Source organism: Gastrolobium bilobum, unplaced genomic scaffold, assembly GCF_033153095.1.
Source record: "Gastrolobium bilobum isolate Gb01-03AN ecotype WA unplaced genomic scaffold, APGP_CSIRO_Gbil_v1 utg29767, whole genome shotgun sequence".
Taxonomy (NCBI): Eukaryota; Viridiplantae; Streptophyta; class Magnoliopsida; order Fabales; family Fabaceae; genus Gastrolobium; species Gastrolobium bilobum.
The window spans coordinates 17351-161529 of record NW_026895566.1 but is presented as its reverse complement, the minus strand read 5'-3'; the positions used below and the strand labels follow the sequence as shown (position 1 = coordinate 161529).

Here is a 144179-nt window from a genome sequence, read left to right as displayed (position 1 = left end):
TTCACCTCCAAGATACAGTTTCAATCGCTGTCCGTTGACTTTGAAGCTTCTGTCCGAATCAAGTGGACTAATTTCCACCGTGCCATACAGACGGATTTCTTTCACCAGAAACGGTCCTGACCATCTTGATTTGAGCTTCCCCGGGAAAAGTCTCAACCGGAAATTATACAGCAGTACTTGTTGTCCTACCTTGAAGTCTCTGGCTAAAATTTTTCTGTCATGTCACTTCTTGGTTTTCTCTTTATATAGACTCAAGCTCTCATACGCTGATAGCCTGAACTTATCTAATTCATCCAATTGTAACAGTCTTTTCTCACTTGCTGCTTTTGTATCAAAGTTTAGGAACTTGACAGCCTACAAAGCTTTGTGTTCCATCTCCACTGGTAAGTGACAAGCTTTTCCAAACAACATTTGAAATGGGAACATACCTATCGGTGTCTTGAAAGTTGTTCTGTATGCCCACAGTGCATCATCAAGCTTGCGAGCCTCATCCTTCCGAGAGCTTCCCACTGTTTTGTCAAGGATACGCTTCAACTCCCGGTTTGATATCTCCATTTGCCCACTGGTTTGTGGACAATATAGTGTGGCAATAAGGTGTCTGACTCCGTACTTTGCAAGCACGTATTCAACCTGTCAGACCGGCCAAGTCAAGTTGATTTTTATAACAATCTCTCACCTATTTTCATGTAAGTATAGGAGATAAAGTTATACATATCTTATAAGAGAAACATATTGGGTGGTACTATGTGTATACAATTTTTTTAAAAAAAATTTATATTTTTCTTTTTTTTCTAATCAATAACCTCATGTAATTGCTGAAAATAGGTGCTATATCAAAAAAAAATTATATTTTGATTTTTATAACAAGCTCTCTTCTTCTTCAAGAACATCATTAATATCATTTTAGAGAGCTATATCTAAGGCTACAACAGAATCATCAGACAACCTTTGATAATTAACTTGAACAACTTAAAGTTTGTTAAGAAGAATATCTTTTTTGATTTGGATGTTCCCAAAAACATGTTTGTTCCAAGCCTTGAAAGGTTTAACAAGGTTGCCCAAAGAGGAGTAAACTTTATCATTTCTGGTCCAAGCATTATTAAGGAAAGGAATGAATTTCTCATGATCTTGCCAATCTGCTAGGAACCTAAATGGTCTCTCCGTCCAAGCTTGTTTCTCAGGTAGCGGGGTTAAGAGGATAAGATTATAGTCCAAATTTAATTTAAGTAAGGTTCTAACTTTAGCTTCTCCAAAAACAGTTTTACAAGAAGCATTGGCACGCACCCTATTAAGTCTTTTGAACACTCTATCAAGATGAAGGCATTTTGCGCCTCTCCAGTTGGATTTGGACCTAGAATATTCCATCACATTGCAATCATCAAGAACCTCTAGAAAGTTAAGACATTTAGTGATGTTCACAGCGATGGCTCCTTTTTTTCTCTAGCAGATAAGATCTTATTGAAGTCACCCATAATAGCCCAGGGATTTGTTATGTTACTGCTTAACCTCTTTAAATCCTCCCGAAGAACTTTATTTATCTTTTCTCTAGGACTGGATACACCACAGTTAACACTAATTTAACACCATTGCTGCAAACACAAGTAACATAAATAAACTGGCTAGACTTTCCTACTAAATTAATGGAAAAGCTTTCTACATTCCAAAGTAGTCAAATTCCTCTCATGTAAACAACAACATCTTCAATCAAGTGAGACTTAAAGCCTAGTTGCTTTATTCTTTGAATAACATACGCAACACTAATCCTTGGCTCTAAGATAGCATCCATATAACACCTCGCATTTCTAAAACATGTATTAATATAGTAAATACGGATTAAAGGGTAGGATTAGTGAAAATTCTGAAAATTAGGTCAAAATACAAAAGAATGTTAAAACGGTAATTAGCCAAACACGTAACCCTAGGAAGGTAAAATTGAGTAAGAGGTCTCAAATGATAAAAATAATCCTGGAAATGGATTCAAAACGAAAAATTAAGTGGTTAGGCAAGTTTCAGAAAATTCTGTGAATAGTGTTTTTACCGGGTAAAAATATCGCCGTACAGTTTCACCGTAAAATGTGTCGATTGACTTTTGAGCTCTAGGTTTGGATATAAGTTATAAATGGTGTGTAGGACTAGGAAATATGATTTCTGATGAAATTTGACGAAAATTAGTGAGTTTGGGGAAGCGTGCCTACGACGCACGTAACAGCTTAAAACTGCAATTCCTCCGAACGGACGGATTCATCTGATCAAGTGTAATTAAAGGAAAATGGTTAATGTTAAAAATTAGAGTTTATAAATAGTTTATGAATTTACGGACGTTTAGTGGATTAAGTGGGAGTTTTAAATTAGTTTGAAATCGTGTGAATGACGGTGGGGCCCACCTCACTTTAGTCACTAAAGCCACATGGCCATTTACTATTCATGATCATCTTCTCTCCTTCCTTTCTCCAAAAACCTGCACCACCCCCTTCCTCCATGGCCAAAGCTTCTTCAATTTTCTTTGTCCTATAACTCACACAATACTCAACCAAATCAAGCAAAGTTTGTCTTGAAATTTGTTGGAAATCATCTCCCAAACACAATGGTAGTAGTCTTAAGCCATGAAACTCACTAGATTTTGGGGGGGGGGGGGGGAAACCCCAAACCCATGACCATTGTGTGTAGATTTGCACTCATGGAATTGTTTGGTTCTCCAATGGTTTAGTATGATGTGGAGGAGTCCTAGGCCAAGCTATTGAGTAAGTTTCATAACATTTTATTGGTTGGATTGGTTGATTTAATTCATAAACCCTAGACTTTAATTGTATGATTGATGTTGTTAGAGAGATCAAATGGAAATTGTGTATTAGATAAATATGTCTTAGAATGATGTGTTGGAGCCATAAATGCAATAAAAATTATTGGTGGAATTTGATGATAACTTAGTGGAAATTTTGTGTGATGCCATGAACTTGTGAAAATTAATTGGTGTTAGGATTGTGTAAGTGAGTTGTGGTATGGTTGTGTGAGTTAATAATATGATCGTGTGAGGTGTGGAGTAGTTGAATTGGATTGAAAAATCCTTGGTATAGGCCAAGAGAGAATTCTGCCATATGTAGTATAATAGGAAATTTGATGTTATAAATTATTTGGTTGATGTGTTGTATGATTAAAAGGTATTTGAATGGGTTGTATGTTGAGTGAATGCATTGAAAGTTAAGGAAAAATAATTGGATGGTGTATGAGGTGCATTTGAACTAGAGTGAAACTAATGACAAAATGAGGTTGTGATGATGTAGGATGCACTTTGGCACCTAAAATGACATTGTAGTAGCCTGAGGATGCTTAAGAAAAATGAAAAGAAAATAAAGAAAAATAAATTGTATTTTTGCACTATAATGGCTGAACCTACCATGGTGTAGGGGAGGAAATTGACGTTTTGTGAATTTGGTGGATTCACCGCATATTAATGATCCGTATATGATCAATGTAGGTTACCTCCCGCGGATTTGAACCTTAAACCGTGAGCTCGGTGGGTTACCCTTGGTCCTGGACCAAAGGGATTGTGGTAAGTTTTCTAAACCACGTATTTATGCTTGATAATTGGCATGTAATTGGTGAATGGAAATTAATTAGGAATGTCCTATGTGTAGACATTTCTGTTTGTGTACTTAGCTCGGGAAATATATTACGTTGGAGCTGTGGGAGAGTATTATACAGGTAATCCCTTGGTACTGGGGTTTGATCCCCTTGTGTGTTCCACCATGCCCGTTGAGGGTAATGGTAGGAAGTGTATGTAAATAATATAGGATAACATGTTCATGCATATTGTATGTGTGGTGGTACATAGGATGTACCGTGTCTCTGGCCAATAGACTGTTTTCCTTCGGGCGTTACAGACTTTCACTGGATAGGTCTCTGAGAGGGAGTTCCAGTTGACCTGGGGTCGTGGTGTGTGATATGGATAGGAGCACACTAGGAAGTCTCGGGTGGATATGGATGGAGGGTGCCTTGGTTGATGTTCTGGGAACACGCCTTGGTTTGAATCTCGTAGGCTTATAGCCGAGCCAATAGGCTGGACGTTGCGTGGTATTGGCATTGACCATTCCAGTTTCGTCGTATTTTGTATCCCTATGCTCCCCTATTTCACTAAATCTCTTGCTTTATTCCGTTTTCAGAAGTTATGTTGTATTATTTATATGCATCGAAGTGAGCCATTGGGCAGAGTATTCTCCAGAACCTCTAGGTTACTGAGATATATTCGTATATCTCACCCCTCTTTGGGGACTTTATTTCAGGAGGTAGCAGTGGTGTCGGAGCGGCGAGCAAGAAGCCTGTAGGCTGAGCTGGAGGATTCTATTTATTTTGCATTTTGGTGGCCACTGGGCCTAGACTAGACTTAGGGCATAAACATTGTATATGGATTTAGGATGAGGTATACTATCATATTTGTTCATGCCATCTTTTGTCTAAGTTTAGTTGCATATGTATTATGTTTCATTTTGAGGTCTATTTACTTATGTTGTATTTGGAAACTTTATGGCTTTATAATGTACATTGGAGAATTGTAATTATTACATTTGGATCTTGTGTAATATTGAAGCATATTATATGATGAAAGGGCAATAGGCCTATTTTAGAATTATGATTATGTGTATGTTTAAATAATGCATGCAAATGGATCTAGGTGATTGAAATGTGTTAAGTTTTAATAATGTAAGCAATGTGATATAAATTGAATAATTGTATATAAATCATGAAGGGTTGTAAGAGCACCAAGGCATTGCTGGTCCTTGTGTGCCACCAAATGATTATTAGGTACAAATTGAGGTTAGAGAACACTTTTGCAATTTGGGATTTATTGGAAAAACAAAGGAAACTCTGACGAATTTTCTAAAAATTGGCAGAATTTAGGCGAACTTTGGGAGAGCATATCTCCTTCCACAGATATCCCTTAGGGACGTTCCATACGCTGTTTTGAAGCTTGAGATGTCCTATACCTTGTGCCAAAATTTTAGGAAATTATGGGTTGGATGTCGGCCTGTAGAAGGAAAAGAACACGGACTGTCCATGTGGCCACTGCACATGTGGCAGATCTGGTGCGAGATTGGGAAAATTATTCCCGCTTCGTTTCTTGATCAAATTAGGTGTATAATATGCCAAATTTAAGCTTGAGGTGTCTAGTTTGTTTTATAAAAATTTGAAATAAATTGGTTGAGTGAATTTTCCAGAATAATTGATTGAGTGAAGGCTGTTTGGATCCGTATTGAGGTTGGCTGGCAGATTTGCTTGTCCAAATTCAAACGGCGATATCCGGAGCAAACAATAACTTTATGACTCGTGTGATAGCTTCCTAGAAAGGTAATTAAGTCTAGAATAACATACTAAAATATGAGAGGCTTATAGAATACGGTTTGTCCTCAGGAAATAAAAGACCGAACCATGTTCGAATAGGTAGAAAACGTAAAAGTGAGATTTTAGCTAAGTGGGTTTATGAGAACCCCTTAGTGACTTGAGATAGGTATTATATGATATAAAAGTAGTTTAAATAATTATTCCGCAAAGAGTTTACAGTTACGGTCACAGCTTTATTTATTACGCTTTTTATTGTTTTAAATGCTCGCGTAATAAACGAAAAAAATTTACTCGCATTTTTATAAATGAATTGTTGTGATTGTAACTGCGCTTAATATCATAATTAGTGTTAACAATACCGATGTACAACGGGCTATTACAAGCCAACCCAACCTTCTATTTTTTTTTTTGAAATTTCACGAGGTAGTTTTCAAAGGCTTTTTAGCCATACCCCTATAATTCCAAACTAAGCAGTTCATTAAAAAATATTGGAGGTTCCAGGATTTAAAAGTACATAGGGACTACTAGCACAATCCTTCTCTTTCAATTCAAGACTTTGATATCTGTTTCTATCCCTATATTCTTTATAATCTCCATGGAATCTATAAGAACAGTTGAATCAAGATTAAATTTTTATTTAGAAAGAGTATTAATATTTTAAAAATTTATAAATAAATTAAAAAAAACTAAAGTATGGAAAAGAGGAAAAAATTTAAAAAGCTAAAGGATAAGTAATTAAAATTAAAATAGGGAAAATAATATAAGTTGTTCAGATTACAATTAAAGAGTAAAAATAACATTTAAGAGTTCTTGACATGAAACCAATTTGTCGCAATACAGCCACTACATGGAAACTGGAAAAAGATGTCAACACGAACAAAGTAATAGAGGGCTTGTTGGATTGTGTTCTGTTTTTTTCTTCATCTTAAAACTATTTTATAGAATAGTTAATGAAATATGTGTTTTTTGTATTTTTTGTGTTTTTAAAGTTAAAAGTCAAAACACAATAAATAAATAAATAATGGGGGTGGATTATTTTTGGACAAAAAAATCCATTTGTATTCGATTAGAATTTTAATGGATTGAAAAAAAATCACGTGGTATTCGATTAGGATTTTAAAATATTATTTTAGAGTCCGTCCAAATCCGTTGGTATTTAATCAAGATTTTAAATAATGGAAAAAAAATCTTGTGTTATTCAAAAATCTAACGATTTTAATGGATTTTTTATTGATGTGGATTTCGTGAGACTTTTTAGTAAGAAATATAGATAGGATGCCTCTCTCACAATCTCATCCTAACCCCTAAGATTTCTTGAGATTTTACTATTACAGTATTTTCTTCTTCCTTTGGCAAGTTGACCTGCTCGAAATCGGGTTCCGCCTTGGGAGCTTTGTCAAAACTCAAAAAGCATATTTTTAAGAAATTTTCATCACAAAACAACCTAGAAATAACAAACCAACGAGATTTTAATATAATCTATCTCAAAAACAACAATGAGCCATTTTTGAGAAATTTTGGAACTTTAAAAAGTGAATTTTCAAGCTATGGGTCACGAATTTTCTTGGCACAAAAATGTGTGATTTTTGTATTAAAAACAACATAAATCAGTGGAAAAATAACAAGGGAACTAAAACCGTCAAACCAATTTTCGTTTTACATCAATGATATATCAATTTAAAGAAAGATTGAAACTTTCATAATATGAACTCTATATTTTGTAACAATACATTCATGAACGAAATTCCTTCAATATAGGAAATGATTTCAAATAATTTTTGTGTCAATAGATAACTAAAAACTTATTTTTCAAAAGCCCTAAAGCAATTTAAGGTTTCAATGTATCGATTGAAAAAAATTTAAGAAATTTTCTAAACTTTCATGTAACAAAACCCAAAAATCAAGATTCGAAATTTTCTTAGAATATTCAATGAAAATATGCATATGATATATGATTAGAAAACTCTCATCACGTAGAATAAAAATCCTAATGTTTTCAAGATCAATTGCATAAAATTCCAAACGATATTTTATTATGAACTTTAGGTTCTATATGCAAATTTAGAATTATTTTAATAATTAAAAAATTAGGTCTTATAATCATATATGCATAGTTTTGTACCAAATGAAGAAGAAAATTTTCAACCCATTGGTCAAACCCAATAGCAGGAACGAGAAAATGTTAATGCATGGAGGACTAGTATAACTTTAGATATGTGAAAAGCCGTTGTTTATTAATTTTGAATGTTTGTTAAAAATTATATTATGTTTTACTGATTGAGAAAATTATATTAGGTTTTACTTTTTTTTATTAATTTCATTGCATTTCTTTGTTATGTTTTTTATAGGGAAGGTTATACTTACAACCTATTTTTGTTTACAACATTTTACAATCATATCTTAACCGTTGATTTTTGTCAATCAACGGTTATTATTTTCGCATATCAAACTCATTAATTAATATTTAATTTGCAATGAATGATAACACCGTTGATTGACGAAAATCAACGGTTAAGATATGATTGTAAAATGTTGTAAACAAAAATAGGTTGTAAGTATAACATTTCCCTTTTTTATTGACTCTTGTAATTTTGAATGTTTGTTAAAAATTCATATGATTTTTTAAAATCTTATAAATCCATATTGTCCTTTCAAATCTTATAAATTCTAATAAATCCTTTAAAATCCAATCTTATGAAATCTTGATTGTAAAAATACTTTTAAATTCCCTCCAATTCTAAATAGTCTTTTAAAATTGGGGTAGGATATTGTAATAATCAATTAGTGTTACTACCAATGTTACTACCAATCAATTTCACCGTAAGATCGATTATGTTGATCCAACGATTATATTTATTTCCAACTTTGTATGGTTATGATCAAGGAAGCACGGACACTTGTAAAAATAGGAAGAGTCGGGTCCGACACGCTCCGACACGGCGACACGCTCCGACACGCTTCGACACGGTGTCGGACACGCGGTTGACTTTTTCCGACACGTTGACCATTCCGACACGCGAATTTGACCGTGTCCGACACGGTCAAATGGCATTTTCGTAATTTTTTTAAAATTTTTAAATTTTTTTTTTTAAAAGTTAAAATATATTAATAAAGCTTTCACCTGATCATATTAATTTTATCTTTTTGTCTTTTTTCCCCTTAAGTAAATAAGAGATCATCTCAGCATTATTGTTGTTGATTCCTATCACGCTCTTGTTGTATCTTCTTCTCTCTAATCTCTCTCTAATATGATTTGATCTCTCTATCTGATATTATATCTCTTTCTCTCATCCTAGTTCTTATTTTTTTATTAAAGCTTCCATCTTTATAACGTGTTGATGGGTATTATTAATTTAGTTTCTTTTTTTGTTAAATTATTAAATATTAAATGAAATATACACTATATAAATTAAAAATATTATTTAATATTAAAACGTGTCCCAACGTGTCGAAGTCCATAATTTTTTAGGATTGACGTGTCGGAGTGTCGTGTCGTGTCGTGTCACGTGTCGCGTGTCGTATCGGTGCTACATAGGTTATGATTCCCCATATTTAATGTGAAAGCTTTAAATATGGAAAATCATAACCATACAAAGGTGAAAATAAATATAAAGTATTAAATATGGGAAATCATAATCATACAATGATGGAAATAAATATAACCGTTGGATCAACATAATCGATCTAACGGTGAAATTGATTGGTAGTAACATTGGTAATAACACTAATTGGTTGTTACAATATCATTTCTCTTTAAAATTTATAAGATTGTTTATCTCAAAAAAATCTTTTAAAATCTTAATCCAATACACCCGCCTTAGACATGATACTCTAAGTTTGATTTTAAAAACTAAAAAATAATTATAATTTTTAGAATTATTTTTACAAAACAGAATTTATCAAATATATTTTATTATTTTTCTAAAAATCAAAAATCTGTTTCTTGAAATACAATTCAAACAAGCCTAGAGTTTCTGTCACACGAAGGTAGTGAAACAACTTTTATATAATAAGTATAAAATAGAATGATTTTAAAAAACTTTTATTTTCTTGAAGAGAAGGAATATTCTCACTACCAAAATTTTCCACTACCAATTTACTACTTATCAAATCATTATTAGATTAACATTTTTTCTCTCTTAAAAAACTTTTTAACATTCTCTCTCTTTGATCCAATGGTGATGTAATGGGTAGTAAGCTACTAGTAAGAATTTTTTATAGTTACAATATCCTCGTTCTTTCTTGCAACTTAACCTAAAATAATTAATGGGAAATAATTATCTCATGCAACAGAGACAAAATAGTGAGGTCCACTATTTGTTTTCTTTTTTCGAAAAAGTAGTGGACCTCACTATCTTTTGTCTTTGTTGCATGAGATAATTATCTCATGCACCATGAGATTAATAAAACCCATAATTAATATAACTAAACTTTAAACTTGTAATGCATGCCTACTATCGCACCATCGTATGTTTAACGATTATGGAATGAGTTATTCCAAGGTTAGGTGATTGTTTGGATTTTTTTTAAGTTAGAAGCTATTTATAAGTATAAATTTCACCAAACAGATTTTAGAAAAACTTTTATAATAAAAATTCTTTTTGTATAATGAAAAAAAATTGAAAACTAAAAGTTCTTAGAATGAGCTTTTTTGTAAGCTCTTGTTTATTTTTCTTGATTTGTGTGTTTTTTTTTCTTTTAATGAAGAGTTATAAAGATAGAGAAAAAGATAATTTTCTTAAAATATATATTTTAAGTAACTTTTAAAATTTTTATGTAATTACAAAATAGTTTTTAATTTTTTTAAGCTTTTTTTTTTTAATTTAACTTATAAATAACTTTTAACTCTAGATAAAAAGCCAAAAGATGAAGGGAAAAAAAGAAGAAGAAAGAAGAATAAAAAGGTTCGTATTTGGACTCAAAAGCTTGACAGTGACCCTCATTTAACCCCATATGCTTTGAGTGGGCACGGCATCTCACTCTCACTCTCACTCACCATGAAAGACAAGCACTAATGTTTTTTCACAAAAAAATAAAAAATAAACAGATAGAATAGTTACTCAGATAGATAATTAGACCCTTTCAACTCTTCACTCTTCACTCCTCCCAGATAGAATCTATACCCACCATGTGTTTCCACCATGGCCAAACATGAGGTAGGGACCCACTCCAAAAATCAACCCCACCATCATAACACATTAACACTAACCCAAAAAAAATAAATCATCATCAAACACCATCAACCCCCGACACCAACAACATGTTACTAATTCCTCTTCCTCCTCCTCTCTCTCTCTCTCAAAAGACTGCAACTTTCTTTTGTCCTGACATACCCACTGGAATAAATAATTGTGGGGTTCAACAACTCAAGCCAAAGCTTTCAAATTTTTTCTTTATTAACTCACTGCAAAAAGTTCCACTTCAAACCCAAACTGCTACCTCCAACGCATACACATACACACACACTTTCTCATAAACATATAACATAACAAACACCACATTTATTACATCCATATCTATATCCATATATAGATATAGATACATATATTTATATTTATATTTCTTATATATTATTATTTATTTATATATTTGAATATATGCTACCCGGCGATGCCGACGCCGGTAAGTGCAGCGAGGCAATGCCTGACGCAGGAAGCGGCGCGTGCATTAGACGACGCAACAGCAGTGGCGCGACGGCGCAGCCACGCGCAAACAACGTCGCTCCACGCCGTCTCCGCCTTGCTAGCACTGCCATCCGGCGCGCTACGCGACGCGTGCGCGCGTGCACGAAGCTGCTCATACTCGCCGCGCCTCCAGTTCCGCGCCCTGGAGCTCTCCGTCGGCGTCTCCCTGGACCGGCTGCCGACGTCAAGAACCTCCGCCGTATCCGCCGCCGCGGACGGCGGCGATGACGACGGTCCTCCGGTGTCAAACTCCCTCATGGCCGCCATAAAGCGCTCCCAAGCGAACCAGCGTCGCCACCCTGAAAGCTTCCACTTGGTTCAGATGATGCAACAGCAGCAACAAACGACGTCGTTGATGAAGGTGGAGCTGAAGCACTTCATGCTTTCGATTCTCGATGACCCTATAGTGAGTAAGGTCTTCGGGGAAGCCGGTTTTCGAAGCTATGATATTAAGCTCGCTTTGCTTCAACCGCCGCCACCGGTTCATGCTTCTTCTAGAATGTTCTCTCGGCCTAACCGCTCCCCTCCGGTTTTTTTATGCAACCTCGAACCGGCCCGGTCCGGTTTGACCTTCCCCTTCACCGGGTTCGACGAGAATTGCAGAAGGATTGCGGAGGTTCTTTGTAGGAAGAACAATCGGAACCCGCTTCTGGTTGGTGTTTATGCTAAAACCGCTCTTCGTAGCTTCACTGAGTGCGTGAAAATGGGTGGAGGGGGAAGTCTGTTGAATCGTGAACTCGCTGGGTTGAATGTGGTTTCTATTGAGAATGAGATTTCTGGGTTTGTTAATGAAGGTGGTGAGAGCAACGAGGAGAAGATGGGGTTGAGGTTTAAGGAGGTGAGTCGTTTGGTGGAGCAATGTTCGGGTGCTGGTGTTGTTGTGAGCTTCGGGGAGATTGAGGTTCTTGTTGGGGGGAATAATAATGATGATGCTGCTGATGCTGTTGGATTGGTTGTTTCGGAGTTGACGAGGTTGTTGGGGGTTCATGGTGGTAAGGTTTGGTTGGTGGGAGTGGCTGGAACATCTGAGGCGTATTCAAAGTTCCTGGGTTTGTTTCCGAGTGTTGATAAGGATTGGGATCTGCATCTTCTGACCATGACTTCTGCTACCCCTTCGATGGAAGGACTCTACTCTAAATCCAGGTGCTTTTAATTTCTCCTCCTTTCACGTTATTGGTTCCAGTTTGTACTTGTCTTGACTTGGTTGATTAGTTGGTCGAGACTTGTAACTTGGAATGAACCTATATTTGTGTGTGCTCTTTTGTCATGTGGTCTGGTCTTGGACTTTGAGATACATACATATATATATATATATATATATAAAAGGTAAGATCCTTTGACACCGGTGTCAAATTTGAAGTTTGACACTCATCTGAGAGCTGTTAGATCAAAAAAGATCAATGGTGTCACATGCTTACAAATTAGAGTCGTTGATCTTTTTTGATCTAATAGCTCTCAGATGATGTCAAATTTCAAATTTGACACTGGTATCAAAGGATCCTCTATATATATATATATAATGTTTGTGTGTGAAAAGGCAGTTATATGTTTAGATGTGTGTGTAACATGTTATTTGTTGAGAGAAAGTTGACATGTAGCTCTGGTATATTTAATGTTTCTGACTCGCTTGTGTTTGTTGAAGTCTTTCACTTGTTTCCTGACTTATTTTTATGATCCAATTCCAAATGGTTTGCCTTTTAAAGTTAGTTGCTTTTCCCATCTTCATTGTCCTCCTTTTATTGACTGTTAAAGTTGTTTGGCTACAGAGGAAATAGAAAGAAGTTTTTCTTTTTAAAATAATGAAAAAATATTATTTGCATTAAATTCCTCCCAAAACTGTTAACTTTTTTTTTTAACTAAATTTAGAGCATACTGTAATGAAGTTCATGATAAAATTGTTTTGCTGGGAACTTGTATTGTAACTCTGAATTCTTAAAATTTTTTGCTTTTGCAGGCTTTAGGCCAATTCCATTCATGCAATCTGACACTTTGGAATGGCCCCAATAAGTTTTCATTGCTTTAATCTATATCATGGCATGTAAAGAATTTATAGAGATGTATATAATTTATGTGCCTACACAGTTCTTGATCTGTTTGTGTCGTCTCAAGAGCCATAAATGTAATTTCTACGGCAGTCTTTTACACTGTGATAAATGGTTCTTCTTTTTCTGCACCTGTGACCCACAGGGTCACTCTTCTCTTTTTGGTTATAAATATAATTTTGATATATAGATGATACCTTAAGAGGACCTTTTTTTCTTACCTCCATTTTGAGCCCATCAAACTCAATTGCCTGTTGTGATATATATATATATATATATATATATATATATATATATATATGGGAATGGATCCTCTTATGTGTAATTTAACATGATAATATCATGTGGGAGGATCTTAACCATTAATAATTAAATCAACGGTGATGATTGTGTAACTTCCTATTTTTATATTTTTTCTCTCTCCTTCCTTATCACCATTAACCCACTCATGTATGGTTATGATTGTCCTACATGACATGGTCATGTTAATTAACACATGAGAGGATCCACTTCTATATATATATATATAGGCCTTAACATTTCTGCAGCAGCCGTAGATAGTGTTATCTACAACTGACACAGAAAAGTGGGCCCCACGGCTTTTAAAAAAAAAAAAAAAAAAAACTCAGGATCCGTTGTCGTATCCTAGGATCCGGACGCGGATCCTTGCTTGCTGTAGGTGCAGCAGCTGCAGAAATCATTTTGCCATATATATATATATATATATCAGAAAAAAAAATTTGCAATTAATGTAGATAAGTTATCTGTATTTATTTTCAAAACGACATCGTTTTGTGATTAAAATATTAAAAAATTATAATTATAAAGACTATAATAACCCTGAAATAAATTAAAATTACAAAAACACTATGATTTTTGCCCAAAACGATGTCGTATTGGGCTTACTGCAGATAACTTATCTGCATTAACAGAAGCGAACCCTATATATATATATTGCGTATGAGATATTTCATTTCTGTTGATGATACTTTTTAAGTCTAAAAGTTCTCTTTTCATGATAAACTTGCAGCTTGATGGGGTCCTTTGTTCCATTTGGTGGGTTCTTTTCTACACCTTCTGAGTTGAAAAATCCCGTAAGCTGTACTACAAATGCATCTTTAACTCGTTGTGACACATGCAATGAAAAGTATGAACAAGAAGTTGCTGATATTCAGAAGGTAGGTCCTGCTACTTTGGCATCTAGTTACTCAGCAAGCTTGCCTTGGTTACAAAAGGTTAATGTGGACACAGATAAAGGATTGGATGTGGCAAAGGTGTGTGTTTTGATCACCTAATCTTATATTCCCTTGTCCAATGCATGCAGAGACATTGACATGCTCACACACTTTTACATGCAAAATCTTGGGGGCAATTTCCGTACTGACCCACTAAAATAATTTAGAGGTACGCAGTAAAATAATGTTACTTGCCTAAATTTGTAAAAAAATAACACATTTTCCCATCAAGAAAGAAAGGATTCAAAATAGTGAATAGTGTTTCTCTAGTCTGTTTTGTCACTCTGAATTTCATGGATGCACTATTGTCAATGATCATGTTTTGCATCACGTGCCATACTTCATTAATTCAATTTGTGGTTGTATTTATTTAAGAATGAACTCCATTATGCAGTGCAGGCTAATGAAGAAAACACAAGTTTAAATGCTAAGATCTTCGGATTGCAAAGGAAATGGAGTGATATTTGTCAACAAGTTCATCAAAACCGATCATTATCTGAATTTGATATTTCCCAAACAAGGTTCCAAGCACCACCACTTGAGGGGTTTCGATTTGGTTCAGGTGTTAAAGAAAGTTGCAGTAAAGGTCCATCCCTTAATGAAATCCAATATTCTAATCAAACTTCCTACATGTCTAAAGAGTTACAAAGTGCATGTTCATCTAAACAGATATTACCATTTTCATTACCTTATGATACTGTTAGTACCAACCATGAAGCTGATCATGTACAAAAAGTTTCAAGAACTCAGCAAAGTGACATGCAGTGTTCTTGGGTTTCCCCTTCCCCTAAGACCAATATGAGCCTTGACCACGGATTATCTTCATCCCTTATTACTGTGACCACAGATTTGGGATTGGGAACTATATATACTTCAGCTACTCATGAGCCAGATACCCCAAAACTGAGTGATCATAAGAAGCATCTTCAGCACTTGTCAGATTCCCTTTCAACTGATTTTGATGCTGTGAATGATAGTACTTCACACAATATTGCTAGATCTTCTTCCTTCTCTGGTCCAAATTTGGAAGGTAAATTTGAAACGGCAGATTTCAAGTCACTTTACCATATCCTCACTGAAAAAGTTGGGTGGCAAAATGAGGCTATATATGCTATAACTATGTCCCTTTGTAGATCTGGTGCTGGAAGGCGCAATGGCTCACATGTTAGAGCAGATATATGGCTTGCTTTTCTTGGACCAGATAGACTTGGAAAGAGAAAAATTGCTTCAGCACTTGCTGAGATTTTGTTTGGAAACAAAGAAAGCCTAATCAATGTGGATTTGAGCTCCCAGGACAGTTTTTACCAATTAAACTCGATTATTGAATTCCAAAATTCTTATTGTCATGATGTGCTTAGGAGGAAGACAGTTGTGGATTATATAGCTGGGGAGTTGAGTAAAAAGCCACATTCAGTTGTGTTTCTTGAAAATGTTGACAAAGCTGATTTTCTGGTGCAGAGTAGTTTGTTCCAAGCAATAAGAACTGGTAAATTTCCGTACTCACTTGGAAGAGAAATCAGCATCAACAATGCAATCTTTATTGTAGCCTCGACTGTGTTTAAAGGTGATGGCTCTTTTGTTTCTGAGAAGGAGCCTGAAATGTTTCCTGAGGAAAGAATCCTTGAAGCTAAAAGATGTCAAATGCAATTATCACTAGGACATGCTTCTGAGGGTGCCAAAAGAAGCAGCAGCACAAATGTGAAGGTTGTTCGGAGAAAAGGGACCTCAAAACCAACATTTCTGAATAAAAGAAAGCTAGTTGAAAGCAGTGATTCCAAAGAGAAAGCAACATGCAAGACAATGAAACAGATTGGGGAGGCAACAAGGTCCTATCTGGATCTGAATATGCCTCTAGAGGAGGTTGAAGAGGGCAACAATTTCAATGATCATGGAAGTGAATCCGCAGTTGAAAATTCTGAAACCTGGTTAAGTGATTTCTGTGATCGAATAGATGAAAAGGTGGTTTTTAAGCCATTCAATTTTGATTATCTTGCTGAGCAAGTAATAAAAAGCATTGACATGCAATTTCAAAGGACATTTGGATCAGAGTTTCTGCTGGAAATTGATTATGAGGTCATGGCACAGGTACTTGCAGCTGCTTGGTTATCAAACGAGAAAAAAACAGTGCAAGATTGGGTTGAATGTGTTCTTGGCAGAAGCTTCACTGAGGCCAGACAGAAGTACCACCCTTCAGCTGAGTATGTCATAAAACTAGTTAACTGTGAAAGCATTTTTGTGGAAGAGCAAGCTCCTGGAGTATGCCTTCCAGCTAGAATTAACTTGAACTGAAATTTTTGCTCACTATGTAATGTAATTACTTGTAAAATGTAGCTTGTAGGATATAGCATTTGGTTGTTGGTAGCATTTTCGGCTAATCAATCCCACAAATTTTTTTTTCTTGTGGTAATCATTGTGATGCAATTGCCACTGTAAAAGAATGTGTAGTCCTCACTGGTTTCCTGTTTAATATGTATTTTGGCGCTGATCTTTCTTTTTCTATCATTGAAGTCTAATAATATTTGCTGGGAGTTTTATATATCATCACATATTAATGCCACTTGTTCAACTCTTCAACTTTTGTTTCTGATTTTTGTTTTTTGTTCATTCAACCCTTTGCATATATAGTTCTTAGAATCGTATTAAAAAGACATTGACAAACGTAACATGAGGCACCAATCCAGAAAAATAAAGGCTCATTTGCAACATAGCAAATCAAAATTGCTTTATTCAAACAAATACCAGATCAATCTCACATATTAAGATAGTGAGAGTGAGTGAGTATGAAACAAGGGACAAAAGCAAGTTTCTTATGCGAAAATGATGCATGAGCCTAATATAACATTACTCCAATTAGTATATGTTAGTTATAATTGCTTTCTATTATTCCATGGTTACCAAAATATTAATTATTATTAATATGTTGACTTTTGAATTATCAGAACATAACATTATTCTCCCAGGTTTTGACTGCATAGTGTCTCTGTCATGAAACTACCAGCAAAAGAGATTTTTCTTTATATCAAGGATTTTAGAACTACTGCAACTAACACATTGAAGAGGGCAGATCATGTGTCAATTGATTAATCGCACTGGCTCTGATATCATGATAACTTGATGTGATTAGTGTTTCTCATGTTGTAGAAGATAATTTTATTTTCAACACACATATAAAAGTGTGTGGGATCCATGTTTTCTTTTTCTAACTCTTCTGTTGTTTTACAGGATCGAAATTCGGGGAGGACAATTGGCGGCGGATTTTAGTCCAATGGCCTTTACTTGCTCTCCAGCTCCTCTCATGCTCATTCTGTATTAGATTCTCCACTCACTATTCACGCTCAGTTGGGTCATCATAGTCTTACAAAGCTCCAGAAGATGGTGCCACGTTTGTCCAAGTTGTCCACTTTGCAATGTGAATCATGTCAATTCGGAAAACATACTCGCAGTTCTTTTCCTGGTAGAGTCAATCGTCGTGCCTCCTCTCCTTTTAGTTTGGTTCACTCTGATATTTGGAGACCCAGTCGTACCGAATCAACTCAAGGTTATAGATATTTTGTTACCTTTATTGACGATTATTCTCGAAACACTTGGTTATTTTTACTGAAAAACCACTCTGAGTTGTTCTCCATATTTCAGAAGTTTTATCATGAAATTCTTACTCAATTTGGTATTCCTATCTGCACTTTTCGTAGTGATAATGCTCGTGAGTATCTGACTCAACCATTTCAATCATTCATGGCCTCTCACGGCATTCTTCACCACAAATCATGTGCTCACACCCCCCAACAAAACGGGGTTGCTGAAAGAAAAAATCGTCATCTTATTGAAACAGCTCAGACACACTTAATTCATGGGAATGTTTCTACCAGTTTTTGGGGTGATGCTGTTCTCACCGCATGCTATCTTATTAATCGCATGCCTTCCTCTGTCCTTGGTAACCAGGTACCGTACTCTATCTTGTTTCCCCATCAGCCTTTACATTCCTTACCCCTTCGTATTTTTGATTCTGCTTGTTTTGTCCATGAACTCGGTTCCAATCGTGACAAGTTTTCTGCCAAATCCCACAAATGTGTGTTTCTCGGTTACACTCGGACACAAAAAGGTTATTGGTGTTACTCTCCGAGTCTCCGCCGCTCTTTTGTCTCGGCGGATGTTACTTTCTTTGAGTCTGTGCCATTTTTTGGCTCCACCTCCGTTCCTGATGACTCTGTTGATACTCAGTTACCTTTACCGTCTGTTCCAATTCAATATGTTCCGGCACCAGATTCAAAACCACCACCGCCTACTGTCACTTCTCCATATGTCCCAGCACCAGATCCTCCTCTCCAAGTTTATCACCATCGGTCACATCCATCCATACCCCAAGACATTGATGAGGTTCCTATGGACTCAGATCTGCCGTCATAAACTCATGCGGCTTCGATCCCTCCCTCCGACATTGACCTACCATTGCTCTCCGAAAAGGTACTCGTAATATTCGTCCTCCACCCAAGTATTCAATAAATATGAGTTATCATCGCCTTTCTCCATCACATTTTGCTTGTCTTTCTTCTTTGTCTTTTGTATCTGTTCCTAAGACTACAGGTGAGGCATTATCCCATCCCGGATGGCGACAGGCTATGATTGACGAAATGTGTGCACTTCATGGCAGTGGTACTTGGGATCTGGTTCCTCTTCCCTCTGAAAAATCTGTTGTTGGATGTAGATGGGTATTTACTGTCTAGGTTGGTCCTGATGGACACGTGGATCGTCTCAAAGCACGTTTGGTGGCTAAGGGATACACTCAGGTGTTCGGTGAAGATTATGGGGATACATTTTTCCCTGTTGCAAAAATGGCGTCTGTTCGCCTCTTTATTACTATGGCTATCCGTCACTGGCCCCCTTTATCAATTGGATGTCAAAAATGCTTTCCTTAATGGTGATCTTGCTGAAGAAGTTTATATGAAGCAACCTCCTGGATTTGTTGCTCAGGGGGAGTCCAGTCTAGTTTGTCGACTCCGCAAATCTTTTATTGCCACTCAGACTCTGGATCCATTTATTTGGTGGTATATGTTGATGACATTGTAGGTGATGACCATCAAGGCATTACTCAGTTAAAACAACATCTCAGTCATCATTTTCAGACAAAGGATCTCGGAAGACTACAATATTTCTTGGGAATTAAAGTGGCTCAATCCAAGGATGGTACTGTGATATCGCAGAGGAAATATGCTATGGATATTCTAAAGGAGACAACTTTGTTGAATGCTAAGCCCGTCAATACCCCCATGGATCAAAATGTCAAGCTTATGCCAAATCAGGGGGAGCTATTTTCAGATCCATAAAGGTATAGAAGATTGGTTGGGAAGCTGAACTATCTTACAGTTACTCGACCAGACATCTCATTTGCAGTCAGTGTAGTAAGTCAGTTCTTGAATTCTCCTTGTGAAGATCATTGGAATGCAGTGATCTGCATCCTCAAGTACATCGAGAATGCTCTAGGTAAATGTCTCCTCTATAAAAACAAAGGTCATACCAGAGTTGAGGGATACTCAGATGCTGATTGGGCAGGTTCCCCCAGTGATAGAAGATCCACATCTGGGTATTGTATATTCCTTGGAGGTAACTTGGTTTCTTGGAAAAGCAAGAAACAAAGTGTAGTTGCCAGATCAAGTACTGAAGCAGAATATCATTCCATGGCCACAACCACCTGTGAACTTATCTGGTTAAAACAAATATTGAAGGAACTCAAATTTGGAGACATTGGCACTGCATCTCTCATATGCGATAATCAAGTTGCTTTACATATTGCTTCCAATCTAGTGTTTCATGAAGGACCAAGCACATTGAGATAGACTGTCATTTTATTAGGGAAAAAGTCCTCTCTGGAGATATAGTTACTAGTTTTGTTAACTCAACTGATCAATTAGCTGATATTTTCACTAAGTCTTTGAGAGGGCCTAGGATAGATCACTTATGTAACAAGCTTGGTGCATATGATCTATATGCTCCAGCTTGAGGGGAAGTGTTATAAATGATAGTTTAGAATAGTAGTATAGAAGTCTCACATCATGTATATCTCTTTGTATTTTCTTTCTTTTAAGTTATATAATAGACTCTCCGCTGTATAGTTGAGACACACAGATTATTTATAAATCTCTTTATTCTTGGTATTCAACACCTTTTGTTCCAATCCTTCTGTGTTCAAACTAGTCATGCCATCAGCTGATGAACATCCTTTTAGTCATCTACTTTCACTTGCTTGGTTATCTACTATGTTGACTCCCTCGTCAGACCCAAGTCTTAGGATTAGGAGAGATGTCACTTCTAATACTAGAAACGCAAACCTAACCAGAACACTATAATTCCCAAACAGTATAATTCCATAGTACTAAAGGAGATGACATCCTTAGTACTCTGGAACTGGTCCAGTATAATTCCCAAACAGTACAATATTGTTTTTGGTAATATTCAGCTTTTGGTAACTTTAGTAATGAGTAGCTGCACAAGTAATGCATCATGCATGCAATTTTCGTTATACACGCAGAAATGATTCAGCTGATGAGTTCAAACTACTAGTTTGTTGAAAAAAACATTTACTCACATGTTAACAGAATATAATAAAAGAATATAATAAAAGAGTTTTATTAATCTTATGCAATAGGAGAGAAGCTTTCTCATGTTATAGAGATAATCATGTGTGAGATCCATCCATTTATAAAAAAAGAAAAATAAAATAAAAAAGTAACACAAAAATCGATGTACGTGTAGAAGAGAAAAACATTCTCCTATAACATAAGAGTATATTTTCTCATAATAAAATCAATTGTATGCTTTTTCTAATGGCTTAAATCATCGGCAAAGTTGGTTGCATTACAACACCATCTGGGTCTAAGATTTGGAACAGTGACCAAAGTGCCATTGTTGGCCAAAAAAATTACCAGAATGTCACGCCAACAGTAAATTTTGCCAAAATGTCACGTGGCATATTTCGCTACACTGTGTAGCGAAATATGTGTGCACACGTATTTCGCTACACAGTGTAGCGAAATATGCCACGTCAGATTGCTCAGAACCAAAAATGTCATGTGTCAAATTGAAGAAATTCGCTACATAGGGTAGCGAATGTGTCAAATTAAAGAAATTCGCTACATAGGGTAGCGAATTTCTATAACTTTGACACGTGGCATTTTTTGTTCTGACGTGGCATATTTCGCTACACTGTGTAGCGAATTATTTGCACACATATTTCGCTACACAGTGTAGCGAAATATGACACGTGGCATTTTGGCAAAATTTACTGTTGGCGTGGCAGTCTGGTAATGTTTTTGGCCAACAGTGACAAAATGGTCAGTGTTCCCTAATATTTATGGTAAACTCCGCCGAAGTTTTAAAAGTTTGTGAGTACATATATGATTTCATATTCCAATTACTTAAAATGTTGATTTGTATTTCCACTCAACGAATTTCAAGAGGTTATGATTCATATCTGCACTCTAAATGAATTTCACATGGCCTTCACGCCTCACCTTCCAGTTGTTAGACCCATTGTTCACTTAGAGCATGTTTGTCAAATTTTAAATTTTTTAAGTAAAAAATTACTTTTAAGATCAAGATAAAAAAAAGCGCTTTAAAAAATAAAGTTAAAAGCTTTTTAACGATTATATAAAAATTTTAACTTAAAAGTTACTTAAAAGCTATTCATTTCAAAAAACGCTTATACAACTTAAAAAAATATCCTCATTTGAGCTTTTGACTTTTGAATATTCTTTTATTATAACAAAAAGATTTTTTTATTATAAGAATTTTTATAAAAACATATTTGACTTAACTTATGCTTATAAGGAAAGATAAGCTTAAAAAACTGACCTCCCAAACATGCATTTATTAAACACATCTCTTGTGCCTATTTGGGATATACCTGACCTATTTAAAGAATGTAAAATAGCCAGCTTACCAAAAAAAAAAATGTAAAATAGCCCACTAATTAAATTATTTTACAGATGTTTATTTATTTATAAAAAGAAATCAAAACTAACTTCCTAGCTAATGGATGATATAAGTGTTGCGAACTCGGGAAGACGACAAGTGTACCGATCGTTCCAAGTAATAAGTGATAAGTAGAGTATCGTCTCTACGAAGATTGAGGCACCAAATTTATTATAACTATTCATTTCTTGTCAGATTAATAAAATCGGTCTAGAGAACAATTGTTGTTTGTGAAAAACAAGAACAAATTAAGGAAGTAAAGACAGTTTTCAAGATTCTTTTTAAACTCAAGAACATAATATTAATGATTGAGAAAATATCGCGGTAAAGAGAAACAAACACCTCTATGATCCCCACCTTGTAACTTGAATTAATGTTTACATTTAATTATTCAATTGATCAAACGATCTACTATCTGTTATTTAATTGGTTCAGCCCTAATTCCTTAATGACTTTAACCTTATTAACTCTATTAGAATCCTAATCCCTTAGAAATCTCTTTTCAAGTTAAGCCTTACAATCAGTGACTCTTTAGCGTTTGCGGTTCATGTAGCCTATCCCTAGTGCATACATGAACAGTTATCTTACATTTTTTTTCAGGAATTAGAATCTCAATATCCCTATTGAAAACCCTAACTCTCGCAATCTTAATAGATTGATCGGTTCTAGAAGAATTATAAGATGAAGAACAAGGCAAAATAAAATCAATTGGAATAAATAAATATAAATTTAACCAAACTACAAGGGTTCATATTAAGGGTTGTGACCCTTACCACAATAATAGAAACTAGCCAGACATATTCATATCTGACAAATTAAAGAATGAAATAGAAACTAAAATTCAGAACCTAATGATGAAGAATAAGATGATAATCCTCAATCTTGATCTTGATCTTGAGATTCTTCAAAAGCTCCAAGAACTCTCAAGATTCTCTCTCTCTCTTGTTATTTTTCTTCTTGTTCGCGAAAAAAAGATCTTTTCTCCACGTTTCTGATCTCCCTTGTTAGGTTTAGGAAAAGATCTTCCAAAATTACCCTCAATTTGGGCTTCATCAAGTGCAATTCGCAGCAAATTAATAATTATAAAAGACACCCGCACGTACCGCACCAGCTTCGCGCGGCAAAACAATAAGTAATTGGGCTTATGGCGCAGATCGCGCCAGTCACCGCGCGGATCGCGCGAGACTTTGCACTTTTGACTTTTCTCTGTTCACTTCTTTCTGATGCTTCCTGCTATCAAAATGTATAAATTAAGTGAGAGAATGACTGAGAATGAATAATCAATATTTCTGGCATTTATAAACTATTTTCACTCATTTATGATTAATTCCTTGCTTCTTTTAGCTTAGAAAGCATCATATGCTAGACGCATATCAATGACTAAATTCGGGTAAATAACCACTTTAATGCATTTTTTTTTCAAAATTCTCTAAATTATTCAATCTTCAGATATATTATCAATGTAATATAGAGAGTCCCGTACTAGTGTACTCTATTAATGCGAGACTAATCTCATGGTTTTCTATAAGGAACTTGTCATCAGGGATGTTAACGGGTCGAGCCGAGCCAAGCTTTGGTCTTAAAAGACTAGGTCTGTGTTTAAATGTGTTAGCCTGACCAAGTCTGTTACCTGTTATGAATATAATTATCGGCATGTGGCATGGTTTGTTTACAAAAAGTAAAAGTCTGGTTTAGTCTGTTTAAAAAAATTAAGACAACAAAAATTTATCCAAACATAATATACAATCAACATCACTAGTAATTTCATAAATATTTATAAATTCAATGTATATTCAAACAACATAATGTAGAACAAAATCATTCAAAAAGTTTGTTTAACCAGTAAAATGGGATGAAATGGATTGAGGAGAGAGAACGAGGGCTATTACAACTAGTATAAAAAATATAAAATAAAAAAAATTAATATACTATACCCCCTAAGACGCTTTAGGGCCCGTTTGGATGAGTTTTTTTTAAGATAAAAAAACACTTCTCGTTTTTTATTGGTTTGGATGTCTGCTTTTAAAAAAAGCAGAAGTTACAAAAAAAAGTCAAAAACTTACTTTTTTTCAGAAGCTAAAAATTTCAACTTCTAAGAAAAGCAAAAGTCAAAAGCCAATTTTTTTTTTATAAAAATATAAATAGCTTTAACTTTTATAAAAAACACTTCTAAAATAAGGAAGAGATAAAAGTTACTTTTTTGAGAAGTCCGAACAAACGGGCTCTTAATACCGAGCTTTTGAATTGGAGCCTGAGACATTTTTATTAAACGAGCTTTTATACCAGTTCAAGCCTGGTTCTAATAATCAATTTTAGACATGTAAGCTCACATTTTCACGAACCGAGAGAAAGACTCCTGGTTTCTTTACCATCCTATTTGTCACTGTCACATGTTGCACACGGGTAAGGCTGAAGGGTTATTTTCAATACATACTAGTCCAGCATGATCCCCATGCGAGATTGTTATAAAATTAGACATGGTTAAGTCGTATATTTTTTTTTCAAATATATAACAATAGAAAGTCTAACATGGCTGTCGGGACTAATATCGAATGGTCAACATGGTGGTCGTGGACAAACTATATATTAATTTGGGATATTATTTCAGAACTGCTTTAATTAAGTAATTAAGTTTTAGCTAGCAGGGTCAATCATCCGATTAAATTGCAAACAAGTGTCTAATTAAAATTGGGCTTACTAAAAAGAGAAAAGCCATGGCATCCATTAGGTGTTTTTGTTTTTGGTTGGTTCTTTTTGTTGTTAGAGATGGGAAATGAGTGAATGACCAACAATTGACTTTGCTTCCTTTCTTTTGGACCAATGGACTTTTGTGATTGGGCCTCAACACTGAATCTTACCAACTCAATAATTTAAGGTTTTTATTAGTAAAAAAAATGGAAAAGGAAAATTAAAAAAGACTAATTTCTTCTTCTTCTTTTCATATAGTTGATATAATATAATACTGGGGAATATGTTTTTTATATTATACGAGATAATTTTATCTCTTCTAACATATAAAATAACAAATAAAATTTACTAAGAGAAGAGAAAAAAAAATAGATTTCATCTATTTTTTATATGTGTTATTATGCATGAGACAAAATTATCTCATTTAATATAAAAATTATATTTTCAAAAAATAAAATTCTTATCTTCTCCTAAAGATCTTTCCGCTCATCTTAAACTAGTTATACAAAAAGTAGCGCCTTTTTATTGCGTGGCTATTTCACTTTGCCGATTGGTGTCACAACTTTTTAAATTTCTCGAGTTATAAAATTATCTTTTATATATATAAAAGTATATGAGATTTTTTTTCTCTCTTTTCTTTATATAATTTCACATATTTTTGTACGTATGTAAAGAATAATTTTATCCCTATAATATTAAAACATTGAACTCTTTATTGATTTATAGAATTAATAAAACTAATTTATAAATAAAATAATAATAATTAGGAAACATTCCATGCTTACGATGATTTTACCTGTGATAAGATATATTTGTTTTTACTTGAGTGGGACAATTTTCGTATAACAGATATAATAGTAAAGATATGGATATAATTTAATAAATTATAATTGTTGAATGTAATGAAATTAACGGTTAAGATAAAAATAACTTTTTTTACTTTTATACCCAAATCAAAAGATCATTTTCCACACACACATATATATATATTAATAATTTTAAGAAAATTTTTGTAGTAGTAAAGAATAATTTATTTATATAAAACTTTCTAATATTTAATTAAAGAAATGACATAAAAGTTTAACTATTTCATGAGGGTCACAATTAAATATAAAAAAACTATACAGTTCATAAAACTATAATATACTCATATCGTCCTCCGGTTGCCTCTGCAGTAGAAAGAATTTTTTTTTTTTTTTCAACTCTATAATATACTCGTATGATCGTATCCTTGAATTTTCCTTCGAAACTAGTTATAAGAAACGCAGATTATTAAGTTACAAAAAAGAAACCCAAATTTATTTCGTAACTTTTCAAATGAGAATCCGAATGTTATAATCGTTTCAAGATGGGTTACATTGGAACAAGTTCCTCAATGGGATGCTCATCATGAAGGATACGACAGAATTCTTATTCCAATCTCAATTGACTTGATCGTTTGGATTGACTTTTTTGTAAGCCAAAAACTGTATATATAAAATAAAATTTTAAAAAATAAATATTTTTATTATAATTATGATATTATGAAATAAAATTATGTAAAATATATTAATTTTATTATAATTTATTTCATAATATCATAATTATATAAAATAAAATTTAGAAAAAGTATATTTTTTTATATTTATAAGATCATAAGGTATTTAAGTGATACATTTATAACCACAATAAGTGTAAGTAAAAATTTGAATACACAAAAAATTAAATGATAAATTATTTAAGCAAAGATGAATTTAAGTGACAAGTTTATAAAGGGTCAAATAATAAATAAAAAAATCTAAGAGGAAAAATATTTAGTTTAAAAATAAATAAATAATGATTGTAATGGTTAATTATATATTTTCAAATTTCCAAACACAAAAGCATTAAATCGTGTTTTTTTTTTTAATTTTAATTTTATCAACATAATTTATATATTGTAGCGGATTATTTGGACTTAGTTTGATGCCTCAATTAATTATGACAGCCTTTCAAACCACAAGACGACAGACCAATAAAAGACGTTCAGGTTGTCAGCAAACAGAAGCTGTCAACGTTGGATAGGTGACAGTGAGTGATCGGAGACACAACCCTGCGAACGGTGCTGGTCACCATCAAATCTGAAAACGCGTATGGCGTGGCGTCACCATATTTATCAGTAACGTAGAATTTCTTGATTTCATATATTCTCCACAATTTGTGTAAATTAAATTAAGAAAAAATATTTATCTTTTTAAATTGCATAAATCATGTTATTTCACACATATAAAAAAGTGAGACTCATATTTTTATTTTTATTTTTTGTTTATTTTTTTGATTTATTTCTTTCTCTCATTTAAAAGATATAATTTTATATTCACACTTATTTTTTCATTAAATTAATATATTTTTATTTTTCCAATAAAATAATAATATATGAATATATAATTAGTTTAATATATTCAACTTATATTATATAAATTATGAACACGTTGAAAAGTTCTCAACACAGTTATAATAAAAAAAGCTATTATGTTAAAGTTAATCCTTTTCAAATATGCTATAAAAATGATATTTTTTTTTAGGTACAGTCGCTTTTATGCGACTGATTCTAGATTACGAGGGACGCGTGGCTTTTCTTCATTCGAACCAAGTTTGACATTATGCGCCGTCGGGCCCACTTTGCATCTCATTTTGCTCGCACATGTGTATTTCAAAAATCTACTTTGAAAAAGTTAGTCCTACTTTGCATCATTGTAATTTTTTTTTTTTAAATCATTGGTACAATCAATGTTATAAAAATCGGTGTCATGTAATCGGTCCGATTTTTATATTAGACCGGTCATGTTACAGAACTGGTGTGATTCAGTGTGCTTTGGCTGATTTTTATAAAAATCGATGACCCGGTTCTACTGGTGACTCGACTCGGTCTATAAAAAAACTAATTATTTTCATAAATTTATGTCTTTTTTTTTGGTTTGTTATTTCTGATGTTACTTTAGATAACTTTATCTAATGTTCATCGAAACAACGTCGTTTTGGGACGGAAATCATGGTATTTTTGTAATTTTAATTTATTTCAGGGTTATAATAGTCTTTATCACTCTAATTTTTTAATTTTTCAACGTCAAAACGACGTCGTTTCGATGAACATTAGATAAAGTTATCTAAAGTAACATCGAAAACTTTTTTCCCTTTTTTTTTACACTAAAACACAAATGATTTGTTTTCTTTTGAAATATTTGAGTGATTTGTAGCTTATAACTTACATAGATTATGTACCTACAGTACTAATATTATCTTGATTATGCAATATGCAAGGAATTTTGATTTGATTTATAGTTAGAGATGTCGTTTACTAAACCTGAAACACTAGTACCACAAATATTATATGTTTGATTGATCTTTTGTTAGACAATGATATGTAATTTATTATTTTCATATTAAAATATTTGAAATTGGTATATTTTTTTACAAGTATTTAAGTATATTTATTATTTTTTTTAATATAAATTGTAGATTTACATATACTTACCGGGTCATGCGGTTGAACCAGTGACCCACTGGTTGAACCAGTGATCCAGTGACTTAGTACTTCGACCGGGTCAATAATTAGGACGTGTTTAATAACATTAGGCACAATAGCAGGACTAGCTTTTTATTTTATTTTCATGCTTCGGATTATATCTAATTTAAACATTTGTCGAACTTTGTTAAAGGGGATAGTTTTTCCAAATTCCTTTTTCTGTTCTGAGGATTCAGAAGTTTCGAGTTCGAGTCTTAAAAAGAAAAAAAAAAAAGAAAAGCTATCCCTTTTAATATAATTCGATAAGTGCTTCAACCGATATAATCCAAAAGATACTCGTACTACTAATACCTATGGTTTTAAAAAAAAATTACACTTTTATTTTTTAAGGGTATCATTTTGGATTTTCAAGGGTTTACACTTTTCATTTTCATTTTTATTTTTTATTTTTATAAGGTTTTAATATTTTTCTTGAAAATAAATTTTTTTTTTGTCTCCTACATATAAAAATTGGGGTATTGAAATTTTAGTATTTTACTATAAAGATGTTATGACTGAGAAAATATTGTCATGTTCTAATTATATTGAGTACTAAGTGTTCGGTCCTAAAGAACTGTATAATAATATCTTAGGATATGCGCTCAGAAATATCTTATAGACAGATATCGTGGTTGGCTTAAAGCCAATATATCAGTCACTGTACATAAACAATAGCCTTATAGCCAAGACATGGGTGTAGAGAGAAATAGTGAATGAGTTCAGAATTCATACTATTTCATTTTGGGCTTGGGTGTGTGCACAGTGTGATCAGGAGAAAATGTGGGCAGATGTGGGTTTGTGCACAGTGTGGACAGAAGTAGCACAGTACAAGGGTTGCCTCTTGGACTTGGACTGTGTAGATTTCTCAGTTGATATATGATTCAATCTCTTTTTTGTAGGAATAAGGGTATTATCTTTATTATTTTTACTGTTTCATGCTATTAGGATAATTGGGTCATTATCCATTGAGAGATTTATAATTTTTTTTTTTTTTTTGATAACAAGAGAGATTTATAATTAGATAGTTAAGATATGGATATATTCTATAACACTCGGTATATTTTTAATCAATTATGTAAAGTATAACACTTTTGTATTATATTTATTTATATATTTATTTTCACTTATATCCAATATTTTTTTATTTTTGGCAAAGGAGTAAGTACTCCCATTATTCCAAATATATATATATATATATATATATATATATATATATATATATATATGTGTGTAGGGTTTGGTGTTTGTCATTTTAAATGACATAAGTTATGTCATTTTAAGAGAGAGATAAACACAGAAAAACAGAAATTATGGGAGAGAGAAAGTAGGTGGTTTTTTTAATTTAAAATTTAAATTTTCTGTGTCTGTATCTCTCTTAAAATGATATAATTTTTTGTCATTTAAAATGACAAACACTTTTTCCATATATGTGCGTGGGTGTATATATGTGTTTGTGCGTGTGAATTAGTCGCTCATCTTTCACAAATAAGAATACCTTATACTATAGTCTTTAAATTTCTTTTTTACTTAAAAGACTTTAAGTTGTTCTGATTTTCAATGTTTCAACAAAAATACGTTGTGGTTAGATATAAATAGCAAAGAGATAATTAAGGTTGGTATACTAATTTTTTTGGTAGACAACTACCTCACAATCATCAAGATAATTATTAGATAAATTAAAGTAAGAAATAATTAGTTTATTCATCAAAAGTTAATAATAACATTAAATTATTTTGATAAAGGGTTTTATTATGTTAAAAGAGATAAGTTATCTGATGTCATAGAGACAATTTTGTGAGTTCCACCATCTGAAAAAAAAGGTGGCACAGTTATCGAAGAGTGTGTAGGAAGAAAAATAATAGTTATCACATATAACATAAGAATAGTTTTTTCTTTTGATAAATTATACTGAAAGCTAGAACTGTTGTTAAAATAAGTTTAACTTATTATTAATCTTAAATAAATGAATAATTTATCTCATTTTTCATTCATTCATTAGTTATCATTAAACCTTAACAAACTATAAATGAGTGAAATTTTTTCTTGTTTTACTGCATTGCCTAATTAATGCAAATATGCAAGTTTTACAAAATGTTATTTAGAAGAATTAAGAATTGATTGGTTTATATAAAGAATTTCAAAAGTAACACACACACACACATATAGAGAGAGAGAGAGAGAGTTTTGTGCAGTTTTTTAATGAATAAAAAAACTTTAAGGTGAAAACAATGGAATTGGGAAGGAGGAGCTGGTAACTGGTGCGGCAACTAGTTGGGCTTGCTTTTTTGACCCCAAACCTTAGAGACGAAGGCCTTAAAAGTCTTCTACTCTCTCTCTCTCTCTCTCTCTCTCTTTCTCTTAAAGGCTTTTGAAGTTTAAAACAAGTAGAAAAGAAAACAGAAACCAGAGTCTTTGGTGGTGTTTTTCTTTGTTTCTGTAAGGTATGGTTCTTTGGTTCTTGGTTCATGTTTTTCTCTTTTTTCTTCTTGATGGGTATTTGAATTTTAGTTAAAAAATGGATCTTTTTTAAGTATTTGAGAGTGACAATGTTTTTGCTTGCTTGCTAAGAAAATTCCTGAGAATGATGTGTTTTGAATCATGGGTCTTGCAAGGCCTGAGGTTGTTGTTATGGAGGGGAACTACCTTAGCCGTGTAAAAAAGAATATTGCTTTCTCTTTCACTCTGGAAGAAGTACAGGTTATTTTTGCTATTTGGTTAAGGTTGCAACAATCTTCGGTTTCTGTTGTTACCGGGGTTTGTGCCTATTTTTAGAATTATTTGTTATGAATAAACTGAAAGATTGTACTTGTACAGTTCAAACGAATGCTTGTTGCAAATTTCTTGGTGATTCATGATTTTGTAACTATGCCAATCGTTAGTTGCCTCATGCCTTATCAACAACCGCAAAATGGGGAGAATCTGTCTCTTCTATTGGCGTATCTGATTTCGTTAAAAAAATTTTAAGATTAAATTGAAACCTTTTAAAGGAAGTTTTGTATGTTTTAACTTGGATTATTCTTTTTGGAGCAATAGTATATTGAAATCTCTCTCTCTCTCTCTCCCTCTCTCTCTGTTGTGATTTTACAGATTTTGTGGAGGCCTTAGGAGGAAGATAAAGTCATGTGCAGCGGTTCCAAGAGGAATCCTTCTCAAACTGGTTTGATTATGGAGGATGAGCATGGAAGACAAGAAGGGCTGCATCATAAAATTTCTGCTTTGCTTGAGTTTTCTGCTGCAGATGATGTAATAGGTTTCAAAGATGCTGTTGAAAAAGAGGGTCATGATGTTGATGAGGTGGGGTTGTGGTATGGAAGGAGGGTTGGTTCAAAGGAAGTGAGTTATGAAGAGAGGACCCCTCTTATGATTGCTGCAATGTTTGGAAGCAAGGGTGTTTTATCTTATATTCTTGGAACAGGCCTTGTTGATGTTAACAAGGCTTGTGGATCAGATGGGGCCACTGCCCTTCACTGTGCTGTTGCTGGGGTTTCTTCTTCTTGCCCTGAGGTTATCAAGCTTTTGCTTGATGCATCTGCAGATGTTAGTATTGTTGATGCCAATGGTAATCGTTGCTATGACTTGATTGTTTCTGTGTCTAATAATATCTTCAATTCAAGGAAGAGGATTCTACAAGCCATACTAGAAGGTGCAGATGGTATTGATCAGGAAGAAGTTGGCCTAATGGAGAAACGGCAACAGCAAGATGTAGATGTGCCTCGTGTTTCAAAAGATGGGACCGAGAAGAAAGATTATCCTGTTGATCTCTCTCTTCCAGACATAAAGAATGGGATATATGGTACTGATGAGTTTAGGATGTATATATTCAAAGTGAAGCCATGTTCAAGGGCTTATTCTCATGATTGGACTGAGTGCCCCTTTGTTCATCCAGGGGAAAATGCAAGACGTCGTGATCCGAGGAAATATCATTATAGCTGTGTCCCTTGCCCCGAGTTTAGGAAGGGATCATGCAGCAAGGGTGATGCTTGTGAATATGCGCATGGTATTTTTGAGTGCTGGCTTCACCCTGCTCAGTATCGAACAAGGCTTTGCAAGGATGAGACTGGATGCACCAGAAGAGTTTGCTTCTTTGCTCACAAGCTGGAGGAGCTTCGCCCTTTGTATGCCTCTACAGGTTCTGCTATGCCTTCTCCAAGATCATATTCAGCTGGTGCTTCATCATTGGATATGGATTCAGTTAGCTCTTTCACACTGGGATCTTCATCTGTCTTGATACCACCTGCTTCAACACCACCTTTGACTCCATCTGGAGCACCATCTTCTCCTGTGTGGCAGACTCAGTCTCATGTTGGAGTCCCTACCCTTCAACTGTCTAGAAGCAGATTGAAAAATGCATTCAATGCTAGAGATATTGATTTAGACATTGAATTGCTTGAACTTGGAAATCAAAGACTTATGCAACAGCTAATGATGGAAGAGATGGTTGGTCTTTCTTCCCCTTCCAAGTGGAAAAATTCCATGCCTAATAGTCCATCTTTTCCTGTCTCTTTGAGTGATCATAGTGGGGAGTTAAATAGGCTTGCAGGAGTGAAGCCTAGTACTAATCTTGAAGACATTTTTGGGTCTCATATACAATCTCCGACGGGAATCCAGCAACTGCGGGGCTATCCTTCCAACCTCTCTGCTTCAAATGTGATTGGATCACCATCATATAGGGTTGATCCATCCGGGACAGCTTCAAGAAAGGCTGCCTTTTCGAAGCGGAGCCAGAGCTTTATCGAGCGCGGTGGGGTGAGCTGTAATTCAGAGCTTCCTTCTCCTGCTATGGAGCCTTCTACCTTCTCTGGGTGGGGCTCCCCTGATGGAAAACTAGACTGGGCCATCCGTGGAGAAGAACTGAATAAGCTGAGGAAGTCTTCTTCTTTTGGATTTCGAAGCAGTAGTAATCCTTTAACAATGGCTTCAACCAGAGAACCAACAAATGTTGATGAACCAGATGTATCATGGGTTAATTCACTTGTGAAGGACGCTCCGCCAATGGAATCTGGTCAGCATAGTGTTGAAGAGCAGCAGCAACAGCAGCTTCAATGCCATGGTAACAATGGAACAGAAGTGGTTCCAGCTTGGCTGGAGCAATTGTACATGGAGCAGGAGCAGATGGTGGCTTGAATGCAGTGTTAACTCTGGCTTTGGATACTCTATGCAGTTCTAGACAAGTTTATTTATTGACTATTTTTTAATTTTATTTAAATTCATTATATTTAGGTGACATTTTGTAAGGCAACAATACAGAAGTTGGGCAGAATGAAAGTTTTCTGCTCCAGCAACTATCTGTTACTAAGGGTATTTGATTCTCTCTTCTTCTTTTTTCCCCTTATTTTTTCTGTTATTATTTATGTTTTAGATGCTGATAATTTGTTAGAAATGCTAATTTTCAAAATTATTTTGATAGTACATTGTGCTGTATATTGTGCTGCAAGTTGTGGTTGTTCTTGCAATTACCCATTCTTTTTTGGCGACTTTGATCTAATCCTGTTTCACTTTATTTCGTCTTGCATAAAATGTTAAAGCTTATTAGTCCACAAAGCTCCAAATGTTGATATGTAAGTGTAAGATACGTGTGCCACTTGTAAAAGGGTAAATTTCGGTGCATAAAGCTTTCCGATTTAGCGAGGGTAGAGGTGAGGGAGACTCGCCATCTAGTTCTTCCTATTAAGTTTTTAACTACTTTGGGATTTGAATTCGAGACCATTAATGAAGTTGAAACAACCTTGTACGAGTTGATTCACTTGTTATAGTGGGCCATGTGTAACTACTTTATATTTTAGTTTGATGCCATCTTGCAACACCCTGAACAAGCCTCTTTTGTAGTCTCGTTATTTTGCTCCATGTTTAGGCATATGCTAGCATTTCGTTTTCAGATAGATTGTTATAGACAGCAAGGATTTTCATCTGGACTTGGTAGCTTTTGTTTGTCGTTACCACCTTTATTCTGGAATTGCTTTTGAGAATCAGGATGGCTTCGGTTGCTATTCACTGGCATTTTTACTTTTTTTTTTTTTCCTAATCTTATTCTATATTCGTGATATGTAACCTTTGAGGATTCTGCCATGTTCTACTTTCGGTCGTTAAAGTTTATATTCATTGGTTCTTTGGGTCTGAATGGGTAAGTTTATGGAGCACTAACAAAAAGCATTCTCAAAAAGCTTAACTTATTGGCTTTGGCTTTTTATCAAACATAGAGTGATTGAAACCTATAAAATTGGTAGCTAGCTCTGAACACACGTTGAAAATTGTTAAAATCTTGTTCTAAGTCCTGAATCCTGATGATGAGTAAACTTTTCTTTTGTATCCTTTTTCCTTTTGGGTTAAGCATTATTCTAGCTGGTCGTGGTTTTATCTCGTTTTGCTGAATAGATTGAATAGTTGCCATGGGACAAGGACCAAAATGCCATCTTTTGGAAAAAAATAAAAGTTTTTGTCAAAATGTCATACTTCAAAAATTATTTTCCATTTTGCCATTGCTAAACTCGTGCTATCATGTGACGCGTGTCATAGCTGAATTAGTTATCCTAAATCTCAATATTATATATATATTTTGTCAAGCGATAAAAGGATATGAGTCCAATTAACTAAGTTATCTGAACTCACATACTTCTACCAAAAAATAATTTGAAAATCGTGACATATTGGTATTTTTTCCCCCCAAATCATGTCAAATTGGTAGTTATTCGCTCTCAATGTTACATTATATTATGGACCGGATTTATATCCTAACAACCTTATTATTAGTAAAATTAGATAAAGATATCACAACCATATAATTTAGAGAGGATCAAAGGATAAGATCCTTATTCCCATCAATCAAGTCAGATTTTATATCAACTGGAAGATCTTGAAGACCCAAGTCTGTGAAGGTAATCCTTATAAATAAGAGGCTAAAGACTCCAAGTACATACTTTTGACCTATTTACTATTACAGCCAACACTGCACACACACCCACGTCTTGGCTACATACCCAGTGATTGGAGAATTGGCTATAAGTCAATCGGATATCTATCTCTTGAATATCTTTGAGCGCATGCCCATGAAGTATCTTTATACGATTCAAAAATAATATTTTTTATGCAAATAGTATAATGTTTGGAAATAGATCCTCTCATGATAAAAAATAATATGACATGATCATGTAAAAAAATCATAACCGTATAAATATAAATCAACGGTGATAATTTTGTAACTATTGATTTTACTATTTTTTATCTTTTCCTTTATCATTATTAATTGACTTTTGTATAATTATAACATTTTGATAACAACATTTTGCTTTTTTTTACCCGCCTAAAAATGTATTTTGTTCATAGCTATTAAAGCAATGGCTTTTGTTTTCAACGGCAGCTTTATTACTTTAGTGGGGGGCGCTATTTGGCCTCTTGTGTAGAAAAAATCCATCTGCATTTTACTTGCGGTTGCGTGATGAAATTGAAGTTGACCAGGTTGTGGTTTGTGACTTGAATTATATAAATGTTTATCAAGATCCCAAGGTCATTATTATTCTCAATAATATTATTCTTCTCCTTCATTTTCTGTATTAATGTGTTATACTTTCTTTTTACGGGAAAAAGAAAGAGAAAAAGAAAAGGGTGAATTTTTCTCTTTCTCTTTTTATAAAAAAGAAATATAGTAAAAAATAAGAGTTATTTTTTCTACTATCAATATTGATAATTTATCTATTTTGAATCTAAAATGACGTCGTTTTAAGGCAGAAATTAAGATATTTTTATAATTATAATTTATTTCAGTATTATAATAGTATTTTTTATTATAATTTTTTATTTTTTAACCCAAAATAATATCATTTTGGGAACAAATGTAAATAACTTATCTAATGTAGAAATATTAAAGCAAAAAAATAAAGTATAAAAATCACTTGTTATCATATATTTCAAAAGCCAAAAAGAAAGACACAAGAGGAAGAGTGCTTTTCCTGGGGAATGCTTATTGGGTGACTCCATTTTCAACATGCTTCATAGTAGAAATTTAACTTTAATAAGGCCAAGAATTTTTGCCATATGTCATGTTTTTTGGGCCTATTATAATATTAAGACACATGTACATCCATTAGTGTTCGGTCCAAAAGCATCTCATTACCTTGTCTCCATTGATAAATTTGCTTTTAGTTTTTGCTCAAATCCCACAACACTAAAAATTCAACAAAAGAAAAAAAGAAGAATCTTCCAGGATGCACTGTGATAACTGATAGGGATATAATAAAAACAGAAAAATAATAAGAGGATGAGGAATTTAAATCTTTTTACAATTTATTAATATGCTTATTTTACAAATTTTGAAGTTACAAAGTTGTCAGTGGATGACCAACAAGTTGATCTATCAGCTCATTTAACAATTGATCAAAAATTTCTGACTCAAAATCAGCACTTATGCTTCCTAAATCACCTTGTTTATTCATCCATGCATGTATCTTGTTTGATCCAACCAATTCATCTTTAACTAGCTTGGAAACTTCACCCCAATTATGTATATACTCCTGGCTGTGCTTCTCTTTTTTCTTTGATCCTTCACATTTGTTGCTCTCAGTTTCCTTAACCTTATTCTCTTCAATCATCAAGTTACTATCAGAACGCAGATTAAAGTGCTGGTCATTTTCAAGCTCTGGTGACAATTTTCTTCTTGAACTCAAACCAACTGCAAAAGAATCTACCTCTGCAATCAGTTTATTTGTGGAGAGTTCCTTATAGAAAATTTAGAACTTGGAACACATTTTCTTGAACAAAACATGATGTATATCTAAAGCAAAATGAACAACTATTGTAACCAGTTAAGAAAAAAGTTGAACTCGAATTATCAAAGAAACAAACCTGTTCCACAAGCTTCACGCTCAAATTCAAGGACAGAAACTGGGCTTGAATCTTCTGACTTGCATTCAGTTTCTGTCTTTTTTTCTGAGTAACAACTTGTTTTCTTCTTCCTCCTCTTCAGCTTTTCACCAATCACAGCTTCCTTGCTGTTCTTGGGCTGTAACAATTTCACTGCTTCGGAATCAGAACACTTCTTTTTAGATGTAGCCTTGAAGGGATACGAAATGTTGGTGATTTCTTGAAGTTTTTTACCATCATTTCCAACATTTCCACAAGACATATCAGACACCCTTTTGCTCAGTTTCCTCTTTTGAATCAAAATCTTCTCATCATAAACCTTTTCTCTCTTATTTTCCTTCAACACACCTCTCTCTTTTGGCACTTTCTGCTTCAATTCTGCAGAACCCATTTCTCTTTTTCTCCCATTGGATTTGAATTCTCTACTCTCACCTTCAGTTTCAAAGCTAAGTACCAAAAAGTTCTCATTTTTAAGTAAGAGGAAATTATTTGGTGCCTCCCTAAACGACAATGTGGAGTTAACCCGTTTATGTGGACCCTGCAATCCATTGCATTCTCCCAAATGATCCAAAGAATTCATGGATCGGCTACGTGATAATGAATTTGGTGTTGATGCATAGGGTATCTCTCCCATTGATTCCAAACCCATTAACCTTGCAACTATCCCAGGAGGAGGAGCAGTAGTAGTAGTAGTAGTAATAGCAGCCTCAGCATTCTGCTTAGCCTTCAAGTTTTGATCTTTGCCACTCACTATTGAATTTGATGAATCAAGTTCTCTTTTTTGATCTGAAGGGTCTGTTGGAAGGCCACAAGAGCAAAGGATCTTGCGTAAGATGGCTGTGAGACACCCTGATGTGGTGCTTTTGGAGTTGCACATAGTTGGGTCAAAACTAACGGTGGATGAAGGTGATGGGGATGCATAAGAAGAAGTTGAGAGCTTCATTTTTTGAATGATCTAGGAAACAAAAAGAAACTGATAAAGAGAAAAGAACATTATATTTAAAAAAAAAAAAAAACAAGAAAAGTGAATTGGGGTGTTTTGTTGGAATCTCAAACTCCCATTCAGTTCAATGATAAAGGCATAGTTTCCTAAGAGAGAAAAAAAAAAAGGTAATGGGAACAATCAAAAGTGAGATTTGAATTTTGCTACATCAGCAAGAAAGAGTGGCGGGCTTTGCATTTGAATGTAAGAAAGAGCAAGTGAGAATGGGGTGTCTGAGGTGGCTGTCTCTGCTTTTGCATATTGACATAGTTCAGTGGCATGTCTCCCCGCGCAGTGTAAAGTCCACATTTTGTGCTGAATTTGTGCTATGTTTTTTTCCCCTATTTTAAGCAAACATTTAGCATGCTATTGGGGCGCGTTAAGGTAGCACTTTTGCTACCTTGTTTGAAGTTCAAAGAACTTCCAAACACTAGAAAAGTAAAAGAGTAACCGAATGAGCAGTGAGAGTTTCCCTTGGATTTGGCTTTTAGTGTTCTTACTTTTAACAGAAACTGAGTGGTGTGTGAAAAGAAGATTTGGTCTAACCGAGGAACCGATTGTATTATTTGTCATGTTGTGTAGAGGGATATACAATTTCATTTTAAAATAAAAAAAATTATATAAGATTAAAAATCGATATTCTATTAAGATCAGAGTAAACCCCACAAACATCATTTTGTAAGAAATTATATATTATTCACTAACAAAGTTCTGTATCGGCAAGTGAAATTTGAACACACTCCCTTTTTGAATATTAACCAAACTCTTAGTTAACTATAGTTACCTTTATTAACCATTTGCATTTTGTATTATTGGTAAAGCAAGAGTAACTGGTAATGTCAGTGTCCAGAGGAAATTCTTTTGGGTTCTGCTGCCGAAGGTACTGAATTTTGGTTGTGGCTGTTCCAACAACTGAGTCACTACTTTGACTCGGAGTGGATGAGAAATTCTTGCCTTATTATAAACAAAGAGATTTGATTTCTTTTATTATGTATTATGAAATGTATATTACCTTGAATGTTAAAAAATATTTAAAATAATAAGCCGCATAATGTGATACTCACTAGTGATGTAAGTCTTTGATTCTAAAAGTACTTAAAAGTTTGGCAATGTTAAAACCTTGGAAGGTTAAAAGTTGCCTATGTTTAAATTTATTGTGAATTAAATGTGGTTATAAATAAGTTAAAAAAGATGTCTTCATAACCACATTTAATTCACAATAAATTTTAACATAGGCAATTTTAACCTTCCGAAACAAAGATGTGGTTATGACTAAGTTAAAAAAGATGTCTTCTTACTTAAGAGGTATATCCTTTCAAACTTCAACTATTGATCCTCTGTAAATAGGGATGTATTCAAGAGCTATTTGTAAAGTTAGAAAATTATTTTCTCCTCTCCTCTCCCATTATTTTAGTAATTATTTTAGCAAGTTAAGTTGGAAGGTTTCTTAAAATAGAAGTACTACTAAAAAAATAATAATTTGTTCTATCATCAAGACAATTCTCTATTTATATTGAGTACTATAGAAGGATAAATTATTTTAAGGTAGAGATATGCATACTTCGGTTCGGTTTACTTTGCCGAACTGAATTGAATTGGAAAAAATAATTTAGTTCTGCGAATTAAATTGATTTGTTAGTTTAGTTCAGTTCTGAATTGATTTTTAAAATTAATTTTGAATCCAAATAAAACTACAAAAATAATGAAGAAAAAAATAATATATATATATATATGATGTTGAAAATTAGAAAAAGCAATAAATACTTAAAAATAAAAAAATAAAATAAATAACCAATACATAAGAGAGAGAAAAAAGAAAAAAAAGACAGTAAATAAATAAATAAGAGAAGAGAAATAGAGAGGGATAAAGAAAAAGAAATGAAGAGAAGAGAAAAAAATTAGTCCAATTTATGAACTGATTTTCAGTTCAAGAACTAGTTTTTAAAAATAGTTCAGTTCAAGAATAGATTTTTAAAAATTAATTTTTTAAGTGAAATATTTTTTGTAGTTCTTTTGCACACCCCTAAAATTGGTTTTCGAATCAATTCTGAATCTAAATGAAGAATATGAAAATATTGAGAGAAAAAAATAATACCACGAATTTAAAAAAAAAAGCAAGAAAAAATTATAATAAAATAAAATAAAAATAAGAAAGAGAAAAAGAAAAAGAAAAAATTAAAAAAATAAAGTAATAAAAATAAAGATAAAAGAAAAACGAAATAAATAAGGAAGAAAAATAGATAAATAAAAAAAATAAGAGAAAAAAAAAACCATTTGGTTCATAATTTTTTAAACTAGTTTGGTACTTAAACTGATTTTGAAAACCAATTCAGTTCATAAATCAGTTCAGTTCATACAGTGGTTTTTTTTTTTAAAAAAAAATAAATCAGTTAAAGAACTAGTTTTTAAAAAGCAGTTCTGTTCAACAACAGATTTTTAAAAATCAGTTTTTTTTAATGCAGTTCAATTTTTTTGTTTCTTTTGCACACCTCTGTTTTAAGAAGACAACTTGTATTTGTTGCCATGTATAGTTTATTTCCTTACCTATATTAATTTACTTGCATATGTTGATGAGATAATTTCTAAACAAACATTATGAGCTATTATTTTTCCAAAATCTTCAATGAATCCCGAATAGTTCATCCGTGTTTAAAAATAATCAATTGTTATTAATTAACTTTGCTTTTACACTTTGAGTGTTTAATTTGTGAAAATTAAAGTAATGTCAATTTTGGTTTGTGTAACTGAAATGACAACATCAAGTACCGCTTACTGCTAATTTTAATGCCCATTTGGTTTCCTAATGAAAAACTAAAACCACATACATAATACATGTGTGTGTTTAATGTTTTGCCAGTTACCGGAGATAACTTATCTCTTATGACCCTAAAACAATGTCGTTTTACGGGTTGCAGAAAAATATTTTTGTAACTCTAATCTATTATGGCGCTATATTATTTTTTATTATTAAATTTTCTCTCTCTCAAGTTTTAGCCCTAAAACAATGTTACTTTGAGATAACGAGAGATAACTTTATCTCCCGTCACCAGAGAAAGATTAAACCTTATTATTAAAGTTATGACTTGTATACTTATCAATAAATTATCGTTGTCTCATTACATTGTCAAGGTTCTTGAAAAATTCAAAAATCTTGATATTACGTCAATACAGGTGATACTTTGTGTTAATTTAAATTTATCTAAGAATAATAGTGAGGTTAAAGAGCAAAAAGAGTATACTCATATACTAGACAATTTAATGTTTGTCATGAACTATATAGACCATACATAGCATATGTTGTAAGCATGCTAGGTCGATATACAAACAATCCAAATAATTATCATTGGAATACAATGATACGAGTTTTGGATAGATTGAAGTACACTCAAAACTATGTTTTGCATTACTTAAAGTATCCTATAGTGTTAGAAAGATACATGGTGCACATTGTATAACTGACTCAAGTGATACTAAGTCCACAAGTGAATTTGTGTACAAACTTTGTGGCAGTTCAATTTCTTGCAAATTTTCCAGTAATTTTTTACAAGATCAACTATGGAAGCATAATTCATTGCTTTAGATAAAATCGATGAAAAAGTAGAGTGACATCGTAATTTCCTTGAATACATTCCAAATTGGCTTAAATACATGCCAATTATATGTATTTATTGTGATAGTCAAGCAATAATAGGAAGAACAAGAATATCATATATAACAAGTCTTGACATTTGCGTCGAAGACATGGTACCGTAAGACAATTAATTTCTAGTGGAAATTTTTATAATTAACTTTGTAAAGTAAAAGAAAATGTTGCATATATGTTAACTAAAGGTATAACTAGATACTTAGTTGAGAAATATTCAAAAGAAATGAGTTTGAGACCTATTCAATTTTAATCATAGCAATAACTCTACCTTGCTTAATGGAGATTCCACATACTAAGTTCAAATTATGGAATTTTTTTCAAAACTAACTATAGGGGATTGAAATTTATAAATATAGAGGAAGGTGAAAAGCAAGAGAGAGAAGGAGAAGTGTGAGAATTAATCATTATCCATTGCCATGAATTTGATTACAATATCATTTTAAATAGATCTAAATACTGAAACATAAACTAAGGAGACATAATTTTAAATAACCTAAAATAATGTTGAAGATATGGATTGCTAACTTAAAAGCCTAGTTTTTTTTTTGTAAGTAAAGGCCTGATTCTAGTGATATGAAAAATAAAGTCAAACAACTAACAACTAATAAGATAAGGATAACATTGTTTAACAAATAACTATTTCAAATATGTTGGCTAATCCATGAAGCATATGGGATTCCTTGTAATTTTTTAGGGCTTGGTATTAGCCTGGTTGGATGCATTGCCTATTGAAGGCTGATATGGGTTGGGCACAACATTGCCCACATCTGTAAAATGATAGTTGTTCTCCACTTTGTCTAGAGGAATATTCTTGGAATAATGCCCATCCTCAATTGCTTTTGAAGTAATCTTCTCATCATAATGCCTATTAAATTTTGGCATTGGATTACCCTTGTGCACTTGGAATTCTTGCGAGAGTGGGGTGGACACATGTGTGATAGTGGGGCCTCAGTTAAAGTGTGTTCATTAATTATAGATGGCAGATGAGGTGCACACTCTTTTAATATCGATTGGCGTAGGATTTAGGATGCACATTAAATGAGGCACAGGTAAAACAACACTTGAAATTTGAATTTGAACCGTTGAGTTAGATGTTGCATTGGGGTCTATTGAAGTGACATGTCGTTTTATGCCATAGGGTCAGTAAAATGAGTGAGCTTTCCTTGCGTCATTTCATTTCCCCCATTTATGCTTTTATCAACCTTTATTTCATAACAATACATAAGGTACAAAGGAAAAATGTATTCACCTGAGAATATAATAGATAATTATGAATTTAATAAAGAGCTTATGTGTTTAATTATTTAAACATGTTGTGTATAGTATCATATGTATGTTAATACACCTGCGGCCGACGGGGTGTTACAACAACTAGTTGTCAGACCAGAATTTAGTTGAGGTCCCATCCCTTAACAGAATTCTCTAACCCTTATCAATCTCCTCCCAATGCTTCATCACTCTTTTCCAAAGATTCGAGGCAGCATTAGAGGCAGTAATGGATGGAATAAGATTAGGCCCCACTTTGTATTTATTCCTCGGCACCCTTGCCTAAAGGATTTCTCTATTAGATAACATATCATACCCAACCTTCATTATCATGGCACTCTTAAAAGCACGTACGTCTTTTAGCCCTAGGCCTCCATCTTTGAGAGGTTTGCAGACTGAATCCTAATTAACCAAATGCATCTTCCTCTTCGAACTTGGGTAACCCCAAACAAAATTTATGGTGCACTTTTCAATATCATCACATAGGGTTTTAGGAATAACAGAAGTATGCATAGAGTATTACCTATATTGAACTAAGATAACAGGTTATTCTTTAGATTGACCTTGATGCATATCCTAGCAAAGCATGCTTTTTTTGTGACCTTTCCATCGCCTTCTTTCAGTCTTCTGATCGAGTTTTATCAACCTTAAGAGTTTTTGCCGAAGATATTCCAATTTTCCAAAGGTCTTGAGTAGAATAAAATTCAATGGGGAGGCCCGGAATATGCATCTAAATCGCTAGTTTCTTAACATCATCCTCATAAGGATTGAACAAAGGCATCCAACGTTGAACAACCAAATAATGGTCAGCTATAACCCAAGGCCCTTATTACAGAACATGGATGTAATCTTTATCAACAGAGAAATGCAACATTAGATACCCATTGTCGAGGTCTATTACCTCATATGTTATTGTTAGGCCCCATAACCGATGCAGTCTTGCTAATAAGAATCTTGAGCTGATTCTCCTTCCAAACAATTTAGGGTGTACATGACAACCATTCTGTTCCCTAGCATTGTTTCTGAAAAGAAACAATTCGTTTCTATTTCTGTGCCTTGGAACAATTTCTGAGAAAAAAAATGCTTGGTAACATGTTCTATTTTTATTCTGAGAATGAGAATTGCGTTTGATAATACAACAAATAATATAATAAAAATTAATTCCTATTAAGCATAATTTTTTTTCGAATTATCATTTTCATTTACATATGGTGTGGTGGCAGTGGCGGCGGCGATGGTGGCGGCATGGTGGTGGTAATGGTGGCGATGGTGGTGGTGGCGTGGTGGTTGTGACAGCAGTGGCTGCAATGATGATGGTGGTAATGGTGGCATGGTGGTGGTGGTGGTGGTGGTGATGATGAAAGTGGCTGCGACGATGTGGTGATTAGTAGTGGTGGCGTGGTAGTGTTGGCATGGTGGTGGTGACGGTAGTGGCAGCGACGATGGAGGTGGTGGTTGGTGACAGTGGAGGTGGTGGTGATGTGGTGGCGATGGCGGTGTCGTGGTGACGGTGATGGCAGTGGCTGCGATGATGGTAGTGGTTGGTAACGGTGGTAGAAGTGGTGGCGTCGTGGTGGTGGTAGTGACAGCAATGGCTGCAATGATGGTGGTGGTGGTGGTGGTAATAGTGATGGTAATGGTGGTGGTGGTGGTGATGGCATCATTGTTGTAGTGGTGGTGATAGTGGCGGTAGCATCATGGTGGTGGTGGTGGTGACAACGACGACATTGGTGGTACAACATCGGTAGCGACGATGGTGGCAGTGGTCGTGTTAGGATGATGGTAGTGGTGATGATGATGATAGTGATGTAGAGTGATTGAGAGAAATACATTTTTCTTATTTTGTGCCCGGGAACAATAAAGTAGAAATTTTTTGATTCTTTTTTCTATTCCCCTGCACAAAAATTAAATTGGTTCATCCCGGGAACAAAAAAATAAACCAGTTTTACCAAACGAGTTTTCTATCCGTTTCTGTTCGCGGGAACAGAAATTAAAAAAAAAAAGATTCCGGGAAGATTGTCATGCACACCCTTAATGATCACAGCTCTTTTCCATTATTTGCAATCTTTCTTATGTTGGCTTTTTGAAACCTTATACGTGGGATAAAATGGGTCGTCCTCTCCTTTCTCTAAGTTCTCATCCATTCCAGTTTCCTCCTCCTCTATTCTTTGTCTAACCATCCAGTCCTTATCTTCATTTTCGAAAACGTAGCATCCCCGTTTAAGTCAAGGAGTTTATCTTTGTAGGATACAATTCTTCTCCCAGGTCCAGTCCTTTTACCATGAATCTGACCATTTTCACTCTCAAACGCATGATGAGAATCCTCTCCATCGATATCTCCTTTCTCTAGCATGTCATCCATAGTTTCATCATCACGACCCACCTTTTTTTGGTTTCTTAACACTCCTTCTAACTAACTCTTATTCCTTAGTCTCTGGAGCTCTCATGTTAGAGTTCTTTTTTTTTCTATCTCTATCTCCATCTCCTCCCCCCGGCAACGATTCCTTTAAAAAGTTTAAAACATGTCTTTTAAGAATATTTACTTTTTTTAATAAAAGATATTCATTCTAAATGATTAAATTTAATTTTATTCAACAACCAAGAAAAAATGAATTTTCTTTAATGTTAACATAATGATGCCATATGATTGTTGTTTTTAGAGCATACATAAGATATATGTATTATTGTAATATTTCTTTATATTCTTTGTCAGTCATATATATTGTAACATTGAACAAGGCCTTAAACGAAAAAATGGTTACCATTTTAGATTCTTTTTCATGAGTAAGCTATTATAAATTGGGAAATACTAGTATCATATTGTAGGATATTAGTATCTCATCTCATGTCATTTAAAAAATACAAAAATAAATAAATGAGTGGACCCCATGTTTTTTGTGTCTATGAGATAAGATACCAGTCTCCTATAACATAAGACCCCTTATAAATAATTAGATTATTATTTGAGAATATAGTTTATCATGTTGTATGAGACAAAATTGTCTCATGTAACATACAAAAAAGTGAATGAGAAGAGAGAGAAAAAAAATGTCCCACCTATTTTTTTGTGTATGCATGAGAGTTCCTTACTAATTTTATGTTTAAGTTAAAGATATTATCATTTAATTGTGGCCTAATTTCAATATGTAACTGACCAGAATGATGGGCCAGGCCTTCCAAGACCTAAATTTTAGGTCCTTTAAAACCTTCCTACTTGGGCTCATCAAACTTCTAAAATGGACTGGGCGAGGTATTTAGCTAAGGTCCAATCTAAGAAAACAATGTAGTTTTCGTAATTGTACCAAAATAAAGATAACGATAATAATGTTACAATATCTGTGTAGGGTGGAATTTAGAAATGAATGAAGCCTTGGGATTGAATTTGCTCCGTGTCATGTTACAACTCAGGCCCACTTTAATTTGTTAATCTATTTGAGTTTCATTAATTTCTAAAGTGTAAAAGATCCAAACTATACGTAAGCCAATGAGAAATATGGCTTATAAAAGTGTTATATATGTTCAAACCCTCATATATATATGTATATATATGTCCAAACTATATTGTATGCTTGAAACATGAAATAGGAAATTATGCAAATCCTTGGCACTAGGGGTTCCCTTATTGAATACTTTGATTTGTAGACTTTTGCTGAACCAACAGCACCATTTTGAGCTACATCATATACACCGAATAGCAAACATGAGTGCCAATATTTTGGCAAAACCACATAATCAAAGAAATATAATATAAAATTATTGAGATAATTGTTTAATATAATATTAGAGTACCATCAATATTTTATTAATAAATATTAAATATTTTAAAATTTCTTAGTAAAGGTAGAAAAATTTTGTGTATTATCCACTCTTCAAACCCAATAAAATTTTGTGGGAAGAAACTATTGAGAAATAAAATATGAAAAATATAAATCTGACATTCACCTAACAATTTAAACATTATCCACTAGGGTTAGCCTAATGGTGTGGGGTGTGTGTGTTAGGAGTGTGTGTAGTATAGAGTATTATGTTCAATTCCTTGTAACCTCCAAAAAAAAAAAAAAAAAAAAAAATTTAAACATTTAAGGTAAGAGGATTCTTTAGATAATGTATAATTCTTTACACAATCTATCACTAATAGCCTCTTAACTTTATCCATGCTCCTTTGTCAATTGTAATTAAATTCTAACTACTTCTTGTTAGTACGTAACTTTGTAGAAACTTAGAATGGTTAGATTTGGACACAATTATTACCTTGTTTTGTTTAATGAACTGATTGCAAAAAAGGAAAAAGGAAAAAAAGAGAGAATGATATTATCTTTAACAAAAGTGTTTTATTTTATTTGTTTTTCTTCTTCCCTCTTTGTGAGTAGCATTAACCTGGCCTCACTACAAAAAGAAAGTGGGGTAACTTCAGGATCAGGATTCTTTTCAGTGAGAAACTGATAGAGAATAGGGTAAGTGGTCACACTCACACCCACACCCACTTTTTGTGTCTTCATACCATGAGCTTAACTGATTCAGAATATCAACGTTCATCTTTTTATTTTATTCAGGAAAAGATTATATTCACAAATTTTTTATTTATAAATTTTTACAAATTATACTATGTATATACTCTTAATTAAAATCTGACCAATCATACTTCATATAATTTATAAATTTATAAGAAAAAATATTTGTAAATATAATCTTCCCAATTTTGTTTATGTATAAAAATTAAATATATGGAGAGACTGACAGCCTGTTGAATCCCTAAAAGGTGTTAGACAACAGTTCTGAACGTGTAATCTTTGTTTCATCGAACTACACAAGAATATATACTTACAAGTAGGCCACACCCGAAAGTGACAAACATAAACTTCGAGAGGACTAGAAGCATATATAGTGGGAAATATTTTATAAAAATCATAGGATATCAACATATAGGACAATGACAAAATAGAAAAATAAAATGCAAAACAATTAATGGAATTGAGTTTGGCTGGCATATTAGCTAATTTAGCTAATTTGCACCAATGGTCGCATTACTTAGGCCCCCACAACCTTGAAGGACCTTAAATGCTTGAAATAACAAGTGACCTTGGTGTAAGGGGATTTGTGGCCGTGCTTGATGCAGCAATATGTTAGTCACAACGTAACCTCATAGTATCTGTCTTTATTCTTTATGACGAGGACAATGTCAAAGAGGAGTTGGGGGTCGTTATGAAGGGCTTTCCTTGGCTTTGCCGTTCTGTTCTACATTATCTTAGGTAGTGTTTGGTAGAAGGTTTATTTTGAGATTGATGAGAAAGTGTAAGTGGATATTAAAAAATATCACATTTTGGTTCAGGTTTTTGAAAAAAAATACTAGACAAATAGGATAGATGGGGAAATGACTTTTGTGTTGATTTTTGGATGAAATTCGCAGTTACAGAATACCACTTGAGATGTGGTATTTTGAGATAACTGGGAAAGTGAAAAAACAGGTGCGAAGTTTCTTCCGAACATAGATTTTACAAATTTAAATAAATTTCCCTGATAATATTTCGGTCAACCAAACAATTTTTTTTATATTTTCCTACCAAACTCACTCTCCAACCATTTTCCTAGTAATTACATTTCCCTAGTATTCAAAAAAAATTTCCTCAACCAAACACCCCTTGACATGTGAAAATCGAAGTAGTCGTAGATTGATTGATTTAAGATAGTTCAATAGTGGAATTATTGTTAAACCGAAATTATATATAATAGTCCCTTTTGATTTCTTGTTTATTGTGTGTGTAGTGATCTGCTATTACTTGAGACTGTCTCCTCTACAAACATCATTAGTACTCAGATAACACAAATTGCAATCCTTTTTTTTTTAAGCAAATTGCAATCCTTTAGGATCAAATAGTTCATATTATTGTTATTATTATTATTATTATTATTTTATTAATTTTTAGAGATATGAATTTCATATTATATATACTTCTTATTTTATAAATTAGAATATTATTCTATTAATATGAATAATAAATCAATAAAAAGAAAAAATTAGTAAAATTTTTATGAGTTATATCAATAAAGGTTAGACGTAAGGGCAAGCGTTTCTAAAAGTAACTTGTGAAGGTATTTTAGGCAAAGATAAAAAAAGGCTCTTTATAATCTTTTACGTAATAACTTAAAATTTTGCAATATATATACATATATACATACATACATATATATATATATATATATATATATATATATATATATATATATAATTTTAAATTAGAAAAATGTTATTATATATAAATACTTGAGCACCAAAGTGATATGAACTCGGACGATTGATAAAATGTTTGGCTTATATTAGTATGGCTTCTGAGATCGAATCATGTCCATTGCATCAGATATTTTTGCATAACAAAATAATTGATTTTTGAAAAATAGGTTCATTTCTAAAGTACATGGCAAGAGCTTATACATATCATTTAATTTATTTGAGTATCGAAAGATAGATGCACTTATAACCAAGCTCAAAATCATTGATTTTTGAGAATTAGGTGCATGTCCAATACAACCCACAAAAGCTTATACATTTCGACCAAATATGATTGTAGTACGTATGGTAAAACCATTAAAGTTACATAAGAAAGGGTGGCATGCATCAATTTAGTACCACAAAGTTACTCAGACTTAGTCCATGAATTTTTGTGTTGCTGAGGATCAGTTTGGTAGTACACGATGTCCCCAGAGTCACTAACAAAGTGGTCTTGACTTATACTGTGTATCAAGTACTTGATTAGATGAAGTGGGAATGGCCCTGATTTCTCTGGCTGACGATAATACTTTCCAAGCACTGGCTTTGCTGCTTCTGTCTGTAGTGAAATAACAATAATAATAATAATAAAAAGTTTAACTTTGAGGACCACATAAGGAAAAGAATGTATTTTTTGCATTTTGAGATTGTGGGGTGTGAAATAGAGTACCGCTTCAACCAAATGATAATGAGGAATTTGAGGGAAAAGATGATGGATAACATGGGTGCCAATGTCATGGTGAATGTTGTTAACCCAACCATAGTCACGATCCACGGTTGTAAGACCACCCCTTAGATAACTCCATTCCTGTGAAATTACATAGGCAAGTAATATGTTATGTGAGTATGGCAAAAGTTGCATATAAATATGTTATTTCTGTTTTATACTATCATAATTCATAATATAAAATATTTCAAATTGGGTTCTTTATATTAAATGAGTGACAAATTCAACTATAAAGTCGGTGAAAATGGGGTAAAGGTGTGGACTTGGGAGATGATATTGGTCCTGAAATTGAGTTCAAATCAATTTATGAGTAGATCTAATTCTGTTTACCAAAAACAAAAGAAAAATAAAATTAAGTTCCTTTATGAACTATATATCTTAATTCACAATATAATATATTCCAAAAGGGGTTCTTTATTTTTGAATGTGTGACAAATTCAACTATAAAGTCGGTGAAAATAGGTAAGGTTTGGACTTGGGAGAAGATTGGTCATGAATTTGAGTTCAAAACACTTTATGTTTAGATCTAACTCCTTTTACCAAAAACACAAAATTCGAGTTTCTTTTGGTGACAGTTTCATTTGCATCATGCAATAAGATATTGAAGAAAAATGAAGGAACAGAATCAGGTTGCTATGTTACCTTGCCACGGTACCAAGGTAGTTTCTGCTTGTAACCATGGTGATGCAAGTATGTGACAAAGTCCAACCACATGATGTAGATCTATATACATGTTCAAATAAGTGAAAAACTATAGGATATGTGTTAAGTGCATAACTTAAAAGAAATTGTCAAAGTGAGATAGATTACCCAATAGGGAACTCCATAGAGCTTGAGCATAAAAATTGGACCCATTGTGAAAGATAGATAGAGAAGCACAGAAAACATGATAACCCAACACACGGTTGAAGTTAGCACATCTTTTCTCTCACTGGGTAAGAACAAGCTGCTATAGGGATTATAATGAGATCCTGATCCTCCCTTTCCTGGGCCTCCTTGCCACTGAAATGTGGTTCATATCAAAAAGAGAGTGAGATCCTAGAACTATTAGACTATAGTACAATTATGTTGTCTTTCTGAAAAAAACAGCTCTTACCAAATAAAAGGGGTATACAAAGATGGGGAAAGGAAGATTGAATCTCATGATTTTTGTCATGTTGTCTAGATTCTTGTACATCTTCTCTGTCAGCTGAGACAAAGACACACAAAAAAAATTAAAAAATTAAAAATTCCCATAATCATGAACACACTCATGAAGTTTCCATCTTTAGATTTCCTTTTTCTTCTATTTGGCCAAACACATCTATTTACTGATTGAAATTAAGGATAATGCATGAAAGAAAACACTTACAGGAACCCATGATTCATCATTCTCAACGTGCCCATGGTTTTGATGGTGAGTTCTATGGCTAATTCTCCTGCAAAATCCATGAGTGAGTAAAATGGTTTTGTTGTCAAATCATATTAAAGATCTGGTAAACAAAACAACATTAAGGATAAAATGCTAAACAAAGAAACCAACCATCCATGGTATGGTACAAGAATTGAGGAGTGCAAGATGTGCCCCACAAGGCTATTCAACTTGGGACTATTTGAAAAGCTTCCATGGCCACTGTTCAATGCAGAAAAAAAATCAAAACTTAACCATAAAACAAACAAATCATAACCAAGTGAATTGCCTAAGCATTATTGAGCACTAATATTGAAATGAGTAATTTAGTTACCAATCATGTCCAAGAACAAATAGAGCCCAAAACATTGTGCCTTGAGCAAGCCAATAGAGTGGCCAAAAGAACCAGCTATTGAATCCAATTGCTGCAGCTAACAATGCAGTGACTATTAAGACATCCCTTAAAACATAACTTAGAGACCTCCATGGATTCTTGACCCAACAATGTTGTGGAATTGCTGCTCTGATTTCTGCAACCTTAAAGGGTGGAGGAGCACTTGGATCAAAGTCAGTTTTGTGTTCTAGCTCAGAACCATTGCCATTGCCAACATTCACTAGTGGCTCTGCTTGTTTAACCATTGTGCTTTGGTTAATGTGCTCTCTGTTACAGGGTTGTGGTGGAGACTATAGAGGGATTATAGCTATAAGATGCGAATAAAGCTATATGTTGATGAATTCTCTCAGAAGAAGACATTGGGGTCCCATATATATAACAGCAAAAAGTAACAATAAATATTTGTCGTAAACAGCTTAATATTTTACTTTATTCCTTTTTTTTTTCTTTTTTTTTTGTGTTGCTTTCATTGTTAGAAATTTTATTTATGTGGCCAATATTAATTAATTTGTTTTTTGTTTTAAAATTAATTGGATTAATGGATATTTCAATTGTATTATTTTGACTAGCCCTTGTGTTCATGTTGAGTTGGACTTTTGGCATCTGTTGGTATTGAGCCTAGTTGGGTAGTGTAGGCTTTAGTCTGATCCTGATTTTCCGTGATGGATGAATCTAGTGGACACAAACTCTATTCAGAGTATTTGGTTAGGTCCCCTCTCTAGCCTATTTATATTGAAATTAAGTCTCATGAGCCGTTATGCTCCCATCGCAGAAGGCTGTCACTTATGAAATAGGTTATAGAGAGGAAGACTCTAGCCGTGAGATCAAAGTTCTTCGCTCAGTAAATAAGAGACGATCCAATCAGGTACACAAATTTCTCTCAGAATAGAATTGATATGTGGTGTTTTATCTATTATACATGTATTTATCTTTGTGTTTGATCTTTGTGTTAAATTACTATATGAAATTTTTTACATTTAATATCATAGCATTGCATGTATGATTTTAAGACCCATGCTCAATTGCGAATTTTTTTTTTTTTAAATATGGGATTGTTGAATACAATTGCGATTTATTGGTTAATCAGAACTTTTTCGTGAATATTATATATATAAATATATATATATATATATATATATATACATATATATATATACATGTTTTCTTTATGAGTTTTATAAGAGTTATGTTGTAGGAAAAGTGATTGTGTTATGTTATAGAGATTCGTTTTGCGTGCCGAAGTTTTTTTTTTTTTTTTTTACTGCGAGCCCCACAAAATATTGTGTGTGTAGGAAAATTTTTGTGGTCATATTAAATGATAGATGATAAACCATTTCTTTATATCTCGATTACGTTGTTGCACTGTTGTTACAAATCACCGTCTTGATTGTCGTGATTTACAAATTGTCGTGATTTACAAATATACACATTGTCTTATAGCAAATGGCAAACTTTATTATATAGATTAGGCTTACAAACAGCGTGAATAGTCTCGATTTCCATCTTGATTTCCGTCACGGATGCCGTGTATACATGTATATATATATATATATGTTTGATATGAATTGTTCGATTTAAATTGCCAAATATTTTGTATATGATGTTTATTCAATATACAATTCATGCAGATATTTATTTTATTTTATGAATATGTTGATCGGGTTCAATTGGTTCCACAACATATATATATATATATATATTCGAATTGATAAATTATATATATATATATATATATATATATCTATCTATCGTATCTTTTCATGCTGCGTAAGAAGAAAATATTTTGCTGATGATACAATCAAATGGGTCCCACTAATTTAAAAGAAAAAAAAAAAGGAAATGAAATGCTGGCACACAAATCGAACTCTCATAGACAGGAGAGTATCAATTTTGCTGCAACAGTAGAATTACTTTCCCCAAATATATATATATATATATATATATATATATATATATATTTATTTATTTATTTATTTGATTACAATATAATAGGTTGTGTAATATATATATATATATATATATATATATATATATATATATATATATATATATCAGGATCATTTTATACCAGTGTCTCAAATTTTTTAGTAATGTGAGCCATTAAATATAAGTGGATCAATAATCAAGATTGAGTGTAAGACTTCTAACTCTTACACCGATATCTCATATATATATATATATATATATATATATATATATATCATATATATATATATATATATATATATATATATATATATATATATATAGTTATATATGTATGTTGCACTTATATAATTTTCCTTTGTTATTATTGTTACTGATTGTCATGAATTATTGCAATCAGACGAAATCTTCCGCCACGTAATAAGCAAATAGTTAATAAGGTGATAGCAATATGTGTTGTTCAGATTTTCATGAAACATGATTATCTGATTTAGTGAATGTGTGTTGTGCTATTCAGATTTATTACATGTTAATTTTAAACCAAAATTAAGAAACATTTAATTGTTTGATCCTTGGAATATTTGTGAATCATTGATATATTATTTGCAATTTTTTCGGCGCATAGTATATTTTTATGGAATTATTATGTTTTTTTTCTATATTTAATTATGTAAAAATATATACATGCCCGAATTTTGAGAACCTAAATTGCTAGAAAATTATTTCAATTTTATTTATTGTCATGACACTATTCATGGTTTGAATTCTGATTCACTATTATTGTCTGGTGAATTGTTTTGTTTTCAACAAAATTGCTTTGTAAACATGAAGTTTTAGTTTCAATGAATTTGCTGACACTATGGTGTGAGTTGTTTTTGCTTTTTTGTGAAAATTTTCAATTTTTGAAAGTTTCAATTTTTTGGGAAACAATTATTAAAGTTTTATGCATTTACTGTTGCATGAATTGGGGATCCCGAAATCATGCCTAATCGTGGCTTTATTAGTGAATTAATTTCTGATTCCGCTTTAATGAGTGTATTATTATTATATTATTATTGTCTTTGTACAATTATGAGTTGGTTTCATTGTTTTCACACTTACATGGGCTTAGAGTTCCGATATTTTAGATGCCATTTTCAGATTTGGCAATTTTTAGTGTGAATTGGACCCAACTTTTGGTTTCACTTATTATTTTGAAACTTTTTGATGTTGTGAATAACAATATTTCATGGCTTTATTCACCATAGTATGAATATTTATATTTATTTTTGAACCCCACAGATGAGTTAGTATTAACATTTATTACTTATTAGTATGTGGGCATTAAGTGTCATTTTTTGAATTTTATATTCTGTGCACATGTGTCTGGAATTATTTATGTCACTTATATGAAATAGTTTTACATGGGTAGGTCCCACAATTCATAAACTTTGAATTTTTACGGACATTTTTTGACTGTGCATCTTTTGTGGAATACACTTTCAGAATGGTGTATTTTAGAAGCCTGCTGAATTATTTTATTCAATGCTAACGTGAATTATTGTTTTAACTGATTTCCATTTTCGAAATATTTTGGGTTGTTAGCTTGAATTGTGGTGTATTCAGATTTGCGTATTACTATTTAGAGATTCTTGAAATCCATTTACACTTTCAGTTACAGTTTCACATCTGGGTTTTACACTTTTAGTTACAGTTTCACATTTAGATTTTAGTGAAACACTTTGTTTTGTGAAATGAGTGAATTATTATTTTTCATTGGATTGGGCCTGTAAATTATTGGACATTTGATTTTGATTTTAATGAAATAAGTGAGAATCGTTTGAACTTTTGCATAGTTTTGTGAAATAAATTCACATGGGTATATCTCATAATTAATAAACTTTGTCCTTTTTGGGACATTTTAGTGAGTTTTCACATTTCACATTTTGGATTTAGTGAAATTGGTTTCATATTTCATTTGTCTCAATAAAAGTTGTTGCAATGTTTTTAGGCCCATTTATTGCAGTGTATTGCATCAATGACTTGTGACTGACATTGGATTAAACGCAATTAATTATATTTTACATTAATTGAGGTTTTTGAATATAGCTTAACTTATAAAAGTTAATATTTACTCCATTTGACGGTGTTATTGGATCATTTTATTGAATAAAAGAGAGTAAACTACTGTATAATTTGGCATTAATTGCATGTGGCAAATGGAAGGTAAATGGGTATAACGGATTCTGAACCCATGACTGAAGGTTAATATTTATGCACCGTGTGAATTAAATTAGGCAAGTTTTTATGTCATGTATTACAATGATTTGATTGTATGTATTAATTAAAGTTTCCTTATACATACAATATTGAGACGAATAATTTGAGTATTTTGGTATTATTGCCTATGGTTCAAAGCAATCATTTGGATTTGAAATGTAATGTCAAGTGATCCATGTAATTTCATTTAATTAAGGATTAGCCTCAGCACTCTTAATTATTTCAATTATATATTAAGAGTCTTTGGATCACATAAAGGGTATGACATTAGTTGTAATTCATCATGCAAATATAATAAAAATTCTTATGGGATAAAATTTTGAAAATTGCATATAAGGCTTTTATGTTGATATATGGAGATATATAACTTATAAAATTTATCTGCCCAAAGGGGATAAATTTTAGACAATTATATATAATTTTCTCCTACTTAAGCCTATTTAGTAATAGCTTTAATTTTAAGTGCTGAATTTTTATGGTAAAATTTGTTGGATTGACAATGCAATATGATTTCTAGAAACACATGTCGTGAAGTGTTTCATATTGTTGGAAATACATGTTGTTAAGTGTTTCATATTGTTGGAAACACATATTGTTAAGTGTTTCATGTTGTTGGAAACAAATGTTAACTGTTTCATGTTGTTGGGCATTATTATTGATATATTATTTTGAATTATTATATGTTAATTACCTTCCCAAAGGGGATAAATTTTAGACAATTATATATAATTTTCTCCTACTTAAGCCTATTTAGTAATAGCTTTAATTTTAAGTGCTGAATTTTTATGGTAAAATTTGTTGGATTGACAATGCAATATGATTTCTAGAAACACACGTCGTGAAGTGTTTCATATTGTTGGAAATACATGTTGTTAAGTGTTTCATATTGTTGGAAACACATATTGTTAAGTGTTTCATGTTGTTGGAAACAAATGTTAACTGTTTCATGTTGTTGGGCATTATTATTGATATATTATTTTGAATTATTATATGTTAATTACCTTCCCAAAGGAGATAAATTTTAGACAATTATATATAATTTTCTCATACTTAAGCATATTTAGTAATAATTTTAATGTTAAGTGCTGAATTTTTATGGTAAAAGTTGTTGGATTGACAATGCAATATGATTTCTAGAAACACATGTTGTGAAGTGTTTCATATTGTTGGAAACACATATTGTTAAGTGTTTCATGTTGTTGGAAACACATGTTGTTAAGTGTTTCATGTTGTTGGGCATTATTATTGATATATTATTTTAAATTATTATATATTAATTACCTGCCCAAAGGGGGTTGTTACATATAATAATTTAAGAAATTACATGAAGAAATTATTAATGAGATTACGTGATTTAAAAGTATTTATCTGTCCAAAGGGGATAAATTATTTTTAAATTACATGTTGTATTATGGAGAAATATGTATAATTTAAAAAATTTGTCAGCACAAAGGGGATGAATTTTTATAATTGTATGTAATTCTCCCTGTTGTTCAAATCTTCATGTGATAGAAAATATTTGTATATTATATTCTCTGCACAAAGGGGGGTTTATGGTATATAAATTATTTTGTTGTTGCCCGAATTTAATGTTATTGCATTGTGTATATCAATCAATTATTCTATTTTTATTTTATTTTTTTGCCATCAACAACAACATGCTATTGTTGAGTTATTTACTATGTCAAATCATAAGAAATTGAGATGCATAATTTATAGAATATTTTATTTATTGAGTTATATGCTTCCGCTTGAATTGTTTAAGTGCAAAACCTTTTTGAGAATGCTTATTGTTTAATGAAGTTGTTACACCTTCCTGTGGAATGCATAATGATTTTGGGCACGATTTGTAAGTTTCTTTGAATTACTGTATGTATTACCATTAAAGTGAGATTGATTTATTTGTCATGTGAATTTTGTGTAAATTTGAGGAATGCTTATGGTTATTTAATGCAATTTTCTGCCCAGAGGGGGTTATTGTGTGTTTTAATTGGACGCTTGTCTATAATAAAGTTATTGGAGGTGCATTGGTCTAGGTGATCTGTCTGCCCAAAGGGGACAGATATCTGAAGCTAGTGTATGCTCATTGATTGATTCATCTGAGGCTTTAACCTTGGTCTAAACCTTGATATGCGTATTCTGCCAAAAGAAAAATGTATTATTTTGTTGGCTTCGTTGTAATAACTTATCTAATTGAAGTTGTATTTTCCCTATAGTTTATTTGGATGCATTCGATTTTGCCTTAACAGTGAATTTTTGTTAATTCATTTGAATGAATTTAAATATATTTGACAAATGCATCTACATGAAAGTAAGTGGGAGTAGATATATATTCTTAGTACTTTATGTAGATGACATTTTATTTTTCAGTAAGATGATGATTTACTGAATGAAATAAAAGCTTTTGTGAGAAATACCTTGAAGTAACCTCCTTTATATATATGAGTACTTTAAATTCTTTTGATTTCCTTCATTAGTGGGAGTTGTACTCGAGGTTTTCTTTTAAGTGTTTTAAATTCTTTTGATTTCCTTGATCAGTGGGAGTTATATTCAGTTTGATTTTTTGGTCATGCAAACTGATGATATTTTTGTGACTTTTGTTTGAATTTTAATAATTGATGATCATCATTATTGTTATTTCTCCTGTCGACTGAGAAGTATATGCATGAATAGTATCTTTAAGCATGTTGTGAGCTTAAAGATGATTGGATGTCACAAATTTTGAGATCTCATGTTGTATCGTGGCACGTTGGTTTATTTAAACTAAGCAATTTCATGTCGTTTAAAAATTGCGGTAATTCAATTTCATGTTAAGAAATTGGATTGAAAAAGGCAATTTCATGTTGTTTTGAAATTGCGGTAATTCAATTTCATGTTGTTAAGAAATTGAATTTAATGGCAATTTCATGTTGTTTCGAAATTGCCGTAATACAATTTCATGTTGTTTAGAAATTGCGGTAATGCAATTTCATGTTTTTGAGAAATTGCAGTACAGAGTGTAATTTCATGTTGCTTGAAAATTGCACTAATGAAATTACATTGAGGACCGATAAGAATTAGTGTGTTAGATTGTTGATCACATTTTGGCACTAATTCTTACTACACTACTAGGCTTTAATTCATGAAGATGTAATACGCATTGTATGTGAGTATGGAAGGTCATGCTATGATATTTTTGGTATATTGATCGCCATGTTCCTATGATGGGGTTATCTTGGATTGAATTGTGTTGAGATGATGGTATTGGAATTGGAATATTGTTTTTCAAAATTGTGGCCACGTAAAATGATTTTTTAGTTATTAACCCGATAGAGTCGTTTTCAAAATAAAATGATTTTCAAAATAATATTAAATTAATTAATATAGCCCAAGTGAGAGAATGTTAGAAATTTTCCTTTATGTGGGCAATATTAATTAATTTGTTTTCTGTTTTAAAATTAATCAGATTAATGGATATTCCAATTATATTATTTTGACTAGCCCTTGTGATCATGTTGAGTTAGGCTTTTGGCATCTGTTGGTATTGGGCCTAGTTGGGCAGCAGTGTAGGCTTTAGTGTGACCCTGATTTTTCGTGATGGGTGGATCCAGCGGACACAAACTCTTTTCTGAGTATTTGGTTAGGTCCCCTCTCTAGCCTATTTATATTGGGATTAAGTCTCATGAGTCGTTATGCTCCCATCGCAGAAGGCTGCCACTTATGAAATAGGTCATAGAGAGGAAGACTTTAGCCGTGAGATCAAGGTTCTTCGCTCAGTAGATAAGATGGCCCAATCATGTACACAAATTTCTCTCAGAATAAAATTGATATGTGATGTTTTATCTATCATACATGTATCGATCTTTGTGTTAAATTACTATATGAAAATTCTTACATTCATGACTATATGGCTATGAGAATCTCTCCTATTATAGAAACATAGAAAGCGAGGCAGAAATTGTTTGGGATGCTAGAAATTTTTAAATGTTTGTCCTCTGTTTAAGTCGTGATGATTTCGAATATATCAAATTAAGAATGAAACTTCTTCAAAGTATTAACGTTGATGTTATTTTCTTAGTACTAAACTAAGAGATTGTTCAATTTTCTTATTAAATCTTAAGCAACTCACTTAGATTAGAAGCCAATTTAAAATTACAAGTTGCGTTTTTATTTATTTATTTATTATATAGAACTAATAGCCAACTGTTGTTAAAATTAACCATTTTTTTGTAAAATGGTGAAGATAATATGATAGATCAACTTAAGTACGTGGATCCACTTGTAAGAGATTATTCCAGATTAACCAGTGGTCTTGAGTTCAAGTTTCTTTAAATACAACTACGTTAAAACTCGGTAAGGAAAACTTTGTCGCCCATGTGAATATATCCAATTCAAATCGGACTAGTCAAGTAATTGATGAACTGATAAATAAGAGTAGGGTTATATTTACAATTTTTTTTTTACAAACTTACAAACTACACTATGTCTCCGGTCATACTCTACTATACTTTTTTTTCATACTTCTTTTTCGGTAAATAATATCTAAAAATAGTATGAAAAAGTTGGTGGGAGGTAGATAGATTCTATCATGAGGACGTAAGAAGAAAATGGAATAATTGAAACTTGCATTATTGTTTAGAAGATATTATATGCTAAATAAATAAGAACTAATTTATATAAATAATTCTTCACGGGCTTGTCTAATTTTAGCGACTTAGCTTAGTTAAATAGCAAAATCATCATTAATCATAATAACATGCTGTTGCTATAGCAATAAAGTGATATAAGATTATTGGGATCCAACTTTAAAATGCCATTTTCATTTATTTTATTTTTTTTGGAAAAATGTCATTTTGAGAAACACTGAAAATGACCAACTTAACCACCGCCCACCCCCCCCCCCCCCCCCCCCCCCCCCCCCCCCCCCACTTTACGGTTTTGCATATTTGATATTTGATAGTAATGTTCAGAATGGGATTAAATTTAACCTTAAACAGTTAGATCTCAACCTCAAACAATATGTGTGGAATTATCTAAACCCCCAAAGCAAATCCAACCAATTACAACAATTACTGCAAGGAGTTGATTGGTTTGGTGAAGTTCAATTAATTCAATGCTTTTGGACAGTTAAGTACGATAAGACAATAAAAGCGTGCAACACAAAGATTCGTACTATGGCAAGATGCTAAACTTTTGGGATTTTAAAAATCAAAATCGACCATAATATGCGGCGTTTAAAGATTTTCGTTAGTTTTAATAAAAATGTTAATATTAAGTACTTAATAAAAACTTTTCATGCTAGAAGCAACCAAATTATGCAACAATGAGAGTAATACTATTAATTCTGTACCACCCCATTTATAATATTGATAGAGCTGGAGAAATATTTTGCTGAGAGAACACCCAATTTTTTTTATTTTTTTTTAGCAACAATTAAGGGACAACTTATTGTCGTGCGAACCACCAGGAGCAATTGATTCATCCATCAATTTATATTACTTTTACGTTTAATATTCTCCGTGTTATAAGAAATAAATTTATCTTTATAAAATGAGAAACAACAATGGTTATATTAATCTCATGTTGCTGCAGAGAAGTTATTTGCAGCTGACACATACTTTTCAGGATATGATTCTGTATCCTGAAAAGCATGTAACTGCTGCACAAAATAATATTTTTGCGGTGGCTGAAGAGACATATTTTCCAAACGATAAACCCTTGCTTTTATTGGATTAAGGGCTTTATCCAATAATTTTGGTTGCATTGGCCGTGTTTCTGTAGAAAGTTTTGTAGTAACTAGCTTTTTTGTAATGAATATATTTAAAATATTAGGAAATTTTGTGAATCTAAGAGCTAAATTTATTTTAAGGGAAATATGTTTTTTATTTTGCATGAGACAAAATTATCTCATGCAACACACAAAAAGTGAGTAATCAAGAAGATTTGAATTGTATTGTGAGTGTTTAGAACGTTTTTGGGTTTCTGCCATAATGTAAACATGTTTTAATTAAATTTTTAGAAAGGTTATAATATTGATTTTGTCATGGTTATAAACAACTAGATAAATCATGGTCTATAGAACTAAATATATTAGTTATGATATAGTGTGTATTTACTTTTATGTTGAATACAAGAACTATGATAATATATTTTGGAGTCTCGTAGGCATTAGGGACAATCTTCAGTATAATATGATACAATGAATAACTAAATAATGAGACTTTCATATGATTTATTAAATTTATGTGTGTCTCGTACCTAAACGAAAATACTTGGGGTTATGAAATGGTTAATTGATGCTTGGCAAGAAATAGTTGGGGCTCAAAATATTATGATATACATATGACGGTTAATTGTTCTTTTAGAAAAGTTTGAGAATATTCTTATGAGGAAGTAATATTTAATAAGAAAGGATTTATAAATGAAGAATTCCTTATAAATATGAGATTCTTTAAAAAAGGATCTCTTGAAAGAAGGATTTCCTTTTATAATCCTTATAAGAAGAAAGGATACTTAATTATAATATTTTTGGTTAGTGGCATTTGAATGTCTTTGTGTGCACTTAGTTACAAAACTAAACTCGGTCATACTTCTTTTAGAGTATAGTTTTTATTCACGACAGTTGAGGAGTCACAAATTGATGTGATTTCATTAATCTTGAGTTCTGATTTGTGCAATACTAAAAAAAAGAAAAAGAAAATAATAACATTTTGAATTTGGTGGTTCCTCCTTCTTTCATTTTTTGTTTTTGTTTTGGAAGTATCCTTTCTTTCATTTTTGAAACAAAGAAGAGTGCACGTAAAGACCTAGAAGCTCATATTTTCCAGCACGAAAGACCGTGGAATTTACAAATTAATTGAGAATTAAGCATAATTGATGGAGAATTAATTAAAAGAGAGATCTAATTAAAAGAATTTAGGGAAAAGTTTATCAATGCCCCCGTGGTTTGCTTCAGAATCACCTATGCCCCTGTGGGTTTTTTTATCACATATGCCCCTGTGTTTTGTAAAAAGTAAAAAACCATGGGAACATATGTGATAAAAAAACATACCCTTTTGCAAACCACAGGGACATATATGATAGAAAAAACCACAGGAGTATAGGTGATTCTGAAGCAAACCACATAGGCATTAGTGAACTTTTCCCAAGAATTTAAGCATCTTGTGAGAGAGGTTGAATAGTGACAGTTATGGAATAAAAATACAGATTTGCAAAGTTATCCTAAAGTTAAAAGTAAAATAGTAAATATTATCACAAAATATTATAGACTAATATATAAAGTTGGAACGAGAGTTAAGTGAGCAGAATAAATGAGTTTATATCTATTGGGGTTAGTTGAGAGCTATTTGACTATTGTGTCCTTTTTGATCAAAATAAGTACTTCTTTACCCTGTTTCAAAATATTTCACATATCTGCTCTTTTTTTACCAATGACTGCGAAATATACTCGAGTACAAACTCATATACTCGAGTATAACAGCAAATACTCGAGTATATGGGTCTGTATTCGAGTAAATGTTCAATATCTAGGTTTTTTTTAACATTAACTCAAGTATTATGACCCGCAATGTTGTTAAGATCGAGATTTTATCTAAGATCAGAAGGGAGTAAAAAAATCGTAAATCATAAGATTGACACGTATCCTAAAATAATCGTGGATGTGTATATATAATATTAAAATCACATGAATATATATATATATATATATATATATATATATATATATATATATATATATGAGATGGCAATTAATGCAAATTATACAATAATAATTAATATAAATTAATTCAAATATATACAATAACCATTAATCCAAATCATCATTTAATTAAAAATATCAAATTACAAAGAATAATTTAATTAATATTTTTATTAATTACACAAAAAAAGTACTTTGGTATTTCCAATAAAAAAATAATTAAAATCAAATCAAAATTTGTATTGGAATATGTAATAAATAAATAAATAAGGCAAAGATAAGATTGAGATGTAAGTGTAAGTGTATGAATTGTATCTGTTCTTCCTCTCTTTTGAAAAAATCAACTATTTCTCCTTTCAAAGAAGATGACCTCTGTTATCAATGTGGAAAAAAAAATCAGTAGAGTAAAGCAAAAAAAACTAGTTCTTATCCACAAACCACATGCATTGGATGCTTGACAAATTATTTTTCATTTCTCTCTAACTTTCTCAGAAACAAACAAACATCCTTTTTGTTCGAGTCTTTGTTGTTGAGATTGTCTAAAAGCTCTCGCTCAATTCGTCTTCGTTCTGCAAGATCTTCACCTTCTTCATTTGCTTAGTTATACTTGTTTCTATCTCAAAGCTTCATCTGCTTAACTTAACAGTGTATGCTCTAAATTTTCTAAGTTTTCTGGAACGATTCAACTGCAATCGGAGAAACTAGGTGCTTTTGCTAAGCTCATCTTCTCGCTTGTGTGTTTTGTATTCCTATGACTACTCAGAAAATGAATTGAGAAATCGCAAATGGATTGGTTTTTTGGGTGTTAAATCACAAAAAATGGTGGGATCGAACGATCCCACCAATTCAACGTGTTTAAACTCCGACCTCACTCATTCAAAGAAGAAAACGATCTCACTCACGATCCAGATCGCAAGATCAAAAAAATCGTAGAAACCACCATTTTTGCAATTTTACATGCGATCTTAGCAACATTGTATGACTCAGATACTCGAGTATTTGTTGTTTCACACAATATACTCGAGTATATGGGCATGAACTCTAGTATATTGCATGAAAATTTTCTATAAGAATTTTCCAATGCATAGCTCTTGAAAAGTTATGTGGAGTAAAAAAAAGCACCTGATTTGGACACTCGAGTCAAAAGTTATGGCCTTCCGAAGTTTTACTCTAAAATTTTCAAAATTTTGTAATGTGAAATAGGTTTTGTGATACCAATAAAGCTCCTTCCCAGGTTACCCGAGTCAAGTCTAATATTATAAGGATATGATTATAGAAACTTGTTTGATAAAAAAAATCTCATGGAAAATATTTAACTGGTTAAATATTTTCCATGAGATTTTTTTTATCAAACAAGTTTTTATAGTCATATACTCATAATATTGGACTTGACTCGAGTAACTTGAGGAGGAGCTTTGCAAGTATTACAAATCTTATTGGCATTATAAAATTTTGGAAATTTTAGAGTAAAACTTCGAAAGGCTATAACTTTTGACTCGAGTGTCCGAATTATGTGCTTTTTATTTATTCCACATAACTTTTCAAGAGCTACGCATTAGAAAATTCTCGTAGAAAATTTTCGCGCAATATTTTCGAGTACATGCCTATATACTCGAGTATATTGCGTGGAACAACAAATACTCGAGAGTATAAACTCATGACACTTGATTTACTCGAGGATAAAGTCATATGCTCGAGTATATGGCTTGGTCAACGGTCAAACATGGGTAGATTGTTGTATAGTTTTAGGACTAGGGCAAAGTTAAATTTTTAAATTAAAAAAGGGGAAAATGGTCAAATTGTCGTTAGTTGAGCCACAAAAAGTACACTAAGACACTCTATTTCCTCCTTTTTCTTTCTGCTCCCGTCAAAGTCTCTTCTCCCCAAAGGATGAAGATTGGTTTCTTCTTCTTCCTCCTTAGGGCTTCATTATTCTCTTAAGAAACTAGAGAGAAAACACACTTAAGTGGTTAGAAACCTCTCACACTCTCATTTTTCTCTCTTCTACCATCAAAATGCTCTCCATAGACAAGGGAAACTTCTCCATTTTTCTCTTCTCTTGTGCTTCACTAGATTCCTCAAGAAACTAGTGAGATAACCCACAATCTTCATCTCCATCTTGTTCTCCTTCCCTTTTTCACTTGGTAGTTGAGTTTAAGGGAAAGAAACACCCACTTGGAGAAGGTTCATTTTCATATTGGGCAAGGACTAGTGTTAAGGGAGGTGAAAAGCTAGGAGAAAACCTTTATTCCTTGGTTGTTGAAGCTTATAAGGTAAATGCCCTAACCCCATTATTGGATTTTCATTAAAATACCATGATATAGGGTTTTGTAAATTGGGGTTTTGATATGTAAAAGATTAAAGTATATACCCACGAGTTAGAATGCATGATAAATTATTGGAAGAGTTATGCTTTGATGAATAATAGGCTTGGAATGCCATTGACACCTTGAAAAACTGGATTTTCTGTTGTCTATCGCTGTGTAATCGATTACACTACAATATATAATCAATTACACAGTGTGGTAATCGATTACCACTGGGTAAGTAATCGATTACCCATTATAAAATTGCTGAAAATGATTTCCCTTGTCAATTAAGAACTTAAACCACTTCAGAGGAGTTATGGGGCATTGCTTAAGATAGGAAAACATTAAGAAATTAATATGGGTCCTTGTGAAATGAGTTAATGCAGGAGTAAATAAATAAACAAAAGATAATGTTGTATTGAATGTGGTAGATTAGTTTATATACTAATTATCTTCACATCTTTGAAATAGGCTATGACATTGGGTGAGATTGTGATCCCTTGGATACGAGGACTATATTGGAGGACGTTGCTTCACAGGTAAGTTTTTGGTCCTTAGAGATAATCCCTTATTTGTTCCACTAGACTCCTAGGGAGGATAGTTCTTTGATATGGTGTGTTGTAAATGAATTGATATAATGATGTATGTATATATATATATATATATATATATATATATATGTATATATATATATATATATATATATATATATGTTTGTGTGCCACACAAGACGATGTTTTCTTATGCATATTATGAGATGGTGTTTCATCATACGGGTATGTTGCAAAATAGTGATATATATATATATATATATATATATATATATATATATATATATATATATATATATATATATATATTTGTGTGCCACACAAGACGATGTTTTCTTATGCATATTATGAGATGGTGTTTCATCATACGGGTATGTTGCAAAATAGTGTTTCCTTGCGTAATGCATACATGTTGTATTCTCTGGCCAGTAAGATTCATTATTGCACACATTCATTGATATACATATTCTGATGCATACATGATTTTATACTATTTTTTGCCTGAAGTGAACCTGGGGGTGGAGGAGCCCTCCAGGACCCCCTAGTTTGCTGAGATAATTATCTTACCCCGCATTATGGGGATTACCATGTCATGTACAGTAGCTGATGGTGCTAAGGCATCGCACGACAAGAGGCCGGAGGAGAGATAATACTTGACATGATAGTCATGACTTTGACTGCTATTTTGATATGTACATGTCATGTTATTATTTTGAATTATACATGCCATGTCATTCTTTTGGAGAGTATAGGAGATATCTATGCCATATTAATAGTTTGTATATGTTGTTAGTAATATGTTACTTAGGTAATTACATTTCTTTTGTGTAGTTAATGTAATTGATTAAGTAACATTATGGACATTATTTTAAGAACTAATGGTTATGAAATAGCCTAAGCCATGGATGACTGGGCAATATGATTTATGTATGTATGATTATGCATGGATTATATTAAACTGTTAATCAGATCAAAATTATCACTGTCGGAATTACTCCCAGTGGTCCAAAATACAAGCGAAATATTGTTCGTTCCATTTTGACCAAAGAGGCGATAAGGATTGCAATATATAAGGAAAAAGAAAAAGTTAATCATATTTTCATACTAGGTCTAATTTAGTGATTTATGAAAAGAGCTTCTGCATTTAATTATTTAAACATGTTACACTTATTATCATATATAGGTTAATACACCGGATACACACGATCTATTATAATATGACGCTGTGACATTTTTTCACCTTTGATCAGGTTCTTTATGATTTTGTGAGTCATTTTTTAGTGATTCTTCTCAATCCAACTTTTTTTATACCTGTCCTGATCGGTTGGAGTTTTATTCTTTCTTTTTTCTCAATCCAATTTTGTTCTTACGTGGGAGTTTAAATATAATAAATAATCATTAATCCCTTGAATATGAACCATAAGATAAACCCCACAAGATAGTGACCAGAATTTATTTTCTATCATTGATTCGTTGTCCACTAAAACCTCAGATACTGATACATTTCTGCTGTTTTGTTATTCTCTTGAAATCTCGAGGGGTGTTTTGTAATATTTTATTTGCATTTTGGGTCTCAAAAAGCACTTAGCCTAGTCATGTAATTTTATATTCTTTCCATGTCTGGTTTTGGACCTGTATCACGTGGTCAGATATTTTTACAAGTTGCTTTTTTAATAAAAATCTTATACATTATTAACGGAAAATTCTATCAATGAGATATATATTTAATCAATCTTATTAATTTATCTTGATCCACCCTTCATTTACAGTATATACACTTGCTAGAGTCCACCAAAACAAATAAAAAAAATAATCTTCGTTTATATGCTTCATATTTTTTATTTGTCCTATTACGGCTGAGATCTAGTATACAAGATCCCTATTCCTCTTTTTTATTATTTTTAAATTCATTGCTTACTCCAATTTAATAAAATCAGTATATTTGGGGAAAATAAAAAGTGTGTCTTTGAACCTGCCGCAAACATGTTCTTCCACTTTATTTAATCGGTGCAGCCAGAAAGTAAAACAAGTTTCTTTTTGTAACTTGTCCTGCCACCTAAAAGAGCAGTGTTTGTTATCAAAAAAAAAAAAAAAAAGAGCAGTGTCAGTGTCAGTGCTTTCTTTCTTTCTTATTTTTTTTTTTGCTGTATTATATGCAACCGGCATCTGCAAAGTGAAGCGATATGTGGGCCCGTATGACAACGTTTTTGGGAAAATTAATGGACCAAAGCCAACTTGGTTTTCACTTTGTGGCTTGCCTTTTGCCTTTTCTTTTTCTTCTTTTTCAGTTTTCATAATCATGTCAACTCGATTCAGCCTCATTGCTCACTTATGGGGGAAAATAATCAGACCAAAGCAATCATGTTTGCACCTTTTTACCATTTCTTTTTTAGTTTTTACTATATTTTAAGGGGGCATTTAGTAAAGGATAGATTTTTTTTATGGGGAAATCTCAATTTTCAGAAATATAATTTTTACATTCAGCTTATATAATATCCAAAAATTTAAAATTTAAAAAATTCAGTTTTTCAGAAATCCTGAAAAATATCCTGTACCAAACGCCTTAGAGTATTGCTGTCTACATGATTTTAGCTTTCAAGTTTGTAATAATTGTACATTTAGAATTTTCATTTTGTCTGTATTTCACCAATAACAGGAATTTTCAGGGGAAAAAAACATAAAAGGTTTTTAACATTTTTTTCCCACAAAAAGGTACTAATTACATTACTACTTTTGATAAAGGAATATTGTATTTTGCTCAAGATTTAGAGTGAATCTCAAACCCAAACCTCAAACGAGATACACACATTTATCATTGAACTACACCTTATGAACTCAATTTCTCACTCGATGCTAATTACTAACTACATAATTGATCTTCAGGAAAAACAAAAATTCTATTTAGCAGCTACATTGCCAATCATGAAATCACAACAATATTCTGGAAGTTATATGTTACGGTTAAAATTTCTCTGTTATCAATTTGTAACAATTATTCCATGTTCATGACTATCAAATCAATGTAATTGCCTTAATTGCTATGCATTTAGAGAAGTCCTTAGAGTACAACATATATCAGGATCTCATGTGACTACGGAAAGCTTATATTTCTTAATTTCTTGCTTGCTAGGGTAATTCTTTGCAAAAATGAATAGGTAGGCAAGCCATTAGGATTGATATAGTGATGAAGGGTTTGAATAATCTGCCGAGGTCATAGATTTAAATCTCAGTGGTGCCATTGTATAAAAAAAATTGAAAATGAATAGGTAGGTTTGTTGTTTCCAGATAGGTGCATTGTAAACCTATAATGGCATTACAGAGTTTATGTTAATTATGCTTACCAATTAACTGTTTCTGACTTCTATACAAAGGGAGAGATTGTTGTTCAATCATACAATAAATCAAAGAGTAAAAAATCTTTATTAACACATATAGTTAATAATTACTATCCCCAACATAAACGGTACGGGCTTTTTCTTGGTATGGTTCAGACTCCCTAGAAGTAACTGACCTTCCAAATTCTGATATGTTTTTCAACAATGGCAGCAAGTCGTTTTACCTTCAGTTTCGAAGTATAATCCAGCTGCTCATAGAAAATGGCCATAAGACGATTTTCTTTAACTATATTAAGAGTTTGGTGATCAAGGTTCCTAGTGAAGTTAAGAGACCTATTAGACCTTCCTGCATGCCTGATGCCTGGCCCTTAAGAGACTCTCAAGAGCAACAATTTTCCATTCCACAAAATCACCTCCTAAAAGTGTCATTACTTCACCTTCTGAGAGGGAAAGGTTGGCAGGTAACTGTGCTGCATCTGATCTCTCATCATTTGTAGATTGGTTATTTAAGAGTTTTTCTTTTAAGTATAGTAAGCTTGTTTGAAAGTTTGAGCTCATTCGCAATATCTTGACTAAACCATTCAGATAGCAGCCTTTTATTGTGTTCGACTTCTGGGTGTTGAAGAGATGGTGTGGCCATTCTAAAACCATCCCCGGACATGAAATGAATTGTTACCAACTATGAATAAGATAAACAAATGTTAAACATCATCCACCATTCTAATACATGTCAGTGTAAAGACAGATCTTTCTATTGCACGTAGCTACAATACAATAATTTCCCACCATAAAAGCAGGACGGCCTCCACTTATTGCATTTGTTATACAAGTCACATCTAAAACTATTTTGCCTGTCAGTTTAAAGGGCAAAAAATAAAATGTGACTAAAGTGATCCTTAAGTCATCATCTATAGCAAGGTGAAAAAAGAAAAGAAAAAAGCTTCCATAATTACAAGAAATTGAAACTCTGGACTATAACATTAACTTCAGATATTTGGATTTGTTGTAACTTTTACTTTAGCTACCTGATACCTAATTTTGGTTATTTGTAAATGCGGAATTTTTCTACAACAAAGACCTAATAATTACTACAGTTATTTTGACTAACAAATCTAAAGGAATAAAATGTACCAAAAAATAAAAAACTAGAGGAAGTCAAATATATTTGAACAATGTCAAAAAAATGCAGTATTTTAAAGAGGTGACTGGTTTCTTTCCAATGATATAATCTCCAAAAGCTAACTTCTAAGGAGATGGCATAAAACAGTCTGTATATTTATTGATTGTAGATCCACAAGAAACAAGCTTTTGTTGAAGTACCAAGTGATGCAGTCATTCTCACTTAATTACAATGCAACAGCATCTGCCTCTTTCTATATCTCAATTTCAATAAACAAACTGAAACCTAATACCAAATTAAACAGCTCAGAGGTTGTGAAATCAACTTGACATGGAGTACGACAAATAGATAAATGAAGTCATGCAGAAATACCAGAGATCACAATCACATTATTAACTCAATGCTAGTTAATTAGGAACTACCTGATGCCTGAGGAGATGATGTAATTCCACAAAGTATGCGAAGAACGGTCACTTGATATTGAGAGGACAAACAGTTTAAAAGCCCCAAAAGTCTAAAAACAATATTTTCTGACTGCATTGGATTTCCATCCTTATCAGCAGATGCTAATTCCCAATGCCCTGGCTTTGATACTATATTTGCAATCGTTGAAGCAGCTAATGACTTCAGCTCATATGAAGGATCCTGCTCATCAAAAAGAGCTTCTATAAGAGATGGAAGAACTGAAGATGGTTGCATTGTCATCCAACCCTGACAAGTTATATAATGCATACAAGCTTGGTTCCCTTCCATTACGATCCAGTAGTAAGGTATAGGACTTGGAGTATCATATTGGATACATAAAATTCTACTGTGGGATTTATATAGATTTTGGGCTCTTCTAACTTACAAGCTAGCTTTTGGGACGAGGCTTTCCCAAGGTTCGTATAATAGCCCATCTTAATTATTTAGTAAATCAATTGTAATTAAATAATTAAGCATGTTTTAGTGAGTAAGATTAAGTATAAGGCTTAATTAAATGAACCTGAGTCACTTTGGAGTTAAAAAGTGTACTCAGTGAAAATTAAGGGGTATAAATGGGTACTGGCGAAAGTGCTCAAAATATAAAAATAAAATTATAAATATTCCTAGAATAATATTCCAGACTTTTGGGTAAAGTCTGGTAGTTATTGGAGTTAAATAGATAGACGAACCAATACCCACTTGATTCCACTTAACTAATGTTAAGTGGCCAAAGCAAATAGAAACCCAATTCCCACCCCATTTTCCCGTCGCCAGCATCAGAGAAAAGAAGAAAGGAAGAAGAAGGAGAAGGAGGGAAAGGGAGGAAGAGAGAGAGAGAGAGAGAGAGCTAATCTCAACCATTTTGAGTGATTCCAAAGCCTAAACCGCTCCAAATCTTCCCCTCTTTCATAATCCTAGCTTGGTTTTGAGTGGGGAGCATTGTGGAGAGGGATATTGCTCCTCAAAAATTCGGCCCTTTGGAGAAATTTGGGGTTTTGAGTGCTTCAACCTCCATTGAAGCTTGAGGAGTCATCAATCCTTGGTTGTGTGACCATTGGTGGTAAGATTCTACCCCTTGAACCTTATTTTCATGGAAAATTGCATGAGTTAGGGTTCAATGAATAGTAAATTGGGGTTTTGATGAAATGTTGTTAAATTAGCTATGTTCTAGGAAGAATGGAGCTTAGAGCATGTTATGGAAAATGCTAGGAATGTCATTTAATCGGTAAAAATGAGCCTAGTTAGTTAAATGACTATACTTGGTATATTGCAAGATTATCATGCTTGTTGAAGAGTTTTCTTGCAATTATGATCAATGGGTTGGCTTGGTTGATTGATGATTGGATCCTTGTGATGTCTAGGATTGAGACATTTGGACCAACCGTGAGTGATCAACCATTGGAGCAAACTATGGAGCTTGACTAGCTCCTTGGAATAGGTAAGCTCTTGCTAAGTTGGGATGTAGAGTTGTTGTGGTATTAATGAGTATATATGAATATTCATTGTATAGTATGATTGATGCTATGGCACCTTGGTGTAGGTGTGTTACTTGTAAGTAATTGTTGAAACCAAAGTTGATTGGTTGCTGAACCGTTGGTGGTGAACAAAGGTTGAACGGAAGCTTTGAGGTAAGCCTTCGGACCTTGGGTGTAATTCCCTTGATTGTTCCACCAAGCCCTGAAAGGGTAGTGGTGATTATAGTGTATATAAATGCAATAAAATAGTGTAATGCTTTGTTATACGTATGTGTATGCATTTGGTGTGGCATAGGATGGTGTTTCCCTATGTTGGTATGTGGCATGACGATGCGTAAATCATACTTGGTAGTTAGCTGGCCAGTAGGACTATTTGCATCTGAGTTTCCTTAGGACAGCTTGAGAGCTCGAGGGATTTCTCCTGGAGATGTATTGCACTTTGCATAGATATGTATTTACTGCATTATTATTGTTATTGCTATTACACTGATATGGAACTGTGGGGTGGAGAGATGCTCCAAGGACCCCTGGTTTACTGGATATATTCGTATATCTCACCCCGTGTTGTGGGGACCCCTTTTCAGGTAAGGATGCTGCAGGAGCCTCTGGTGGCAAGTGGCCATATCTGGATTATGCATGAAATGTGGCATTTCTTTTGAGATTGTACATGTTGTTTTGTAGCTCACATGTATAGGATTGTAATTCATAGACCATTGATAGATGTATGAATTGTATACTGGAATGGACTTAGCCTATGCTCATGCCTTTGGTCATCTCTTTTGTCGATGAGAGCCAAGGGAATGATCATAGTGTTTTGTAAGCTAAGTTCCATGAATTGTAATGAACATGATGTGTAATTGATGAGTACTTTGAGTTTAATATATGTATGTTCATTAAGTATTGGATTGTTGAACTGGAAACTAAATTAGGTACCTAGTGCTAAATTGGGAAATGTTGAGAAAACAAATACATCCTGTCCGTTTGACCAATTTTCATACCCAATGTGATGGAATTGGACTTTGATGTCTCTATGGAAGTGGTAGACATTCCTCTTAGCTTTCCATAGAGACCAAAATGGTGTAATTTGAGTGAGTATAGCTCAAATTATGAGTGGAAAACCATAGGTAGGTTAAATGACCTTGTTTTGGGTCACCCAGCCCTGTGGATGGCGCCTGGGGCGCCAAATTCACGCTTGGGGCGCCAAATTACGAGATCAGACAGTAGCATCCACGCTTGGGGCGCCAGATTCACGCTTGGGGCGCCAACTTTCTGTTTTCCCACGCTCTGAGCGTGGATCTCACGCTGCGGGCGCGGGGGTTCTGGAGGTTTCGCACCCTTTTCTTAAAAAGTGCATAACTTTGGCTACGGTGCTCCGATTTGAGCGCGGTTTGAACGCACGCGTAGCTAATGAAAAATACTATAACATAGTAGAAGATGGGAATCATAAAAGGAGTTTAGAATTAATTTGATAATTAAAGTGATGAAGACATTTCACGACGTATTGTCAAGTATAATGGGAATATAATCTTAAGTTTTGTCCCACTATTCCGCGAAGTATATATAGTTATGATCACGCACTTGGTTATTTGAATCCGGCTTGTATAAAAAGGAAAAATTTATCCGGTTTTCTAATTGAACCAATGTGATTGTAATTGCGCTTAATGCCGTACGCAATGATAACAATCCGGTTCTAGAACGGGGTGTTACAGTTCGTATCAATTGGTATCAGAGCTTCAACTATGTCTTCCAGTTGCAATCGAGTGACGCGATTGGTGACGCTGGCATGGCATTGTTCGCCTAGAGTTAGTAAAAAACTAGTGCCAAGTCAGTCTGCATGGGCGCCAGGGCTGCGGAGCGTGATGAGATATTACGATCTAGTTGCAAGGTATGGGACTTGGAGTCCTGTAACATCCCGGGCGCTGACGAGGGCGGGGAGTGATCGCCGGTGCACAAGGGCACGGACAAGGAGCGGCTCCTGGCAGGCTTCTAGGGACGGGGGTACATGAATGAATCGAATCAACACCCGAAAGAGAGGGATTCCAGAGACTGTGCTGGTATGGGACGGTACAGTTGGGAATGACTTATAAGAATTAATTGGTACTACCTATACTAACAAGATGCATCTACTTTTCGGTAGCCCGGATCGGAAGAACTCCACAGTTAAGCGTGCTTGACTTGGAGCAATTCTGGGATGGGTGACCTCCTGGGAAGTTTTCCCGGGAAGTGTGCGAGTGAGGACAAAGCACACTGAAAAGTCTCGTGTTAGTGTGTGGGGACAGTCATTGATTCTTGCAAGTTGTCAGGCGTTACAAGTGGTATCAGAGCAGGGCCTCTCATCCAGTACGGTGTGGTTCGAGGACGAACCAGGCGGAAGCTGGTGGGCATGTAACATCCCGGGCGCTGACGAGGGCGGGGAGTGATCGCCGGTGCGCAAGGGCACGGACAAGGAGCGGCTCCTGGCAGGCTTCTAGGGACGGGGGTACATGAATGAATCGAATCAACACCCGAAAGAGAGGGATTCCAGAGACTGTGCTGGTATGGGACGGTACAGTTGGGAATGACTTATAAGAATTAATTGGTACTACCTATACTAACAAGATGCATCTACTTTTCGGTAGCCCGGAGCGGAAGAACTCCACAGTTAAGCGTGCTTGACTTGGAGCAATTCAGGGATGGGTGATCTCCTGGGAAGTTTCCCCGGGAAGTGTGCGAGTGAGGACAAAGCACGCTGAAAAGTCTCGTGTTAGTGTGTGGGGACAGTCGTTGATCCTTGCAAGTTGCCAGGCGTTACAAGTCCCATATCGTAAACATTAGATTCTAGAGAGGGGTTTATGTGGACTTTGGGCTTGTAACATCCCGAGCGCTGACGAGGGCGGGGAGTGATCGCCAGTGCGAAAGGGCACAAACAAGGAGCGGCTCCTGGCAGGCTTCTAGGGACGGGGGTACATGGATGAATCGAATCAACACCCGAAAGAGAGGGATTCCAGAGACTGTGCTGGTATGGGACATTACAGTTGAGAATAACTTATAAGAATTAATTGGTACTACCTATACTAACAAGATGCATCGTCTTTTCGGTAGCCCGGAACGGAAGAACTCTATAGTTAAGCGTGCTTGACTTGGAGCAATTCTGGGATGGGTGACCTCCTGGGAAGTTTTCCCGGGAAGTGTGCGAGTGAGGAAAAAGCACACTGAAAAATCTCGTGTTAGTATGTGGGGATAGTCGTTGATGCTTGCAAGTGGCCAGGCGTTACAAGTGGTATCAGAGCAGGGTCTCTCTTCCAGTACGGGGTGGTTCGTGGAAGAACCAAGCGGAAGCTGGTGGGCATGTAACATCCCGGGCGCTGACGAGGGCGGGGAGTGATGGCCGGTGCGAAAGGGCACAAACAAGGAGCGGCTCCTGGCAGGCTTCTAGGGACGGGGGTACATGGATGAATCGAATCAACACCCGAAAAAGAGGGATTCCAGAGACTGTGCTGGTATGGGACAGTACAGTTGGGAATAGCTTATAAGAATTAATTGGTACTACCTATACTAACAAGATGCATCTTCTTTTCGGTAGCCTGGAACGGAAGAACTCCATAGTTAAGCGTGCTTGACTTGGAGCAATTCTGGGATGGGTGACCTCCTGGGAAGTTTTCCCGGGAAGTGTGCGAGTGAGGAAAAAGCACACTGAAAAGTTTCGTGTTAATATGTGGGAATAGTCGTTGATGCTTGCAAGTGGCCGGGCGTTACAGGGCTCTCCTAGACCTACCTTACAAGCTAGCTTTTGGGGTGAGGCTCTCCCAAGGTCCATATCACCTTCCTTCTGGTTTGGACAGTAGTTCGACAAATACTGTGGCACATTGCCTAGAAATTTGTTTTGTACAACTATTTGTCAAGGTCATCCTTCCCATCAGAGAAGCCATCACTATCTTTACACCATCAGAACCAGCTCCAGAATTCACCCAAATTCCAATTCAACATTTAATTTTAAATGCTTACCAAAAACCATGTTTAAAGTTTAAACATCACCAACATTCTATTTTGGGGCTTTATATTTAATCAGTTGAAAGAGATAAATGTCTACACATTTATCCTTCAATTGATATTTTTTAGCTCTATGTAGAAAGCAGATGACTTTAAAAGTCGATTACTAATTGTCAGCATATACACCATCTGGAAGAAGCATAAACTAATGTGATACATACCATCACCTAACCGTAAAAGTAATGGTTCAATTCTTCCAGCTGCTGCCAAACATTGAACAATATCATCCACCCTCTCCATCTGCCTCAATACTTCCTCGGCTAAATTGAAATCACAACAATAGCTATCTGTTAATGTTTTCTTCTCACTTCTTCCTGCAGCCATCCAATATATAGTAATGAATAGAAGTAATAGACTTAATTTACTAACGCATGCATGTACTTGAAAATTAGTTGTAGATGGTGACAGTAATTTCTGGGAAGATTTATGGTTTAGAAGAGTTGCAGTGGAACTCCAAGCAGATTACAAAGTTTATGACTGTTTTAAGGAACCCAACATAAAGTTTGAGAATCTGAGGGAAAATATTCTTCCAGGTGAAACAAATTTGACTGCTTAAACCCATAAAACCATAATTTGGAATCAACAATAGTCTCTTGTAAAACAAAAAAACTGCAGCAAGCATATTTTTTTGTATGATTTGAAGAAACCCATTAATTCAGAGTTTTCCTATTCCAAGTTAACTCTATTGCCACAGTTCTATAGTCCTGTTTTCCTTTTCTAGACCTCGAAATGACCCATTAGCATATTAATTGGTGGTGGTGAGACATGTATAATCTTCTTGTTTTGTTCATTAATTAAGAAAATTAAAGACACTGAAAACTTGAAAATAAGCATAGAAAGAACATAAGGCATGGTCTTTGAAGAGCTTCACCTGCTTACAAAACTCAGCACCGTCACTCGGATTGACCCCAAAAGCACGATCAAAATCTATCATAACACTTGTCTCTCTCACTTCCCCTTCAGCTTCCTTCTCCAGCGTGCACCTCGCCCTCTCTTTGTTCTCTGTAACATATCATCAAACACCTTAGCTACAAAAACACACCACAAACCAAAAAGAGATACAAAGAGAAGTACTCTGAAGTGAGCTAGCTTCATATCTCTGGAGAGACCGGCGGGGTGCAGAGGTCGGAGAGGAAGCGGCGGACGGACTCCACGGCGGCCGCAAATTGCGGTGGCGGCGGGGAATAGTGAAACGACACCGTGTCATTGTTACGTGAGGACTAAGACTGAAGCCTAAGCTAATAGAAACAAGTAATCAATATTTATGAATTATGATATGCAGTTTTAAATCGTAGCTTCCATGATATGCTACATCAAGAATATGTAGGCAACGGCACATGCATGCCTATAGGTATCTTTTATTATTATTTGAATATATTTTGATTTTTTAATTCATTGTGCCTATGCGTGTAAGTGAGTTAGGCCGGCCTACAGAGATTTACGGCTTAACCTATATTAGGTCAGATTTGGCATATTATAAATAATAAAATAGAACAGGTCATAAACTTTTTTTGTATATGTCGGACCTATAAATCTACAGGTCGCATATATCATATTATTTATTTAAAATATAATAAATAAAATTATTATTTTAATAATTTTGAATAATAAAATAATATTATTTTAATTATTCTTTTAATTGTTGAATGTTTAATAGGCTTAAACAGGCTAACAAACCAAAACTTTTATTTTTAAATATAGATCATGCCAGACTTGTAATTCGGAGCCTACACAGGCTTATTAGCCAGACCATTTTTTACACATAACTGATCTATTTAAGCCAGCGTAACATATTCTATTTACACCCTTAATTGTGCCTAATAAATATTGTACTCCGAGAAAAATCCAAAAATTAATTGGTTTTCATCAACGTGAATTTGAAGACAAAGCGTACTAGGTTCTTTTCTTAATGTGAAACACTTTATGCGTATTGGTGGACGTGGAGTGAGATTCTAACTCCTAAGTATGAAAAAATTGAACAAGTAACTATGAAGGGAGTAAAATATGCATTTGTCATTGGAAACTAGGGAGGTAGAATAACATTTCAATAATGGATCCTGTGTGTTGGAGTGCACCTTACCATATTCCAAATGAGGAATTTAGCAGAACATGCAATATTCCTTCTATTTCTCATAGAATTTTGTTCTAAAAATGGAGAATAAGATTTTTGGAAACAATGTTAATTAAGTGACCGTCACAAATGCATGAAACTTTCACTGTCTAAGAACATGACACTGATTTGATTTCTATGTGGAACCTGATTCCTTTCCTTTCAACCCTTTCCCTCCATGGTGCGTTCCAAATTAGCCTCTTCTACATAATCCACTGTCATGCACAAACACACCCTTTTACTGCCATAAATTCCTCTTAAACCTTCACTTAAACACACCCACTTGAGCCACAAATTCTTCTTAAGCCTTCCCCTTGCTACCCACCACCTTAACACTTGCACTTGAAGCCTTCTCCATCCAACAAGCAGAATAAGATGGTAGTGCATGGTTAAAATAGCTCATGTTACTTATGAAAATGTTACCAACTACTCTCTTTTTTTCTCACTTCTCTAACACCTTAGAATTGCATGATGTTTTTGACTGCAGAGTTTTGAGGAATCTGGAAAGAAACCTGTGTCTGTTGGGCCATGGGGAGGGAATGGAGGATACCGTTGGGATGATGGTGTATATTCAACAGTAAGGCAATTGGTGATAGTTCATGGGGAAGGAATTGACTCCATCCAGATTGAATATGACAACAAAGGAAGTTCTATCTGGTCACAGAAGCATGGTGTAAGTGGAGGCCATAAAGTTGACAAGGTAAAATTTTTCCATGCCCTTAGCTGATCCTTTTGCTATTAATCGATCTCATGCATCATATAAGGGGGAAAACCCCGTACACAAGGCTTCTCGACTTGTATGGTTAGGGGTGAGAGTCGATTATATGCAACTTTATACTTGCATTTTTGTAAAAAAGCTGTTTCATAGACTCGAACTGTGAGCTTCCGGTCACAAGGAGCAACCTTATCGCTGCTCCAAGGCTCGCCCTCAATCTTGTGCATCATATAAATGAACTATTTATGATTGTGCTGCAGATAAAGCTTGATTACCCAGATGAGTTCCTAACATCAATTGATGGATACTACGGTAGCTTAAGTCAATGGGGACCAATCTTTGTTCGGTCACTGAGTTTTGAGAGCAACAAGAAAATCTATGGACCATTTGGAGTTGAACAAGGAACATATTTTTCATTGCCAGTGAATGGAAGCAAGATTGTTGGGTTCCATGGCAGGTATGGTTGGCACCTAGATGCCATTGGAGTCCATCTGAAGTCCATTCAGCAACCAAACCCATCCAAAACTTTGTCTCATTCACAGAGCTACCTTACTAACACCACTGATAATGTTGGTTATTCTGTAATACACGGAAGTGTTGGTCAAGGCTATGATATTGTTCTTGCTGTTAGACAGAAAGATGATTTGGGTAAACCTCTACCAACTTCAAGCTTCAAAGAATCCAACAATGTTGAACCAAAAGAAAAGGTAAGTAAGAGAAAGTGATTCTTCATGTGTAATCCCTTTAATATGTTCCTTAATTTTCTTCTCAACTCTCAAGTTTGTCGTTTGCACCAAACTAAATGAAACTGAATCTTAATTCACTTCAGATAGTTCCTCTGGGGAAGACACTTTCAATGGTTGAAGGTGTAGTGACATATGGGCCTTGGGGTGGTACTGGTGGATATGCATTTGATGATGGACCCTACACAGGAATTAGGCAAATCAACTTATCCCGCAGTGTAGGAATTATATGGATTAGAGTTTTGTATGATCTGGATGGGGAGGCCATATGGGGATACAAACATGGTGGGGCAGGAGGATTCAAACATGAAAAGGTGAACTAAAAATTGGCAATCCCTGGTTAATTTACTTTTACCTAATAAACTATGCTATCAGATTGATTTTTTAAAGAAATTTTGGTGCTTCATTTTTGCAGATAGTCTTTGATTTTCCATATGAAGTCCTGACACATATATCTGGCTACTATGGATCTGTGATGTACATGGGGCCTACTGTTATAAAGTCACTTACTTTCCACACCACCAAAAGGGTGTGTGGACCATTTGGAGATGAAAGTGGAACTTATTTCACAACAAAGCTGAAAGAAGGGAAGGTTGTTGGCATTCATGGCAGTCAAGGTTTATTTCTAGATGCTCTTGGTGTACATGTGATGGAAGGAAAAGTAATAGTGCCAGTGGCAAACCCTCCTTCCATGAGAATCATCTCAAAAGAACCAAGTATTTCTGAAATAGATAATGCACAATGGCCACCCAAACTAGTGCTTGCTAAATCAGCACCAATTGAAGAGGTTCCCCTTAATTCATTTAAGTTTTGCCTTTAGAAACATCACCTTTTAGCATATATATATATATATATATTGACAGACACTTAAGATTTGAGTATCATTTGCAAAGGATATTCTATTCACAATTCACTTTTGCCCCCTCTTTCATAGGTTTCTTATGGTGTGATTAAAGAACCAGCTCCTTGTGGACCAGGTCCATGGGGTGGGGATGGAGGTAGACCTTGGGATGATGGAGTCTTTTCTGGGATTAAGCAGATTTATTTGACAAGAGCACCAGAAGGCATTTGCTCAATTCAAATTGAGTATGATCGAAATAAGCAATCTGTATGGTCTGTAAAGCATGGTGGTAATGGAGGAAACACCATGCATAGGGTATGAATATGATTCTCATTTTTTCCATTTTGTTTAAGCACATTACACTGTTTCATTCTTGCCATTTGTTTTCATTGCTAACAAAAAAAGGAATTGACAATTCATTCTTAGTCTTACTCATGCCTTTTGTGGTTTTTAGATAAAATTTGAGTACCCACATGAGGTGCTAACTTGCATATCTGGTTATCACGGTTCAATTACTACAGATGAAAGGCCTATAATCATAAAATCACTGACTTTGTACTCTAGTAGAGGAAAGTATGGTCCTTTTGGTGAGGAAATAGGGAAGTTTTTCACTTCAACCACAACAGAGGGCAAGGTGGTGGGTTTGCATGGAAGGAGTAGCATGTACTTGGATGCAATTGGGGTCCATATGCAACACTGGCTGGGAAGTCAGAAAACTTCAAGGTCATCCTTCTTCAAATTATTTTGATTTGTGGGGAACAAGAAAGTATGAGCAGAGTAATCGGATGATAACAAAATTACTTGTATACTATCTAAGCAATAATTTGGTAGATGTTCTGAACAACTGTAAGATCTGTTATACAATTGTGAAGAATGTTAGTGTTAATCATCAAGGTTGTGCTTAATTTAAGATAGTTTCAGTTTATGCACAGAAAATATCTTGGCCCTCTCAATGTCTTGCAAGTTACAAGCAATTAATAAAATGCAAAATAGCAGTGATATTCATGATTCGTATACTCATGGGCTCATAAATGGCACACAAGAGGGAATGAATTGTATGTTTGTAAAGAACCAATTCAACCCAAAAGCTTAAGCTTTTAGGTGAGACGACATTAATGATTTTATATATCTCAACACGCCCCCTCACACGAAAGCCCGCTGGGCTTAAAGGGTGGACAATACACAAGCCCACCTACTTGTGCGAAGAAAGAAATTCCACTAGAAAGAAAGTGGGGGGCGATGAGGATCGAACCCGGTACTCCGAGGCTCTGATACCATGTAAAGAACCAATTCAACCCAAAAGCTTAAGTTTTTGGGTGAGACTACATTAATGATTTTATATATCTCAACAATGTTATAGATCTTGTCTTTTTAAAATTGAAAACTAAGACTTTACAATATTTAAAGGGGCAGGTTATATTTACAAACTTTTTGTTTACAAACTTTTACAAACTACACTATCTTCTCCTGGGAGAACACAACACTAGTTACACTATATTCTCCCAGTAGAAGATAGTGTAATTTGTAAAAATTTGTAAACGGATCCTTCCCAGTATTTAAAATGCTTTAAAAATAATAATTTAACCTATCCAGACCAACACCTCGTTAGCTACCGTAAAAGAGAAAAGCATGATCTAAATATAATTAATAGATAAGGTACTTGCACTGGGAAGGACACATACCAATTGCAAGAATGACCTGTGCCAATTTTTTTCCATTCCAATAATCTACTGACATTAAAGAGATCATGCACATTTAGGTAACTAAATTGATATTATTGTGAACATACATTTCATAAATAAATGATAAACATGAAAATCAATTTCTTGGTTTTTAATATGTACAAGAAGACTTAGGATGACCACATTTCTGATTGATGAGAGGCTACGAGAGAAAAATGTGTGGACAAAGTAATCTGCATTGGTTTCAAGACTAAGTTTCATTGTCTTCTCCTTCAAGCCTGTTCCTCAATAACCACTTTCATTTGCCACTGTTTTTACCATATGGAACATGCTGCAAACGTCATGAACTAGTACAAATCCTTGCTGTTCACTTCTCCAGTAAACTGAAATTCATCTCTTGAGAATTACTGGCTCCTAAAAACAATCTGCATTTGTAACCAAACAAAAGTATCATATAAAGTCACCATCAAGAATTCTAATCCCCAATAAAATTGCATGAAACTGTAGAGGGTGCACTTTGAGGAACAACTCTTAATCATGCTAGAAGTGGTTACCTTCAGATTTTCATATTCTGCTTATATCACGGCCAAATACAAGAGTTGTAATCCAGTTGACAAGTACATAGAATCTGTTCCTCCAGCTGATGACACGTGTAATATATGCTGAGCGCCAAATAAAAAAACTCAGAAATCCAGCCAGAGCTAACCCTTTTGATTCCTGTTAAGAGCTTGGTAAGTGAAACAATCACACTATATGTTTTTAAAGCACAAACATTAGCTTAAGAATGATGAATATTGCCTTGCTTTGTCTAAGGTCAACAAGGGCCTTGTATCTTCCAATAGTTGCCATGCTTCCAAGGTGCTGGTAAACAAACGGATCCCCAAATTCTATTTCTTTTTCACTGTTTGCATGGCCTGCTCCTGCTTTACCAATTTTGTTTAATAGACTTGCTAAGTATTTACCTTGCCTCTCTGCCACCTGTGGAATTCAAATGGTAATGCATCAAATGGCCTACAACAAGCTTTCTGGCAAAGAAGAAACAAGAAACTACTTCACCAATGAACTATTATTATCAATAAGAATAAAAGAAACACAGTCAATATGAAATGTGCCAGACCTTAGCCTAAATCCGAAACTACATATTGCAGGAATTTGAGGAATGAAGGGGTTTGTAGGAGAAACTAAAAAATCACTCACCATTAAACCTCAACTCACGAGGGTAAAGACGAAGGCAATCTTTGTACGCAGTCTTATACCTTACCCTTCATATTAAAAGGTTGTTTCCCGGATTTCAAACTATGAACTTCCGGTCACAAAGAAGCAGTTTTACCACTTGTAGGAGAAACTAATGAAACAAATATCACTTACTTGGGCCAATGCTGGAAGTGTTGGTCTTCCAGTACTTTCAACAAAGCCACTGCAGTCACCTATTGAGAACACATCTTGTACTGTAGGAACACGAAGCCACTCATCCACCCCAATCCTTTCCAGAAAAAAACTTTCAGAATTTGCTTAGAGATAATAGACTAAAGAAAAGTTATGGTCATTATATATACCTGATCCTGCTTTTCTTATATGACAGATAAAAATTTCTAAATCTATCCATAAATCAGAAAGGAAGTGAATTTAACAATGTTGAGTAACGAGACTAACCTTCCACCGGGAGCTTTAGGGAGATCCAAAGATTGAATAATAGGTGATGGACCAACACCAGTAGACCATACCAACAACCCATATGGAACTTCAGTACCATCATTAAGTATAATCTTCTGAGCTTTAACATCTTTCACAGTGCCACGTACAAGACGAACTCCTGACTGAGAGAAACTAAAATATTGGAAAATATAACACTAACACACAGAAGTCTTTAAGCTTTAACAACTAGCTTGTTAACCAGTTTCAGACAGTACTATTATGATGAAGAATATCATAGTATATGAAAGATTCCAAATGTGGAAATGCATCTATCAATACTTAACTTACCTTTTTCAATTGGTTGGTAGCATAGCGCCTGAGTCGGTCATCAAAGGAAGACAATATCTCATTTGCCTAATAAGGCATGAACAAATTGTTTAACAACATAATTTACCTTAAATGACATTTTTGGAACCAAAAATAGCTTCAACAAGTTTGTGTCACATATCTGATGCTACTGAGCATACCTCAATCAAAGTAACATGGATGTAATCCTTCACATGGACATATCTTTGACTAACATCTTTCATGATAAAATCACTAAGTTCACCACTGAATTCTACTCCTGTAGGACCACCTCCCACAACCACACAATGTAAAAGCCTTTGTTTTTCCTCTGCTGTAATTCCTGCATCCAAATAAAACCACTCCTCGTTAAATCCGGACTAGCCATTAGCCAAGGTAGGGGTAAGGGCAATTCTTTTACGCAGCTTTATTCTTGCATATTTGCAAATAGACTACTTCCTGGATTCAAACTTGTGATCTTTCGGTCACAAAGGAGTAGCTTTACCACTACTCCATGCTTGGCCTTCCAAATAAAACACAGAAATTATGCACAAAAATAAATAAATAAAATTGTCACGACTCAACATTTGCCTAACTTATTAAAACTATTGTAGCAAACCTGGAACATCTGAAAGCATCAAGTTGAGGAGAAGCTTTCGACGAATTTCCTGTGCATGATGAACTTCACGAAGGAAAATGGCATGTTCTGTGACTCCTTGAATTCCAAAAGTGGAAGGCTGTGATCCTAATGCAATTACAAGCTTATCATATGAGATAGTAAATTTCCAGGGATCTATTGTCTGTACTCCTTCAGTTACAGTCTCACAATGCACCTTCAAAACCAAGCATCAAATTCTCCATAAGTAAGCCACACTGCAAATACCAATTTTCCAACCAATAATAGTATCATACATTTTCTTTCAGAAATGAGACAAAAAAGTTCAATCAAGTAAGTAACATAAATCCTTCAGTTTTATGAACATACAAAAGAACTTTAAAATTCCAAACTGTTTTATGAGGAACTTAAATCTAGTAATAATATTCAAAACAATTTTTTTTATTTTATTTTTCATCATAAGTTAGCATTCCAAAAGATGTCACATGCTCCATGTACAAGCTTAGAAATTGAAGTACTAATAAAAATACATATATCATGAAACAAAACGAGTTAACACACCATATGATTATGTGCATCAATGCTAGTACAATTGGCAAGGAAAAAATAAGAACCGGGTTCCCTAGAAATAGCTGGTTGGATCCTTGCAATGGGTTCAGCAACTGATCTAAACTCAAGAGTTCCAACACACGTGGAAGCCAATAAAGGGGTGAAGACCATGTGGTTACGAGGTGAGACACAAATAATGTCATAGATATTTGGGTCCAAGCCCTTCATGAGCCTGCAACCAGCCCACCCTGAACCCAACACCACCACCCGTGGTTTCTCATGGGGCTTTGTTGGTTCCAAACCTGAATACTCATTAGGCTTAATACAAGGCTTCTCCTCAATGGGGTTGGAGCTGAAGTGAGAGAGAAAAGTAAAAGATGGTAAAAGGAAAAATGGGTCGGTGATTTTGGGTCTTTGAGATGCTTTAATGGTGGAGAACTTGGAGAGATTTCTGAACCAAGCCATTCTTGGGTCTCAACCTAAAATGGGTTTCAATGTATCTTTTTGTATTTTTGTGTTGTGTGCGTAAGAATATTAGATACCAGATACGCATCACAAAATCTAGATTGGGTTGGAAAGTGAAGTGTTTTGTAACTTGTGTTGGTGGTTATATTTTCAGTTTAATTTGGAAATGGACCTCACTTGATGTAATGTCACATGCTATACGTAAATTAATGGTTATTTTTTTTACGATAAGGTGACAACTGACAGCTTATGCTATCTGCTATTGTCTTAATATGATTTTTCATAATGGGAGAAAGAATGTTTCTTCCTTCAACCATGGGACCTATAAATTTAGTGGGACTCTCACCAATTATTTAATGGTTGATATTAACTCAAGAGTTAGAAAAATATGTGGAGTGTGAGGCACAAGATGGTTCTTGGATTGGCCTTTGTGTTGCTATATCTTCATGAAGAGTGCGCGAAGTAAGAAAGTGGATGGTTATGAAGGACAAAGACGGTGATAACATGGGATTGGTGGAGAGGGTACGGGATCATTATGGAAGAGAAGAGGTGTAACCAACGTTATTAAAACCCGCATAACCCATCCGGTCGGATCGGTTGAACCGCAAACCGAACTATTAATATGTTCGGTTCAGTCAATTAACCGGTCATGTATGTAACTTGGTCAAAAATTGATGAATTGGTCAAAATCGATGAATCGCTCAAAAACCAGGTTCAACTGATGTTAACCTGGTATCAATTTTCTAGTTGAATCGATTTTGAAAAATTTCACTAAGCCAAAATTGCTTTGCCAAAATATTCCACCACAATTGCACTCTTGGGATTTAAAATTGACACTTAAGCGAAGGGAAATGAAATACTAACCACTAAGACAAATTATTTTGGTTCTTATGTTAGCTCTATTTATATATTTATTATATATTTTTACATAAATTAAATTTAAGCAGTTCTCTCAGTAACCCACTAGTTAAACCAATGATCCACTAACCCAGTACATTGACCAAGACGATGACCTGTGCGGGTATAATGATATTTGGTGTAACATTGAAAAGGAATTTTAATGATAAACAAGTTGAGTGTCTCATGATTGTGGGACAGTAGTGTGCTAAACCTGATTGAGATTTGAGACACTCAATATAACAAGCAATTCAGGTGCTTCATTTTGAGGCCATATTGCCAACCCTTTTTTCAAAGATGCCAATTCTAATGGATTTTTTTACCATTGTGTCCTTAATTACATAAAAAAATACCATTTTCCCCCGTATCAAAATATTTTACCTATTTGCCCCTGTTTGACTGTTGACCACGCATTATACTCGAGTATATTGCGTGGAACAACAAATACTCGAGTGCAGCGAGTATTGTTCGTCATCTGGGTTTTTTTGAACATTTACTCGAGTACAGAACCCAGATACTCGGGCATTTATTGTTCCACGCAATATACTCGAGTATATAGGTCATGTACTCGAGTAAATGAGACCAAATTTCCTTCCAAAATTTTTCAATGCGTAGCTCTCGAAAAGTTATATGGAATAAAAAAAAGCACCTGATTCGAACACCCGAGTCAAAAGTTATGGCCTTCCAAAGTTTTACTATAAAATTTCCAAAATTTTGTAGTGCCGATAGGTTTTGTGATACTCGCAAAGCTCCTTCTCAAGTTACTGAGTCAAGTCCAATATTATCAGTATAAAACTATAGAAACTTGATTGAACCAAAAAATCTCGTGAAAAGAATTTAATTGTAGAACTTCGGAAGACCATATTTTTTGGATCAATCAAGTTTTGTGGGTATTGCAAAACCTATTGGCATTACAAAATTTTGAAAATTTTAGAGTAAAACATCATAAGGTCATAACTTTTGACTCGAGTGTCCGAATTAGGTGCTTTTTTGTGCCAAAAAATTTTCCATTTGGAAATTTGGTCCAAAAAATCCTTCTTTGTGCCCCATTTGGCATATTTTACCTTTGCGACATGATGTTATTTAAATTTTTACTTTCAAACACTAACAAATAATCTTACGGGAGTTTTCCAACTCGTAGCTCTCAAAAAATTATATGGAATAAAAAAAATTGATTCGGACATGAGAGTCAAAAAATAGGGTATTTCGAAGTTTTACGATTAATTTTTTTTCACGAGATTTTTCGAGTCAAACAAGTTTCTATAGTCATATATTCGTAATATTGGATTTGACTCAAGTAACTTGAGGAGGAGCTTTGTGAGTATCACAAAATCTATTGCCATTACAAAATTTTAGAGTAAAACTTTGGAAGACCGTAACTTTTAATTCGGGTGTCCGAATCAGGTGCTTTTTTTATTCGGCTTAACTTTTCAAGAGCTATGCGTTGCATAATTCCTGTAGGAAATTTGGTCTCATTTACTCGAGTACATGACCCATATACTCGAGTATATTGTGTGGAACAACAAATAATCGAGTATTTGGGTCCTATACTCTAGTATAAACTCATGACACTTAATTTACTTAAGTATGAAGGTCACATACTCAAGTATGAAGGCCAATCAACGGTCAAACAAGGGTAGAATGATGTTATGTTTAGGAAAAATGTCATATTTTTGAAATAGTTTAAAAATATGGGCAAAGTGGTATTTTTTTATGTAATTAAGGGCACAATGGTCAAAAAGTCTAGACAATAAGCATCGTTAAGATTTCGGCGCGAAATATTGCTGCTGGCAACCTGATTTCTGGCTTGTTCATTGGCCTCTCTAGTGAGCAGGCGAAGCCAATATCCTCACTGCGCATCTCGATGTTGTTCAAGCCGGTGAACCAGAACCCGTTGTACCAGCGAGACATTGCGACGTATCCCGACCATAAGGGCATGAGCGACACGTATTTTTCGTTGAGGATGGGATGTTCGGTGAGGTTATACCAAGATGCACATTGTCTCAATGAGACTGTATTGGAGATTAAGCTTGATGGTGGAAAGGTTTTTAGGCACGAGAAATGCTGGGAAGATATCTGTTATGCTATATCTGAGACTCATCATATAGTGTATCTTATGGGTTGGTCAATTTATCACAAGTGAATCTTGTTAGGGAGCCAACTAGGCCTTCGCCAAAAGGTGGAGATATGACGCTTGGAGAGTTACTCAAGTACAAGTCTGAATAAGGGGTGCGAGTTTTGTTGCTTGTTTGGGATGATAAGACTTCACACGATAAGTTCTTCTTCAAGATGATGAGGGTCTCTTAGTCTTAGGCATTTAATTTAGTATTCTTTGCTTTTTGATAATTTCACTTAGTTGCTAATTGGTGTTTTTGGTGCGGGCTGGAGTAATGCAAGATGAGCTTCTTGAAGCAACAAGAAAGTATTGAAGCAACAGACTTAATACACTCTCCTGCATAAGATAGTCAGTAGATAGGATTTTTTATGAGTTAATTTTGACTGTAGTCAAATGTGTTATGCCCTGTGCTTTGTGGCCTAATCTCAAAATCGTGGGTATATTTTTTTGAAAATGCAAAATGGAACATAGAAAATAGATCTCCTCCTATGACTCTTTCTCTATTTAAAGTTAACAAATAAATGTCTGTTTACTTCATATTTTCCCCACCTTTCTGCTTGTTACATTATCATTCTTCATCTTTGCTAAATGATCTCCTGTTTATTAGAGAATTGGTGTAGTAAAGCTGCTTGTGATGTGGTATAACACAGGTTGTTGGAAGCGTCTCCACACACCACCAAAAATGTGTTATTATGGACACAGAGGCTAGGGGTGTTCATCAACCGATCCAAACTGATTCAAACCACGGTAACCGAACGGAATAACCGAAAAACGAAATAACCGAAAATCGAAAATCGAAAAAAAATTGCAAAATTGAATTGGATTGGATCGGTTTTTGGATGGATTGATGAAAACCGTTCTAATCCAAACCGATCCAATTATTTCCCAACCTTACCATTTACTTACTTGGGCTTTTCTCCAATCATAGCCCAAAAATCATATAGTAAAATTCTAAATCCAAGACCCATTAATCTATCCTGTTGGAGAAAATGGGTTGTGCTTGATTTATGTTATGTTTTTTTTTGTAAGATACATAATATATTTTTATTACATAGGTTATTGTTGTACAACAGATCCTCTCTAGGATGAAAATTTGGGTTACTTCACATCTCAGACAAAATATATTATAAATTTTTTTGTTGAAAGTAAAAGATGATAATTTAATTTTTTGTTGTACAATGCTTTAGATTGCACAATAATCATCATACAAACTTTATAAAGCCGATAGATATAAAAGATATGATATTTGCCAAATAATCATCATATAAATCTTAGGCTTTTCAAAAAATCGAAAACCGATTCAATCCAAACCGAATAAAATTGGATTGGATCGGATCAAAAAATTCAAACTGAATGGATGATTACATGATTAAACCGAAGGGATTGAATCAGATGATTTTTACTTCCAAAACCGAAAGATAACTACTTTTATAGGAGGTCTTGATCTATGTGATGGTCGCTATGACACACCTGAGCATCGACTTTTTCATGATCTTGACAGTGTAATTTTTGGTGATGTCCACAATCCTACTTTTCCTGTAAGTTGTCAGCCCAATTGGACATATTAATTTGTTAAGTGTTGCATTTATTTGTTCCATTTTGTCAGGACTCAAAATAGTCATATTTAAACTATTTCAATAGAATCTTTTTTAGGGATATTATCCATTACGTATTCATTAAACCCCTAAGTAACTAGATCCAAGGATTACACTTTTTAGAGTGTATGATAAGTTCTCTATTATCCATGATTTGTCTGCCATGTTTATCGCAGCTTCTGAATAGAATTTATATTATGTAATATTATTGATAATGACTTAGTAAAACCCCTAAGTTATAGAGTTGAATTAGAGGGATACATCATTTGATTGTATGAAAGCGCTGTTTCGAAACTCATTATACTCACCTAGTGTATTGAAGTTTTTCAAAGTAATTTATATTTTGTAATATTTTCCATAATGTCTTAGTAAAGCACCTATGCTATAGGATTTTAAGAGCTACACAATTCCTATCATTGGATTTGTTACCATAACTTAAGACTCTCATCTCAATCCCCACCTACCCCAACCACTGATTGCTCTACCCGGATAAGAAAAACTTATTTCGCCAAAGATTTTCCTTTTTGTCGTGTGACCACAAGGTAATGGATGCCTAGCCCACCAGAGCTCAACTTGAATTTGTCTTGGCTCTCAGGTCAGCTTAGGTTATGGCTTCATATCATTATTCCAAGTATCAGATTACATTTCTTAAGTGTCAAATTCTGAATTGGAATTTTGTTTAGAGTAACCTAATTGTATTATTTGCTTCCAATTGACATTCTAGAACAATCTAAAATTTATTGGACTTGGTCTAGTTATTGAATGTCTATGAACCAATTGTAACTGTTAGCTCCAAATATCTAATTCTTTTTGTTATTTCGTCCCTTGTGATCTTATTTGCATGACCAAGTTAAAGATTTGGTACAAGTTTTTATTGTCTTATTTCATTGTTGTAAGATAATGTCGTTCCACTTACTGTAGATTGCATAACTATGGATTATGGAGCGTGAAAGCCAGTTAATAAATGTTTAGCTATCTTTATGTCGTAGGCAGAATGGTTTTGTTACCATGTTGTCATGCTTTGGATTTTCTTTTCTTGATCTTTTTTTTTTTCAAAAAAAAGGAAAAAGTAAAAGAAATTTTTTACATCATCTGATTTTGCTCTTTACTCTTAGCTATGTTGTTTGTGATAGTCCAGAACAAGGGCTCCTGGACAATTGTGACATGATTTGCACTGCAGAATAGATGGATCTGCTCCATGTGATGCTCTTTTGAATTTTGAGCGGCAATGGAAAAAAGCAACAAGGTGGAAAGAGTTTGCAATTATTTTCAGAAAATTTTCTCGGTGGCATACTGATGCTTTATTAAAAATAGAACTTATCGCATGATTCTGGAAACTAGACTAGCAAATGTTTGGATATATTATGACGTAGGTAAGTGAACTTGTGCATAAGTTTCTCTGTGACTATGTTAAGACATGAGGTACCAGAAGTATGTGTAGGCTATTTTGTGATGTTGTTTTTTATCATATGATGGTAATCAATTGAGTTGCCATAGGTGAAATGTCAAGGTATAAAATTTAACTTGTAATTGGACATTTTATGAACATTATTTTGAGTTAAATTAAGTGAGAACAATAGATTGTGACAAGGATCTAACGTTTTGAGAACAGGTTACAAAGTAACAAATCAGAATTCTGGTTAAAATCCAGTATTGTCCGTCATTTTGGAAATTTTATTTTTGGAGTTGTAGACTTCCAAATAGAGGAAAATTTTATATCATTTTGAAGCCCCACATGTCTACTTTCTAAAATAAAAATATCATGTCATGTGGCCAAGAATCCAGTTTAATACGAATTTTTGAGTACAGACAGGTTTTTAGGATTTAAAAGAAATCACTTCCGGGATTGTGCTGGTTTTGTTAGCTTTTAATAAAAAAAAATTGTTTTACACTCCAATACGATTAAACGGATATTTCCTAGACCCGTATGTGAGGGATGTCACACTTTTCGAGAGCTATGCGTACAAACATTTTTGTAGAAAATTTGGTCTCATTTACTCGAGTATATTGCGTGAAAAAACAAATATTCAAATATCTGGGTCCTATACTCGAGTATGACACTTGATTTACTCGAGTACGAAGGTCGCATACTCGAGTATGAAGGCTAGTCAATGGTCAAACACGGATTAGTGTTATGTTTAGGAAAAATTTCATATTTTTGAAATAGTTTAAAAACTGAAGCAAATTGGTGTTATGCTCAGAAAAAATCTCATATTTTTAAAATAGTTTAAAAATGAGGGCTAAGTGATATTTTTTTTATGTAATTATGGACACAATGGTAAAAAAGTCGAGTGCCAAGTTCCTATGGCATTAGTGAGCTCACGTTAAGCCTCGTTAACCACAATCCTTCAATCTGGTAGTTGATCAATTGTCAAAAGTCAAAATTGTTTACATAAATTTCAAATAAATAAATAAATAAAATTCAGCCTTACACTTCTTAACTCTCTTTTTTAACATATTTTTCTTTTTGTATATAAGTGATAATTGAACACACAACCTAATACAACTTACCAAATCTTTTACCACTAGGCCAAACCTAGTGACTTTTTTTTATTATCGGATGAAATTTCATATTAGCTGCATTAAATAACTTGATCTAGTCTCTAATGGTGAGGGAACCATATGATTTTTTTTTTTTGATAAACAGGGAACCATATGATTTTTTTTTTTTGATAACAGTAACCATATGATTTTACCTAATAAAAAAAGTGTAATGAAAAATTCCTGAGTGTGTTCTAATATTTATCAAAAATAAATTAAATTACACAAAGCTCTCAAGTCCTTGTTAATTGAAGGAAGCTGAATCAATCACCGTTAGGAGTGTGCAAAAGAACCAAAAAATTGAACTGAAGTATATTTACAAAAAATTAGTTTTTAAAAATCAATTCTTGAACTAAAATCAATTCATAAAATGAATTGGTTTATGAACAGAACTAATTTTCAAAATCAGTTTAAGAACCGAACTGGTTTAAAATATCATGAACCAAATTGGCTTTTTAATTTTTCTTCTTCTCTTATTTTTATATTTATATTTTTTCTCTCTATTTTTCTTCATTCTTTATTTTGTTTCTTCTTTGATCTTTATTTTTATTGTATTTTTTCTCTTATTTATTTTCTCTCTTATTTTTACTTTCTTTTATTTTTCTTTTATTTGTTTATTGCTTTTTTCAAATTTATGTTATTATTTATATTATTTATATTTTATTTCTCCTCAATATTTTCATATTTTTCATTTGGGTTGATAATTGGTTCAAAACCCAATTTTAGCCTTTTAAGGGTTTGCAAAAGAACCGCAAAAAATACTACACTTAAAAAAATTAAATTTTAAAAATCAATTCTTGAACTGAACTATTTTTAAAAATTAGTTCTTGAACCGAAAACTAGTTTATAAACTGAATCGATTTTTTTCTCTTCTTTTCATTTCTTTTTCTTTTTCCTTCTCTATTTCTTTTCTCTTATTTATTTATTTATATTTTTCTTTTTTTATTTTCTTTTTTTCTTTATGTCTATTTATTTCACATTTATTTTTAATTATTTTTTATTTTTTATTTTAATTTTCAATATCATTGACATATATTTTATCAGAAAAATATTTCTGAAATTGTGGCAGAAATTTTTTTCTGCAACACACTATATATATATATATATATATATATATATATATATATATATATATATATATTACAGGTAGTACAATGTGCTAGTTTTTTTTTTTTTTTATATTAGCGGGTCCCATTTTTTGTGTCAATGACAGATACTTTTTCTCTATCACATCACAGTTGCAAAAATTTAAAGCCCATATTTTATTTGGATTTGGGATTAATTTTAAAAACCAATCAAGAACTGGTTATGAATTGAACAGAACTAATTATGAACCAGTTCCGAACTGAACTAATAAATCAATTCAGTTATCAGAATTGGATTATTTTTTTCAATTCAGTTCAAATCAACAAAGAAAATTGAATCGAATTGAACTATGCACACCTCTAATCACCAAGCACGTGGATCAATTGGTACAAGGTTGTTATAACTTAATCAGTGATTTTGACGTAACTGTATTAAAAACTTGGTGGTAGAGAGAATTTCACCCCTCGTGTGGTCTTGCTCAGCTCTAAATTACATTTCAAACAAATTTTTTTTTATAAAAAAGGTACTGAAACATTTTAGTTTAATTTAAGACAAAATTAGTTATTTTTTTAATCCATTAGATTATTACTTAATTTATACATTTTTGACAAATAAATCGGTAATTAATGTATGATTCATTTATTTCAGACAGATATAATTTGTGTCTTGGAAAAATTTCGGACGAAAAATAGATAAATATTTCTTGTTTAGTTTTTGCAATGGCAAAAATTAACAGATATTAAAATTCTCATTTCTTTATTGAACTTTTACTTTTAAACCTGTTAATATTAACATCCAATTCAAAGGTAAATTTATCATAAATAATTTGTGGATAAAATCTATACGCTGTAATGATATATTCCGACGCTACATTGTGTTGTAAATAGAAATATATCTTCATGTTAAATAAAACATGAACATGAGAAAATCACATCTACACAAAAATAACATCCAATTTTTTTTTTCTTTCATTCTTACCTCCATTGATCTGCATTCATGTGGTGTTTTTTGACACGTATCAATAAGCTAGACTCATGCTTTGCGTTGTTTCATGCCATAAATAAACTCGAACACTTAAAAAATCTGTTAGGCAAGCGGATTTACACCTCTTACAACCAACACAGTCCTATGTTCTTGGGGCAGAAGCAATTTGTTTAGCTTTGCATCTGTCCCATGGTATCATTTCTAATACATCTGCGGGGCAGGCTTACCTTTATATGATTATAATTCTCTCACATGACTATATCATATTTTATTTGACATAAGAGGATTTAGTCCTGTTATAAATACATGTATCACAATTAGGATATTAGTATAGTGCAAAGATTTAACAATCGATTAGTACTGATCTCGAATTCGATTGGCTCGAATATGAAACAGTCGGCATCTGTGAACAGTGGCGGAGCCAGAGAAAAAAGTCAATCAAAAGATAGAATCAGGTAGTGCCAATGTTATATTACTTTTAAAAATCCAACTAATGTCAAACATGTATCAAAAGTTTTAGAGAAAATTAATTTATACCATTTTAAAAAATTAGGCGGTGCCACCACCTACCTCTCAAGTGGCTCCACCAATGTTCGTGAATGATTGAAAAGTGAAAACCAAAGAATTATTTGGGATTTTTTTTTTTTAATCCAACTACTTTAGCCATTTTCATGATAAAAAAGTATTTTTTTATTTTCCATTTCAATCTTAATTATTATAAGAATTTGAAAATACGTAGTTTCGATGCTAGCCTGGTAGCTCATTTCATGCAAATTTTTTTGTTGCTGTTAAATATAATTACTACTCATATATAAGATACGACCGTCAATCCGTGATATAATGTCGGCTAGCTAGTTGTGTATACACATGACATGCTGACAAAGACGTGTTTGGATACTAGTAATCAATTTAATTATTCTTATATATATAACTCTTTTTTTTTTTTTTGGTAATCATATAACTCCTTTTAATTTGTATTGTACCATGACCGTCCCTAGTTTCTTTCAATCCAATAAGACACACAGCACGTGACATTAATAAAGTTTTCTTTTTCTTCTCATTTCCTGCATAATTTTACTCTTCCTCTCAAAAAAAAAAAAAATATATATATATATATATATATATATATATATATATGGGCTTAACATTTCTGCAGCAGCCGTAGATAGTGTTATCACAGAAAAGTGGGCCCCACGACTTTTTAAAAAAAATAAAAAAAAGCAAGCAAAGATCCGTTGCCGTATCCTAGGATCCGGACGCGGATCCTTGCTTGCTGTAGGTACAGCAGCTGCAGAAATCATTTTGCCTATATATATATATATATATATATATATATATATATATATATATATATCAGAAAAATATTTCTGCAGTTACTGCAGATAAGTTACGTTCTCTGCATTTACTTTCAAAACGACGTCGTTTTGAAATTGAAAGATTAAAAAATTATAATTATAAATATTATAATAATCTTAAAATAAATTAAAATTATAAAAATACCATGATTTTTACCCAAAAACGACGTTGTATTGGACTCACTGTAGATAAATTATCTGCAGTAACTCCAGAAAAAACGAACCCTATTATATATATATATATATATATATATATATATATATATATATAATTTCAAGGTTAAATATTACATTAATTGAATGCATTGAAATAGATATATGATCGATTGCATATTTTCTAATGATCTCAGCCTTCTCTCCCTGCATTACCTCCCCCAGTTGACCTCTTCCATGAAGGATCATGCCCACGATTTGCAGTTGTTTCACCATAGTCTTCAAGGTTTATTATCTTCAATGATCTCCTCACCATGCTCGAAGCTTCATCATTATCTGTTTATATAATACAAGTTTATGATCCTACGTAAAATAATATTATAAATGAAATGAAAAATAGATATGGAGATCGATGCGTATACTACAAAAATTCAAGCATTTTGTGGGGGTCATATTTTCATCTTGTGGGGGTCTTTGACCTCCACAAAGTACATTTGTCGCATTCTTAATGACCCCCAGTTTTGCCTACGCCACAACATATTTTGTGGGGTCCTTATGTGCAACGCCACAATTTGTTGAAATATTTTCTGGAGGCTCCAGACCCCCACAAATGTTTCAATTTCTGGAGGTTTAAGACCCCCACAAATTTGTTGAAAATTTAAAAAAAAAAATCATTTAAAATTTTACGTTTCTTTTAAAAAACCAAGTAGATTCAAAAGGATAAAAAGAAAAAATTAAATAAAATGGCCATGCTTTAAGGTGTAATCATCGTATTATATATAGTGAGCAGTTGTAGTTATCTTTATATGATAAGTTAGTAGTATGTTAATATATGTTGCAGTGATGTAAAAAAATTAAGGGCATTCATATCTAGACATAATTCTCACTTCAGGCTGTTTTAAATTGTGATGACTTATTAGTACAAAGAGACCAACGTTATTAAAATAAGTACTTGAATAAGTAAAGCATAAAAATGTAGTCGGCGGTAATATAAATTGAATATGATTCTTGATCACATAGTAAATTTCTAAACACAGTAGTTCAATGCAAATCAGATAACTATCCTACACTTGGGAAAACGGAGGGCCCTTCAAAGTGAATGTCAATATATTTAATCAGATCAAGACTCTCTCCCCTAACTTCATTATTGTGTTCCAAAGATGGAACCTGGATTTCGAAGTACATCAAAACATCACTATTTAGATGTGGTACACTATTTTTCAAAACAAATATAAGATCAAGATGGCTTGGTTTTGGCACAAAGGTAATATGACCTTGTTGGGTGGGTAGACTTTCTCCTTATACCAAGAAGGCCTATTTTGTAGATCAATAGGAACCAATTGTATCTGGTAGATCAATAGGAACCAATTGTATCTGGTCCTGCAATTCCTGCTTCCGACAAATATAAGGTTAGAGATTCTGTGATTATCGAATAAATTATGAAAATCACACACGAATATAACGAGTATGGTTACCTTCAAACTAATCCAAAGGTTTCTTATGTTACCTCACTTACCCAGTCTGCCAAACAGTAAACTCCTAACACAAAGCAAGGAAAGCAAGAACCATTTGAGCTAAAGATAAGGACAGGATATCTTAAACAACCTTACAGTTACGGGTGATCCATACACTCTGGGCATACAGTCAAAAGTTAGTAAGAATCTTTGGCCATCTGAAAAAGTCCAACAAAATGCGAATTCATGCATATGTGTTAGAATGAGAAAGGAACTTCCATTTCAAATAAAGAGAATTCCTATGATTTGCAAGCTCACTTCAGAGAATAAGATGCAAATAGCATACCATATATATCAAGTTATATAACAGCTAATTATATGACTTTCAATAAAAATATAAGTATATGACTTTCAAATTTAACTAATTATATAACAGCTAATATGCATAAAAATATTGTGAAATGACAAAAGTGACTTAGTTATGCTACAACCATATATATCAAGTTAGTTGTTTTCAGCTATGAATTTACACTAATGTGGTGTTGAGGGTGACAGTCACTATGGATGATTTTTATTGAAGTCAGACTTGGCAGAAAAGTCAAATACCACCATTTGGCCTCCCTACTCACCAAAACAGAAACTACTGTCTCTAACATACACATGGGCATAAAACATATGAATATCTTCAATCTTTCAACAATAACAGCAAAAAATTTGGGAAAATAAAATGTAAACTGTAACCATTCCCATCAACCTACATGGACATTGATTTGCTTCGGTAATGAACAGAAACTTATCTACTTCAAAAGTAAACTAGACAAAGTAGGATAAGATAGTATTTCCAATTTTGTATTCATGATGTCAATGGTACCTGATATCGAATCAATTGCTAACAAGACATAATCTGAAACGACCCCAACCTGCAGAACCAAAAAATAAAATAAAATAAAAAATAATCCAATGAAATAAAAAATTAAAGCAATAAACTCAAAATGTAAACACACACACGCACACAAATAGCATTAGAATTACATAATAAAGCAAAAGAAATGTGAAGGTAATTAAATTAAACACTTACCAGATTCCAGTCGTCATCGATTACCGGAAGACCACTGATTCTGTTGTTGACGAGAGCCTCCAGAGCTGCAACCAAAAAGATGCAGGGTGAACATAAAATGAACAGTGCAACCAAAAAGATTACGGCCAAATGGTCATAATGTTCACCGAACTCTTTGAGAAACTCGTCTTTGGCAGTGTCCATGTTGAAGAGAAGATTCTAGTGTGTACGGAACGATGAACCAATGGTGAGTTCAAGAGGCAACTAAAGTGCATCACAATTGCATAAATGTTTCTTCAATGACACATAGACAAGATGCTCTGCATCTGGTTACCAAATAACCCCATATTTGCTTGACGATAGTGAAATCGAAATTCACGATTTCACGATGAAAGGAAAGAAAAATGAACTATATAAGATGAATCAGAAGAACTGAAGATTGAAGAGAAAAATTAGAATTAAAGAATTTCTGTAAAAATTGAAGAAAAGAACAAAAAAATGAAACCATGCTTGAGATGGATGAAAATCAAATCAGATAGAGAGAAGATGAGTTACCTAAATGCTAGGGCATTAGTTTGGGAGAAATAGTTCTAACTAACCTTGAGATCGTAATTCACACAAGTTTAAGGAAATTATGATTTTAAAATTTATACAAGGATGATTATCAGACTTATAGGTGAGATTTTTAGATTCGAACGAAAATGGTGAATGTTCTACGGTGGAAGAGAATTGTAGTGGATAGTGGCGTTTGCAAACAGCAGAAAACGAAAAAAAAAAATTACAAAATATCTACGGCAATCTAAAGCGGCCAACAAATTACTAAAATTGTCAGAAAAAGTAAATAAATTGTGGGGGTCAATAAACTGCTAAAACTCATATCACATAGTGGCAATTTTTCTAGAACGCCACTAAATAACCTCCAGGAAAATCCCTCTTTTATTGGATGAAATTTCATATTAACTCCATTAAATAACTTGATCCATTCTCTAATGGTGAGGGAACCATATGATTTTTTTTTTTTTTTGATAAACAGGGAACCATATGATTTTACCTAATAAAAAAAGTGTAATGAAATATTCCTGAGTGTGTTCTAATATTTATCAAAAATAAATTAAATTACACAAAGCTCTCAAGTCCTTGTTAATTGAAGGAAGCTGAATCAATCACCATTAAGAGTGTGCAAAAAAAAACTAAAAAATTGAACTGAAGTATATTTACAAAAAATTAGTTTTTAAAAATCAATTCTTGAACTAAAATCAATTCATAAAATGAACTGGTTTATGAACAGAACTAATTTTCAAAACCAGTTTAAGATATCATAAACCCAATTGGTTTTTTAATTTTTCTTCTTCTCTTATATTTATATTTATATTTTTCTATCTATTTTTCTTCATTATTTATTTTGTTTCTTCTTTGATCTTTATTTTTACTGTATTTTTTCTCTTATTTATTTTCTCTCTTATTTTTACTTTCTTTTATTTTTCTTTTATTTGTTTATTGCTTTTTTTCAAATTTATGTTATTTTTTATATTTTTTATATTTTATTTTTCCTCAATATTTTAATATTTTGAATTTGGGTTGATAATTGGTTCAAAAACCAATTTTAGCCTTTTAAGGGTTTGCAAAAGAACCGTAAAAAATACTACACTTAAAAAAATTAAATTTTAAAAATCAATTCTTGAACTGAACTATTTTTAAAAATTAGTTCTTGAACCGAAAACTAGTTTATAAACTGAATCGATTTTTTCTCTTCTTTTCATTTATTTTTCTTTTTCCTTCTCTATTTCTTTTCTCTTTTTTATTTATTTATTGAAATTTTTCTTTTTTTATTTTCTTTTTGTCTATTTATTTTTCATTTATTTTTAATTATTTTTTTATTTTAATTTTCAATATCATTGACATATATTTTATCAGAAAAATATTTTTGAAATTGTGGCAGAATTTTTTTTCTGCAACACATTATATATTACAGGTAGTACATAATGTGCTAGTTTTCTTTTCTTTTTTATATTAGCGGGTCCCATTTTTTGTGTCAATGACAGATACTTTTTCTCTATCACAGTTGCAAAAATTTAAAGCCCATATTTTATTTGGATTTAGAATTAATTTTAAAAACCAATCAAGAACTGGTTATGAATTGAACTGGACTAATTATGAACTAGTTCCGAACTGAACTAATAAATCAATTCAGTTATCAGAATTGGATTATTTTTTTCAATTTAGTTCGAATCAACAAAGAAAATTGAATCGAATTGAACTATGCGCACCCCTAATCACCAAGAACGTGGATCAATTGGTACAAGGTTGTTATAACTTAATCAGTGATTTTGACGTAACTGTATTAAAAACTTGGTGGTAGAGAGAATTTCACCCCTCGTGTGGTCTTGTTCAGCTCTAAATTACATTTCAAACAAATTTTTTTTATAAAAAAGGTACTGAAACATTTTAGTTGAATTTAAGACAAAATTAGTTATTTTTTTGTGGTGTTTTTTGACACGTATCAATAAGCTAGACCCATGCTTCGCGTTGTTTCATGCCATAAATAAACTCGAACACTTAAGAAATCGGTCGGACAAGCGGATTCACACCTCTTACAACCAACACAGTCCTCTGTTCTTGGAGCAGAAGCAATTTGTTTAGCTTTACATCCGTCCCAAGGTATCATCATGTCGGCATCCGTGAACAATGGCGGAGCCAGAGAAAAAAGTCAATCAAAAGATAGAATCAGGTAGTGTCAATGTTGTATTACTTTTAAAAATTCAACTAATGTCAAACATGTATCAAAAGTTTTAGAAAAAATTAATTTATACCATTTTAAAAAATTAGGCGGTGTTTTAAAAAATTAAGCGGTGCCAAGGAACCACCTACCTCTCAAGTGGCTCCACCAATGTTCGTGAATGACTGAAAAGTGAAAACCAAAGAATTATTTGGGATTTTTTTTTTAATCCAACTACTTTAGCCATTTTCATGATAAAGAAGTATTTATTATTTTCCATTTCAATCTTAATTATTATAAGAATTTGAAAATACGTAGTTTCGATGCTAGCCTGGTAGCTCATTTCATGCAAATTTTTTTGTTGCTGTTAAATATAATTACTACTCATATATAAGATAAGACCGTCAATCCGTGATATAATGTCGGCTAGCTAGTTGTCTATACACATGACATCCTGACAAAGACGTGTTTGGATACTAGTAAACAATTTAATTATTCTTATATATATAACTCCTTTTAATTTGTATTGTACCATGACCGTCCCTAGTTTCTTTCAATCCAATAAGACACGCAGCACGTGACATTAATAAAGTTTTCTTTTTCTTCTCATTTCCTGCATAATTTTACTCTCCCTCTCAAATATATATATATATATATATATATATATATATATATATATATATATATCAAGAAAAATATTTCTGAAATTACTGCAGATAAGTTATGTTATCTGTATTTACTTTCAAAACGACGTCGTTTTGAAATTGAAAGATTAAAAAATTATAATTATAAAGACTATAATAATCTTAAAATAAATTAAGATTACAAAAATACCATGATTTTTACCCAAAAACGACATTGTATTGGACTTACGGTAGATAAGTTATCTGGAGTAACTGCAGAAAAACGAACCTTATATACATATATGAGGCAGGATCCTTTGACACCGGTGTTAAATTTGAAGTTTGACACCTCATCTGAGAGCTGTTAGATCAAAAAAGATCAACGATTCTGATTTGTGGGCATGTGACACCATTGATCTTTTTTGATCTAACGGCTCTCAGATGAGGTGTCAAACTTCAAATTTGACACCGGTGTCAAAGGATCCTACCCTTCTCTCTCTCTATATATATATATATATATATATATATATATATATATATATATATATATATATGCGCGCGCATAATTTGAAGGTTAAATATTACATTAATTGAATGCATTGAAATAGATATATGATCGATTGCATATTTTCTAATGATCTCAGCCTTTTCTCCCTGCATTACCTCCCCCAGTTGACCTCTTCCATGAAGGATCATGCCCACGATTTGCAGTTGTTTCACCATAGTCTTCAAGGTTTATTATCTTCAATGATCTCCTCACCATGCTCGAAGCTTCATCATTATCTGTTTATATAATACAAGTTTATGATCCCACGTAAAATAATATTATAAATGAAATTAAAAATAGATATGGAGATCGATGCATAATCACAATGATCGATGTTTATCATTTCTCGGTAATCAATATACTAATTAACCAAGATGTCATTGTCGTTAAAAAGACGATAATATGTTAAAATTTAATTAATTAAAAGTAATGAAATCCACACAATATTAAAATATATTTTGTCACTTGTTAATTTATAATAACTTGGAAATTAATGAGAGAGATTCATGCATTGTAGCAACACGAAGCCAGTCCAGCTTTCGAGACAGCCTTGAACTCCAAATCGAAACCTATCTTCTGATTTCATATTCAAACGTGATTATAATTAATAACAAACGTAAACCTTAAGAAATTTATTTTTCTTCATCTTTCTTTTTTGGAAACTTTTGTTTTTTACACATACCAAAATTTCATACCGTGCAATTCAGAAAACCTTCTCTTCCAAATCAATCATATCCAAAACATTTAGATTCTAAAAATTATTGTAGTGGGGAGCACATGATAAAGAAGATAGGATATAATAACTTATCATATCTTATTTTTATCTCTTGTTTGGTGGGTCAATATGATATGATTAGTTTATCCTAATGTCTCATTTTATCCTATCCAATACATGATTTCTTATCCTATGGGGGGAGCTGAGTTAGGATTCAACCGGATAAGATATCAATATTGAATACCCAATATATCCCCACGCTATCCAATATATTCTCATGTTACTCAATATATTTGTATTTATTGCATTGCATTATATTTTCTTTTTTCTTTTTCCTTTCTCCTTCTACATAATCTTATCAGATTGCTAGTGCTTATCAAACAAACACAGGACTTGATATAGGCTTATCAGTCTCATATCATATCCTACCCTTAACAGTCTCATATCATATCCTATCATTATCATATCCTATCCGCCAAACGAGAGTCCAAAAGATTGTTTAGGTGGAAAGAGAGAACGAAACAAAAAATATTAAAAAAAGAAAAAGGCTAGGCATATCAAGGGAACTTTGTGCTCTTTTGGATTCTTTCTTTCAGATCCTTTTAATGTAATCTTCAAAATAATTGAAACGGATCTTGAAGCATATATGATTTTTCATTAATATAATTTTGGCACTTTGTCCTAGCCTCTAACTCATAAAGGGAAAAAGAGGTAGAAAATAAGGTGAAATGAAAGGGAAACTCACTTGGAAAGAAAATAGGGTTCCTAGCAGTAGCAGAGCATAGTATCAAGAAAGTTAGCAAAATGAAGAAGGAGAAGGAAAAGCCACTACGAGCACCAAATGCCATCTCTCTCTCTCTCTCTCTCTCTCTCTCTCTCTCTCTCTCCAATTAGGTCAATTAGGGATGGCAATGATAATGAATCACTCGGGGAAGGTATTCCAAGGAAGTATTTATAGACGAGAGAGACACAATACCAAAAGTCTCCTACGAGACACGTGTATATATAAGAACTATTGAAGAGGAGGGGGTTTACTTTTAAAAAAAATATATATATATATATATATATATATATATATATATATATATATATATATATATATATTCTCCATTTTTATGGATTATTTAACTAATCTGGTCGAATTGTGAAGGACTACAACGGCAATAAAATTATTCCTATCAAATTTTTAACACATACCCAAGACTCGACTACAAATTTTTAACACATGTCAATTGATGTATGTGATGGGCTTGTGTTTTTGAATACATATTACCAAGTTGGGAAAATATTTTTAGTGTTTTTCTTTATAATGAGTAGTTAGTACATCATTTATCAAATATGACAAAAAATAATATTATTATACTACCATTACCTTTAATTTGTGACTATTTTCGTTCATTTTTTTTTCCGTTTTGACAAATATTATATAGTGCTTGCAAATGAATTGAGTTGGTTCAAGAACAGCCAAACAAGCCACATCACAATTCACAGGACATTCATGTCAGGTCAACGGGAACACCGACCCACGTAAGGCGCATTCTTGCACGTACTTAATTAAGTATGTGCATTTCAAATAGGGAGAGATTCATTTGGGGTGAATAGATTTTCTACTTATATTAATTTAGTGAAAATGTATTATATTTAACACTGGTATCAAATAAAAAATTTAATAACTTTATCTGAGAATCATTAATCTTATCTTATTTAACGACTCTCATTTATAAGATGTGACATTATTGATTTTTTTTTATCTAACAGTTCTCAAATGAGATATCAATTTTTTATTTGACATCAATAACAAAAGATTGGACAACGACCAAAATGCCACACTGTTCACTAAAAATTATCTAAATGCCACGGTTGGAAAAAGTTTTTTTGAAAAATGCCACATCACCTAACTCGCTAGTGTTGGAATTTGTATAGACAATCTATTTGTTATGAATAAGAAGTGAGTTAAAAAAGAAAAGAGAAAAGGAAAGTTGAAGGGTGTGTGGATTTTAAGAAATCACACATTGGACAACTAGTAGGAGGTGAGAGAGTTTATAAGCTCTCACATCACACTCCTAAATTGTCCCTTGGGCACTATACATTTTGTGGAGGGGAGAGGAGCTAGGTGGCCTTTGGTCCACCACATGTGCGCCGCTGCTGTCGTCCGGCTCGGCTCGGATCAGTTCGTACGTGTGTGTGAAATAAAAATAATTTTTTATTAAATAATTTTTTAATTTTTTTTTCAAAATACCCCTGTCCCTATCTGTTGCTTCTCTCCAGATTCTTCAACCCCAGACGTTTCTTTCCGCCAGATTTTTGAATGTTTTGAACCGAACTGGTTCTTACCTTTCGTTAACCGGTCACCGGTTGTACCTGTTCACCCAACCGATCACCGGTACGGGTGTGCAAAAAAATTGGTTCACTTGCCCTGCCCTTGATCTAACCTTGACCTGACCCATAAATACCTATTTTTTGTACTAGATTTAAATATTGATCCACCTTTTATTTGGGTTAGTTTTAGACCTGACTTATTTTAATAATTGACCCATTGACCCAAAACTTGACTCATACCCATTATGTGAAAAAAAGAAGAAGAAAAAGTCACAATCCCAGTTCCTGTTTAAACTGTATTTTATTTTTGGAAAATACTATATTTTATGTATACACACACAACACACGAGATGAGTGGATATTATATGACATAAACATCACGATAATATTCTAAAGTTTCAAATTATGTAATAATGATATCCACACGAGATGACCAAGGCAATGAAAAAAAATTGTTATACTAGTGTGAATAAAATACACTCATTAATGTGAAAGAATTAATTGATGACTATAATCTATTATCTAACAACGATTTATACCTTTGATTAATTTACAAAAAAAAATGTATATTAATATATGGGAAGAAGTTTTAAACTGGTAGTTTTGCTATCTGATGGTGAAAAAGGAATTGTTAAAAACTCATAACCAACTTGTTCAGAATGCTTTAAATATCCACGAGGAAGAGGACTGTTCTGATTAGTGGGTGGATTAATTGTTGCTGTTAGAGGGCTAAACATCTGATTTGAAAGTGGTGGAGAAGCAGAATTAGTATTTATACTTTTGTCATGTAAATCATCCATCCATTTACTTGTACTTCCTACTAACTCCCTCTTCTCTCTCTTCTATTTCCTTGAGAAGAAAATCAACCCACAGATCTGCAAAGGATTGAAAGCAGAATAAGAACTTATTCAAATCTAAATTCATGATATGGAAAACTCGTCAAAGTTGATTGAGTTAAATGTGACAAGACCAATATGCAATACAACATTTGTAAAGAGCATATAGATAAATAAATAAATTACATGAGTTTAAAATTAAATCAATAACTATAAAAAAAATCAAATTAAAAATAGATTTTGAAACCAAGTAAAAAATGGGTCAGATCGGATTTGACTTGATTTTGAAACTAAGACAGACCCACTTTAGAAATCAAGTCAGGTTAGATCAAACCCAGTTTTGAACTAGTTCACAAAAATTTAAACCAAGTCAGACCTGACTTGGATCAATTTAAAGCGGGTTAGGTCAAAATACCTGATCTATAAAAATCAAGTTGGGTCGGGTCGACACAAAAACCTGACCCATGCACACCCCTAGTCACCGTTCGTACCCGTTCACGGTCGTCAGTCACGGTGGTTCGCTGCCAGCGGCGGTTGATCGTGATCGGTCAGTATCTATAAATATACCCTGACCCCTTCAGGAATTTATCCAATTTTTCTACACTATTATTCTACCAGATTTTTTCCTTCATCCGGTTTGCATCCTCCTTTCTGTTTTCCGTTGTACTTTCCTCTGGCATATTGTTATGTTCGTTTGGGCTGTTGAGTGGTAGTGCCATCACTCTTCAGACGAAATTTGTTATATACTGGGAGACAAGTGTCCATCAACCTTTGGCATCAATGAGGGGGCAAATTGTTTTAAGGAGACACATTCTGTGGGCTCGCATTTATTCCTATACTATTCTGCATACATTGCTCATTCTGTCTCATTGTCTGACATCCTGTAAGTCTGTTCTAATTTCCTTTATTGCACTGTGTTTGATAGTTCTGATCACTAATCTCTTCTGTTCTATACATGGGTTCAAACCTCTTAGTGATTTAATATCACCAACTATCTTCTAAATAACAGCTACAACATCTGGCAAGTTAGGAGTGCACACGTAGCAGCAGGTTCATGGCCACGTAAGCCGCTGCGCAGTGCAACGAGATTACATGGCAGACAACTTCTATCACAGTCTGCCACATGGCCTAACACGCTAGGCAACATGGCGTCTTAGGTGGCCAAAATCACTGAACAACCTAGCATGTTATGTGGCAACCATATAGCCATGCAACGCATGTAACACACGTGTCACAACCGGTGAAATATGACCAAAATATTTCCTCCTATTGTAATACTTTTGTGTTCGGCCACGCAACACGTGTGTAACATGTGTCACCTAAGACGCCATGCTGCCTAGTGTGTTAGGCCACGTGGCAAAAGCTATCTGCCATGTAATTTCGTTGCCTACACAGCAGCTTACGTGGCTATGAACCAATTGTCATGTGTGCACACCTAACCCGCCAAGTGTTGTAACGAGTTAGGTGACATGCACTACAAGAAATATGACTATTTGTGACAAAAATTCAGTGACAAATATACAATTTATCACTAATAATATATTATTTGTGACTAAATTTTATTTTGGCACTATTATTTTTTTTAGTTGTGACAAAATGATTAATTGTCACTATAATTTCATTAATAGTGTCAAATATATATATCTATCACAAATAATTTGTCACTGATATAAAATTAATTAAAAAACTATTTTCATACAATAAGATCGTCACTAACATAAAATTTTAAAGACGTAAAAAAAGTAATAGTAACAAAATTTTAACTTCTCATTAATATTATATCATAATATTGACAATAACAAAACTTATCAATTATTTTTTATTATTAGTGACAAATAATTCATCATTAATGATTTGAAGCATTTATGTCTAAAATTATTTATCACAAATATCTAATATCAATACACTGATAATGGTGAAAAACTTGTCACTACTATTATAAAAAAGTATTAGGGACAAAAAATTAACTTCGTCATTAATATTCTATTATATTATTGATAATTACAAAAGTTGTCACTTATTTTTTAATATTAATGACGAAGTATTAGTCATTAATGATTTGAAGCATTTGTGTTTATAATATTTTGTCACAAATATTTAATATTAATATATTAGTGAGGATAAATATATCAAAGCATGTATAAATTAACAATGCAATAAAATAATGTGTAATTTTTTTTCTTAAAAAAAATTGTAGTTTTAACAAAACTTGTTTCATAAAATAGCAAATCAAACCAACAAAAAAAACTGCCCACTTACCAAACCACCAAAATAATGTTGAATCGAAATGTCTATATCTTTAGGCTATTTTAAATTTGAGTGCAAAAAACTGCCCACTAACCAAATCACCAAAAAAAAAAGCTACCCACTAACCTTCCTATATCCCAAATTTTAAGGTTTTAATATTGTTTTTTTAACCTGTAAAGAAAAACTGTTTTTATAACAACCCAAAAAATCCGGCTTCTACCTCTCATTCCTAATTTTTAGAATTTTGAAAGTTCATCATGTTTGCAGTATTTGTCTCATACCTTGAACGATGTGCCATCAAAATGTCTTTCTCCATCATATTAACCCTCTTATATCCCAAATTCTAAAGTTTTAATTTTTTTCACAGATCTATTTATGGATCTCTTTCACTAAAGAGATCTATTTTTCTTTTAACCAAAAGTTACGATTTTGTATTTATATATGGTGCTTTAGCTTGATTTTTAGATAAAGGTTATTACTTTTAATTGCTTTGGATTTTGATTTGGATTCAAGTATGTCAACTATGGCCGAAGACAACTTTGATGACGTCGACATGGTATTTTCTCTCTTTTTCTTTCAATTACAATTTGTATAATTGAAACCCTCATGACAATAATCATATAAGTTTTGAAGCTGGTGCAGGTATGAAGAGGAGCCACCAGAGCCTAAGATTGAGTACATATTTTTTTTTTTTGTACTTGTTTTTTGGTTATGGAACTTAGCATTGAATGAATAGCAGGAAGGCACATAGGAGGATTTGGATAACAACAAAAATGAAGAAATAAATGGAGAGGGAAAACCTCTTAGACACTGAGGAAAGGAAAGTTGAACAATCAGTAGCGCGGCCTCGAAAAGACTTTCAAATTTATGACTAAGTATGAGCGTGCCAGGATTTAGGGTACCCATCCTGTTCAAAATAGGTTCGTTTTTCTTCTCAGTCTAAGGTGTTAAGGTTATGCTTATTCATTATTTGAGAATTTAAATTAATAGTACATAAATTATGCAAGACATCATTTAATCAAAGACCACAAGCTCGAAATGCATCGTTTGCAGTCTCCCATGAAGATGATTAATATAAAAAAACTTTAGAAGACCATGCAATCAGGATTGCCACATGATTTGTATTTCTCATTAATTTTGTATTTGTTTTTTCTGAATCATCTTTCATGTATTTATTTATTATTTTAAAGGCCACAAATGCCAATTTTATTTATTATTGATTATGTACCATATTGTCGATATTTTACAAGGAGGATGGAAATTGTGGAATAATATTGGAAATATCCTTATCTTTAAGGAAGCTGATCCAAAATTCAACTTTGATGATAAAATTTACTTTATCTTTTGAACACATTAATTGATTTTTATTTAAATTAAATTCAAAAATATTTGTTATTACATTAATATTACAATAGAAGCATTATTAATGATTAAAATTGTCACAATTTCAATTTTTTAAATAAAAAAATTATAACTTACCATAAAAAATTTATAATAGTGAGAAAAAACTTAATAGCTATTATTGGAATATAATAGTAACAATTTATTTGTCATTATAAACATTTGTGATGACTAAATCATCACTAATATTGTAAATACTTGTGATGATTTATTTTCGTCATTAATTCTCACATATATTTGTCACATCATTTTTTGTCACAATAAATGTCTTTTTCAGTGTCATCTTAAAAAATCGTCACTTAAACAACAGTGGCTTGAATATTAGTGACGAATGTTAACGAAGTGAAATATCGTCACAAAAATACCGTAGTGACGATTTTTTCAACTTTTAATGATGATTTTTATCATCACAAAAAATAAATTTTCTTGTAGTGATGATATTTTGAAGAAAAAAATTCCAACTGCGGCATTCAGGTAATTTTTAATGAACAGTGTGGCATTTTGGTCATTGTCCCTAAAAAGATCTACCCCATATATCATTGATAATATTAACAATTTAATTAAAAAATAAAATAAAAACTTGCATTATTAAAATGATACATATTTAACGACGTAAAATAATAATTTTTTCTTATTTTGGATACAATAAGAATTTTCCTCGGATTTAATTTGGATCTTCCACTTGTACAGCTGGGTCCAACCAACTGATCACGAAAGAAAATATTTAATCATCTTACTTGTCGGCCTCAATTGAAAGTTTTTAATTAGGGTTTTATAAGAGTTATGTTGTAGTAAAAGTGATTGTGTAATGTCATAGAGATTCGTTTTGCGTGTAATAATTTCTTTTTTTCTTTTTCTTCAAAAAGTATGGGCCCCACAAAATATTGTGTATGTAGAAAAGTTTGTTGTGTCATGCTAAATGACAAATGTAAACCCCTTTTAATTATTATTATTTTTAATCAAATCACGGATTTCAATATCAATTATCTAATTGGGTCATCAAGTGGAAAATATGTTTAATACTGCGAGTATATCGAACTGGATACATCCATTTATTAAATGGGAAAATTTGAAGGGATATAGAGAAAAATAAAAATAAAAAAAGTTAAAATGAAAAAAAAAATTATCCATATTAATAAATGGCTGTAGGTTCAATACACCGGGTATAGTTTGCTGAAGTGGATTCTGATGTAATTGTCACATGAAAGAGTATCATGTTATATATGAAATTAAAGAGAACAATTTAAACAATTTCTCGATGAAATTAATAAACCCATGCAAAAGTCTCTGTTAGAATAAATCCATGTAAAAGCAGTACCGGTGAATTCTGATAGTGTTTGATTAATTTTCTGCATAAGAAATTTTAATTTGATTAATTTCTAATAGTGTTTGTAATGAATATTTACCAAAGAGTGTGATATTTTGTTTATGTTAATCGTAATAAATTAATTGAAAATATATATTTTTTCAGATATCAACACAACTGTTCAATATTCCGAATCAGCAAAATATTTTAGCCAGTGCCAAAATAGCTATGGTTATATATATAGCTACGCTTGAAACGTGGTTAAATTAGCTCGTGCCAAGGTACTTATTAGCACCAACGTAGCTTTGCCACTGGATGCAGGGTGCTTGTAAATTAGGTGACCTTTACCTCCGTATGTATGATATATCAAGTTAGAGAGATATAATATAAAATTATTTTATGCACAGATTTTTTGGACTTGAAACATGAATATTATACATGTCTATTTTTTTAATTTTACAATATGTTGACTTATTTCCACTAGAAAGTAGAGGCATTGAGAATTGAAGTCGTGGTCCAATGATCAATGATCATGTAAAGTACTATCTCACCCAAAAACTTAAATTTGTAAGTGAAGGTTGAATTAATGGTTTTATATTAAATCTCTCTATTAGACCAAATTTTTAGTTTGACCTATTTTCTTTTATTTTTAAAAATTCTTTTAACTCAACGTAAGTTTAAGAAGTCTTATTTACTATCTCAATCATCGATTTTTGTCCACCTAATTATTATAGTTTATCAAGCTATACCAATTGATTAATTATTAATTTTAAATAAATTGCAGTCATTGGATGAACAAAAATTAACAATAGAAATAAAGAATAAGACTTCTTAATCTTACATTTGAGTCAAAAGATCCTTCATCTTTTAAAGAATAATTTTTTTGACATTCTCTATTTATTTATTTAAGTTTATAAATCATAATAAGTTTCCATGTTTGTCTATTGGGCCCTTAGATCATATAATAATTAATTAAATTATTTAAAATTAGATAATATAATTTTAAATAAATACATACTTGTTCACATAGTAATTAAATATGTTATTTAAAATCATATGATATAATTTTAAATAAATATAAATCGACCTATAAATTTATGGGTCAAGCTTTTTTAAAAGGCATATAACCTAATTTTTAAATAGGGTTATATTTTAAACATTAATTAACCATTGAAAAGTATAGGAAGATGAAATATGATAAGATAAGATAAGATATTTTTGCCATTGAAACTTGGAAGTTTTTCCCTAAACATATGACATTTTATTAAGCTGATGATTATTTAATGTCATCATCATCAACCATTGCTCACAGTTTCGCCTATAATACACTGATAATATGAGATTGAACTCAATATAATTTGTGACATTTCTTAGACAGGGTCTTCACTCTTCACAGGGGGAGGATGGCCTGGATGACCATGCTTGGGGTTAGCCCCTGGGTCTTTATAGTCATCCTCGATAAGCATCTTCGGGAACTCTGCAAAAGGAACACTCAAATTAGACCACTCTTCTATTACCTTATTCAATTTGTTCTAAATCATATGTTACAATTTGTTTGTTTAAAAAAAATATAACAAAAACAATAAATAGAGGAAAAAGAATAATGTTCAAAGAGCGCCTTTAGATATAATATATATAAATGGGTTCGCTTTTTTTGGGGCGAAAATCATAGTGTTTTGTAATTTTAATTTATTCCAGGGTTATTATAGTCTTTATAATTATAATTTTTTAATCTTTCAATTCCAAAACGACGTCGTTTTGGGAGTAAACGCAGATAACTTATCTGCAGTTGCAGAAATATTTTTTCCTATATAAATACCTTAATAATAAATAAAGGCATTTTTTTTTTTGGTAAATAAAAATAAAGGCATTTTAAGTGAAAGACTATAATATACTAAAACAATTATGGGATTTGGAATATGTTTAGAATGTATAAATACTAAAATCATGGGATTTAAATATAAATATAAATATAATAAAGATAAAATAAAAATTCACCTGTAGGTGGATGAGGGTGGTGGGGATCATGTTTCGGATTAGGACCTGTTTTTCCATAATCATCTATTTCGTATAGGCCATTCTGGTTCCCTGTTTAAAATCATTCCACCTCTCAATATTAGCTTCTAATTTGTTCAAACTATGAGCCAAAGTTATGTAGATCGATGCATAATAGAACAGAGTAAAATGTAAAAACTAACCTTGATTCTCTTTTTCCTTTTCTTAATATTTTAGAATTATAATCCAGTGATTTCAATTTTCAACAAATCACTATACACATGCATTCTATCTAATTTTATTATTCCATTTCCTTAGCACAAACACCCTAGAGTTTCAACCCCTCACAACAAAATCCCTCAACAAGAAAGCACAAACTTGTTTTTTGTCAAATAAAAATTGGATTAAACAACAGAACTGCCTACATGAATCTCAGCAATACAGATAAAGCCTTATTACTACCAATAAATATCATCAAACATAACCAAAAAAAAAATGGAGCAAATTATTCTTATATCCTTATAAAAATAAGAAGTGTTACACTAAATTTTTATCATCTTATGACTCAAATGTCTAAAAAAACAAAATCATTAGATATAAATAGAATTAACGATCAAGATTGAAAAGTATAATTTCCATCGGTGCAAAATCACCGTTACCAAAAAAATACATAAAACCAATCTATTCAACAAAGAAATGCTAAAAGTTCTTTCTAAGAAGTTATCTTACTGTTTATTTATATGAAGGAAAAAAGAAGAAGAACAAGCTTATGTTACCTTTAGGTAAGTTCATAGCAGAACACATGACCGCAGAGATGAGCAAAAAGGAAAGCAAGCATAGCCGAACCATACAAGCCATTTTTTTTCTATAACTCTTAACATGCAAGTTTAGTTCCGCCTCTGTAGAAGACCACACAGTTGTTATGGTATTTATAAGAAAAAAATGTGTTTATTGCGCTTTTTATTTTTTAATTGCGTTATTAGTGTTTTCCCCTGTTTTCAAGTATTTATTAAGGGGAAATTATTTGTTCTTTTAAATAATATAGAGCTCTGTTATTTTAAATAAGAGAAAGATAAAAATTAATATTTTTTATTTAAAATTTAAATTAAGAAAAATCACTAATTTTTCCCCATGATTTTATTCTCGCGTCTTTTTCTCACTTAAAATCATTCTCGCGTTTTTTTCTCACTTAAAATCACACAACTCTATATTCTTTAAAAATACAAACACCAAGCCTATTTATTAATGATAACTGCTTACGTAATCCCTTGCGTAAAAGTTCACTTGGGATGTAAACGGCTATATTTATTGATTGTACGATATAAATGTTCGACTTTCAAATATTCATTTTAAAAAAGCAAAAACTATTTTTTACCCATTCTAATTTAATGTCGATCACTTGTAAAACAATTGTTTAATTCTTGTATTTAATTTTATTGTAAAATAATAATAAAAATATCTTGTTTAAATCACATTATATTTTACTTATTGTCGAGCACTTGTAAAACAATATTTTAATTTTTTTTAAATGTATTTTTTATTCTTGTATTTAATTTAATTATAAAATAATAATAAAAATTATCTTGTTTAAATCACATTATAATTTATTTATTGTCGACTACTTGTAAAACAGTTTTTAATTTTTTTAAAATGAATTTTTAATTCTTGTATTTAATTTTATTGTAAAATAATGGTACAATTTACCTCGTTTAAATCACATGATAATTTATTTATTGTCGAAAGTCAACCACTTGTAAATAGTAAAGTTTATTTTTTAATACTTGTTTTTAATTTTATTGTAAAATAATGATAATGAAAATTATACTGTTTAAATCACGCGATAATTTTGTATTATTTTGTAATAAAAAATTTTAATCCACATTCATAAGTTGTAACACATTTTCGTTTTGAAACTTAAAAAAATATGGTAATTTAGTTAATTTTCAATTTAAAGGCTATATGGTCTATTAGTTAAAAAAAAAACGAATAAATTAAAATCAATAAATAATAAACATATAATTCATTAAATTATCAATATAAAAAAAGGCATGAAACTGAAGAAACTTTTTAATGAAAAATCATTAGAATTCACATAGAGGGGATGAGAGCAAATTATGTTAGACAAAATGAGATTAAAAAAAAGTTAGAAATTAGAGGAAAGTAGGGTGAGATTCTGATTTTGATCATCCAATGTTTTCCAATAAAAGCAATAAAATGTTATATATAAGATTATAACCATAAATGAGAGAATTAATACTCCATTAATGTGGGGGTTACAAAATCATAAATAAATGATAATTACACTATTAGCGGCAAGTGTGGATGATTATAAGATTCATGTTCAAAATTCAATTCATCCATAAATTAATATTTTACATAATGTTTGTTATATGGGTTCACTTTTTCTGCAGTTAATGCAGATAAGTTATCTACAGTAAGTCCAATACGACATCGTTTTGGGGCGGAAATTATGGTATTTTTGTAATTTTAATTTATTGCATGGTTATAATAATCTTTATATTTATAATTTTTTAAGATTTCAATACCAAAACGACGTCGTTTTGAGAATAAATGCAGATAACTATCTGCAGTAACTACAGAAATATTTTTCCCTTGTTATATACCTATATGGAATTTGTTGTAAGTTTTGTATTTATATTTAGGGTTGATTTTTTTGCAGTGAATACAAATAAATTATTTATATTGAATCCAAAATGACATAGTTTTGGGACGGAATCAAGGTATTTTTGTAATTTTAATTTTGTAATTATAATTTTTTAATCTTTCAATCCAAAACGATGTCATTTTAGGGAGTGAATCTAAATAACTTATCTGCATTCATTGTAGAAACATTAAACTCTTATATTTATCTTAAATATTAGGGAAAAGTTCAAAAAAATTCTTGTGATATTGCTTTGAATCACTTACACTATACCTCCGTACTTTTTTTTTTTGTGAAATATTTCAATCGGTTCATTGTTTCGCAACTAATCCGATTCGGGGCGTGTCCAGGATTAAGGCTTTAAACCCCTCCCAGAGGTGGTACTGGGGATCTGTACTTTTTTTTAATCACTTAACTTCTTGTGATTTTTTTCATCTTATACTATTCTACCCTTCTTAGAAGGAAAAAAAATGATAAAGAAAAAAGAAATTAACACCAAATATTGTGAAAACTTATAACACTTAATAAAAGACTAAAATAACAAAATAACAAAAAAAATCAAATGTGTTATGTGTCTAAATAAAAATAACATATGTATAAAAAAATAAAGAAATAGAAAAAAAAAAGAAATCACTATATTTGCTTTTAGTTTTTTTCTATTTTTTTTTGTCCTTGGTCTATTTATTTTTATTCATTTATTTTTTTGGTATGCAGTCTATTTATTTCTTTAATTTAGATATATATGTTTCGAATTTTTTGTATCTCTATTTTATTCTCTCTTTTTTCTTAATTTTTTTTATGAAAATCTTTAGTAGATAGGGTGACATACGACTAAAAAAAATCGAAGAAAAAATAAGAATAAGACTGACCAAAAATTGAAAAAAAATAGACCAAACATATTTAAATAAAAAAGAATAAAATAGACCAATGACAAAAAGGAAAAAAAGAAAAGAAAAGATTGGAAATTCATAAGTGATTTCTTTTTATTCTATTTCTTTTGTATCTTTATTTTATCTTCTAATTTTTTTGTCTTCAATATTTTTTTTTTCATTTAGACTATTTTCATTTTTTTTTAATTTTAGTCTTTTATGTCATTGTTGTGATTTTTAATATATTTGATCTTATTTTTTCTTCTTCTTTTATTCTTATTCTTTTTTCTTTTTTGTATGCATTTATTTTATTTTGACACATTTGATTTTTTTATTTTTATTTTAGTCTTTTATTAACTGTCCTAAGTTATTAGGATATTTGGTCTTATTTTTCTTTTTTATATCACTTTATTTTCTTCTTCTATGAAGGGTAGACTATGTATACTTAGTTAATTTTTTAACGGTGTTAATTAAAATGATATGTGGATGGAAAAAGTCACAGAAGGTTAAGTGATTAAAAAAAATACAGGGATATAAGTGATTCAAAACAATACTACAGGAAATTTATGAACTTTTCCGTAAATATTATACTAGAAAATGATCAATCGTATATCATTGGCATATTCTTAATTTTATTCATTAATTATATATATATATATATATATATATATATATATATATATATTTACATAACTAATAAATTAAAATTGTGAAATAAAAATAAAATTAACGATTAAAATTTGATGTGAAACTCATTATTCTTCTTCCGATATAAATTGATCATACTCCATAGTATTTATTAATGCAAATAATTTACCACTTTGGTAGTTGGGGTTTTGGTAAAACAAAGTCTGAATTTTTGTTCTCATTTTATTTTATAGTGAAATTAAAATATATTAATTTTTAATATTATATTTTGTAATGTTTTATTTTTAAAATACATTAAATATATACTCATGTTATATTTCTTCTCATTTTAATACATAACTAAATGCTATGTAGCACCGACACTGACACGGGACACGTGACACGATACGACACGACACTCCGACACGTTAATTCTATAAAATATTAGATTTCGACACGTTAGGACACGTTTTGATATTAAGTAATATTTTTAATTTATGTAATGTATATTATATTGAATATTCAATAATTTAACAAAAAAATGAAACTAAACTTATAATATTCATTAATTTTGTAAAGAAACATAAGATATCCCAAATATTTATATTAAATTCAATAAAATGTTAATCATAATCCAACGAATCTAATAGTTGGAACGAAAAACTCAACGCAACGCAACCTTTGAACCTTTTTTTGAATTTTTATAACGCGAGTTGGAGTGTCGGGAAGTGTCGGAGTGTCGGAGAGTGTCGGGAAGTGTCGGACACGACACATCAGGATTTTTGAAGTGTCGGTACTTCATAGACTAAATGCTACTTAAAATTTTACTTACTCACTTAAGAATATGTTTTAGTGCTATTGCTATATATTGCTCCATTTCTAATAGCACTCACGCATTTATTGGCAACATTCATTATAGTCGCTTTTATACAAGGATACAGACGAGCCAGAGCCCAAAGCACAATAGTCCAAGCCCAAATTAATAGTCCAAAACTCTGATAACTCCAAGAATGCAGCTGATGTAATATATACACGTGGACAAAATCATGATAGAATAGTCAAGTAGTTAATCTGTTAAATCAATTAGATAAGTTAGTTTTTACTCCCCGCTAATTGCGGAATTCATTTTTGTTAGAATAGCAGTAATGGCAGTGTATATATACCTGTGTAACTTTCATTTCTAAAAAAATGAGAATAGTTGCAGATTTTCCATCACGAGCACAATGTTCTCTATCATGAGCAAAGTGCTACCAAGTATAAGGCTCGTTTGGTAGCGAAAGGATTTACTCAACTCGAAGACATTGACTACTTCGATACCTTTTCACCAGTTGCCAAGTTGACTTCCATAGGCGTTCTTCTCGCCATAGCTGCAAGCAAAGACTGGCTCCTCGAACAGTTGGATGTTGACAATGCATTTTTACACGGTGACTTGAATGAGGAGGTTTACATGACCCTCCTTCAAGGTCTTCCTGTATCCAAGCCAAACCAAGCATGTCGCCTGAACAAGTCTTTATACGGACTTAAACAAGCCAGCCGCCAATGGTATAGTAAACTCTCCTCAGCTCTGGTTTCCCTTGGTTATGTTCAAGCACAAGTGGATCTCTCCATGTTTACGTTTCAATCTGGTGACTCATTTACCGTTCTCTTAATTTATGTGGATGCCATTGTGTTGTCAGGGAACTCCGCTTCTGAGATTCACCGCTTAAAGGATTATCTTAATTCTCTGTTCCGTATTAAGGATCTGGGATCACTCAAGTATTTTTTGGGTCTTAAAGTCTCTCGCACCACTCGTAGCATTTTGCTTAATCAATGCAAATATGTCCTTGAAATCCTATCTGACACTGGTTTTCTTGCTTCTAAAACTTGTAATATGCCTATGGATAGCATTGTTCAACTTAGTCGCTCCACTGGCTCACCTCTGTCTGACGCTTCTTCATATCGTTGCCTGATTAGCAGACTTCTCTATCTCATCACTACTCATCCAGACCTATGTTTTGCGTTCCAACAACTGAGTCAATTTGTTGCTTATCCACTTGATACACATCAGAATGCTGCTCACCGTGTTCTACACTACATCAAGAGTGCACCAGCAACTGGCATTTTCTTTCCTGCTAATGAGAATCTCTAGATTCGCGCGTTTGTCGATTCTGACTGGGCATCCTGCCCTGACACTCGTCGTTCGGTTTCAGGCATGTGTATCTTCATTGGATCATCTCTTGTAGCTTAGCGGTCCAAGAAACAGTCAACCGTGTCTCGATCTTCTTCTGAAGCAGAGTACCGAGCACTAGCATCTCTCTCCTATGAGCTCTAATGGCTGAAGCACCTATTTCAGGATCTCCATCTTCCTTGGGATAAAGCTGCTTCGGTCTTTTGTGACAATCATTCAGCCATCTACTTGGCTCATAATCTAGCCTTCCACGAACATTCCAAATATATTGAAATAGACTGTCATGTTACTAGCGAACGTATTCATTCTGGTCTTCTCCGCTTGCTTTCGGTGTCTTCTTCAGCACAGTTGGCCGATGTTTTCACTAAACCATTGGCCAACACACCGTTCCAATAAGCCACTTCCAAGTTGGATCTCCTTAATATCCACGACCTAACTTGCGGGGGATATTACACAAGGATATAGACCAGCCAAAGCCCAAAGCATAACAACAGTCCAAGCCCAAATTGATAGAATAGTCAAGTAGTTAATCCATTGAATCAGTTACATAAGTTAGTTTTTACTCCCCGCCAATTGCGGAATTCAGTTTTGTTAGAATAGCAGTAATGGCAGTGTATATATATACCTGGCTAACTTTCATTTCTAAAAAAATGAGAATAATTGCAGATTTTCCATCATGAGCACAATGCTCTTTATCTGTGTTTCTTGCTTTCTCAATAGTCGCCGACAAGGAGAACTCAGAACTAGTTTAGCTTACATCTGCGTCACTTTGCTTTTAAAGTTTAGCTTCAATTTATGGCATGTAAGATAGCTCAAAATTGGGTAGACTTTTTCTTCAAATATTTTTTAAAATAAAAACTCTGATAAGCAACAGCATATATATGAATTGATATTTGCTGAATTACTGTGATAAAGCCACCTACTCCTGTTTTGCTTAAAAATAAGGTAGCCTTACATACAACAAAAAAGAAGGTAGCCTCTTATATTTTTGATATGTTTATGGTTCATGATCGAATTTAGCAATAATTGGAGAAATATCTGTTCTCACAAATAACACAGGATAAATATCATGAGAAATTGAGTTGTTTCTTCATAACAATGAATTAGTAGTATCAAGATCAATTAAAAGTTTATATAGATAGTAATTAAGACAAGATGAAGCTTCGGAAGAAGAATTTATGGACTTTATTGCAAAAGGACTTTATCAATTCTTTTCATAGATATGTTATTCTGTGTACTTTTCATTTGTCTACTTTTGCTTACCTCTCAATTATAACCTCATCCACAGTGAAAATTTGCAGGATAAAATAAACTTTTACTCTTTTCTTTCTTATTGTCTTTCACCCTTTCCCTCTCCTCCCCTTTCTCTCTATTGCTTAGAGACACAGACAGATGATTTGTCAAAATCAATTACATTATCACAAACTGACCACTGACTTATTGATCATAGCAACAAACAGTGCTGCAACTTACAAAATGTAAAGCAAATAAAATAAAGAGGGACAAATTGTGGGCACAAATTGATTAATCGATTTTTTTTGTTTGTCTAATTCAATTGCTACAATTCCACAACACAATGAGTTGCATCTTCACATTATTATTTAAAAGAAAACTGAATACAATTCTATAATACAATGACTTGTCTCTGTCTTCGTCGATAGAGAAAAATAGGATAAAAGAGAAAGGGTGGGAGGCAGTGAAGAAAAAGAAAGAGATAAAAAAATTTATTTTATTCTATAAATCTCCATTGTTAGATGAAATTGTAATCTAATGATATTGAGAGAGATAGACAAATTAAGAGTAGACAGAATAACTTATCCCTTCTTTTCAAATTCCACAAATTAATTCTTTTACAATCAATTCCTAAAAAAAAATCTAAAAAAAAACAAACCCTAAACTGAGAAATCACGGATTGGGATTCATTAACCTTTCGAAAAATCATGAAAAGCATTTAAGCCGTAGACAACGAAATTATCTCCCCTATCATCACCTCAGTCAACTTCAACAAATAGCAACTAAAAGCATATCCTCCCTCTGTATTTGAATCTCTGCTTTTAATAACATTTCATCAGGCCATTTATTTTAATAATCCAAAGCAATCAATAAAAGTAATAAATACAAGCACAAAACACAGTTAACCTCAATCTAAAGATAACAGGAAATCAATACCAAAAAAAAAAAAAAAAGATAACAGGAAATTAAAAATAAAATAAAAATGAGAAGGGGGTAGCTCAATGAAAAGTTGCTAAATAAACAAACAACAATGGTCTTATCGTAGTTCAAGTTGATATTTCCACACTGGCTAATCCTATGATGAGTAGTCAACTAGTCATACACATGTATCATCAACAATTGCATCAGATAAAAGTTTACCCGCATAAGGTCTCAAATCCTATGGTTCTGATATCTCAGTAAAACACATGAACCAAAAAAGTTTTAGAGAAATACAAATATTTCAGTAATTCACCCTCATCATCTTTTCTTAAAACCATACTTTTTGCGTTCATAGAATAGGTCAGTTTTGGCACTCCCTAAATTAACAATTTTGGGGCAACCATCCCTATCTTTCTCCTGCTGTGTGCATTCCTTGCAGTAGTAGGCATCAGATATTCCTACTCCTCCACATATGACACATCGACCCTGAAATGATCCATAGTTGCATTCATCGCAAACTCGGACAAGTGTACAAGGACGCACATAAGAGTCACATATCACACACTTGCCATCACATTTCTCACAAAGTCGTCCAATGGCAATTCCTGGCTGCTTCCGGCACATAATCAAATCAGGATGATGCTTGGCCATATTTTCAACAACCTGCTAGATGCTGTATATATTTATAAAACCTGCAAGTACTGTCCACAATCGAAAGTTGAACAAATTATAAAGTAAATCAGCAAAACACTACTTCTAGCAAACGAGGTATAAACACAAAATTTTGCAATAAAATATTGGGGTAGCTTCTTTGTAAGCTTTGTAACTAATATTCCCTAGCAATTATGTAAAAAGCATAAGGATGGGAAATCTATTTGAATCATTGGCTTAAATAGTCTCATCTTCACATTAGCTACAACGCAATCTTGACCTTTCCATAAGAAAATGGATTGTGGTAGTAGCCAATAATCAGAACAGAGAACTGACTACCCCTAAAACCTAAAGAATTACAGAGCTTGCAATTTTCCAGTTAATGTCACGCTGCATAATTAAGTGGCACAGCAAGTATTGAATGATATTGTTTCTTACCAAATTGCCAGCATAAGGCCAACCAAAAGTGACAAACATACAACCTCCATTACAGGCTCTAGAATCCAGTTTTGTAACTTATCGTCTTATCCTCAGACAAATATCATAAAACCATACGAAGTAAGAAGGGCAAGGACGCTCAGTCTTAGGAAGCTGATAAACCTTGAACTCCAAAGCCTATGAACTGGTCAGCTCAGCTTTGCCTTATAACAATAAAATAGTTAAAGCCATTATAGCTTACACCATATATCTCACGCCCAAAGGCAAAGGGGAAAGCCAACATAAAATTCAGGTACCTGATGTGATGATGGATACAACATATACTAGTTTCTTCTGTAGTTTGAATTTGAAATATGTTTTACATGTAGGATTAGAGGCTCAGTAGACAGTAATTTCACACTCTATTAATTGTTTGACATATAACCCCAATGCTATAGGAACCTCATTGAGAGTCTGATATTACTGACTACTACCAAAAACTCACACCTCTAACATGCTCTAGCTACAATAACTGGTTTTTTCAATATTTTCTACCGTTCATGTAGTCTTCCTTTCAGTAGCATGAGCCCAAAACAAATACAACACTCGTTTAAAAGAAAAATTAATTTTTCTTTTTCTTTTTGATATACCGACCCTAATTATCTCTTTGAGGCAACTCGACCCCCCGGGTATTCCCACAAGCTTCTACTCTTTGAGTCGACTATGAGACTAATCCCAAGTCGGGAAAGCTCGTTGGTGGGAATCGAAAAGAGAAATGAATTTTAATGTAGCAAGCATGAATCCAAAGTCAAAACTTCAACCTATAGAAAATTAGAACTTAATCAAAATCCGAATATGGCATAATGATAAATGAACCTACACCTTACTCATCCCACCAAACTCTCCCATATCTTTAAAACAATTTGGTATAGCATCATCAAGAGATCTATAACAATACAATGTTAAGTCATAAGACAAATGAAATAACAAAAGTAAATTCCATACAACTAGGAGGATGAAAATTGAAGACTCTTACAAAGGTGTGAATAACAAACATGCTAATAATATGCCATATCCATCTCACAATTCTAATTTGGAAAATAGAATTGCAAAACATGGGACTCATTAGTCACTAAAGACCATTAACAGCTGCAACCCCCCAAAATCAACCCTTTTCACTCATAGAAAACATGGGTCATCTTGATTCAATGACATTGATTACTACAAAATCCTAAAATTCATAAAAATAAAATAAAAAAAATGCTAACTACACAGAAAATGAACTGCTTAAACGAAAAGAGAGATCAAATCCCAACAAAAATAACTGATTCAGAAACAAATCTATAAAGGAAGAAAGGTCATTAAGAATGAAACAGAAAACTGAAAAAAAAAAAGATTTGATTAAAAAAATGAAAATTTGTTGCATTCATCACTTGAGAAAAGAGGGGAAAAAAAGAGTGCAGGGAATAAAATCACAACGAGAGATATAGAAAGAAGAAGAAGAAGATGAAGAGAAGGGGAAAGCTAACCTGTGCTGAGAAGAGGAGTATTAAACGGTGTCGCTCCGCCTGAACCCAGAACAATAGCGTTGTGTTGTGGTGGCAGCTAATGAGAAAGAGGAGGAAATAAAGTGAGAGAATTGAGCATAAAAGAGAGAGCGGAACGGAACGGAAGTTCTCAGAACAATCCAGACATACCAATTATGTTTCCAAGCCCAACGCAAAAACACGGGCCCTATAATTCATTGTTACTTGGGAATGATGCACGGATACGGACTCGGGACACGACACGACATGTCGACACGTTAATTCTAAAAAATGTCATATTTGGACACGTTGGGACACGTTTAGATATTAAATGAAAATTTTAATATATATAATATGATTTATATTTAAAACATATAAGAATCCATTATAAGTCAACCAATCAAATATTTACATTTCATAACATAAATATAAATAAAAATAATTTTTCGTACTTTGTTAATTTTTAATGTCAAATTTCATAAATGAAAAAATTAATTTATAAATTATTTCTTTTATATTTAATTAACAAAATAAAATTAAGATTTAAAAAAAAAAATGTGTCCGAGCGTGTCCCCAAATGTTGACTGCGTGTCCCTAAATATTGACCACGTGTCGGAACGTGTCGGAGAGTTGACCGCGTGTCCCTAAATGTTGACCGCGTGTCGGACGCGTGTCCGAGCGTGTCGAAACGTATCTGTGTTGGACACGTGTCCGACACGCAAATTTTACAAAATTTTACGTGTCCGTGCAACGGAGGGCCAAGCTAGGTCCGTTTCGTAAGCTTATTTCAAATTAAAATTTTAACACACGCAGATATTTCATGAAGCATAAAATTAATATTTATATAGGTTCGCTTTTTCTGCTGTTAATGCATATAAGTTATCCATAATAAGTCTAATAAGACGTTGTTTTGGGACAAAAATCATGGTATTTTTATAATTTTAATTTATTTCAGGGTTATTATTGTCTTTATAATTATAATTTTTTAATCTTTCAATCTTAAAATAACATTATTTTAAAAATAAATTCAGATAACTTATTTACATTAACTGCAGAAATATTTTTCTCTATTTATATTCATGTGAAACTTAACTACTAGTATTGACATGGAGTACAATTATATAACGTCATAAGTAAAATTATATCCTAAAATGAAGACTTCAGAAGAATTTTAGTCAAATTCATGGAAATTTATGAACACTATATGCATGACATAAATCTAAATATGAACTTGTGTAAAATCCAAAATCCAAATATTACTGACTCCGTTAGACCTTTGGATTGGCTTTAATATTTTTTTCACAAAAATAACTTCTTGAATATAAAATTCTCTAGGCAGCAGTTTTTCTTTGATAAAAAAGTTTCAACGTACACAGATGCGTCCGTATCCAAACACACGAATCAGTGCTAATATGAAAGCAACTCATTTGCTTACCTTAACTCTTTTACTTTTATATTTTGGGAAATAATAGAGAAGGTGGCCACAGTATTATCAGTTAGGGTGTCAATAACAAATTTGAAATCTCAAAAGACAAATTAGGAGTTCATGCAGATAACTATCTTTAGATCTTGTAACTTTTTTTTTTTCTCTATAAAAATTCTCTAACCTTACAAGTCAAAAGATATTCTTAGAAAAAGTTATTCACAATCACAAAACTTTTAAATGATTTTGAAGAGTCTCCAATCCATATTAAAAAAATAAAAATAAAAAATATGTTTTGACCCATTTAAAAGTAAGAAAGAAATATTTTATCAAATTGATTCAAAATCTAATTATTTTGCACATTCAAATCACATTATGAAAAAAATTATGCGATTTGTGCACAAATGAATCCGTGCTTCATAACGTGCACTACACTTATGAGCAACTTGAAAGCGTAGACCCATACGCGACTTGCCACGCCCACCATGTGACACCCATGCGTAAATAAAAAAATATATATATATATATATATATGAGATCTATTTATATCATGTTGCATGAGATAATTATCTCATGCAACAGAAACAATATAATAGGATCTATTATTATTTTTTTAAAAGAAAAAAAGAAAAAAAAGTGAACCCCGTTACTTTATCTCATATAATATGAGATAATTATCTCCCTATATATATATATAAGGAAAATGTTTCTGCAGATAATTTATCTGCATTTTTCACAAAACGACGTCGTTTTGGTATTGAAATCTTAAAAAATTATAAATACAAAAACTATTATAACTCTGAAATAAATTAAAATTACAAAAATATCATGATTTCAGCCCCAAAATGACGTCATATTGGGCTTATTGCAGATAACTTATCTACAGTAACTGCAGAAAAAGCGAACACTATATATATATATATATATATATATATATATATATATATATATATATATATATATATATAGGTAATATTTTTCTTATGCTATTAAAGAAAGTTTATCTCATGCCATAGACTATTCAAAATTTGAGCCATCAATTTCTTTTTCTTTTTTTTCTCTTTTCTTTATAGTGTGGGACCTATTTGAAAATGTCTTTGCAGGAGATACTCTTATCTTCAATGACATAAGAAAAGATAATCGGAATAGTGACCAAAATCCCACCTTTTGGCAAAAAATTTATCCAAATGACACGCGAATAGTACTTTTTATCAGACTGTCACGTAAGCATAATTCGCTACGACTGGTAGCAAATTATGTCCACCAATATTTTTTGACATGTGGCACACTTTCGCAGAAAAAAAAGCTGACGTGTCATAATTCGCTACCACTGGTAGCGAATTTGGTCTGCAATATGACCACGTGTCACGAAATCATTGCCCACGAAATTCGCTACTAGTGATAGCGAATTATGACACGTGACAGTCTGATAAAAAATATTGTTTTCGTGACATTTGGGTAAAATTTTTGGCTAAACGTGGCATTTTAGTCACTGTTCCAAGATAATCTATATATATATATATATAGGGTAATAGTTTTCTCATGTAGTAGATAATAATTATCTCCTAATTACTCATTTGTATAAGTAGGGTCCACTTTTAAGGGAAGAGAAAAAAAATAAAGTGGGACCCATATTGAATTTGTGTGTGTAGGAGATAAATTTTTTCTTATGTAACTTAAAAATAATAAATCTCATATATATATATATCCTCCCTCTGTATGAGGAGGGATATTCTTATTACCAAAATTTTTTACTACCAACTCACTATCTATCTAATTACCATTGGATCAACATTTTCTCTTTTTTCAAAAACTTTTTAGCATCCTCTCTTTGATTCAATGGTGATTAGATAGGTAATAAATTAGTAATAGAAAATTTTAGTAGTAAGAATATTCTTCCTGTCTATATATATCAAAATTGAATCCTTAACCTCTTAAACCTACCCAAGTAACCATGATTCCATGAACATCCCTGTTGAACACTTTTTAGAGTACAGGAGGGACCAAACCCCAGTCACCAATCTAAGGGCGTACAGTGGCCCCCACGACCAACACTTGACAAACCCACCTTTCAGCAGGGGGGCCGTATGGACACTTGTCGACTTGTACATATTTTGGTCCCCCCCACCACCACTGTACCATACCATCATATAATACAATATTATTATTATTTTATTTTATTTTATTTATATTATATGGTTTGAGGGCCTCCAATCTTGAATAAATAATGAACATCATATGATGAATGACGAATGTGTATATGCTTCACACAACAATGAACAACTTGGAGTCCTATCCTCCCATTCTCCGCCACCCACACCACCACTATCAACCACCTAACCCAGACCCGGTTAACAATAATGACCCGATCCAGGATCCGGATCCTGTGCCAGTCATAGATCTTCAGTGCTTAGACCAAGACAAGAACAAGTTCGATGAGGCTTGTAAGGATTGGGGGCTGTTCCGTTTGGTCAACCATGGGGTTCCATTAACCCTTTTGAAACAGCTTCAAGACTTAGCCAAAGAACTATTCTCTATGTCCTTTGAATCTAAACAAGATGCATGCACTGCAAGCCCCGTCGCATACTTTTGGGGTACCCCTGCCCTAACTCCATCTGGAACAGCCTTAACAGGAGATATCAATTTGGTTGAAGGTTTCAACGTGCCATTGAGTCAACTCTCTCACTTCCACTCTCAACTTGCCACGCTTGAGTCCATAAGGTAAGCACAAAAATTGGCCATCATTATTTATTATTATTTGTCTTCTTCATCATTTTTCTATGCATTTTTCCCTTTGTTTATTATTTTTTGTTTCTTTCTTGGAAAACCTTTGTGTCTATTTAATTAAAAAAAAATAATGCAACTAATTCAATTCAACAACTTAAGTTTATAAATAACATTTATATTAATAATTTTATATTAAAATTCTCAAAAATACATTAGTTACTTTTTTTTTTAGAGTATGCGTTTGCTTGGTGTGCAATAATGGCACTGCATGAAGGTTGCTTCGACGAATTGGATAAGTGCAATTCCATGGAGATTGATTATCTGATTTGATAGACGTGAAGTTTCCTTGTTTAGATGTGAAATACCAACAAAAATTGGACAAAATAAAGAGACCGATTATAGGAACATTACTTTCAGTCACATCTGTTTACATGTTTTCATTTGAAAGCAATTAAGGTATTAGTCTCATCACTTAAATTATTGTACATGTAGGCACAAATGCTACCATATGGGTAGAGCTAGGTGAAGAAAGTGATTTTAAAGTCTTTTTGCTAAAAAGATGATAAGCAACATAGGGTTTGCCTAATCTAATTGGTCCAAGTTCAACCTAATAAATTATGAGTGGGGATGACAAAAAGAAAGGAGAAAATCCTTTTTATGGAACAAGTTTGACTAAACGTTAATTTTATTTTATTTTTGCTAAATTTTGTATTGTGTAAAAATTGACAAATATGGAAAAGGTACTTTAGGATAGGATAAGTTTTTTTTTCCCTTATTCCGGGTGTGAGATGTGAATAAATGTTTTTTTTTATGGATGTAAAAAATATTTAATTTTTTATAATCTAAATTAATTAATTAATTGAAGACCAACAAGACTAAGTGGTACGGTACAGTTTTTCATTTCATAATTCCTTATATATTTATTGTAAAAAACCATCTAAAATCAAAACCTTAGAGTAATATAAATATCATTAAAAAGGTCATCACCCAACACCTTACGATTTTGAGTTGAAATAGTTCTTTACATGATATTAGAGTCTCACTGATCATAAGATCACGAATTTGATTCTCACCTCCGACACATTAAGATTTTGGGTCGAGATTGTTTTTTACATATATATTGAATACAAAACAAATAGGCAAAGCTTAGTAATTATATATCTATCTTTATCATCCCTTCAAATTGCAGGCCATTGTTTAATTGAAGGTCAAGTTTGAATCATATCATAAAAAAATTAGCCGAGTTAATAGTTTGGTAAAAATGTCCTATGAATTATAACATCCTTTTTAGAAATTGTCTTGACAACGAGGACAAGATATATGGCCTTAAAGTACCTGATATAATTAGTTATGAAAGGTATTTTGACATGTCAACCAATCTTCATATGACGTTTAAACGTTTATGGCCGGACTGATATGGTTCCGTAAAAATCACTTGAGTTATGCTTGAATAAGATGATTGGACATGTATCTGTAATCTGGTGAAAGTCTATATAGGTTGGGATCAAATGAACCTAATGTTTTAAAAAATCAAACATTTTAAAATTTCATGTGGTTTATGAAAATTCCGTGTTTATCTCTTTTTTTTATTGACATTAAATAAGTGGTGTCCAACATTTTGACATGACTAGATGATGTGAAATTTTAACATGAAAGAATCCATTTTAAAATTGATTCAACGTGATTAAATTATAACTCAGTTGAAGCACTAGAGCTTAGTAAATGGGGTGAGAGCATGTGCTCAATTCTGAATCCGTCCCGAACAAGATTGCAGATATATGTGGTTTATCAAAAAGAAAAAAAAATGAATTGATTCAACATGTCGAATCACTGAATTGATTATGTATCCGATTGTAAGCCAATCATGTAATTTGTGCTCAAAGTTGATTAACAAGGCGTGTGTGTTTGCTTTTCAAGACTTCTACTAATGGACTACGGAACCCATCTATCAAGAATCGCTTCAACTTTGTTCGAAGCTATGGTGAAGAAACTTGACTTGAATATGAAACCCTCAAACTCTTATCTATCAAAGAACACAGGAATGGTGCGTATCTATCGCTACCCACATTGTTGTGATACAAATGTTGGTTGGGGCATGGAGGCGCATACAGATAGCTCAGTCTTGTCCATATTAAACCAAGATGATGAAGTGAGTGGACTTCAGGTGCTAAAAGATGATCAATGGCTAACTGTAAAGCCCATTTCCAACACATTGATTGTCAACCTTGGAGACATGATGCAGGTTCAAATCCTATTATTATTATATTATTATTATTATTATTATTATTTTTTTTTTTATATATATATATATATATATATATATATATATATATATATATGGATTTAATGTTTCTACGGTGAATGTAGATAAGTTATCTACATTCACTCTCAAAACGACGTCGTTTTGGGTTGAAAAATTAAAAAATTATAATTAGGTAGACTATTATAACCCTGAAATAAATTATAATTACAAAAATACCTTGATTTTCGCTCCAAAATAACGTCATTTTTGGCTCAATGTAGATAACTTATCTATTTATCTACATTGACTGCAGAAAAATGAATATATATATATATATATATATATATATATATATATATATATATATATATATAATACTCTTTTCAATTATGCAGAATAAAACTGCGTACAAGGATTATTTTCACCCCACACTCGCTAGCATAATGCATAATTGCAAAGAGGGTTATATATATCAGTGAAAAGTGTTATTCTTATAGTGATATTAATAATGAATTGTATTTTGAAGTGATTCTTCGGAATGGATATTTTGTTTTAGGCAATAAGCAATGACATATACAAGAGTGTGTCACACAGAGTGAAGGTGGACAATCATAAAGAGAGGATCTCAATATGCTACTTTGTATTCCCTGATGAAGACGTTGTAATTGAGAGCTCAAAGTACAAGCCCTTTACCTACAATGAGTTCAGAGCACAAGTGCAACAAGATGTCAAGGTCCTTGGCTATAAAGTTGGGCTTGCAAGATTTCAACTCAATTAAGGGAACTTGTATTGGATTGAGATTTCAAAGGATTTTAATGGATTGTTTTTGGACAAAAAAATCCGATGGTATTCGATTAGGATTTTAATGGATTGAAAAAAAGTCACGTGGTATTCGATTAGGATTTTAAAGGATTATTTTAGAATCCGTCCAAATCTGTTGGTATTCAATTAGGATTTTAAACAATGGAATCACAATCTCGTGGTATTCAAAAATCCAATGATTTTAATGAATTTTGTATTGGTGTAGATTTTGTGAGACTTTTTAGTGAAAAATATAAATAAGATGTCTCTCTCACAATCTTACCACAACCCCTAGGATTTATTGAGATTCTTCTATTGTAGTGTTTTCTTCTTCCTTTGGTAGGTTGACTTCTCGAAATTGGGTTCCGTCATGAGAGCTTCGTCCAAACTAAAAAAAATAGCATATTTTTGAGCGATTTTCATCGCAAAATAACCCAGAAACAACAAACCAACGAGATTTTAATATAATATATCTCAAAAATAACATATTTTGAGCCATTTTTGAGAAATTTTGGAAGTTTAAAAAGTGATTTTTCAAGCTATGAGTCGCGATTTTTCTTGGCACAAAAATATGCTTTTTGTATTAAAAATAACATAAATCAGTGAAAAAATAACATGGGAACTTTCGTATTATTTTTGTTTTACATCAATGAAACAATATCAATTTAAAGAAAGATTGAAACTTTCATAATATGAACCCTATATTTCGTAACAATACGTTCATGAACGAAATTCCTTCAATATAGGAAACGATTTCAAACAATTTTTGTGTCAATAGATAACTAAAAGCTTGTTTCTCAAAAGCCCCAAAGCAATTTAAGGTTTCAATGTATCGATTGAAAAAAATTTAAGAAATTTTCTAAAATTTCATGTAATTAAACCCAAAATTTCAGATTCAAAATTTTCTTAATATTCAATGAAAATATGCATATGATATATGGTTAGAAAATTAATTGCACAAAATTCCAAACGAAATTTTATCATGAACTTTAGGTTCTATATGCAAATTTAGAATTATTTTTATAATTAAAAAAAATTGGGTCTTATAATCATATATGCATAGCTTTGATACCAAATGAAGAAGATGATTTTCAACCCATTAGATATGTGAAAAGATGTTTTTTAGTAATTTTAAATGTTTGTTAAAAATTATATTAATGTTTGGGGCAGGATATACTTACCACCAAAAATGTTTACCATATTTACAACCAACCTAATCACCATTGATTTCCTTCAATCTAACGGTTATAATTTATTGGGAATTAATAAATACGACCTAATAATTTTCAATAAATTATAACCGTTAGATTGACGGAAATCAATGGTGATTTAGTTAGTTGTAAAGGTTTTAAACTTTTTTTGTGGTAAGTATAACCTTTTAAAATGTTGTAAACAAAAATAGGTTGTAAGTATAACCTTTTCCTTTTGTATTGACTCTTATAATTAGAAATGTTTGTTAAAAGTTTATATGGTTTTTTAAAATCTTATAAATCCATATTGTCCTTTCAAATCTTATGAATTCTATTAAAATCCAATCCTATGAAATTTTGATTGTAAAAAAAGTCTTTTAAAAAAGTCTATAAAGTCTCTCCAATTCCAAAATGTCATTTAAAATCTGTATGATTTTTTATCTCAAAAAAATCTTTTAAAATCCTAATTCAATATACCCCCTAAGACTGTTGAGCTTTATTGGCTCTAACTCATCTCCACTCTTGTTTGTTGCGAGCAAGTTTTAAATTGGAATAAATGCTAAAGTGTTAGTTGGGAAAAATGGGTGTTTATCTATAAATCAATATCTAGTTTATATAAAAAAAATTTTATCACAAGTTAATATTAATCTAATAATAATATCTTAATTTATAAAAGTAAAATACATTCTAATGTATTACATTCATTGTGGTAAGAAATTTCATCCGATACTAGTGTAATTTATACTCTCAATTTTAGTCGTAGATCACACTTATATCTAATGGCTCAAATATATTAATTATGTGAGCTATTAAATATAAGTAGATTAATAATTAAAATTTCACACCAGTATAAATTCATATTGTCCATATATATAAGTTTTTTTTAATCTAACCCAGAATCTGTAATATTCAAAAAATAATAATAATAATAAAAAAAATAGCATAAAAGAAGACGCAAGGGCGGCGCCTTTTGCGCCAACTCTCTAATAAATAAAGCGCTCACTTAGCGCAAAGAGCGTGGACGTATATACATACATACATATATACATATATATATATATAATTATAATTATAATAATAAAAAGAAATAATAAGTAATTAAATATTTAAAACAAAAAAATAATGTATAATATGTTGATAATAAAATAAATAATAATATAATAACTGATGAATAAATGAATACATGTATAAATAAACTACAGAAAGTAAATAAAACATTATACATATAAACATATAACGTGGAAGCACCTGATAAACGCTTACGAAAATTTTTCTAGAAACATTTACGTTGATGATTACGTGGTTAGTTATCTGTAAAGTAATGAATTACTTAGTTACATTTTAACTAGTTTTGTTGAAAGTTAACAAAATACAATTCGAACGTAAGCAAGTCTCTTTGTGTGTGTGTGGTTATCCATAAGAGGAAATAAAAGAAGAAAACAGCGAGAAGAGAAAGAGAGAGAGAGAGAGAGAGAGAGAGAGAGAGAGAGAGAGAGAAATATCAAAAGAAGGGAGGAAAGTGACGAAGCATAAGGTAATATTGGGTGGACAAAAAATTCTCTCGTTTTTCTTATTCTTCAAACAATGATGAACTTTCATGCTATTGTCGTCTGGTTAAATTCTTCCCCTTAAATATTCTTTGAATTTATTTTGTTACAGTAGTTTGATTTTATTCAATGATTTCATTCTTCTACAGTTCCTTCATTTTCTTTTAAATTTAGTTTTTGATTGTCTGGTTGGGTCGTTATTTGGTACCCAGTGGCGGACGCAGGAATTTTAATAACGGGGGGTGAAAATAAAAAATATTATATTATAAACAAAAATATTTGAAATATAATACAGACCTAATATAAAAAAATTAAAAGAAATCTATTACAAAGATTAAAATCACTTTATTTGACTCTTATTTTACGTATTTTCTTATTGTTAAACTCATATATAATTGAATTCATGTTAAAACTCAAAATAATTTCTTTTTTAATGTATGTAATCAAAGAATCATCAAGAAATTGGTCTTCTATTTTATTTCGAAGCTTGTTCTTGATTTTATTTTACGCATGCGGATCCTAACTTTCTTCTTTCTTTTAAATGTCAGAATCCGCATGTGTAAATATGTTTGCTACAAAAAATTGATATGCTATTGCTGCAGAAGAGACGAACCTATAAATAAATCATGTTATCCATTATTAATAAATTAGATACCCACAAAGTTATATGTGTCATTTCATTCTTTTTATAGCTAGAATTGTTGAAAATTTAAAGAGATTAAGAATAATTTAGAAGAACACACTACATTAATTTTTTAATCTAATCACGTGTTTGATAGGAGGTGAAAAAAAAATTTCCTAAGAAAATGGGGTTGAGAAATTATTTGCCTATGTTTGATAGGAGATGAAGTAAAAATATGGCTAGAACATTTTTTTTTCCATCATTTGCTTTTCTATGTAAAATAGTTGGAGAAGATTACTATTGAAGAGTGAACATGTACTTGAAGAGTGTTTCAAGATTGAGTCCTACGCCCCCTTCAATGAAAATGATTGTGCTTCCACTTCAGCTGTCTTCTCTTGCAATGGCAAGCTGGACAATTTTCAAAAGTTTGATTTGAGCCGTTGAAAACTTGTGCTTCCTCTTCACGCTCACTCATGTAAGTAATTTACCCACTCACACACATTTTGTAATATTATTAAAATACCTATATATATATATATATATAATTTTTTCTATCAAATTTTAAGGGGGGTGGGGGCCCACCCTAGCCCCCTTAGGTCCGCCCCTGTTGGTACCAAATAATTATGAAGAGAATGTGTAAATTTAACTAATGAAGACTGCTATCAACTGAACCACAGAGTTTGGGTTCAGACAATTATAGGATAAGGGACACCTTATCGTGGTTTGAGCTCCTCCACAAGATCTTTCATATGTAGAGAACCACAAAGTTAGAAATTATTTAGCTTCAATTAAATATTACACAATGCATTATTTATTATATTACTTCATTTTATTAAATTATCTGAAAGAATGGTATTTTCCGTTATTACGACTGAAAATGGTAATAGTTAGAAAACCTTAATATTATAGAGAATTTTCTCACGCGTTTTTGTTTATGCTAACCTTTCTAGAAAATCATAATGCCTAGTCTAAGCTTATTAGGTGAAGGATGGAGTATCAATGTTTACTCTTACGAGGACTGCATGGAGTTTTATATTGTAGTAGAAAATCAAGGAGCTACTGCAATATTCTATGCTGAAAGTGTGGAAACCTACACCTATATAGTAGATTAGGATAAGACTTTTGTATTGTATAATTATGTGATGCCAGTATGTAAAATATAAATTGAAGTGATGTAATATTTAGTAGACTGTAGGACCAATGTAAAATAATTTTCGTATGTACCTGACTTAATATCATCTATAAAGTAATGTTGGTAGATGTTTATATAGTTCCCTTTTTAATTGTTCTTGTCATCAATAGTAAAATTTAATAATCAATCTATATTAATTAATAACATTAACTTCTTTCCATCTTACTTCTCACTGATTATGCATAAAGAGAAAACATAATATATAAAAGAAATCACGTAATATTCCTTATAAAAGTTAATATTAAGGGATGTTACATTTTATGGTATGAGAGCAGCGGTTCAGGTAAATAAAGGACCTAAACTACTATAATTGTTGGGTATTTTGTCAAAGATCATGCATATTTTGAGTTATTTTAATGAGCCTGATCAACTCACTATTATACAACAATATATGTAGATCTATGGCAAATACAAGGCAGACATCTTCAACTTCTGAACCAAAAGTTAACCCAGTAACTGATGCGTTTACCCGGGTGGCAGAAGCTCTTAGAGAACAGGCTGTAACTAATCAGCAAATTATTCAGGAGTTGAGAGAAGATCATACAACCAGAAATCAAACCTATAATAATGAAAGTGAAAGTGGACCTAGAACTACCAATGCCCAGGAAGGACCTAATTCTGATTACAAAGGACTTACAGAATTTCATAAACATAAACCTTCCACTTTTGTGGAGATTATAACCCCGATGTAGCTATAGAATGGGTGAAAGAACTTGAGAAAATATTTCTGGTAATGGATTGTGCTAATTCTCATCGTGTAAACTTTGCCACATACTTGTTGATTGGAGAAGTAGAGCATTGGTGAACAAATACCAAAAGATACTTCCAAAGCCAAGGAATAGAGATTACTTGGACAGTCTTTAAAGATGCCTTTTTGGAAAAAAAATACTTTCCTCAAAGTGTAAGAAACAGAAAAAATAGAATTCCTTGAACTGAAACAAGAAAACATGACTGTTGGAGAATATGTGGCAAATTTGAGGAATCATCCAGATATTCTAATTATATATAAAATCAACCTCATGAGGAATGGCTGACAACTAAATTTGAATATGGACTAAATCTTGAGCTAAAAAGTATGATAATAGGACACCAAATCAGAAATTTTTCATCATTAATAAACAGGTGCAGAGACATTGAAGCAAGTATGAAGGAGGCTGAGGATGCGAGAGAGAAGGACAGAGCCTCAAATCGAAGAAGAAGTGATGACAATAACAAAGGGAGGTTTTCATGGGTGCAAAACTTGGGAAACAATTTTGCTAGCAATGGAGGGAAGAAGAGTGCGGGTCTAACGAATTCCCAAATTCAGGTATGTCCAAAATGCAAGAAAAATCATGCCGGAGAATGATTGGCAGGAAGAGGAGTGTGCTTTAAATGTGGAAAGCCTTGACATATGTTGAGGGATTGTCCTCAGGATCAAGGACAGAATTCATCAAACCAACCTACAACAAGAGCAAGAGTTTTCACCCTAAGTGGTCAGGAAGCGGCTCAAGTTTCAAACTTGGTTCAAGGTACGGGCTTAGTACAAGATTCTTTTATAACTATACTTTTTGATTCTGGGGCTTCTCGTTCTTTTTTATCCCTATCTTCTACTCAAAAGTTAAAATTACCAATTTCTATTTTATCTTGTTATCTTGAAATCTTTCTTCCTACTAGAGAAAATATAACCATATCCCAAGTCTGTAGAAATTGTCATTTTCAACTTGGAGGGAAATTGTTTAAGATAGATTTAGTTTGCTTGCCTATGATTGATATAGATGTGATTCTTGGTATGAATTGGTTGTCTGCTAATTGTGTGGTCATTGATTGTTGTAAAAAATATATAATTTTCATAAAAGAGTCAGAATTTCCCAATGAATCTTTATTCTTGTCAACTTCCTAACCTATGAAGAGTTTGTTAGATGGAGCACAGGGATATATTGTCTTTAATCTTTCAGAAGCAAAGGCTAAACCTGATGCAACCAATATCCCTATTGTCTCTGAATACTCAGAGGTTTTTCGGGATGAAATTCCAGGTTTACCCTCAAACAGAGAAATTGAATTCTCCATTGACCTAATACCTAGAGTAAGGCCAATTTCTATTGCACCCTATAGGATGTCACCCGTAGAGCTTGTTGAACTAAAGAAACAATTAGATGAACTTCTATCAAAACAGTTCATCAGACCAAGTGTATCACATTTAGGAGCACCAGTACTCTTTGTCAAGAAAAAGGATGGAAGTATGAGATTGTGTGTGGATTATAGGCAACTAAACAAAGTTACCATTAAAAATAAATACCCTTTGCCTAGAATAGATGACCTTTTAGATCAGTTGAGAGGAGCCACAATATTTTCTAAAATAGATTTAAGATCAGGATATCATCAGATTAAGATTAAGACTGAAGACATTCCAAAGACAGTCTTTAGGACTAGGTGCGGACATTATGAGTATCTAGTGATGCCTTTTGGATTAACAAATGCTCCAGCTGTATTTATGGATTATATGAATAGGATTTTTAGATCTTACCTAGATCATTTTGTAGTAGTGTTTATTGATGATATTTTAATATATTCTAGAAATAAAGAAGAACATAAGGAGAATTTAAGGATTATTTTACAAATTTTAAAAGATAAACAATTGTATGTCAAACTTTCAAAATGTGAATTCTGGATGGAAGAAGTTAAATTCTTAGGACATGTTATATCAAAAGAAGGAGTGACAGTTGATCCTAGTAAAATTGAGGCATTAGTACATTGGGAAAGACCTAAGACTTTCACTGAGATCAGGAGTTTCCTAGGATTGACAGGATATTATAGAAGATTTATTAAGGGATTTTCACATTTTGTATTACCTTTAACTAGGTTGACTAGAAAGGGAATCCCTTTTGTTTGGACACAAGAATGTGAAGATTGTTTTCAAGATTTGAAGAATAAGTTAACATCTGCACTAATTTTAATAATCCCCGATCCCTTAGAAAAATTTGAGATTTATAGTGATGCATCTAGAAATGGATTAGGTTGTGTTTTAATGCAAGAAAGAAAAGTTGTAGCTTATGGGTTAAGGCAATTAAGGCCTTATGAGGAAAATTATCCCACTCATGATTTGGAATTAGCTGCAGTAGTTTTTGCACTCAAGATTTGGAGGCATTATTTATATGGAGTCACATTAGAAGTTTTTACTGATCATAAGAGTCTTAAATATTTGTTTGATCAGAAAAAATTTAATATGAGGCAAAGGAGATGGATGAAATTTTTGAAAGATTATGATTTTGAACTCAAAAACCACCCAGGAAAAGCAAATGTGGTGACTGATGTCTTAAGTAGAAAATCTCTTAATATATCACATTTAATGATCAAAGAAACGGAGTTATTAGAAAAATTTCGGGACATGAAATTATCTGTAACTGTGTTGCCTCGAAGTTTAGGTATTAGTGAAATAAGGATTGAAAATGAGTTAGTAAATAAAGTTAAAGAAGCTCAGCATGATGATCTTAGTTTAGAAAAAATATTGGAACAGGAAGGATTTACCAAAAAGGAAGATGGATTGGTAAAATTTCAAGGAAGGATTGTTGTACCTAGGAAGGAAGGATTGATGAAAGAAATTTTAAATGAAGCACATGGTAGTAATTTCACAATTCACCCTAGTTCCACTAAAATGTATCAAGATTTGAAAAAGATATTTTGGTGGCCAAGAATGAAAAAGGATATTGCTAAATATGTTTCAAAATGTTTGGTTTGTCAAAAGGTAAAAATTGAACATCAAAAACCTTCAGGATTACTTCAATCATTAGATATACCAAAATGGAAGTGGGAAAATGTAGCAACTGATTTTGTGATGGGTTTACCAAGAACCCAGGATGGGTATGCTGCAATTTGGGTAATCATTGATCGATTGACCAAATCTGCTCATTTTCTACCAATTAAGGCTCAATACTCTATTAAGAGATTAGTCCAGTTGTATATTATATGCCTCCAGCATATATATGATTTTAAGCCAAAAAGAGAAAGAATCTTGATCAATCGTGAATGAAAAAGGGCTATAATTACCATTAAACTGATAAATCCTAATCAGGTATCTTGTCACTGATTTTCTTATATTTTTGTAGAAAAAAGACGAGAAAGAGGCCCAATTAATAGCCAAGGAAAGACACAAGTCTGAAGCCACCGCGCTACTAGTGCGGCATTCGCGCTAACAATGCCAACATCTTCCCTTCTTCACGCTATCAGTGCGAGACTCGCTCTGCCTCCAGACAACACTCCCACGCTATTAGCGCCAACTTGGCGCTAGTAGCACAAGAAGCACGTGATAGTTTTAAACTCTGCATCAGAGGATATCTGGAGGAGACCGAAAAGGAAAGATTTGATCAGTATTTCTAAGCAAGGAAACAAAGTCTATAAAAAGAGACTAAGCTCCCTGAGTAAAGCATCTTTGGCTGTAGAGAATTGTGAGAATCAGAGAATCGAGAGAATTCTTGGAGACTCACGCTGGAGATCAGGATTCCGACGAAGTTGAAGACTGAAGACCATTGATTCTTTCGCTTCATCTTCTTCTTCTTTTCTATTGCTTTTATGAATTCTTTTAATTTGTTAAAGTCAAATATGTCTGGCTAGTTTTCTTTTGTAGTTGGGATCACAGATCCAATGTGAATCCTTTTTAATTTTTAAATTGTTTCTATAATTAATTTAATTTAGTTAATTTTATTCTGCCTGTGTTAATTTTTTCACATCCTTTATAGAATTGATCGCTCTATTATAGGGTTTTGAGGGTTAGAACTCACAATATGAATATTGGAATTTTAATTCTGACAAGGGTAGAGTAACAATTTGTGTATGATCTAGACATAGGCTTACATAGATTGTAGATTTTTAAATTTGCTTAATGCTTAATTCAAGAGGAATTACTAAGACACTAGAATTCAAATTGGATTAAAGGGTTGAATACACTAAGACATTAGAGTTCAACTATTTAATAAGGAAATAATGAATTGTCTGAGCTAATAAATTAGTTAGTTATAATATTCAATTTAGGAATATAAAGGAGGATTGGAGGTGAAGTGCATCCTGGCTTATACAAATTCAATTATTCACATTTTCTTTGACGTTCTTCAGATTTCTTGAATGCGTTTGATTCTTATTTTCTTTGAATTTCTGTTAACAAATATTTTCACAATTGAACCGAGTTTTTCCAAATTAAGGGGAATAGTTAAATTAGTAGTTGGTGCATTAATCCTCGAGGGAACGATCTTTACTCATAACTTTTATTACTTGAAACGAACGGTATACTTGTCGATTTCGCAACATATATAAAAGAAATTGTCAAACTTCATGGTGTGCCTTTAAGTATTTTGTCAGATAGAGACCCTACATTTACTTCTAGATTTTGGGGATCATTGCAGCAAGCCTTCGGAACTAAGTTAAGACTTAGTGCCACATATTATCCTCAAAATGAAGGAACCATTCAAACTTTAGAGGATATGTTGAGAGCCTGTATTTTGAAGCAAGGAGGTAGTTGGGATAAATACATGTCATTAATAGAGTTTGCCTATAACAATAGTTACCATTCTAGTATGAAATGGCTCCCTATGAGGCACTCTATGGGAGGAAGTGTATATCTCCTGTGTGTTGGGACCAGAATTAGTCCAAGAAATCTCGAGACAAATTCAAATGATTAAGAAAAATCTTGAAAAAGCTCTGTGAACACCCAATTTTGTCCCAAATATTTAGAAAATGACAACAAAATACAAAAAGATTAAAAAAAGAATAATCTAAATTTGTGAACCTCTATTTCCTTAAAATAAAAGAAAAAAAAAAGGGATTTGAAAAAGGAAATTAAAAGAGAGTATATTTGTCTTATAATTTGCAATGAGCTGATATTAAAAAAAAAAAAAGTAACTAGATGCCAATTCCGCACAGGACAACATACGCATGCAAAGTCCAATACATGATTGAGGTAAGTAGACAAAGGGCAGAAAACAAATGCAAGGACTGGAAGCAGAGAGATATTCACAAGAAGGGAAAATTCAGTGAAAAACACAGGTCCAATAAAGAGGAGGTCTTCTTGGTCGACACCTCTTTTGAAGAAGACAAACGCCTTACCTGCATACACAGCAAAAGAACAGAGTTGTCTGTACGCAGAGAGCAAAAGAATCACAGTTGATTTGGGATTTAGCCTAAATAAGGCATGACAAGAAAGAAAAAAAAGAAGATAAGGGCTTCAATGCAAGTTTCATAAACATAGCAAGAGTGCTGCTAGCAAAAAGAAGAAGAAGGAGAAAGAGGCGATCAGAAAAAAACAAAAATCGTTCTTTATATAAGATGGGATTCTAGTGTTCTAAAAAAGAAAAGAATGGAGAGAGCATGCAAAGAAAAAGAGGAAATCGGAGTAAGAGTTTTTAGTCCATGGTACTGAAAGGTATTGAAAGAAAAACACCACCAGAAGGAGGAAGGGGGCTTCCATAAGTTAGAAAACAAAAAGAATTTTAGAGAAGACATCACAGGAGAAACACCGAAGAGAAAAGGTGTGCGAAGACACCAAAAACCCACACTTCCACAAGACGTCTACTGCACCAAAGTTGTCGTCTCCCTCATGCCACCATTC

The 144179-nt window shown here is 32.7% G+C and overlaps 9 protein-coding genes and 1 pseudogene across 12 annotated transcripts; 4 read left to right on the top strand and 6 right to left on the bottom strand.

Annotated features, from left to right (window-relative positions):
• The first annotated feature begins 10588 nt into the window (after window positions 1–10588).
• Window positions 10589–18010, top strand: LOC133316974 (protein SMAX1-LIKE 6-like). Its single transcript, XM_061518771.1, has 5 exons — window positions 10589–12164; window positions 14094–14337; window positions 14698–16496; window positions 17521–17836; window positions 17988–18010. The coding sequence occupies exons 1-4, from the start codon at window positions 10948–10950 to the stop codon at window positions 17609–17611; spliced, it is 3351 nt and encodes a 1116-aa protein (XP_061374755.1). The 5' UTR covers window positions 10589–10947; the 3' UTR covers window positions 17612–17836; window positions 17988–18010.
• A 12677-nt stretch (window positions 18011–30687) lies between these two features.
• On the top strand, window positions 30688–33799 carry LOC133316886 (zinc finger CCCH domain-containing protein 66-like). Its single transcript, XM_061518687.1, has 2 exons — window positions 30688–30915; window positions 31562–33799. The coding sequence occupies exon 2, from the start codon at window positions 31595–31597 to the stop codon at window positions 33596–33598; it is 2004 nt and encodes a 667-aa protein (XP_061374671.1). The 5' UTR covers window positions 30688–30915; window positions 31562–31594; the 3' UTR covers window positions 33599–33799.
• A 2984-nt stretch (window positions 33800–36783) lies between these two features.
• Window positions 36784–38270, bottom strand: LOC133316919 (uncharacterized). The gene is made up of 2 exons (XM_061518719.1): window positions 37310–38270; window positions 36784–37136 (listed from the first exon to the last, which is right to left on the bottom strand). Exons 1-2 carry the CDS (start codon window positions 38268–38270, stop codon window positions 36784–36786), a joined length of 1314 nt encoding a protein of 437 aa, XP_061374703.1.
• A 4153-nt stretch (window positions 38271–42423) lies between these two features.
• On the bottom strand, window positions 42424–52242 carry LOC133316851 (omega-3 fatty acid desaturase, endoplasmic reticulum-like). Of its 2 annotated transcripts, XM_061518651.1 has the most exons (9): window positions 51938–52242; window positions 51736–51825; window positions 51565–51631; window positions 51310–51402; window positions 51024–51215; window positions 50856–50936; window positions 50157–50294; window positions 49888–50045; window positions 42424–42448 (listed from the first exon to the last, which is right to left on the bottom strand). In XM_061518651.1, exons 1-9 carry the CDS (start codon window positions 52240–52242, stop codon window positions 42424–42426), a joined length of 1149 nt encoding a protein of 382 aa, XP_061374635.1. The 2 variants fall into 2 exon arrangements, with proteins under 2 accessions (XP_061374635.1, XP_061374628.1); XM_061518644.1 differs by lacking the exon at window positions 42424–42448 and having other exon boundaries at window positions 49829–50045.
• A 17913-nt stretch (window positions 52243–70155) lies between these two features.
• On the bottom strand, window positions 70156–78351 carry LOC133316912 (uncharacterized; annotated as a pseudogene).
• A 1152-nt stretch (window positions 78352–79503) lies between these two features.
• On the top strand, window positions 79504–82401 carry LOC133316877 (jacalin-related lectin 3-like). Its single transcript, XM_061518675.1, has 7 exons — window positions 79504–79632; window positions 79742–79954; window positions 80230–80676; window positions 80799–81026; window positions 81128–81499; window positions 81647–81868; window positions 82008–82401. Exons 1-7 carry the CDS (start codon window positions 79630–79632, stop codon window positions 82299–82301), a joined length of 1779 nt encoding a protein of 592 aa, XP_061374659.1. The 5' UTR covers window positions 79504–79629; the 3' UTR covers window positions 82302–82401.
• Window positions 82402–83302: 901 nt separating this feature from the next.
• Window positions 83303–86889, bottom strand: LOC133316958 (internal alternative NAD(P)H-ubiquinone oxidoreductase A1, mitochondrial-like). Of its 2 annotated transcripts, none has more exons than XM_061518759.1 (9): window positions 86393–86889; window positions 85835–86048; window positions 85398–85558; window positions 85219–85284; window positions 84889–85052; window positions 84604–84718; window positions 84034–84213; window positions 83790–83952; window positions 83303–83660 (listed from the first exon to the last, which is right to left on the bottom strand). In XM_061518759.1, exons 1-8 carry the CDS (start codon window positions 86843–86845, stop codon window positions 83800–83802), a joined length of 1506 nt encoding a protein of 501 aa, XP_061374743.1. In that variant the 5' UTR covers window positions 86846–86889; the 3' UTR covers window positions 83303–83660; window positions 83790–83799. The 2 variants fall into 2 exon arrangements, with proteins under 2 accessions (XP_061374743.1, XP_061374746.1); XM_061518762.1 differs by having other exon boundaries at window positions 86446–86721.
• Window positions 86890–97765: 10876 nt separating this feature from the next.
• LOC133316903 (glutathione S-transferase L2, chloroplastic-like) lies at window positions 97766–100829 on the bottom strand. Its single transcript, XM_061518706.1, has 7 exons — window positions 100251–100829; window positions 100105–100169; window positions 99898–99946; window positions 99178–99244; window positions 98847–98961; window positions 98643–98739; window positions 97766–97908 (listed from the first exon to the last, which is right to left on the bottom strand). The coding sequence occupies exons 1-7, from the start codon at window positions 100285–100287 to the stop codon at window positions 97766–97768; spliced, it is 573 nt and encodes a 190-aa protein (XP_061374690.1). The 5' UTR covers window positions 100288–100829.
• A 22489-nt stretch (window positions 100830–123318) lies between these two features.
• On the bottom strand, window positions 123319–126015 carry LOC133316945 (PHD finger-like domain-containing protein 5A). 2 transcript variants are annotated; one of them, XM_061518754.1, is made up of 2 exons: window positions 125865–125998; window positions 123319–123959 (listed from the first exon to the last, which is right to left on the bottom strand). In XM_061518754.1, exon 2 carries the CDS (start codon window positions 123916–123918, stop codon window positions 123586–123588), a length of 333 nt encoding a protein of 110 aa, XP_061374738.1. In that variant the 5' UTR covers window positions 123919–123959; window positions 125865–125998; the 3' UTR covers window positions 123319–123585. The 2 variants fall into 2 exon arrangements, with proteins under 2 accessions (XP_061374738.1, XP_061374733.1); XM_061518749.1 differs by having other exon boundaries at window positions 123321–123968; window positions 125865–126015.
• A 3538-nt stretch (window positions 126016–129553) lies between these two features.
• Window positions 129554–133136, top strand: LOC133316982 (gibberellin 2-beta-dioxygenase 8-like). The gene is made up of 3 exons (XM_061518779.1): window positions 129554–130005; window positions 131929–132253; window positions 132810–133136. Exons 1-3 carry the CDS (start codon window positions 129560–129562, stop codon window positions 133029–133031), a joined length of 993 nt encoding a protein of 330 aa, XP_061374763.1. The 5' UTR covers window positions 129554–129559; the 3' UTR covers window positions 133032–133136.
• The last annotated feature ends 11043 nt before the right edge of the window (window positions 133137–144179 follow it).

What these genes read in the sequence shown, in the direction of transcription:
- LOC133316974 (XM_061518771.1), top strand. Translation starts at nt 10,948, where the DNA reads ATGCCGACGCCGGTAAGTGCAGCGAGGCAATGCCTGACGCAGGAAGCG. An exon ending in GGACTCTACTCTAAATCCAG is followed by an intron (nt 12,165 to 14,093) that starts GTGCTTTTAATT and finishes ATAAACTTGCAG; the next exon opens with CTTGATGGGGTCCTTTGTTC. An exon ending in AAGTACCACCCTTCAGCTGA is followed by an intron (nt 16,497 to 17,520) that starts GTATGTCATAAA and finishes GTTGTTTTACAG; the next exon opens with GATCGAAATTCGGGGAGGAC.
- LOC133316886 (XM_061518687.1), top strand. Translation starts at nt 31,595, where the DNA reads ATGTGCAGCGGTTCCAAGAGGAATCCTTCTCAAACTGGTTTGATTATG.
- LOC133316919 (XM_061518719.1), bottom strand. Translation starts at nt 38,270, where the DNA reads ATGAAGCTCTCAACTTCTTCTTATGCATCCCCATCACCTTCATCCACC. An exon ending in GCGTGAAGCTTGTGGAACAG is followed by an intron (nt 37,137 to 37,309) that starts GTTTGTTTCTTT and finishes ATTCTTTTGCAG; the next exon opens with TTGGTTTGAGTTCAAGAAGA.
- LOC133316851 (XM_061518644.1), bottom strand. Translation starts at nt 52,242, where the DNA reads ATGGTTAAACAAGCAGAGCCACTAGTGAATGTTGGCAATGGCAATGGT. An exon ending in TTGTATACCCCTTTTATTTG is followed by an intron (nt 51,216 to 51,309) that starts GTAAGAGCTGTT and finishes ACCACATTTCAG; the next exon opens with TGGCAAGGAGGCCCAGGAAA. An exon ending in TACCTTGGTACCGTGGCAAG is followed by an intron (nt 50,295 to 50,855) that starts GTAACATAGCAA and finishes GTAATTTCACAG; the next exon opens with GAATGGAGTTATCTAAGGGG.
- LOC133316877 (XM_061518675.1), top strand. An exon ending in AATCAGCACCAATTGAAGAG is followed by an intron (nt 81,500 to 81,646) that starts GTTCCCCTTAAT and finishes CCTCTTTCATAG; the next exon opens with GTTTCTTATGGTGTGATTAA. An exon ending in GAGGAAACACCATGCATAGG is followed by an intron (nt 81,869 to 82,007) that starts GTATGAATATGA and finishes TGTGGTTTTTAG; the next exon opens with ATAAAATTTGAGTACCCACA.
- LOC133316958 (XM_061518759.1), bottom strand. Translation starts at nt 86,845, where the DNA reads ATGGCTTGGTTCAGAAATCTCTCCAAGTTCTCCACCATTAAAGCATCT. An exon ending in TTGATGCACATAATCATATG is followed by an intron (nt 86,049 to 86,392) that starts GTGTGTTAACTC and finishes TTGGTTTTGAAG; the next exon opens with GTGCATTGTGAGACTGTAAC. An exon ending in TCCATGTTACTTTGATTGAG is followed by an intron (nt 85,285 to 85,397) that starts GTATGCTCAGTA and finishes ATGCCTTATTAG; the next exon opens with GCAAATGAGATATTGTCTTC.
- LOC133316903 (XM_061518706.1), bottom strand. Translation starts at nt 100,287, where the DNA reads ATGGACACTGCCAAAGACGAGTTTCTCAAAGAGTTCG. An exon ending in GGATCACCCGTAACTGTAAG is followed by an intron (nt 98,962 to 99,177) that starts GTTGTTTAAGAT and finishes TGTCGGAAGCAG; the next exon opens with GAATTGCAGGACCAGATACA. An exon ending in AAGTCTACCCACCCAACAAG is followed by an intron (nt 98,740 to 98,846) that starts GTCATATTACCT and finishes TTCGAAATCCAG; the next exon opens with GTTCCATCTTTGGAACACAA.
- LOC133316945 (XM_061518749.1), bottom strand. Translation starts at nt 123,918, where the DNA reads ATGGCCAAGCATCATCCTGATTTGATTATGTGCCGGAAGCAGCCAGGA.
- LOC133316982 (XM_061518779.1), top strand. Translation starts at nt 129,560, where the DNA reads ATGAACAACTTGGAGTCCTATCCTCCCATTCTCCGCCACCCACACCAC. An exon ending in GCCACGCTTGAGTCCATAAG is followed by an intron (nt 130,006 to 131,928) that starts GTAAGCACAAAA and finishes TTGCTTTTCAAG; the next exon opens with ACTTCTACTAATGGACTACG. An exon ending in ACCTTGGAGACATGATGCAG is followed by an intron (nt 132,254 to 132,809) that starts GTTCAAATCCTA and finishes ATTTTGTTTTAG; the next exon opens with GCAATAAGCAATGACATATA.